Source organism: Misgurnus anguillicaudatus, chromosome 23 (genome assembly GCF_027580225.2).
Source record: "Misgurnus anguillicaudatus chromosome 23, ASM2758022v2, whole genome shotgun sequence".
Lineage (NCBI taxonomy): Eukaryota > Metazoa > Chordata > Actinopteri > Cypriniformes > Cobitidae > Misgurnus > Misgurnus anguillicaudatus.
In genome coordinates, this window is record NC_073359.2 from 4,547,486 (window position 1) to 4,691,664 (window position 144,179).

Genomic DNA, 144,179 nt, shown 5'->3' on the forward strand with positions numbered 1-144,179 from the left:
GAGATTTTGTAACTACAGCAACCGCGTCTCCGCTGCCGTGTTTTGGCAGAGACTGCCGTAAAATACTTAGTATAAACACTTAGGTAAGGGTGACAGTTAAGACCTTTGTTGCAACGCTCTTAAATAAATCCCTTACCTCAGGGATTTTTTCTCCCTCAGGGAAACCCTCACTTAAGGAGTTTCATGCAACCGGGCACAGGCCATTAGGCCTAGGTTTCAGTTCTCAAGTGTGAATCTCTTTCTTCTAAACTTTCTTTCTTTCTCTGTTCTTTTTCTTATAAGGTAATATCTCACATATATTGGAAACAGTCAATTGTTTGTATTATTTACCATTTCATGCATTTATAGTGTAACCATTTCAATTGTAACTTTAAGTCAGTACTGTTATTAAACCTTTTCATTTACAAATCTGTTGTTTAGTTTTGATTTAGTGTTAGCACTTAAACGCTCCATATTGGAATACAATATATTCGTAGGCTACTCTAGCAACACTCTCAGACATATTTTGTCCGAAACCCGGGAACGATTGCAGTTTTGTTCTTCTTCCGAACCCTGAGATCCCTTACAAGTGTGTTTAAACCCAAGTAAATGTACGTATCGTACAACCAAACTGAAAAGTAAAAATACACACGTATTCTCATGAGATCATGTTGTTATTTACATACCTTGGGTATCGCCCGAGTTACAGCTTCTACATTTTCTTGTTTTAATAATTAAGGTTTGTACTGACTCTTGTCTTATATCACTGTCTGAATGCACTTAACAACACTGATGCTTTTCCCAAATGTCTAACAACCACAAAACTCAAAAGTGTTCATACCTTGAATGTGTAACAGCAGGATCAATGATGAGAGTCTGAAGTTCATGATGTAGTTTTGTAGAAAGTCACATAAGACCCAAAACTCTTTTCTTATTCCTGAGAGAAAACAAAACATCATTGTGACGGTCAATTCATCCGACAGTTATTACAGTAAAATAAAACACAACTAACATGCTTGCTTTTCTTAACTTTTTTAAGATTCAATACATATACATGTGCATACATACGTTCTTGTGGAGATCTCTGACTTTAACCGGTTTGTAAAGTTGTGTCAATATCTGAAGTTGTGGTAGATCATTTAATGATCTGATTATCGTACTCAAGCGGATGTTAAAGAAAGACTCTCCTTCACTTTTTTGAGACTTTTTATAGCATAAGAAGAAGGAAAGTATTTCATAACATCCTTAAATTTGACATAATCAGACAACTATTACATACTATTATATTAAAAGTTAATTTATAGCTGTTAATTATTGCTGAGTCCTGTAAAAGATGTCTCTTATCTTTACTTCATCTTTTATGTCTCCAGCAGAAAAAAATCTAATCATTAATCTTCATCTTTTTACTGCTAGTGCTCTTATTCTTGAGAAACAGTCTCAACTTGATTCACAGGACAGATTATGTTTTATATTTTTATAAACCTGTTTCTTTCATTACTAATAAACTGAGCCAATAATCTGCATATGTTTTATATTTTCTACATTGGAATTTGGGGAAACCATTAAGAAATTAATGTAATTGTTGTAAAACCTGTAAAAAGTGTTAAAATTGCTCAGAAAATTACATATGTAATGCACGTGTAAGGAGTGAAGTATGTGCAGAACTTCCTTCCAGACTTTACAATGCAACTCATGTTGGTCCAAAAATAAGCAGGGTGCAAAGAGCTTAAAGTCCCTGACAAGTAGTTATATTTGAAAATCTCCCAAAAATCTGTTTAAAAGTCAGGTTATTATGTCCATTTAAAGATTTAACTAAGACATGTATTTCCTTTCTCTTTCTGTCTGTGACGTGAAGCCAAAACAACATCTCTCTGGTCCTTAGAGAGTTTAAATGAACAACATACAACTCCATATTCTATATGAGCTTCTTGCTGTTGGATGTGTGTTTATTTGTAAATGATGTCAGAATCACATTTAGTCTAAAGTACTGCAGGTTAACATGTACAAGGAAATTGTCTTGTGCTGCGTGCAAAACCGCCTTCCATACTATATGGTAGGTGAAAAGCAGTAGGCGAGGCGAGTAGTATGTCCGAATACATATTTTGATATGTTTGATAAACTACTGTAGCTAACATTCACTGAGGTAAAAGTTAAAGATATAATTATAATAATAACATTTGTGAATACTCGCATGCAGCCAATACAAAAACTCACTAGTTTCTTCTAATTGATGACAGATTAATCGTCTCTTCTTCAGGTGAATTCATGTACTGATGTTCATTTAATCCCTATGAACACATTCACTACCTTCTGATTGTAATCTCATTTAAGATGGTGGAATATCGTGTTAAGTTCACTTACTGTTGAATGTAACGCACACATACTGATAAATTGAATACTGTGAACACAAAAGGTGTCATCATTTACTCACTATCATGTTGTTACAAACCTGTATTATTATTATTATTTTTTTTGATAAAAATGAAGGAAGATAGTTTGAGTAATGTTGAAACCAAACCGATCAGAGGCCCCATTGACTTCCAAAATCAGAAAAAATAATACTATAGGGTCTCTGATCGGTTTAGTTTAAATTAAAGCAATTTACATGAAACTATCTATCAAACACAAAAACATTAAACAAATATATAGTTTTTTAATTCTAAAGACAGATTAAAAATGAGTGTCCTGATCTTGAATCAGCATAAAAACTTGATCGGCTTTGCCACAAACCACCCACTTAAACAGGATGAGACTGTGTGATAGACATCTCTGCCCAGAAAACCAGTTTATACCAGCTTCAGTTTAATACTAGATTAGACTGGTAAGCAAAACACATCATATCAGAGACAACCTCAAAAACAAGTGTAAAATTCACAACATAAACATCACTTCATGACATTTCAAAATGTTATTTAATTATTGTTTAACAAAAGATAAATAAAACAAAAATGGTAAAGGCTCTTATGATCAATAGCATCAATTTAGTCTTTATAAATGTGTTTAGTAAATACAGCATTATTATGAGCAGTTACCTGTAACAATAAGAATGACTCCAGGAGAACCAGCAAATTCATCTGATGTGTCGTTGAGGATCATAAATTGATAAACACCAGTGTCACTCATGCTGACGTCTTTGATTCTCAGTGTGTTTCTCAGATACTCCACACGACCAGCAAACTGATGATCCTCACGCAGATCTCTGAATTTCACGAGATTAAATACTCAAGGATATATTTTCTCAGACTGAATGTAATGCCAGTATGTTTTTTCTACATGTTAATAAATTCAACCTCACTGAAACTCAACCTGTGCAGAGCAGCTGACCTTATTGTTCTTACACTCTGAAGTGCCATTTTTTAGATATTTTATTTAAATTTATTTATTTATTTCAATGAATCAATGCACAGATTTATTTATTTAAAGTTTGCACAGATTACATACGAACGTGTAAACTTTACTGTTTGTTTCTTTAAGAGACATGAACAAATACGGCCATGGGAAATTCATTTCTACATCTTCAGATTCTGCCGTCATGTCTTGCTCCATCACGGGCATTATAACTGGATAGATGTGTTTACTTTTCCCCAGACAATCTTCACAAAGACGAGTGACAGAACAATAGATGGCAGTAATGATCAGTTTAAATTTGTGATCTAGTAAGAAGAGAAGAAGATGCTGCGCTGCTTAAAGGGCCGGTCACACTACACTTTTCATTACATTGACTTCCATTCATACGCAAGCGAAAGCGTCAGACCGGAAACACAAGCTTGTGTGACGATATTTCGCAGGTCGCTGCATAGCAAAGTTCAAGTCAAAGCTCTGTGAATTCATATCACGTGGAGCATTTTGATCAGTACAAAACTGGTACATCATTGTGTGACCTTTCTCTCTACTGAAAAGTACAAATAAATGAAGCAAAAGATCAAACTGATGAGCTGCTCCACACAGCAACATCTGACCAAAGTGTGACCGCAGCTTAAATCAGCCTGCAATGCAATTATTCACATTTCCCCCCAAAATAACTGTATTACTAACAAATACTTTGATAATAGATTTAACTCTCTATGCATTTATTGTCATAAAACCCCCTCGACTAATTCTAGTCAGAAGATCCCAAAAAGATTGGTCTCAGTCTGGAGCTCTTGGTGCCCCATTATTGCCCAATCCTTCGATTGATAATCTGACACAAAGTAAGAAGCTCCTAAACAGATTCAGGGCGTTGTTGTAAGCAGTAAATTACATGTAAAGCGTCTGTGAGAAGACAACATTGTGGTTACATTCTGGCCTCTCCAGCTTGTCTTTAAATACACTGTCAGAAAAACTGTGTCCTATTATGAACTATTTACATACCTCAGATGTATTAATATGTACCTTTGAGATACTTAATATCACATACTTAAAAACTTAAAACTTGTTTTTCTTAAGTAACATTTCAAATAAAAGATTAAATACATATACATGTGTATACATGCATGCTTGTGGAGATCTCTGACTTTAAGCGGTTTGTAAAGTTGTGTCTGAAGTTGTAGTAGATCATTTAATGATCTTATCTCATTTTCTCGTACTCAAGCGGATTTTAAAGAAACTCTTTTTGACACTTTTCATAGCATAAGAAGAAGGAAAGCATTTTATAACATGCTTGGACTTTTCATATTTTGACAACTATTACATACTATTATATTAAACGTTCATTTATAGCTGTTAATTATTGCTGAGTCCTGTAAAAGATGTCTCTTATCTTTACTTCATCTTTTATGTCTCCAGCAGAAAAAAATCTAATCATTAATCTTCATCTTTTTACTGCTAGTGCTCTTATTCTTGAGAAACAGTCTCAACTCCATTCACAGGACAGATTATGTTTTATATTTTTATAAACCTGTTCCTTTGGTTATTAATAAACTGAGCAAATAATCTACATAATGTTTTATATTTTCTACATTGATCTTTAGATAAACTGTTAAGAAATTAATGTGATTAATTTAAAACCTGCAAAAAGTATTAAATTGAGCTGATGCAAAACTTCCTTTCAGACTTTCCGATGCAACTCACGTGGGTCTAAAAATAAGCAGGGTGTAAATGAGCTTAAAGGCTGGCAGACAATCTGGAGCTGTGACAGTTTAATAAAAAAGCTCATTTACATCAGACACACTGATGGGCAACTTCTCTTTTTATTTTCGACGTGACACTCGAGTCTGTCCCAAAATACGACTCTGGTGCACTATTGTGCACAAGGGTCCCTAAAGTCTGCACTACATGATGTCATCAAAGTCTGGACTCTAAGGAAGTCCACAAGTCCAGGGTGTGCCATTTGGGACAGGGCCTCAGTGGAGCCGTCATCCTCCATTGTGCTGCAATCGTGTGACCGCGTTTTGTGTCCATTTTCAATGATTCACAACACATCTTGATATAGGAATATCTGATCTGTCAGCTTACATTGTGGGCATAATGCATGTATTCGATTCATATCCGACATATATGATGTTTAATATAAGCGAGATCGTTTTTTGTTGTGTTTTTCATCAAGAAAAATAAACCCATCATTCAAGCAGCGCTTTATGGAGAAGTAGCCGGTTGCTCTGCTTGGGACTGGCGGGTTCTGTCAGAATTGCCTGCACACATTGACTCAAGCACTTAATTAAATCAGCTGTTGCACTCGCATTGCATGCAAATTCATACGGGATTTAGCGCAGCGTACGCAAGAACTGCATTTAAACAGTTGCGTAATTCAAAAGTGAAAGTAAAATGTGCACGTCTGCATGCGCATTTATAAGCCCCTCCCACACGGGTTTGTGACACGCCGATTAATCGGTCGGAAAATTCTGTCACCGCGGCAACCCTATAGGGAAAACATCAAAGCTATGCAAGCAGAGACCTTTTTAACCAAAAGTACATTGAACACTAGATTACCACATGAACAGTACAGTACAGACCCAGTACTAAATATTTTTAACTCATCGCTAGAACTAGGATACGTTCCAACAGCTTTCAAACTGGCACTTATTAGACCGCTCATTAAAAAAATTCACCTCAACCAGCGAGATCTTAATAATTTTAGACCAATCTCAAATCTCCATTTTCTTTCTAAAATGTTAGAAGAAGTAGTGGCAAGCCAGTTATGTACATTCTTAGTCAATAACAGTATGTATAAAAATGTCCAATCAGGATTCAGTCTGCACCATAGCACAGAGACACTGCTTAGAGTTACAAATCACCTCCTTTTAACATCCGATCGTAGTGAAAACTCAATTCTTATTACTAGACATTAGTGCAGCCTTTGACACAATAGATCACACAATCTTACTTGATAGAATAGAAAACTATGCTGGCATCAGTGGTCAGGTGTTAGCATGGTTTAGATCGTGTCTAACCAATCGCTACCACTTTGTTTATGTAAATAATGAAGAGTCATATCACACCCCGGTTAGATATGGCGTACAGCAGGTATCAGTTCTAGGTCCTAAACTGTTCTTGTTATATATGTTACATCTAGGGACATCATTAGGAAACCAATACTGTCAATCTATCAGACAGATCACCTGAACACAGACACATGTATGAGAGGAGTCACTGTTAATAGAGTCACAGCTGAAGAGTGATGTTGATGTTGATGTTGGGCTGCAACCTGTGACTATATTCAGATATAATAATAATATGGCACAATGTCAAATGCATTACTATTTATAAAACAGTTACTGACCAATCAGAATCAAGGATTTTTATATTTATTTTATTTAAATCTTTATTTAACCAAGAAGGCCCATAACGCTGGGGAAACACTTGCATGATCAGTCATTATGATCAAATTACATTCATAATCAGTGCGAAAAATCATTAGGTGTGTCCCCGGCCTGTGGGAGACCCAACCGAGAAGCCACACCTCAAGTAAAAAGTACAATAAAAACAAATTTAACAAAATTTAGATGCACTAAAAGGACTCTTAATAATATTTGTAAATACTAAAATGTAATGTAAAAATCAAGCCTATAGCAATAACTTTCTTATAACGTAAAAATTTACTTTATAAGCATAACTCATATATAAGTGCTTTAAACTTTCCCATGGTAATAAAATGATCAAGCTGTTGTTATATTCTGAAGATTAATTCATGACCAGAGTGCAGAATAAGCAAAAGATTTTCTACTGAGTCCTAAATGAAACCTAAATACACTGAAGAGTCGACATCTAGAAGAGACAAAATCATAGAAAATATTTGTAAATGATGTAATTGATGTCACTGCTAAGAGACTGTTGCAAGGTGATGATGTCATAAAGAGAGTTGTGACATCACTCCAGTAGTTCTGATGGACAGACAGCTGATCTACTCACAGACCTTCAACATCTAACAATGACAAACACACAGAAAGAGATCATGTTATAAAATCTGACCATTAGTTTATTTAACATACAGATATACAGATTTCTCACCTCTATTTCTTTGTCATCAGTTTTGTTTTTAGATGAGTTCAATTTATTCATGCTGATGAAATACCAGATCCATACAGCTCCTAATGAGAAACTGAGGCAGAAACACCAGCAGACGGACAAACACTGAACTGTCCACCACTGCTTCAGTGGCTTTGTCCATTTCTTTATGGTTTCTGTCAATTGTTTTATTGGTTTTGTCCATTGAATCTGAAGAAAGACAAACCCCAAAAAATTCAGAACATAACTTTACTCTTCATCTTAAATGACAAAGATTCATGATGTTAAAATCAATACAGTAAATCTATCAGATAGATCATCTGAATGCAGGTATGAGAGGCTGTGCTACATTATGAATATCATCACAACTGAAGAGAGCAATGACCTTTAACCCGTGACTTACAGACTGACACAGAGACAAATAAATAAAATCTTTTGATAAAACAAATTTCTATAAATTAAAATAATAATGACACAAATGTTTCTTTCATTGTGAGATATACTGAAGTGTTTGACATAAAAAATAAAACTTATACAATATTAATGATCAGCTATGAGTGCTGCACACAATGAGACTTAATCCTTGTGCATTGTTTGTTTAAATTTACATCCTTTCGTGTTGTTAGTGTATGAAAACATCCACTAAATTCAACGGCTATAAAAATGTATCAGATGAATATTTTTTCCAATTTTTTTACATAAATCTGTTAATCAACCTCAGTACTAATCAAAACTACCAAATCTTCACAAAAATTCCATGATTTTAACTCTTTAATTGCCAAGTTTATAAGTGGTGTCACTGATTTGGGATAAAACACACACAAAATGACAGATTTTCAATATAAAAGTGATTGTAACCTGGATTTTTAAAACCTTTTTCACAGTCTTGGGCATGTCAAAGATTGGTAAAAACATTGGCTTTGAAGCATTTTTAGTTTTTGTGTAGCATCAGTTTTAATTTTTTTTTTTCCTTATTTAGTGGCTGTTTTTCCCCATTGACTTCCATTATAACCACATTTTTTAATTGCAGAGCTATGACACCTTTTTATCAACATTCAATTTTTGAATGTTGGCTTTTCCTTTTGGTAAGAGGTCAAATTTGTCATTTTTACTGTTGATCACCATGTGGCACTATTAACCCTTTATTAGCCCTGTGCAAAAACAAAGCTTAATTTCTGGCTTGTACGTTGTGTTTTATGGAGTACTGCAAACTTGGCAATTAAAGTTAAAATCATGGAATTTTTGTGAAGATTTGGTAGTTTTGATCAGTACTGAAGTTGATTAACAAATTTATGAAAAACAAAATGGAAAAAATATTCATCTGATACATTTTTATAGCCGTTGAATTTAGTGGATGTTTTCATCCACCAACAACACGAAAGGGTAGCAAATTTGCCCACGGTATATCGTTGAGTTTTTGAAAAATTTCAAAGCATTTTCTTCAAATATATGTAATTGTAAGATTTGTCACCAAAAATCATTCAATTTGATAAAATAAAACACAGAGAAAGTTATGGCCAAATTAAGAGTAAAAAAAAACTTGCAGTGGATGAAAACATCCCCAACAACACATAAGGGTTAAAGTAGCTCAGTGGTGATGTTATGACTAAGAATAAACCAATCAGCATGAAGGACTGAAACTCTCTCTTATATAATTTCATCAGCTGTATGATGAGATGTTGTGTTACCTCTTACAGTACAGGAATACTCTTGTAGCTCCTCACTGTTGATTGAGTCCAGGTACAGCTTGTTTAATAATGTCAATCCATCTGTTACCTGTTGTCCATTCTTATACCAGATGTAAGTATGTTTGTTATCCAGAGGGCATTTGGTTGAACAGCTTAATATCACTTTTTCTCCATCTATCACAGGGTTTGGGCTGCTTATCACTCGTGTATCTGAAATTTAATAAAAAATAACTCACGTCAACTTCTTTTTAAAGTTAGGCCTGAAATGTTTGATTCAGCTCAATTCAGTATGATGTGAACAATAGCAAGTTCATGCAGTCAAACACACACACATACAGATAAAATATATCATGTGAACACAACTTAAATTGCTTTAAATAAAAGCACCTGTCAAATGCACGAGTGCAACATAAATATTTTTGTATATAAAAACGTCTTTGATGAGTGTCCTCTACATCAACATAAAGTCTTGAGTGACTTTGCAAGTTTGCCACAAATCGCCTACTTAAACAGGTAGAGACTGTGTGACAACTCATGAAACCAGTTTATACCAGCTTCAATTTTAATACTGGATTAGACTGGTAAGTGCTGGTTTGCTGCTGGCCTGGCTGCTTGACCAACATATTAACAATATTCACCAGCATCCGGTCAACCATGCTTGCAAGCTGGTAAACTGCATAGTGTAACTAGTAATGCTAGTTATGTGAGTTAAGATTCCACAGCAATAAAGCCATTGAGATACAGCAGCATCATATATGCAGTAGCCAAAATATTATTTTCAACATGGACAACCTCAAAAACAAGTGTAAAATTCACAACATAAACATCATACAGTGTTCAGACTAAATAAAAATTCAGATGAATAACGCTTAGGTTACTCACGTAACCCCGGTTCCCTGAAATAACGGGAACGAGCATTGGGTCAGTTGCTGACGCTATGGGGGAAACTCCTGTTTACTCCGCAATTGAAGCCTATTGGTTAACGTCTGTAGAAAATACAGACCAATGGCGCTTGAACCCACGCCCTTATATAAGTCCGGGATCAAGCGTCAAAAGCTCACTAATATTTTCGACTGAAGCGTGCAGCCGAATAACACTTGCTGCGTAGATGTTTGTAGCAGGGTCAGCTACGCAATCCTCGTTCCCGTTATTTCCCGTTATTTGAGTAACATAAGCGTTCCCTTTCAATACGGTTCACTTTGCATTGCGTCAGTTGCTGACGCTATGGGGGAACATAATCCCATCCCGCCGTGCATACATAACCGACTGAGGTGCCCTTACCGGAGAGACACTGAATGTGGCCCTATACCCAGCGTGTACATAGCTCTAGCGAGCGTAAGTGTAAGCACCATATATGAGACAGTAATACGCATACAGTGAAGTTTCTGAATGCACAATGATGCATATAACAGAGCACGAGACGGGGGGTTCCCTGAGCGCGCCACGAGCTGTGAATAATTTAGTAATACATAGCCATGACGGTGAGCTCGCAGCGCACCGTGAAGGCATACAAAAACGCAGTCGCGTGAACGTTAAGCCGAGAAGACCTGTGCTTATGAGGCAGGGACATCCAGGCTATAAAATCTGACAAACGTAGACGGCGAGGACCAGCCAGCCGCATTGCAAATGTCAAAGATAGAAATCCCCGTAGACCAAGCCCATGATGAAGCCATACCCCGCTTAGAGTGGGCTTTAACACCAACTGGACAATGTTCATTCAGGGAGGCGTAAGCTAAAGCAATGGCTTCGACGATCCATTTCTGTTTAGTGAGCGGCATACCTAAAGAGCGGTGCACGAAGCTAATGAACAGATGATCTGACTTGTGGTATGAGGCAGATCGGTCCTTGTATATTATTAACGCTTTGACGGGGCAGAGCGTGTTCGGGGTTTGTTCGCCGTCCACCGGCGGGAGGGTGAGAAGTGAAACCACCTGAACTCTAAATGCCGTGGTCAAGACTTTAGGAATGTATCCTGCTCTCGGTCTAAGGATCACTTTGCTATCATTAGGACCGAACTCAAGACACAACGGGTCAATTGAAAACGTGTGCAGATCGCCCCCTCGTTTAACCGATGCCAACGCCAGGAGGAGAGCGGTTTTAAACGAGAGCTCGCAGGTCCACCTGCTCGAGAGGCTCGAAAGGCCACCGGAGGAAAAGCGTACAGAAGACACGCCGGCCATGTTTGCAACAGGGCATCATGGTGTCTCGAGAAGAAGATTGGGCAATGTGCGTTCTCGTCTGATGCAAACAGATCAATCTCCACTCGGCCGAAGACGGTCCATATTCCCTCGACCGTCTGAGGATGCAGCCTCCATTTTCCTGGCGGCGGACCGTTGCACGAGAGAATGTACCTGCACCCGTATTGACTACACCCAGTACGTGAGTCGCTTTCAACGAACGTACAATCACGTGAGCCCATAAAAAAAGCTGTTTCGCAAGCCTGGACAGGGAGCCAGATTTCACCCCTCCTTGGTGGTTTATGAATGAGACCACCGTCATACTGTCTGACCGTACTAGAATGTGATGATGTTGGAGTTTCGGTCGAAAGTGTCGTAGCGCTAGGATTACCGCCCACTTCTCGAGGTGATTGATATGTAGCTGAGACAATTGGTTGTTTCACATACCGAAGGCGGGTTCGCTGTCGCAGTGCGTGCCTCAGCCCATCGCAGACGCATCCGTGGTCACCAAAGGTGAGGGGATGTCCATATCGAAACCGCTTTCACGCAGCTGTACGTAATTTTGATTAATAAGCGGCCCGACAACCAAGCAAGGGCGGAACTTTCACTTTCAACCAAAACTGAAGCGGTCTCATGAACAGCATTCCCAACGGTATTAGTGGGGATGCTGCCGCCATAAGACCCAGCATTTTTTGGAATCATTTGAGAGGGAGATGTGAACCCGCTCTGAACAACACTTCCTCGCGTCTGACCATGAGCGTGCGTTCCGGTGTTAGCCATGCTCGCGTCTTTATCGAGTCAAGCGTCATGCCTAAGAACGCGATCCGCTGCGTGGGGGTGAGCAAACTCTTCTGGAGGTTGATTTTGAACCCTAAATTCTCCAAATGCTGGAGTACAACGGTCTTGTGCGCGATAATTTCCCTCTCCGACTGGGCTAGAATAAGCCAGTCATCGAGGTAATTCAATATGCGGATGCCGCTCTGTCTGAGAGCTTTCGGAATGTGAAAGTAAGCGTCTTTCAGATCCACTGATATGAACCAGTCGCCCAGTCGAATTAAGGCCATGATTCATCTGGGTGTAAGCATTTTGAATGGCCGTTTGACAAGAGCGTGATTCAAAACGCGTAGATCCAATATCGGCCTGAAGCCGCTGTCTTTCTTTGGAACGAGAAAATAACGACTGTAAAAGCCTGATTCCCTTTGATCCGCCAGGACCGTCTCTATCGCGTCTTTTAGTAATAAAGAACACACCTCTTCCCTGAGGATCTGCATGCGATCGTCTGGGACAGCGGTGTAGAGAACGGCACAAAACCAGGGTGGTCTCCAAGCGAATTAAAGTAAATAACCATGTTGGATCACGTTTAGAATCCAGCTGGGCATACCGGGGGTGGATTGCCAAACATGAAGTTTGACAACGAGCAACGATATGCTTATGGACGGTGAGCCGTGTGTGTGTGTGTACAGAGGAGGAAATTAGCTCTTTTCGTGAAAAGGTAAAAATTGGTTGTCACCTCAGCTCATCCTAGGACGGGGACCGCGGCGTCGAGGTGGAGCAGCCGGTCATGAAGGACGTTGGCGCTTAACCTCCGGTTCAGCTCTCTGCTGGGGTTGTGCTGGTGCTGGCTTGGGGTGCTGAGCTGGCAGCGGTTTTGGGCACCCGGTCTCAAACGCTGAGGCAGATCGTTTAGGTAGGACATGCCGCATAGCTTGCGATGATTTCTGTGGCTCAGTGAAGCGCTGGGTAAACCCTTCCACAGCAAAGCCGAAGAGCCCCGACGGCGACACGGGCGAGTCAAGTAGGGCAACCCGATCCGTGTCCTTGATCTCTGTCAGGTTCAGTCACAGATGTCTCTACAGAACAACCAGGCTAGCCATGGCTCTTCCCACAGCCTGAGTGGAGACTTTGTTAGCGCGGAGGGCCAGGTCAGTCGCGCTGCGCAGGTCCTCAAAGGATGATGTGTCAGGGCCTGCCTCGTCCATATCACGGAGGAGCTTTGCCTGGTAGACTTGCAGCACTGCCATCGTGTGGAGAGCAGATGCAGCATGGCCATCGGCAGCGTAGGATTTCGACGCCAAGGTTGATATTAGACGGCAGGGCTTCGAAGGGTGATTCATCTTTGCCCTCCAACCACCGGCCGAGGACGGGCAGAGGTGGGAAGCGACAGACTCCTCGAGCTGCGGCAGCTTGGTGTAGCCGTGGTCGTCAGCGCCGTCCACTAAGGAAAGGACGTGGGAGACGCCCAATCCTCTAACTACTCTGAGGATGACATCAGCTTAACGGTGTCACCGGACCCAAAGGAAACCATGCCGCTAGCACTCGGCGTTGGTCCTCATGGACAAAGGTGACAGGACGACGGCAAGGAGACGGATCACGCAGGGGATGAGCTGGCGTGGACTCAAGGCGCCTCTCGACTTCACGGCTCCGCTGCTGTTTAGGTGGGAGAGCATGGGAAGCCTTCCTCTTGAAGGAATCGAGGTGGGAGCACAGCACCGTGATGGGAAGGAGCTCGCAGTGGGCGCAGCCCACCTCGGAAAGCACGGCCTCGGCGTGGGCAGGACCCAGACAGAGGACGCACTCGTTATGGAGGTCCCCCACACGCAGAGGGGCTCGGCATTAGCCACAGTGCCGAAGTGGCATTATCTCAATGTGCTTCTTGCTCTTTTAGAATGAAATTCGCTCTTTTATACTCAACTGGAAAGCGGCAGGGGAACGCGCTGGTGTGTAGTAGTCCGCTCCAGTGCTCAGATCGACCGCGAGTAAGGGCTTTTTCTTCGAAGCAGCGAGAAGGTTCGCGCTGAAGGAGAAAAATAGTGAGCTTTTGACGCTTTATCCCGAACTTATATAAGGGCGTGGGCCACGCCCCGCGCGGGGCTCAAACGCCATTGGTCTGTATTTTCTACAGATGTTAACCAATAGGCTTCAATCGCGGAGTAAACAGGAGTTTCCCCCATAGTGTCAGCAACTGATGCAATGCGAAGTGAACTGTATTGAAAGGGAACTCAAATGATTGATAGCATTGGCATTTTTATATTTAAAATGTAATCTACTCATGTTTAACTAAAGATAAATAAAACAAAAAATGTAAGGACCCAAAACATCATAAATATATTCATCAAATCTGATCAGTGAAAGCAGCTTTACAGAGAGTTTATTATGAGCAGTTACCTGTAACAGTAAGAGTGACTCCAGGATAAGCAGAAACTTCTTCTAATGTGTTAGTGATGATGTTGAAGTAATAAAATCCAGTGTCACTCATGTTGATGTCTTTGATTCTCAGTGTGTTTTGCAAAAAATCCAAATGACTAGAAAACTGTTGATCCTCACGCAGTCTAAGTTCTGTTTGATCATAGTAATCCCAGTATGTTTTCTCTACTGTATATCCAGTGGGATGTGAGTATGAAGAGTGAATATCTACTGTTGATCCCACTAAAGCACAAACTTGTGTAGAGGTGTAAGTCACAGCCCAACAGCTACTGTTAGAAAGACCTGAAAGAGTCACAAAATACTGCTGTAACATTCACAATCAATTACAAACACACTCATACTGTATATGAATCAACAAGAAAACTGCAAAGTTTGTTCTTCCATTTTAATTTAAATATTTTATAAATGTCAGACTCACACACAGATGAAGAGGGATAGCAGGAATAACTGTTAGTGTTTCCAATGGATGACACAAATATGCTGTGGCTAAGTGTTAAATGTTTTCCATTCTTGAACCAGCTGTAACCACGTGTCCGTAGTGGGCCTTCTCTGCTGGCCCTATAAAAAATATATTTTTTTAAAGTGTTAAATGTTTTTTTCTTTAGTATGCTATTTATTTCTTTTCATTGGTGTAATGTCCGCAAAATTTGTTAGTTTTGTTAAGGTTGAACCGGAGTACCCTCAAAAATTTACATAAAAATCAGCTTACAGATACTGCTAGGCTTGTGTTGAAAGACAACACATCTGATTTGTTACAATCATTAGTTACAGAAACATCAACCAATCAAATTTTAACGTTTATTGACAGCACGTCCTCTGGGTCTAGTGACGTGCACAGCGCTACCCCTAACGCCTGTCGTCAATTTCCAACGTGTGCGTGAAATTCAGTCTTTAAAGAAAATGACACCCGCTGTTGCAAATATACGCAATCTTGTTGCCCTCAGCACAAGAAGTTATTTTGTTGGCCGTGTTTACTTTTTAATACGAATAAAGGGACATAGAATGATTCTGGCTTTGACAGTCTGAACAGCTTCACGAAGGCAGCCCTTAAACACAAAGGCTCCGAGCGCCATAATGTCAATTGTGCATTTAAAAACGTTTGCTGAATGTCGTGTGGATTTGCAACTTAACGGAGAGAAAATGGGAGTTCAATGTCCACAATGAGAGGGTCAGAAAGAACCGGGAAATTCTGAAGGTTCTTAGTGGCTGTGTTCTCTTTTTGGGACGGCAAGAATTATCAGGGGACACGATGAATCCAGAGATTCACTGAACAGGGGTAATTACTTGGAATTGTTAACGCTATTAGCGGAGCATGATGCTGACTTGCGACATCATCTTGCCACGGCCACAGTTTTTACAGGAACTTCAGGAAAAATAAAAATTATATAATAAATGGCAGAAGTGTTAAATGATCACATCAAAGAAGAAATTAAACAAACAAATTTTGTGGCGTTTATGGTGAATGAGACGACTGACTTTAGTATCACAGCACAGCTCTCATGTACTCAGGTATGTGACTGAAAAGTGACGGGTGAGTGTTTTACTACTTGGTAAAGTAGTATTAGTATTGTATCATGCAGATTGTGGTTTGTATCTGATAATATTATTAAGGGGTTATGCACATTGTTTTTGAGTGGTTCGTGTTGCACTGATAGTAGCCTACTGTGGCATGTGGATGTAACACTATGTACACAGTGTGCAGAGGGGGATTACATTTATTGATACATGCAGTGAAATTTAGTCTGAGTTCAACCCACCCTTACCTAGCATACTGTTTTAGGCTAATTGTTGATTAGCTGTCATGTTGCTGAGTGCCTGTATGTGCAGCCGAATATGTGCATTATTTGCATATGGGTGCGTTAGCTGTAACAGATGAGTATGTATGTGGTTTACACGCTTACTGAAGGCCCTGACTCAAACCCCACAACACGCCACTGGTTAAAGGACAGGCGTAATCACAGCTTAGTTTTACTCGCCGTCCTCTAGATTCAGGATTTATCTTCACCTGTAAAACTAAATAATCAAAACCTTACATTAGATGAGAAATGAAAAGAGTTTAACTGGACTGATGAGAATATAAATGTACCTGTGACTGTTAGATTGACTGTGACTGAGCTGAGATGTTTAACTCCATCCTTCATAATGATCATGACCTGATATTCTCCACTGTCGCTCTCTCTCAGATCTGATATTATGAGATACGAGTTATCCTCAGTGATCCACTGCTTCACGCGTCCTGAGTAATCTGAATCTAAAGTCAAATCTTCAGGTTCATCTTTGTTTCTCCAGTTTGTTCTCTGTTTCTGACTGAACCAGAACCCAGTTTTGATGTTGATGTTTGAGTAATCGCAACTCACTGTAATCTTGTCCTCCGTCACAGCACAAATTTTCTGTTTATCACAGGTTACATTAAAGTTATCAAATGTTAGGGACCCTTGAAAATAAATATGAAATATTATTGACATTTGTAACACAGTATAATGTACAAATGTAAGCATATTTTTGAGATCCAAATGTAAAATCCTGCATTAGAGAACATTCTTTTAAATCTGACCTACTTGATCACAGCACTGCTACATGGGCGGAGTGATTTGCACAACTCTGACCGAACCTCATCAGGGGGCTTCTTGGGTGCTGTGAGCAAAACACTCCGCCCATGTAGCAGTGCTTCGCCTTCTAAGAATATAGTTCCCAGTATGTATACTGTTAAAAGATTGTGTGTCTCATATCACCTTGTTATTTGTACACGGTGTGAATATAAAAATCACAAATAGGAAAATGTTTGCGTTATTTTGTCACTTATTGGGAGCAGTTTGCTAGCTGGAGCCATTCACTTACAGACTTTGTGCTAAGCTAAGCTAGCGAGGGTTGCATCAGACAGAGTTATAGCATGCACGGAGATGAGAACGATATGTATGGACTTATCTAACTCTGGGGGATACGGTGAATAAGCTAAATTCCCAAAAAATGGGCCAAAATTTAGCATTTTGGAGACCTCAAATACACAGTGAACCAGTGAAATATTGTCAAATATTGATCTACCGGGGACACAATAGGTCTGGACTGGTCATGATGAATAACACACTCCAACACCCCAGCCAACCTATTGGCCAATGTCTTAGAGAGTAATTTATAGTCACTGCAGAGTAATGAAACCAATTGCCAACATTTGATGTCAGTCAGGTCGCCTTTCTTAGGTAAGAGGGTTAATACAGCTCTACGGCAACTCAAAGGTAGCTGTCCTTCTGCCATGCTTTTGTTCGATACCTCCAGCAGATCATTACTCAGTTCAGTCCAGAATGACTTATAAAAGTCCACTGGCAAGCCATCGAATCCCAGAATTTTTCCAGACTCCATGGCTTTAAGTGCATCACTCAGCTCTCAGATGTTCAAGGTACCTGAAATTCCAGTATTGGTTTCTTCTGACACCTGGGGTAAATCTTAAAAAAATTCACTGTCGTCCATATACTCTGCTCCAAGTTCATTTTTGTAAAATTCTCATAAAACGAAAGTACTCTCTTTCTAATGTCCGCAGGTTCTACTAACAATCCACCAGCCTCAGATCGAAGGGCATTAATATCCTTGTTCTGGCCATTTTTCCTCTCCAGATTGAAGCCAATTGTAACTTCTTTTTTGACAAAGAATCTAAGTAACCTTGATCTCCAGTTGTTTCAGCCAATTCCTGAAGTTTTACAATTACAGTCTCCAAAATGTTCATGCTCAAAGGGTTGTCTTTAGTGACATTCTGAGTGTACTGCACACAAAACTGTTTATTTGGGCCCCGTTGCATAAAGCACCTTAAGTTTTTCCCTTAAGTATGACACTTAAGGGGTAAATTCCCCTTAACTACTGCAAGAGAATAATTAAAGTGTTTTGCATATAATCCCTTAAATGGTTCTCTTAGGTAAAGGTTATCGTAAAGTGTTTCATGACAGCGACCCCGGTTTGTTGTTATAAAATACTATTGTTGCCATGGAGACGCAACAGAAAAAACGTAAGGGTTTTTCTGCAACACCCTTAATTTTAAGGGAAACATAAGGGTGAACTTAAGGGAAAATTACACTTAAGGTGCTTTATGCAACCGGGCCCTGGACCTTTGCAAAGTCCCACTACTGTCATAAAGATTTAAAAGAACTCTTGGTGGTTCTAAAATCTGTCATGGTTCTGCCATCTTGTCCTTTGTTTAATCTAGTCTTGTGGCAGAATCATGACAGACCCATGTTTTGTGTGGGTTCACGTGGTCTCAGTATTGGTTTACTAGACCACGTGTTCCCTGTGTCTTGTCTCTTTTACCCCGCTCCCTTGTCATCCCCCTCATTATTGTTTGATTCGTGGTCTCAGTATTGGTTTACTAGACCACGTGTTTCCTGTGTCTTGTCTCTTTTACCCCGCTCCCTTGTCATCCCCCTCATTATTGTTTGATTTATATCACCTGTTCGCCTCTTGATTTGCTCCCCTATTTAATCCTCTTGTATTCATTGTCCTGTGCTTGTGCATTGTTCCTAAAACCTGTGAGTACGTTGTCTTTGAAGTCTAGTCTAGTAAGTGTAGTTAAGATCTAGTCTTGTTTAGTGTTCTCTCCCTTTGTTTAAGTATCTTGTTTATGTTATTTTGCCCCCTAGTGGGTTTTGTTTTCTGTTTTGTTCTTAATAAAGTCTTTAGTGTTCATTCATCTCTGTCTGCACTTGGGTTCATCCTACACCACATAACAGAATGCACAAGCCCATACAGAACCCAGCAGACAACCCGTGTCATCCCGCCAGGCGGCAGTCGGCTGACCTAGAACTTTGGTGGCAGTCGACTGCCGCCAACATGAAGATGGGCAAGGCCCCATTTCCTCCCCAGCAAAAGGGGTCCCTGAGGGGTATGCCCTGGCGGTGGAAGCGAGAAGGGTTTTGTTGCCAGAGACCCTCCTCAACTCCTATTTCATCGCGGGGCTCAACGTCCCTCCTCCCTTGCCTGAACGGGAGGAGTTGATCCGCCGCCCGTTCCATGAGGTGGTGGACAAGTTGTGTCGGGAGGAGCTTCAGGTACCCACCATGGGATCACCATCTGCCACGCTGCCATCTATCCCGGAGGGATGTATCTTGGGAGTGGTGGCGTCTGGCGACCCGAGTCTTCCTCCTTTGGCCCCTGAGAGCTCCTCCCCACCCATGTCGCTACGTGGAAAGCGAGAGCGGAGAGTTTCGTTGGAGTCACCATCCGAGGGGTCCTCTTCGGAACCTGCTGCTCCCACCACAGTTTTCCCCTCGCCTGCCATGGCGTCTGCACCACGCCCCAGTAAGAAGAGGAGGAAGAGGGGGTTGACTTCTCCGTCTGCGCAGCCACCGCTGCAGCCCCTGCCGTCTGCGCAGCCACCGCTGCAGCCCCTGCCGTCTGCGCAGCCACCGCTGCAGCCCCTGCCGTCTGCACAGCCAACCGCAGTGCCCCCTGTCACTGACACTGTCACTGTCTCGTCTCCGCTGCCGGACAGAGCGCCCCCTGTCACTGAAACTGTCACTGTCTCGTCTCCGCTGCCGGACGCAGCGCCCCCTGTCACTGACACTGTCCCTGTCTCATCTCCGCTGCCGGACGCAGCGACCCCTCTCACTGTCCCTGTCTCGTTTCCGCTGCAGGATGCAGCGACCCCTGTCACTGTCTCGTCTCAGCTGCCGGATGCAGCGCCCCCTGTCACTGTCTCGTCTCCGCTGCCGGACGCAGTGCCCCCTGTCACTGTCTCGTTTCAACTGCCGGACGCAGCGCCCCTGTCTCTGTTCCTGTCTCGTCTCCGCTGCCGGATGCAGCGCCCCCTGTCTCTCCAGCTCCTTCTGTTGCTTCCTCCCCAGCACTGTCATCTTGTTCGTCTGCCTGGTCCCCTGCTACTGTCTCCATGTCCTCCCTTGACTCTCTCTCCTACCCTGTGAGTCCTGGCTCGCCCCCATCTGCTCCCCTGTCTACCCCTACCACGCCCTGGAACCCTGCCTTGCCTCCTTTTGTGCCCCTTTCCCAGCCTGCATCCCCAACCAAGCCGGTTGCCTCCAAGCTCCCCACCAAGTCTGCCCGGACTCCTCGTCCCAAGCTCTCCACTACCCCTGAACCCAAGACCCCTTGCCCACCCAGCTCCACCCTACCTGGACTTCCTTTTGTGAACACTGTTTTGCCTCCGCCCCCCCTCCCTTGTTTGTTGTTTTTATTATGTCACCCCAACCCTCTTGTATTGTATTCTTGTCTCCCATTGATGTTATTTGTCATGTTTTCTTGGTGTCTGTCTATCTGTCAGTCTGTCTTGTCCCATGTCTAGTGTTCCCCTGGGGAGCGTCTGGAAGCCGCTCCTTTAGGGGGGGATTCTGTCATGGTTCTGCCATCTTGTCCTTTGTTTAATCTAGTCTTGTGGCAGAATCATGACAGACCCATGTTTTGTGTGGGTTCACGTGGTCTCAGTATTGGTTTACTAGACCACGTGTTCCCTGTGTCTTTTTTACCCCACTCCCTTGTCATCCCCCTCATTATTGTTTGATATCACCTGTTCCCCTCTTGATTTGCTCCCCTATTTAATCCTCTTGTATTCATTGTCATGTGCTTGTGCATTGTTCCTAAAACCTGTGAGTATGTTGTCTTTGAAGTCTAGTCTAGTAGTGTTTATTGTATTTAGTCAAGTTTATTGTTCAGTGTCACCCTGTCTAGTGTTAAGTGTAGTTAAGATCTAGTCTTGTTTAGTGTTCTCTCCCTTTAAGTATCTTGTTTATGTTATTTTGCCCCCTCGTGGGTGTTGTTTTCTGTTTTGTTCTTAATAAAGTCTTTAGTGTTCATTCATCTCTGTCTGCACTTGGGTTCATCCTACACCACATAACAAAATCATTCCAAAACAACTTGAACATTTCCTTAAAAGGGGAAATAAAAGGCAAAATCAAAAAAAGCATGTGAAATGGCTAATAACACTTAAATAACCTAACATTTAAATAATTTTTTTTGTTATGCTTGGGGAGCTGTGCAAAACTCTTGAGCAGGTTGGCAGCAGAGAGGTTTCCTGAAAAATATTTATCACCCAACAAATTAGAATTAAGTTGCCAGTATGCACTCATTGGCTTAATGGAGTTTAATAATGCAGCACACTGTACCATGCTTTGATCCCAAAAACTTAATGGAGTAATTATATGCTTTTTTATAATACTACAGTGATGTTTAAAAACATAAAACCTTTCGACATGATTTCTACCCAAATCTGACATTGTGCAGTTAAAATCACCACCAAATATTAAGTTTGGGTAAAAATTCTTTCCAAAAGTTGCTCTTACATTTAAAAATCTACCCTTGATTTTCTCATAAATCTGATATGAGTCTGGAGTAAAACTCTTAGTAAAAAGAATAGCTCCTTCTCCACTAAGTGAGGTGTTGTGACTTAACACAGACACCCCCTCCCACTCTCCTGTCCAATCACCCAGATAGCAAAATCTGGCTGGCCCACCACTGGGCCACATATTTGCTTGAGTTCTGGCCCAGTTCTGGCTGGGTCCCCGGCCCAAAACTGGCCCACACACTAAAAATTGGATCAAACGATTAAATCTGGGCCAGTTGTGGCCCACACCCAGTAAAATAGATCTTACATACTGACTTGGCCCAGATTTGGTCAGCACACTGTTAAGTGACCTAAATTGTTTATTTGGCCCAGGTCTGGCTAGCACACTGTAAAGTGACTTAAATTGCTTATTTGGCCCAGGTCTGGCTAGCACACTGTAAAGTGACTTAAATTGCTTATTTGGCCCAAGTCTGGCCCAGACCCTTAGTTTTATGTGGCTGACAACATCTGCATGGTCCCTGGGCCAGATGTGGCCCAGAAACTGGTAAATATTGTATATTTTTTATTTTTCAAGAAAAATACACCCATTTAAGAAGATTAAGAGCCTTTTATTAAAAAAAATACACACATCACATTAATGTGAATTAACAGTTAACAAATACATAAATATGAACATGTTTTAACATGTACCAACAATTAACCGTAATTTTGAACATATTAATTCTTAACAAATTCAGTACACTTTACAAAAACCCAAAAAATACATACAGACATATATCTCTTACACAACACATTTTACAAGCACATAACCCACTTTATACACATTTTTAAAGGGATAGTTCACCTTTAAAATTATAATTTTCTCATAAATCACTTACCCCTATGTTGTTCTAAACCACCAAGTGCTCTGATTGTCTTCAGAATACATTTTTAGAATTTTTTTATGAAAACCGGGAGGCTTTTGTCTGTCCCATTGACTTAAGTTAGTCTCACAATCCGTTTCCCAGAAAAGAATGAAAGACATCGCCAAAAAGGTCCATTTTCCATTAGTAGTTTAATAATAATATTATGAAGTGACAAGAACACTTTGTGCACAAAGAAAATAAAACGAACGATTTCAAAAATTTGTTCTCCTCCTTAGTCGTTGAAAGTGTATTCAAGACCAGACTACAGCGATGCTGCTGACATCACCTGCAGCCCACGTCACCCGCTGATGTGGTTACCAATGTTTTTTTTTTTTGTTTTTCTACACTTTTTTTTTAAAGCATAATGCAAACATTGTAACAATACTTAAACAGCCTAAATAAATGTAAAAATTACTTGGCAGCCTATTCTGTCTGTACGCTGGGAACTACGTCAGCAGGTGACGTCAGCAGCAGCCACAGTCCGGTCGTTAACAGGCCCTGAACGAACAAGGAGAAGAACAAACTGTTGAAAATTTTTTTCATTGAAATACTGATGGAACACTGAACCTTTTGGCAATGTCTTTCATTCTTCTGTGTTAAACGGACCGTAAAACCCACTGAAATCAATGGGACGGACAGAAGCCCCCCAGCCTTCACCAAACATATCCAAAAACGTGTTCTAAAGACAACCTAAGCACTTGTTGGTTCAGAACGACAGAGGGGAAGTGACCCATGATAAAATTGCAATTTTGGGGTGAATTATCCCCTTAAGCAATTACAACGAGACAACATGTAAAACAAATTATTTAACATTTAAAGAAAAAAATTCTCTCTCACACACACACACACACACCACACACACACATAGTCAGATGTGGTTTACCGGGACAAATCAATAGACACACAGAATTTTATTGTGTCAAAAATGTCTATTCTATTGCCTGATCTAACACCAGTCCCTAAGCCCAACCATAACAAAAATCTGTTGGAAGTCTTTAATCTGAAAAAGTACCACTTAGTATTGTGTCACTGTAAAGCATGTTTATAGCATATTAAACATGTCATTATACACTATTCCCCATAAACCACATATACCAACCCACACGCACACACACCTCTCACACACAAGCCAAGTAATTAAAACAAGTTAAACACATTTAACCAAAACACCACCACTCTTTTTACAGAACAAAACATTCTCCTTTGCAGACTCAAACACAGGCACTAACACTAACTGCTTTTCCTTTGCTAAAGTTCTCTTGCACCCACCCTCTCGATCAAGCCACCTCTTCATTGTCCCCTCCACAACTGTAAGGGACCTTCTCCGAACTGCATCTTTAAAATAAATAATCCATATTGTCATTGTGAAATCTTTAACATTTAATGAGCATATTAAAAAGAAATGTCTAATTTTTATTAACAAATAATTAACAGATATATTTACCAATCACTACCTCTCTGAGTTAGAGGGTGGTAAATAAAGTATTTTCCATCCAGTTGAGGTTTTAAGCCAGGGAGTTGTCGGTCGCCCTCTTCAATATATGCCATGTGCAGTCTCGTACATCTGTCCCGCCAATAAGCCCCAACCAGTTAACCTGAAACAGATTTATAGTCTTAATAGTTGGTCATAGTTTCATACAGGACACAGGTCATACAGTAGTTGATTGCTTATATCAAAGAAGTGATGCATGCTATTTTTTGTGTGCTAATTTAAGAAAAGTTGTGTGCAATCCATAGAAGTAAACTGTTGTGTGTTTGTTGTAGTCCAAGAAAAGAGATTTAAGTTGAAGAAGATAACTGGCGTCATTGTTTACTTGCACTGTAAAAAATTTCTGTAGAAATTACAGTATTACTGGGTGTTACTGCCAACTAGCTGCCAGTAACTTACTGTAGATTTTACATTTATGTTATTTACTGGCAACAGTTTGTTTAAAGTTAAATTAACATGAAACATTTTCAGTCTTTAACTTCTACTGTAAGTTACTGGCAACCAGCTGCATAATTACAGCAATTTTTTTACAGTGTAGGGTTTTGTACATTTGCACATCGTTCACATGTCAACACTTACACATCAAAGGGTGTGTAAATTCGTGAATCTGAAAAATGTGCCCTTCTGAAAAAAACAGTTTACCAGCAAGACCAGCATATGTTGTGTTTTGGTGCTGGTTTGCTAGTGAACACCAGCTAAACAGCCTCAAACCAGGACCATCACCAAACCAGCATTAGCACCAGCATCCCATGCTGGTCATACCAGCAAGCCACAGCATATGTTGTGTTTTGGTGCTGTTATGCTGGTGACCACCAGCAAAGACCATCATAATTCCCATGCTGGTTTGATGCTGGATTTTTCAGCAGGGTGCTCTTTAACTTCTTAACTACTTTAGCTCAAATAAGGTTGTGTGTACTGCTCCTTTTTATGAAGATACGAACGTGTGTCTGAATTCTCTGCTTGATTATTAAAAACCTGTTAACCTGCACGTGAACGACGACTGGTTATTGTTGGACTTTAATGGTCCATTGCATGTTCATAATTAGAGGAAAGACAAGGTATTAAAAAAATAAGCTATTTATTGATCAGATATGAAAAAGTTTTACAGCGCTGGGTTGTTTCAAGGCCCCATGTGGCAAGCAACCAACCCAGCTTACGGAAATACATGAATATTTATATGATATGTGACGTCGTTCTTTCTTCAAATCTCTCCTCCCCATAACAGGCGGTTCTCATCTCATTATCTGACTCCATTACTACACCCTGCTTCAGCCTGTGGGGGTATATAACACACAAACATACAGAACACCTTGTGCCCTAGAGCATTTCATCCTTATATGGCAATGTCTTATTACAGGGCAATCTTCTACATTATTCATGGGCACAAAGGCATAATCATTTATATATTTTAATACATTAATATTCATGACAACATTTAATGTTTTAAATCTAAACTCTTCTATAATAATCTGGAAATGAATGATTATTAGTGAATTAATATCAAAAGCATGTATTTCTTTTGTCTGTGTGCTTTCTCTTTCAAGGATTGTTCTTATTTTGGCTATCACCAGCAGCTGCAAGGTCGGTCCTACGTTCAACCGAAACCAAGACCTTGCAGTTTTTTACACACACACAGACAGCCCTCATATTTTCAGCACAGGAATCAATTTTGTAAAGGCACACATAAGCTGAATTATAATAATATGATTAGTAGAATACATTTGAACAACATCAAATTCCACATTATTTACATCTTTCTAAATGGATTCAGCTTACTAACAACAATATTTAAGCTAACGTGATAGCTGGCTAAACATGCAGGAAAATTCACGGTTTTGAATATGTAGCAAACAATTCCTTTTCATTGTTATCATGCATTTTTTACATATAAAAACTAAATCAGTGACTTACCAGTTATTGATGATGGTGTCTGTGTCGAACGGGAGCTCAGCTTTGTGCTCTGCTTGATTCAAATCATAACAGCAGTCGTGATGTTGCCGTTCAACAGCTAGAGGGCTGATTGCCGCATCACGGAATCGGGCCGTGTACTGTATACTGTCCGTCTGAAGCATAAACATTTTTAAATTGCCGCCAAACAGCGTTACAACCGGCATGTGTCAGTTCCACTGGTATCGGGCCACATACTGAATTTCTGACATCATACACATCTTGGCAGTATCATATTAAACCGTAATCGGTCCAGGCACAATGCAACGTAGTCGGTCCGACTACACAATGCCAGATTCGGCCCGATTACACTGAGACGCTACTTTAGTAGACCCGGACTTCAGCTGAGTATGCTTACACTCGGGCCAACAGCTATAAGTAGTGTTTACTACTGGTATACTATTTCCTCATCTGGGCCAGTTCTGGCGCATACACTAAAAATCTGTCCGGCTTTCAGCCAACACTGGCGGAAAAAAGCCAGAATCGGCCCAGAACTTACTGCTATCTGGGCAGCAGCATTCCTTGAATCACTGTGTGTCTCTTGCAACATGGCAACATACATTTTTCTTTGCTTAATCACTTGAAACAGTTCTGCCCTCTTTTCCACTTCCCTTGCTCCATTAACATTTACTGTTGCAATATTTACTTCCCCCATAGTTAAAGAAAAAAAAAACAAGAAAAAAGCAACACTCTTTACACAAACATCACATCTAAAAATGCTCTATTAGGCTTTATCACTACCTTCATTACCATTGTCAGAAGTGACTATTTTCTTGAGTCTATAAATCTCTCTGTTTGTAAACAACCTTTCTGACATAAAGTGTCTTATCCACAACTGCTTTAAGTCAGGAAAAACTGCTTTACACAAACCCCACTCTTGTTTTTGGTAGCCCTAAGAAAGAGTTTGATCTCATCAACTTCATGAAAAATCAATCTAAGACAAACTGATGCTAGAATCAGAAGATTCATTGCCACTTTCCATTTCGTCTTCATCAATAACATCCTCTACCTCCGCTTTTTTAGCTCTGACATTTTGTGAATCTCCAGATTTTTTCCTTTTAGAAGGAACTTTAAACATAGTTTGTTCCGTCTCTGTCACCATTTCAGGGTTATTCCAATGCAAATTAGGCTGTGAAACAGTAAAGTCAATATCATTATTCACTGTATCTGTATTAACACCAGTTAATAGTTTTAAAGGCTTCGGTATTTGAACAACTTTCATTAGTTACACTCTCACTTATCCGAATCACCACACTTTCATTCACGGGCAGGTTTTCTACTGCTCTTTCCTCCGCTATACTATCATCCGCCATAGGTGGATCAACGTTTGAGGGTCCAGCCTGCACTTCCCAACATTAACAACAGCCAGCGAGTTGTTGTTCTCTTTGTCTTTACCCGCACAAGCGCAAATTAAATGTCCTATTTCCCCACAATTGAAACATTTCATCTTTTCCGTAGAAGCATATAAAACATAGACTTGAAGAAACGTATATACATATATTTTGGGCAGTTTTTGCCTTTTTTCAATAGTGAGGTTAGGGGAGGACAGGAAAGTACAGGGAGGAAAGAGGGGTATGGGATCGGCAAATAACCACGAGCCGGGAATCGGACTCGGGTCGACGAAAGTGCGAAAGCACCATATGTTGGAGCGCTGACCACTACACCATCGGCTCTGACTACATGTAGGCTTTTAGTGTAACCGATTAAATTGTAACTTTAAGTCAGTGCTGTTATTAAAGCATTTTATTTACAAATCTGTTATTTAGTTTTGATTTAATGCTAATACTTAAACTCTATATCAATACAATATATTTATATTCTAGCAATGCTCTCCCTCATATTTTGCTATCATAACTGAGCTTATTTCTGTCACCGATATAAATTACAGAAGGGTGAAAATTGACAAGAAGTTCTTGCTGTTAACATTTCTCAGTCATTTCAGCGTTCATACAGACTGAACCGCTGTAGTGAATCCACCCTTACAAACACAAAGCAGTAAATTGCATGTAAAGCGTCTGTGGGAAGACAACTTTGTGGTTACATTCTGGGCTCTCCAGCTTGTCTTTAGTTACACTGTCAGAAAAGTGTTTTACGAGTTTGCCTCACTGACAATAAAGTGGGACTGCTAATATGCGTGTGTGGCGTGCTGTCCCGGGGCGAAGGTTCCGAGCTCGGGAAATACCCCCCGAGTTCGGAGCGTTCGTCCCTTGACCGGGGAAGGAGCCCCAGGCCTGGGGTGTGCCCTGACCCGTGTTATCCCCGGTGCTTAGCTAAATGTACGTAGTGAGGTGAAGGGGTGGAGGTGGGTTTGCGATAATTCCGGAGAATGAGGGTAAGGAGTCTTGATTATTTAGGCTATGTTTACACGTGGGCGGCTATTTTCATAAACTGATATTTCAACCTCTCCGGTTTCAAAAATAATATCGTGCACACATGTCAGTTTTCAGAGAGTGTTTATTTACACGTACCCGTGCATATTTGCCATCAAGAGACGCTCAAGCCCACGTAAGCAAATCACCGGCCGCGCTGGTGGTGACGTGAACTGGTTCTTCATGTTGGAGGGAGGAGCTGTTGCAGTAGGTGATTGATGACGTCAACGTACCGCGAGAGCGAGTTGAGGAATCACACGTAGAGGTCTAATTTCGAATCGCTCTCGCGGTACTTTGACATCATCCATCTGTCGGTTCTTGCAGCGCAGCATGAAGTCAAACACACGTAAAATTTCTGACCTCCGAGCACTCGTCTCTGCTCCTCGACATAATGGAGCAGCTGTATTTGCAAATACAAACACACGAAACGAGTTTGCACGAACATAAATGTGAACTTGGAAGCGTTCAGAGTAGCAGTCACATGTAAACATGGGTTGCACTTTTGACGTAGGTGCGAGCTCTGGCGCATACTCTGTGACGTTGCCTGCTTAAACATCCGTTTGTCTCACTTTACATGCAACCGTGCAACCGAAGATTTTCAAGATCTCCACTCTGGCCGGAGTTTTTAGAAACAATCGGTTTCAGAGGCGAGTTCTCCGTTTGCGTGTAAACGAGGGGCGCAAACGAAGGTAAATCTCTCAGTTTTTAAAAATAACCATGTACGTGTAAACAGAGCCTTATAGAGGTGGTACTAAGTGTACTAAGCCAGCTGTGTTCATTGACTGATCAGCTCCTCCCAAACCTTGTTTATAAAACATCATGTCCTAATATGAACTATTTACATACCTCAGATGTTTCAATATGTACCTTTGAGATACGCAGTGTTTATGTAGAAATAAAGTTTACTTTTGAAAGGGTATCACCCGTGTGACAGCTTCTACATTTTCTTGTTTGAATAATTAAGGTTTGTCCTGACCCTTGACTTATATCACTGTCTTAATGCAGTAAACAACACTGATGCTTTTCCCAAATGTCCAATAACCACAAAACTGATGTTTACTCAATAGTGTTCTAGTGTTCATACCTTGAATGTGTAACAGCAGGATCAATGATGAGAGTCTGAAGTTCATGATGAAGTTTTGTAGAAAGTCACATAAGACCCAAAACTCGTTTCTTATTCCTGAGAAAAAACAAAACATCATTGTGACGCTCAATTCATCAGACAGTTATTACAGTAAAATAAAACACAACTAAAATGCTTGTTTTTTGTAATATTTCAAAGGTTCAATACATATACATGTGTATACATACGTGCTCGTGGAGATCTCTGACTTCAATCGGTTTGTAAAGTTGTGTCAATATCTGAAGTTGTGGTAGATCATTTAATGATCTGATTATCGTACTCAAGCGGATGTTAAAGAAAGACTCTCCTTCACTTTTTGACACTTTTCATAGCATAAGAAGAAGGAAATCATTTTATAACATGCTTGAATTTGATATAATCTGACAACTATGCTTATCTTTACGTGTAGCTGTTATTTGTTGGAGACTCCTGTAAACAGTGGCATGTTTACCATTTTGGGGGCCATAAAGAAAGTCCAAGAAACTGGAGCCCCACATGCCCCAACATTGCCTGAAGGGTTTTCATTTAAATTGCACGACAATAATATTGAGTATATAGAATTAAGTTGGACATATAAAAATAGATGTATTTTATTTTGAACTGCTTAACATAACATGGTATAAGACAAAAAAACTTTTTCCACCGGCCTCCCTTTGTACAGAAAAATATTTTCAAGCCCCTCTCAGATCTATCCATTGCTTGCAAATTCCTTATAGGATGTGTGAGGATTTGACAATGAACAAGAGAACCCAAGCACAGACGATGTCGGGGAAACATTTATTAACATGAAACACAGAAAACAAAAACCCACGAGGGGGCAACTCAACACTAAACATGATATACAAAATACTAACATGACATACTAGACTTTGATATAAAACAAGACTGAAATCAAACATGAACTCAACAAAGTACAACACATCTGTACACAATGAACCAGCACAAGATAAGAGACAAGAGGAGATTAAATTGGGAAAAACTAAACAAGATAACGAGGGCAACATAGGAGAATGGGATGAACTGATAATGAATAATTAACAAGGAGAACAAGGGGGCGGGGACTAGGACAAGACACCAGAGGAACATGACCCAATATACAAGGCCATGAGCCTCCACATGGAACAAGAGACTGTCAGAACCCTGCCATCGCAATAAAACATAAATATAAAACAAGACTCTTATGGCAGAGTGCTGACAGGATGGATTTAAAACAATGTAATTTTTACACTACTGCAACTTCAGTCTGTGATCTTACTAAAAAAACTAAATAAGAAAAAAAGGTTAGATTACGATTCAGACAAACACAAGCAGTGAACGTTGTAAGTTGGTTATTGTCTGGATTTGAATTGGGAATCACATAGCTCTCATTTTCATATTGCAGAAACAAACTTACTGTGAGATACAACAAGCATATAGACACCACTGCCTGTAAAAGATGTCTCTTATCTTTACTTCATCTTTTATGTTTTCAGCAGAAAAAAATCTAATCATTAATCTTCATCTTTTTACTGCTAGTGCTCTTATTCTTGAGCAACAGTCTCAACTCCATTCACAGGACAGATTATGTTTCATATTTTTATAAACCTGTTCCTTTAGTTCCTTATTAACTGAGCCAATAATCTGCATATGTTTCATACTCCATACGACCAGCAAAGTATGAAGAGTATGAAGAGTGAATATCTACTGTTGATCCCACTAAAGCACAAACTTCTGTAGAGGTGTAAGTCACAGCCCAACAGCTACAACACATAAAACTTCAACATTACTCCACTAAGGTCCTGTCCCTAATAGCGCACCTTATGTGGGCTTTCGGTCTCGTGGCCTTAAATTGTGCACGCTCGCTCAGTCTATGAGTCCGTAGGGTGTCCCATCTGTCATTTTTACGCTCCGAAGTCCACACTGCTGCAGCCAAAACATTTAAAATAAACTGAACAAATGCTTTCCTAACTACAAGATTAAAGCTCAGCCCTGTAATAAAATCTTAACCTAACTAAAAACAGCATTGAGTTCAATAACAGCCTGACTTATAGTGAAGATGAAGTAGATCACAGTATCATCTACATAAAGATGCACTATAGCAAAGTTTTTACAGGATTTATTCATTGTGATGTTACAGTTGATCTGACACTGACACAAGACTGTTGAATGATAAACTCAATACTTCAATGAATAATTCATCTATTTGAACATTAGATTATTTACACTGAGCTGTCATTAATATGTTACTGTATATGACATCACTGCATCACTGATGTCACTGCTGAGAGACTGTTGCTAGGTGATGATGTCATAAAGAGAGTTGTGACATCACTCCAGCAATTCTGCTGATCTGCACACAAACATTTGCAGCACTAGAGTCTTACAGTGACAAACACACAGAAAGAGATAAAAAATGAAAACTGACCATTAGTGTATTGTATTATAGTCTATAATTTATATCATTTATAATTTTATATAATTTATAGAAGAGTATACATTAATATTATAGGCTTTTATTTTAGATACTTTTTGTCATAATAATCTTCTGTATCGAAATCAGCAAATGGTTCTTTCTTTTAGTGTATGAAGGACAGGTTTAACAATGGGACAAACTAAACTTTGGGCAGCTCATCTGGGACGACTCAAAATGTGTCACAGAATTAGTAAGCATTTTTTTCTGGCCAGGTTTGACTAAAGATATAGTTGAGTTTACAAGACATTACCAGTACACTGATCATTGATGCTCTACAAAAGATCCACTAAAGCCTTTGCCAGTATTATGAGTGCCATTTTAATGATTGGGTATAAATATTGACCCACTATAGTGGAGTAAGGCTGGTAACAAACATGTTGGAGATTTCTGACACGTTTTCCCTTTAAAGAACATTAAAGCCCAATCTGTAGCTTTCTGTTTGTTTCAGTTATTTGTATGTAAAGCGTTGTGGATGTTTATGAGAAGACTTATGGTTTATTTACTGCTTTAGGTCAAGTGACAATTATACAATGCAAATATATGAAATTTAAAATACATGAGAACGTGTACTTATGATACAAGATAACAATGTGGAGTTTGTCATGTGTTATAAATCATCATACTCATAAATGGTGCAACCACAAATAATGTATTGTAACTGTTGTAATGATTATTTATTAGACAATACAACATACAGTATAATAATGTTTATTATAAGGGAATATACCTGCAATAATGCATTATAAACACAGACTTCATAGAAAGTGTTACCACATACTGCAGTCAAAACAGAAAACAGAGAAATATATTCAAAAGATAACATTTATCTGACGATTATGAATGTCTTAATACAAATATAATATGTGGATAAATATCTCAGAAAGGCAGGTACAAAAAAGCTTTATTAAAACATTTACAGTAGCAAACCTTCAGAAAGACAAGCCTTGTTTTAATCAGTATCATACCATTTTTATGTGTTTAAGCATTTGTTTTGTCCATTGTATCTGAAAAAAGATACAAACTCAGTTATATTCAGAAAAGGCAGAACATTCAGAATTAGACTTTTCTGTGATTCTCAGATTTCAGTCTCACTGCAGCCGTTATCACAGCGCTACTCAGCAAATAACCATCATGACAGCTGTGTGCATATTTTCAAAATAACACAAAAGTTCTGAGTGATGCGTTATGCCGTTCAGTGCCACTGACAGCGCTAAAACACTTTCACTTTTGGTTGTGTTAGTACATTTAAAGTACAGCTTGCGTTAGAAAATAATGATTTCACCTTGATTGGGGTTCCTCATCTTCTTTTTTTAGGGGTTTCCCCAGTAATGATGGTGCACAAAACAACGCGGCACACCGACACCTGACTTTGAAACCTGCAGAAGCTGCGCCAGTGACTTATTTGATTTATTAGGCAATAACTAACCAAGATGTGTGCTTGTACTTGAACATTTCTGTAATTTTGTAGAATCTTACTTCAATATTAATGATCAGCTATGAGTGCTGCACAGTGAGACTGAAAGTAGCTCAGTGATGATGTCATAGCTGAGAATAAACCAATCAGCATCAAGGACTGAAACTATCTATTTTATCATTTACACTGTAACAAGTGAAAAGTTGGATCAACTTCTACCTCCACCTAGAGCCTGTTATTTCGGTTGGCAAAAATCCACCGCTCTCGGTTCATCTGGTCCAATCAGCGCAGGGCTGTGTAAAATCTGCCTGTCAATCACAGTTCCTGCACACGCCACAGATCCCCCCTCCCCCCGTGCGTGTGTTACATTAGGCTTGTTTGACTCCATGAAGCGCCACAAGAACCGACAGCGGGATGACGCGAAAGTACAGCGAAAACGATTAGAGAAATCATACAGTCTAATTTCGTCTCGCTCTCGCAGTACTTTGACGTCACCCGGCTGTCGGTTCTTGCGGCGCTACTTGAAGTCGAACAAACCTAATATCACATGAATCCACCTTATATTGAACACAGCGTGATGGCAGAGACAACATTCACTAACAAACTTCCGATTCCTTGGCTAACAACCAGAGCTAGCAGAACAACCAATGAAAAGAAAACAACCAAGGAAACGAAGATAGAAAGCGACCGTGCCTGTAATAAAACTAGGATCAATATCGGACCAGCATTTGAAAGGTGGAGGGATCTATGAGCTTTTAAAGGGTTCTAGCTGGATGCAGAGCTTGTCACATTTCTTCTTGACAGGTAATTGTGCTTTATCAACCATTTATTGTATTTCTGATTGTTATGTAAGTAATCTAAGTATGCTTAAACACGCACTGCTGAGGACGAGCTCGATATGAGGTTGCTTGTGGTAGTGTGGGAGGGGCAAAAAAATTGAAAACATTCGAAATCATCTCAATCCTCCAGAGTTTCCGACTGTAGCTTTAAAGAGTTACTTCAGTCGGTAACTAAAACTACTTAAAATTTTACTTTAATTTCACAATAAGAAACAACTTAATGTTTTAGGTATTACCAACTGAACTTATTTAAGTTGATCCAACTGTTTACTTTTTACAGTGTAACAGTAAAGTCAGATGTATGATGAGATGTTGTGTTACCTCTTACAGTACAGGAATACTCATATAGCTCCTCACTGTTGATTGAGTCCAGGTACAGCTTGTTTAATAATCTCAATCCATCTGTTACCTGTTGTCCATTCTTATACCAGATGTAAGTATGTTTGTTATCCAGAGTGCATTCAGTTGAACAGCTTAATATCACTTTTTCTCCATCTATCACAGGGTCTGGACTGCTTCTCACCTCTGTATCTGAGATTTCATAAAACAGAGTTCACATCAACTACTTTTCAAAGTTGGGCCTCATATTTTTGATTTAGCTCGATTGATAAAGCATGACCTAAACCTCTAATCACAGTCGTGCTGATATCAGACTCCTACTCGAACTATAATGCTTCAGTATAATGAGTGCTGCACTACATAGAGTTTGTTATCAGCAGTTACCTGTAACAGTAAGATAGACTCCAGGAGAACCAGAAACTTTATCTGATCTGTTAGTGATGATCCTGAACTGATAATGTCCAGTGTCACTCGTGTTGACGTCTTTGATTCTCAGTGTGTTTCCCACAAACTCCACACGACCAGAAAACTGACGATCCTCAAGCAGATCTCTGAATGCCCCATAAAGATGGTAATACCAGTATGTTTTATTTACTATATATCCAGTGGGATGTGAGTATGAAGAGTGAATATTTACTGTTGATCCCACTAAAGCACAAACTCTTCTAGAGGTGTAAGTCACACCCCAACAGCTACTGTTAGAAACACCTGAAAGAGTCACAAAATACTGCTGTAACATTCACAATCAATCACAAACACACTCATACTGTATATAAATCAACAAGAAAACTGCTAATTTAATATATAATTAATCTAAATATTGTGTAAATGTCAGACTCACACACAGATGAAGAGAGATCTGAATCAAACTCAGAGCAGTAATAACTGTCAGTGTTTTCACTGGATGACACAAATATGCTTTGGGCAAATGTTAAATGTTGTCCATTCTTGTACCAGCGGTAATTATATTTAGATGTTAAAGGGCAGGAGGAATCACAGCTCAGTTTTACTCGCTGTCCTGTAGATTCAGGATTCATCTTCACCTGTAAAACTAAATAATCAAAACCTTACATTAGATGAGAAATGAAAAGAGTTTAACTGGACTGATGAGAATGTAAATGTACCTGAAACTGTTAGATTGACTGTGACTGAGCTGAGATGTTTAACTCCATCCTTCATAATGAACATGAGCTGATATTCTCCACTGTCTCTCTCTCTCGAATCTCTTATTGTGAGATCTGAGTAATCTTCAGTGATCATCTGATACATTCGTCCTGAGTAATCTGAATCTAAAGTCAAATCTTCAGGTTCATCTTTGTTTCTCCAGTTTGTTCTCTGTTTCTGACTGAACCAGAACCCAGTTGTGATGTTGATGTTTGAGTAATCGCACCTCACTGTCACCAGTTCTCCCCTCGCACCACAAATGTTCAGTTTATCACAGGTTACATTAAAGTTATCCAATGTTAGGGACCCTGAAGAAGTAACCGTAACCGTAACATTAATAATATTTGTAGATTATCTGTGTTTAACTTCATTAAAATTACAGAGCAAGATGAGAGATTAGAGAATCGAGAATCCAGCCTTTGGAGTTCAGCAATGTAAATTTAATTAGACTAAACTAGTTTAAAATCTGACATACTTTTAACAAATATATAATGAATTGACGTATTTCAGTACAACAACAAAACTGTGTTTCATACCTTGAATGTGTAACAGCAGGATCAGTGATGAGAGTCTGAAGTTCATGATTTCTCTTTGTAGAAACTCAGCTACAAAAACATTAAAGAAGAACTTTTCTTATTGCTGATAAAAACACAATGTTAGTTTGACTGTGACTTTCTCAATCGGATGCAAAAATACGTTGTGCACACGCGCAGAACATTTGCGCTCCAAGTTCACATATTATATTTATGAATCTCGTCACAGAAACACGCATCAACAACAGCATTAATGGGGTCACGCGCTGTACTAAATTCTGCAGCGTTTGTTTATACTTTTAAAACATTAGGCTGCTTAAAGCAATAAAATAGTGTTCTGACTTTTGAAAAGTGTGTTTTCATTACATATATCGGAAAACTTCTTAAGAACAACTCCAACTCAGTTTTGACTTTTATACAGAGTAAAGCGTGAACTCCAACGAGAGATGCTGTCGCGAGCGTTGCGTTGCCAAGTCCTCTGCTTTTTTTCGAGTTTAGATTTGGGATAAACTGTTTCCACCAGTTGTTTTTTTCTGCGAGTTAAAGATTAAATGATTTCATTGATAAGTTATTGGTATTTGGGCTGTGAATAGTCATTGTGATGCTTTTTGGCTAGTTTTGGACGTCCAGTCGGATGATTTTGAAACGTGAGTCTGGCAACCCTGGCTGTCCGCTTGCGCAGACTTTCGGTTCGTATTCTAAATAATCTACATGTAAACGAACAAATCAGATTGCAATGTTTAGGGTGCATGCAAACTGTATCGTCGTAACCTTCAATCGTATTAAATTTAGTCGGATTCACAAATTTTGTGCATGTAAACATAGCCATTGTGAAAAAAATATCTAGAACTAGCTAGCAACCTCCCCAGAAAAGTGTATCTATATCTAGTTATCAGTAAATGATCAGTGAGATAAACTTTTAGGAAAATTTTAATTGTCAACTTCAGCTTAATTGTAAAACTAAACATTATAAAAGCTGTTTTAATTTTACCTTAGTAACTCTTTACAAAAGTCTAGATGGTGGATGATCACGAGATGGTGCCTGCAGGGTCAGGGGAAAATCTGCCCCGACAAAACGTTGCACAACGTTTATTTAACAGAAACAGTGATGTGTTGAACGCCCTGTTGTGATGACGCAAGAGTTGCAACTACGGTAGCTGAGAGGCCATTCTTTCTGTTCTTTTTAAAATGTTTCTGAAGCCTGATGAAATCATTATAAATGTGTGTTTAATACTGTAAAATACCCTCAATGTTACAGTCACTGACCTTACCGTCCAGAATGAAAGACAACATTCCAACTTGAACCCATTGAGCGAGCTGTCTCTTTACTACCGCGTGGTTTTATACATCTTGCCGCTGATTGGGCCGACATTTCTGACACACCCACCAAACAAGAGAAAATGCATCTAAAACCTGTTGCACACCGTTTCCAGGAAACATGTCGTTCAACCCGGAAACCGTAGCAACCGCCTTGAACGTGTGAGCTTGAACGTGCCCCTGGGTATCATCCATCAATTCCATATCCGTTTTAAAATCAAAAACGGAAAGCAATCAACCAGTTGTATTTTCATTTATTGTTTCCATTTATAAAATGAAAAAGAAAACTAGGAATTGATAGGCTACAAAATTTATATTGTTTTTCTCAGTTCTTACTGAGAAAAGTCTTTAGTCACGTTCACATTATAACTATATAGGCTACATTTATATCACACACACGCAACATACTATAACTTTATGCTAATTCTTTCATCACAATGTCATATTAAATATTTCCTGTAATAAAAACTTTTGCAATTGTTTAAATGTCATTGAATGTGTAAATATGCTGTTCTTGTTGCATTTACACAGCGGGTAACAGCAGATGTCCTAAACGCTACACTTCTCGTAACTCTAAACAGTGAATCTAGTAATTTGTGTATCTAATATCTTATCTTTTGCCGTAGTCAATGTAATAGAATAAAATAGTAAATTTCACAGCAACTGCATCATCGCTGTATACCTGGTAATTTAATGTAATGGAACTAAATGATTTAATTTTCTAACTTTAACTTTAAAGATCTGAAAGTCCCAGAGCTAGAGATCATTTTTGACTGAGTAAGGCTAGGTTTCACACACAGGTCTACATAACTAATGAGAACTACAAGCTGCATAAAAATATTTCATCTACTTTACTTCCATAATAAGTATATTACACAGGAGAAAAATGCAAAGGAAAATAAAAAGTATACAACTTTATAGATTTGTTTTGGAAGAGTTTTGTTTCGACACAGAAGGGGTAACAGTAGATGGTGGATGCTGAGAGTTTTTAGCAGCTATAGTGTCATAGAAAGAGGAGCTGGAAGGCAGGTGAAGTTCTGCACACCCTTCAAACAGAAGGGGATAGAGTGACCTCTGCTGGTTGAGCTTCCACATAGCAAGAAGGGCTATAAATAATGTTACAAAACTAAAATGTGAATTAAATAATAGAAACTTATAAATAAATACTCTACCTGCTATCCTAAACTACATATAAAATTAGTTCACTTGTCTTAATCTGAAGTTACAGGTCACCAATGCTCTTACAAATGTTTAATTCTCCCTAACAGACAGAGTTAGTATTTTATTAGTTTTAATTTTTTATTCAGTTAACTAAAGTGTCTTTTTCACACCCAGTGCTACTTTACTTTTTATTTTGTGTCAGTCGTGCCTCAAGATTATATGGAAAATGAAATCTCAAATCATCAATTTAATTTTATTTTTCAATTTGGCCGATGCTTTATCACATTAAAAATGAAATCATTTAATATAATGTTTTAATTTTTATTTTATCATTTAATTTTCAAATTTGGGACATATTTTGCGATTTTATTTTTATTTTATCATTTAATTAATTAATTTTAAAAAGTCCAAAAATACCTTCCATACAATATGAATAGACATTTGATTAAAAAAAATTATCAGCAAAATCTGATATTTATAATAAAGAACCACGGAGGTTTGTATAATAGCAACCTAAGCGCCCTCAAGCGGTCATTTTAAGAACATCACCTGGCGCGTGCAGCCTTCGGTGGTTTAAAGGCGGAGTGCGCAATGTTTGAAAAACGCTTTGGAAAAGGAGACGGGCCGACTACCAAAACACACTTATAGCCAATCAGCAGTAAGGAGCGCGTCTACTAACTGACATCCTTGCCGGGTTGTGTATGTGTGGGGCGGGTCTTTTAAAAGAAGGTCCAGATTCTATTGGGGTAGGGGCGTGTTTGTTTAGGTGATTTCAAATATCAACATTGGCTTTCAAACATTGTGCACTCCGCCTTTAATGGTCCCGTACACACTGCATATTAATTCGGTTGTCACTTCACCTTTTAATGCTTAATCCTGTTCTGTACACACACAGTTCAGTACCGGACTCACAACCGCATTCTACAACCGAATTAACTCCTGCAAAATGCAGGTATTGACAACTCTGCACAGTGTGTACATTACCGAACTGAACAACTAATCAAGTGTTTAAACGTTCATCATAAAAAGGACAGGTCTCTCTTCTGAAAAAAATAAATGCTAAGAAGAGGAAAAAGTCTTCTGTATGCGCGGTTCAGAAAATGAGGCACAAGCGTTTGCTGACTAGTGTTGCCAGATCTTGCACTAAAAAAAAACAGCGAACAAGAAAAATCCAATAATAAACTGAAATAAATCTAAATGCTTTACCTCAAAGATCAAACTATTTGGACCGGCACCCTCACACTTTATTAACACCAAAAACTTGATCGCTTCATGAGCCAAAAGCCATAAACGGTTAAGCGGCAAAATGGTATTTACGTACAAAAAAGACGTGGACCTCTCAACACTGCAAGACCGCACGCTCCGCGCTGTGAAGCAGCCTCACAAAAGCGTAAAAATACACAACGCCAAGGCGGAGGTTTATTGCAAAACACAATGCTGTTATAATTTTGGTCAAAGCTGTGAGTGATAAGCACGCGAGGCGGCAGAACGTTGCTATGGTTATTTCTGTGTCAATCATCACATTTTCGGGAGTGAGTCTTGTTTCGTACAGACATGAAACGAACATTTAGGGGATTCACTCCCGCAGTTTAATGCGGTTGTCACTCCAGAAAGTTTGCAGTGTGTACGAGACCAATTTTCCCTTTTAATAAATTAATGATTTAATGTACTGTTCACTGCATATGCATTTTCCGTTTTTAAATGTGTTAAGGATTAAATTTAGCCTGGTAATACCATCCTCTGCTATTTTGCTTCTCTTCATAGACAGAGTCTGGCTGGGCATAATTGACAATCGTTTTCCTTCTCGTGGGAGGGGCTTGTCTGAAGTTTAAAATCATTGGTCTAAACGTAAGCCAATCACACATAACATTTGGATATGATGTGCTTTATGCGCCGGATCAGCCGCATCGAATCTCTGCTGTAAAATACACGTATGGTGTGAAAACAAATCCATCGAGCGAAATACCAGAGTTAACATGGCTATGAACGACTTTTGCAGATTATGTAAAGTAAATCGGGCCAGAGCTAGTTGAACACTATCCTTACGGTGGCTTTCCACTCACGTCTAACGAGAGGAAAGCCCCTCTCTCCTCTCAAACTCTTCCACCAGACAACCATAACCATATGTAAATTAAATCTTCCTACCTTATTTTCTGGTTAATCAGGAATGTCACCAAAGAATGCTTGCCCACGCGTCCTCCACCATTAACTGTGAACAATATAATTCCTTTCCATGATTTCTCGATCGTTGTGCACGTCAAGCTGTGCTGCACACAGTTTCTCGCTGACGATCGGTAAAGTTGATAAATTAAACTTTTCCAAAAACTTGTCGGGAGTAGGGCAACAACATAATCTCCATTCAAATGTTTAACAAACACTTTTCTTGTTCGGGTTTAAGTTGGCAAGTGCCGGTTCTCCACAACAGAGCTTTCTGTGTCTCCATGTCCACAACAAACTACAACCGTGATTCGGCGTTTAGCGTCTACGTCACGGCTCTCAGCCCGCCCTGTGTTCGTTGATTGGACGGTCGTTTTGAGACCGGGGGAAAATGGTTTGAATGGGAGGTATCTCAGACTGAGTACAGAAGCGTAATGAAATTTAGCGGAAGTACGAAGTCTGACGTAGTCAGGCTAGATTAAATTGTGTTGTATTAAGAAGTAAAAAATATGTCCTAAAATGAACTAACCTGGATTTTTTTCTTGCAATGGGTAAGATATTAAAGGGATAGTTCACAATAAAATGAAAATTCTGTCATTATTTTCTCATCCGCATGTTGTTCTAAATCTGTATAAATTATTTTTTTCTGATTAACACAAAAGAAAATATTTTGATAAATGATGTTAAGCACACAACTGATTGATTGACTTCCATAGTAAGAAAAAAGGGATAACCTTCTAATCTCTCTGATGAAGCCAATACAGAAGTGATTTAAACTGCAATTCATCAACCGGACGCAATTCCCATAAACCACAATGTTAAAATGCCCATCTATAGAGCAGAATTTTTTTTTTTTGAATGTTATAAAAAATTGTTTTTGCCCTGACAACTGTGAGGGGGTGAGTTTTTTGTAACTCATCTGTTTAAATTATATTAAACCTTAAAGTGCTGCATAATTAAGGGCGTGGCCACTTGAGTGACGGGTGAACAGTCACTGCCGTCACAAGAGTTGAGTTAGGTGGGCGTGGTTTCAGCAACCAGCCTGCTTAACTTCAACCACGTCCCGCCTCTTTACCCATTTTCGCTGCAAGTGACGGCAGGCACAGCCTACTATTGGCTTCAAAAATGCTCCTATGGGTGATGTCACGGACGTCCACCTTTTTTACTATGTTTTACTTGTATATGTTGATAGGGAAATGAAGACAATCACTAGACTACTTACATGAATTTCCTGCATTTATTCTGTTGAACACAAAATGAAGATATTTCACATAGTAGAAACAACAAATATGAAAGTCATTGAATACTGTCAGTGTCAAATAAGGAAATGACAGAGTTTCATCTTTGGGTGAATTGTCCCTTTAAAACAGTTACTGATCAATTAGAATTTTATGTGTATTTTTATTTTAATAAATCTTTATTAAACTAAGAAGTCCCCTTTTCCTTTTGAGGGAGACTTGGATGAAAAATACACACTATTACATAGACAAAATAAAAATAAAACAAATTCAGAACAAAATTAAGGTTCACTAATATAAAGGACTTTTAATACTATTTTTAAATACTGAAATGTCATGTAAATTATTTATATAAAACCCAGCCTAAAAATAACAATAACACACACACAGATAAACATCTTTATAAGCTTAAAATTTTTAAATGTAAAATGTAAACTGAACAAATGCTTTCATAACTGCAAGTTTAAGGCACAGCCCTGTAAAAAATCCTAACATAACTAAAAAAAACATGTATTTGAGCATTATATTATTTACACTGAGCTTGTCATTAAAAGGGATGTTTCACAACACTTTGTTAAGATGTCAAATAAATCTTTGCTGTCACCAGAGTACATAATGTGAAGTTTTGACTGTTGCTAGGTGATGATGTCATAAAGAGAGTTGTGACATCACTCCAGTAGTTCTGATGGACAGACAGCTGATCTACTCACAGACCTGCAACATCTAACAATGAGAAACACACAGAAAGAGATAATGTTATAAAATCTGACCATTAGTTTATTTAACATACAGATATACAGATTTTCTCACCTCTATTTCTTTGTCATCAGTTTTGTTTCCAGATGAGTTCAATTTATTCATTCTGATGAAAAACCTGTAGGGTCAAAATTCACACTCTTACAATCTGAATTCATATCAGAATATTCACTGTATGTTATGCAGTTTTGAGTTTTACTTGATATTTTTACTTACCAGATCCATCCAGCTCCTATAATGAGAAACTGAGGCAGAAACACCAACAGAGGAACAAACACTGAACTGTACACTACTGCTTCAGTGGCTTTGTCCATTTCTTTGTTGTTTCTGTCAGTTGTTTCATTGTTTCTGTCCATTGAATCTGAAGAAAGACAAACCTCAGAAACTTCAGAACATATCTTTACTCTTCATCTTCATTACAAAGACTCATGATGTTAAAATCAATACAGTAAATCTATCAGATAGATCACCTGAATGCAGGTATGAGAGGCTGTGCTACATTATAAATATCATCACAACTGAAGAGAGCAATGACCTTTAACCCGTGACTTACAGACTGTCACAGAGACAAATGTATGAAATCTTTTAATAAAACAAATTGCTATAAAATAAAAATAATAATGACACAAATGTTTCTTTCATTGTGAGATATACTGAAGTGTTTGACATATAAACTATAACTGCTACAATATTAATGATCATCTATAAGTGCTGCACAGTGAAAGTAGCTCAGTGATGATGTCATAGCTGTAAATAAACCAATCAGCATCAAGGACTGAAACTCTCTCTTATATAATTTCATCAGATGTATGATGAGATGTTGTGTTACCTCTTACAGTACAGGAATACTCTTGTAGCTCCTCACTGTTGATTGAGTCCAGGTACAGCTTGTTTAATAATCTCAATCCATCTGTTACCTGTTGTCCATTCTTATACCAGATGTAAGTATGTTTGTTATCCAGAGTGCATTCAGTTGAACAGCTTAATATCACTTTTTCTCCATCTATCACAGGGTCTGGACTGCTTCTCACATGTGTACCTGAGATTTAATATAACAAAGTTCACGTCAACTACTTTTTAAAATTAGGTCTGAAATGTTTGATTCCACTCAATTCAGTATGATGTGAACAATGGCAAGATAATGCAGTCAAACACACACATACAAATAAAATATATAATGTGAACGCAGTTCAAAATGCTTCAAATAAAAGCATCTGTCAAACACACGAGTTCAACATAAATATACAGTCAACATTTGAAGTGATTAAAAACATTTTTATCTAAGAGCATCTTTTATTAACTTTTTTGATCAATGTCAAATGTTGATTAGCGTATTTGTTTTAAATCTGAAGATCTCTGTGATGAGTGTCCTCAATATCAACATAAAGTCTTGATCAACTTTGCAAGTTTGTCACAAATCGCACACTTAGACAGAACGTGTAACAACTCATAAAACCAGTTTATACCAGCTTCAGTTTTAATACTGGATTAGACTGGTAAGTGCTGATTTGCTGCTGGCCTGGCTGCTTGAGCAACATATTTACACTATTTACCAGCATTCAATCAACCATTCTTGCAAGCTGGTAAACTGAATAGTCCAACTAATGAAGCCATTCAGATACAGCAGCATCATATATGCAGTACAAAACACATTATATTATTTTCAACATGGACAACCTCAAAAACAAGTGTAACATTCACAACATAAACATCATACAGTGTTCAGACGAGATGAAATTTAAGATGAATAACTCAAATGATTGATAGCATTGATATTTTAATATTTAAAATGTAATCTACTCATCGTTTAACAAAAGATAAAAAAATTGTAAGGACCCTAAAACAGTAGCATAAATATATTCATCAAATCTGATCAGTGAAAGCAGCTTTACAGAGAGTTTATTATGAGCAGTTACCTGTAACTTTAAGATAGACTCCAGGATAACCAGAAACTTCATCTGATGTGTTAGTGATGATCCTGAACTGATATATTCCAGTGTCATTTGTGCTGACGTCTTTGACTCTCAGTGTGTTTCCCACAAACTCCACACGACCAGCAAACTGATGATCCTCACGCAGATCACTGAGTTCCCCATGATGATAGTAATGCCAGGATGTTTTATTTACTGTATATCCAGTGGGATGTGAGTATGAAGAGTGAATATTTACTGTTGATCCCACTAAAGCACAAACTCTTGTAGAGGTGTAAGTCACACCCCAACAGCTACTGTTAGAAAGACCTGAAAGAGTCACAAAATACTGCTGTAACATTCACAATCAATTACAAACACACTCATACTGTATATGAATCAACAAGAAAACTGCAAAGTTTGTTCTTCCATTTTAATTTAAATATTTTATAAATGTCAGACTCACACACAGATGAAGAGGGAACTGAACCAGACCACTCAAAGCAGGAATAACTGTCAGTGTTTTCACTGGATGACACAAATATAGTTTGGTCAAATGTAAAATATTGTCCATTCTTGAACCAGTAGTAATAATTTTCAGATGTTAAAGGGCAGGAGGAATCACAGCTCAGTTTTACTCGCTGTCCTGTAGATTCAGGATTCATCTTCACCTGTAAAACTAAATAATCAAAACCTTACATTAGATGAGAAATGAAAAGAGTTTAACTGGACTGATGAGAATGTAAATGTACCTGAAACTGTTAGATTGACTGTGACTGAGCTGAGATGTTTAACTCCATCCTTCATAATGACCATGAGCTGATATTCTCCACTGTCTCTCTCTTTTGGATCTCTTATTGTTAGTCGTGAGTTGTTTTTAGTGATCTCTTGATCCACTCGTCCTGAGTAATCTGAATCTAAAGTCAAATCTTCAGGTTCATCTTTGTTTCTCCAGTTTGTTCTCTGTTTCTGACTGAACCAGAACCCAGTTTTGATGTTGATGTTTGAGTAATCACACCTCACTATCATCCATGTCCCCCTCAGAGCACAAATATTCAGTTCATTACAGGTTACATTAAAGTTATCCAATGTTAGGGACCCTGAAAATAAATATAAAATATTATTAACATTCGTAACCCAGTATAATGTAAATGTAATGTAAAATTCTGGACTAGAGAACAATGATGTAACTTAATCTGAAATAACCTGAGTTTATTTATACATTTTTCTTTTTAATCTGACCTACTGAAGTTAGCTGATGTATATATAATGTTAACAAATTCAACTTTATTGTAAAATGTTACTAACTATCTATCAACTTATCAGTGCCAATGTTTTATTTCAAGATGCACACCAGTATTTTTTTGTGTAACGTATGTTTGTAAAAGTTACTTAAATGTCTTAATATAACTAAAGCCTAGTTCTGGATTAATCTAAACCCTGTCTGGGAAACTGACCCAACAGCATTAACTAAGTCATTACATTACTCTCCAAATGAGTTGCTGATATAAATCACAACTAGGAATCCCTGATAGAAGAGAAAATATAGGAATGTATTACTCTGAGAGAGAGAGAGAGAGAGAGAGAGAGAGAGAGAGAGAGAGAGAGAGAGAGAGAGAGAGGGGTACAAAAGAAAACCCAATTGGTGCCTAAAACACCTAAAGGCACCAACAAAGACAGATGATAAACAGAATAAGACTACACAAAACTATGACAGGAACTACTTGAATGCTTAACAGTAAACTTGACAATAACTTACTAGACTAGCAGAGTACACATGAGTAAGAACACCAACCCCTTCAATACGATACAAATTTGCATCCGATCAACCTCAACAGGCACGTGCACACATAGACATCAAAGGGGGCTTGAGCACCTGCCCTTTTTATTCCTGGAGAGAAAGTGCCCTTTTTTCTGGGGTGCTTTTAAAAAAAAATAATAATATGATCTTTATTCATATAACAACTTATGTCTGTCTGTTTCTTGTGTTTTTTACTTGTTGCTTATTTAATTTAACATGAATTTATTCAGAAATCATTTAAATGAGATTTAAACTCTTATATAAAGAAAAATAGCGCTATTTGCGGCACACAAACGGTTAACAGATGAGTCCCGCCTCCAAAATTCAAATCGCTAATATGATTGGCTTTACCTTTCCTTAGTCCCGCCTCTCTAACTTACTTCGCTTTTGATTGGTTTGTCTACACTCGTGCTGCATCATTCGCGCGCTTTAAGCGCCAAAGCTCAGCCCGTGAGCCCGAACGAGACGCGATCATGTGCATGATTATGCAGGCAGCTACCGGTAAGTGTGTGAGGAAAGCATTCTTATATTAACAGTTTTATGCAATATGGGACACGTTTTTACACATACCGATTCAGGGACATTGTTTTCCATGGCAATCCCATATTAACATGAAGAGTTGCAAACTTGTAACAGTGTAGTGTATGTAGTTTAAACAGACTGCTCATAAAATAATAAAGCACAAACAATAAAATAATTGCTAACTGCAGTAGTAAGCTTTTTGTTTGCGTTTTTTTGTAATGTCTGTTAAATAAGTAAAATGTAGTATACTGGAGTGATGTAGTAGATTGGGAAGAAATCTGATGGTTCAGTATTTTACTTGCCCAGTCTGAATTTTCACTGACATCACAAAAAAGTAAAATATAAAATACAAATAAAATAGGCCTAATCTATATTTGTTGTTTCTGACATGTGTAACCCTAATAAATTTGAAACCTAAGATTAAAGGTGCAATAGGATGTGTTGTCATAATATGTTAAATTGTTCTTTGACAATTACATAGAAGGTATGTTGCTTTATTAAGTGCAAAAATGATCCAGAAACGTTTTTACATGTCTATTTACAACCCTAGAATTTGTCATTTTAATTAAATGGTCTATTTTTGCTCTATTTGAAAGGGTCATGAATAATAATGTTGAGCTCTGCTCTGATTGCTCTGCTCTGAGGCTCATGCCAGAAGCTCACATTAGTAAACAGACCTTATATTTTGAGCCCTTATCAGACAAAAATACATTTTGAGTAACAACTAACAACTAATTAGCTAAACGCTAGCATATGATATAGCATTTATTGGCATGTAGGGCTAACTCAGCAGTCACAACTTTGTTTTTAGCATTTTAACAAATTTGTAATTAATGTGTAATTTAATGTTTTCAAAACATGCACATTGTGTAATGGCTTCCTTTGCTGCTCTATAAACCTAGACTACTAAGGAGACCATTGTGTCTGTGTGAACAACTGATTATTTTGTAGACATCTTTTGAAAATTAAACAATTGCGTGAGTTTGAACTTTTTTGAACTTTTAAAATATTTTTTTAAAAAGGAAGTCAGAATTGCGTTAATATATATACTTTTTGTTTAAAAAAAAAAAGAAAAAAAATATACATAATGATGAGAAGTGCCCTTTATTTCACTTGAGCCCCTGCCCCTCAAAATGTCTGTGCACGTCCCTGAACCTCAATCGTATTGATTTAGGTGTTTACATGAAGGCTTTTTTGTTAGATTTTTTGGCCAGTTTTGTCTTTATTCAATAGTGAGGTTAGGGGAGGACATGGAAAGTACAGGGAGGAGAGAAGGGTATGAGATCAGCAAATGACCACGAGCCGGGAATCAAACTCGGGTCGCCCACTACACCATCAGCTCCAACTACATGAAGGCTTCTTAATACGATTACAAACGGACGTATCTAGTGGTGTCTCTCTTTCTTTCTCTGTTCTCTATAGTATCAGGTAATATCTCATACACATTTGAAACCGTTAATTGTATTATTTACCATTTCATGCATTTATAGTTTAACCAATTCAAGTTTTATTTCAGTGTTGTTATCTCTACTTACACTGTCAGAAATATTATGTCCTAATAAGTATTTACATACCTCAGATGTATTAATATGTACCTTTGAGATACTTATATACACTGTTTAGGTAAAAATAAAGTTTACTTTTGAAAGGGCACTGCCCTGGTGACAGCTGTACATTTTCTTGTTTGAATAATTAAAGTTTGTACTGACTCTTGTCTTATATCACTGTCTTAATGCAGTAAACAACACTGATGCTTTTCCCAAATGTCCAACAACCACAAAACTGTCATCTACTCCAAAGTGTTCATACCTTGAATGTGTAACAGCAGGATCAATGATGAGAGTCTGAAGTTCATGATGTAGTTTTGTAGAAAGTCACATTAGACCCAAAACTCTTTTCTTATTCCTGAGAAAAAATAAAACATCATTGTGACGCTCAAATCATCAGACAGTTATTACAGTAAAATAAAACTAACATGATTGTTTTTTGTAACATTTCAAAGATTCAATACATATACATGTGAATACATACGTGCTCGTGGAGATCTCCGACTTCAACCGGTTTGTAAAGTTGTGTCAATATCTGAAGTTGTGGTAGATCATTTAATGATCTGATTATCGTACTCAAGCGGATGTTAAAGAAAGACTCTCCTTCACTTTTTGACACTTTTCATAGCACAAGAAGAAGGAAAGCATTTTATAACATGCCTGAATTTTACATAATCTGACAACTATTCTTATCTTTACGTGTAGCTGTTGTTTGTTGGAGAGTCCTGTAAACAGTGTTGTGTTTATAATTTTGGGGGCCCTAAGAAAAGTCCAAGAAACTGGAGCCCCCCCATGACCCAACATTGCCTGAAGGGTTTCATTTGAATTGCACGACAGTAATATTGAGTATATAAAATTAAGTTGGACATATAAAAACAGATTTATTTTATTTTGAACTTCTTAACATAACACCATTTTTTACAGTTTGGTACAGTATAAGACAGAAAGTCTTGGTTTAACCTTAAGCTAGTAGTTCCCAAACTTTTTCCACCGGCCTCCTTTTGTACAGAAAAATATTTTCAAGCCCCTCTCAGATCATCCTTTGCTTGAAAATTCCTTATAGGATGTATTTAAAACAATGTAATTTATACACTACTGCAACTTCAGTCTGTGATCTTACTAAAAAAACTTAATAAGAAAAAAAATGTGAAGCATTAGATTACGATTCAGACTGATCTAACAAACTGAACTAACAAACACCAGCAATAGACGTTGTAAATTGGTTATTGTCTGGATTTGTAATGGGAATCACATAACTCTCATTTTCATATTGCAGAAACAAACTTACTGTGAGATACAACAAGCATATAGACGCCACTGCCTGTAAAAGATGTCTCTTATCTTTACTTCATCTTTTATGTCTCCAGCAGAAAAAAATCTAATCATTAATCTTCATCTTTTTACTGCTAGTGCTCTTATTCTTGAGCAACAGTCTCAACTCCATTCACAGGACAGATTATGTTTTATATTTTTATAAACCTGTTCCTTTCATTATTAATAAACTGAGACAGAAATAATTTTTATATTTACATTGAACTTTTGGGGAAACTGAATCTACTTGTTTCTTTGAAATTGTAAAACTTGTTAACAAAAATGTACAATGGAGCTGATAGTAACATATTTAGCAAACGTGTGCGCTCGCTTAGTCTACGAGTTCGTAGGGTGTCACATCTTTAATTTTTACGCTTCGAAGTGTGCTCATCAGCGCCCCCTTGATGCTGTCTGCAGCAGGCTTTACACACTTTACCAACCCAGAAGCCCTTGCGAAAGGGCAGTCAGACCAATCAGACAATGGATACATTATACAAAAAAATATATATTTTAATTCTAAAGACAGATTAAAAATGAGTGTCGTGTTTTTGAATCAGCATAAAAACTTGATCGGCTTTGCCACAAACCACCCACTTAAACAGGATGAGACTGTGTGATAGACATCTCTGCCCAGAAAACCAGTTTATACCAGCTTCAGTTTAATACTAGATTAGACTGGTAAGCAAAACACATCATATCAGAGACAACCTCAAAAACAAGTGTAAAATTTACAACATAAACTTCAGTTCATGACATTTCAAAATGTTATTTAATTATTGTTTAATAAAAGATAAATAAAACAAAAATGTAAAAGGCTCTTATGATCAATAGCATCACTGAATGTAATGTCAGTCTGTTTTCTTTACATGTTAATAAATTCAACCTCAATGAAACTCAACCTGTGCAGAGCAGCTGACCTTATTGTTCTTACACTCTGAAATGACATTTTTTAGGTATTTTATTTAAATTTATTTATTTTCTTCAATTTTATTTCAGTGATATTTATTTATTTAAAGTTTGCTCAGATTACATACGAACATGTACATTTTACTGTTTGTTTTTTTAGAAGACATGAACAAATACGGCCATGTGCAATTCATTTCTACATCTTCAGATTCTGTCGTCATGTCTTGCTCCATCACGGCATTATAACTGGATAGATGTGTCGACTTTTCTCCAGACAATCTTCACAAAGACGAGTGACAGAACAATAGATGGCAGTAATGATCAGTTTAAATTTGTGATTTAGTAAGAAGAGAAGAAGATGCTGCGCTGCTTAAAGGGCCGGTCACACTACACTTTTCATTCCATTGACTTCCATTCAAACACAAGTGAATGCGTCAGACAGAAACGTAAACTTGTGTGATGATATTTCGCAGGTCGCTGCATAACAAAGTTCAAGTCAAAGCTCTGTGAATTCATATCATGTGGAGCATTGTGATCAGTACAAAACTGGTACATCACTGTGTGACCTTTCTCTCTACTGAAATGTACAAATAAATGAAGCAAAAGATCAAACTGATGAGCTGCTCCACACAGCAACGTCTGACCAAAGTGTGACCGCAGCTTAAATCAGCCTGCAATGCAATTATTCACATTTTTCTTTAAAATAACTGTATAACTAACAAATACTTTGATAATAAATAGAATTTATTGCACATGCCATAATGCACATTTAATGAAACGTTCAGGAAGTCGTGAACCACAGAATCATAAAACCCCCTCGACTAATTCTAGTCAGAAGATACCCAAAAAGATTGGTCTCAGTCTGGAGCTCTTGGTGCCCCATTATTGCCCAATCCATCTATTGATAATCTGGCATTAATAAGAAGCTCCTAAACAGATTCAGGGCGTTGTTGTTAGCAGTAAATTACATGTAAAGCGTCTGTGAGAAGACAACTTTGTGGTTACATTCTGGTCTCTCCAGCTTGTCTTTAAATACACTGTCAGATAAACTGTGTCCTAATATGAACTATTTACATACCTCAGATGTATTAATATGTACCTTTGAGATACTTAATATCACATGCTTAAAAACTTAAAACTTGTTTTCCTCAAGTAACATTTCAAATAAAAGATTAAATACATAGACATGTGTATACATGCGTGCTTGTGGAGATCTCTGACTTTAATCGGTTTGTAAAGTTGTGTCAATATCTGAAGTTGTAGTAGATCATTTAATGATCTTATCTCATTTTCTCGTACTCAAGCGGATGTTAAAGAAACTCTTTTTGACACTTTTCATAGCATAAGAAGAAGAAAAGCATTTCATAACATGCTTGAACTTTACATATTTTGAAAACTATTACATACTATTATATTAAAAGTTAATTTATAGCTGTTAATTATTGCTGAGTCCTGTAAAAGATGTCTCTTATCTTTACTTCATCTTTTATGTCTCCAGCAGAAAAAAATCTAATCATTAATCTTCATCTTTTTACTGCTAGTGCTCTTATTCTTGAGCAACAGTCTCAACTCGATTCACACGACAGATTATGTTTTATATTTTTATAAACCTGTTTCTTTCATTACTAATAAACTGAGCCAATAATCTGCAAATGTTTTATACTCCACATGACCAACAAACTGATGAACCTCATGCAGATTCTTTAATTTCCAAGCATTAATGTTTAACAAATCCCAGTATGTTTTCTCTACTGTATATCCAGTGGGATGTGAGTATGAAGAGTGAATATCTACTGTTGATCCCACTAAAGATCAAACTCTTCTAGAGGTGTAAGTCACACCCCAACAGCTACAACACATAAAACTTTAACATTACTCCACTAAGGTCCTGTCCCTAATAGCGCACCTTATGTGGGCTTTCGGTCTCGTGGCCTTAAATTGTGCACGCTCGCTCAGTCTATGAGTCCGTAGGTTGTCCCATCTGTAATTTTTACGCTCCGAAGTCCACACTGCTGCAGCCAAAACATTTAAAATAAACTGAAAAAATGCTTTCCTAACTGCAAGATTAAAGCACAGCCCTGTAATAAAATCCTAACCTAACTAAAACAGCATTGAGTTGAATAACAGTCTGACTTATAGTGAAGATGAAAGTAGATCACAGTATCATCTACATAAAGATTCACTATAGCAAAGTTTTTAAGTTGTTACAGTTGATCTGACACTGACACAAGACTGTTGAATGATAAACTCAATACTTCAATGAATAATTCATCTATTTGAACATTAGATTATTTACACTGAGCTGTCATTAATATGTCACTGTATATGACATCACTGCATCACTGATGTCACTGCTGAGAGACTGTTGCTAGGTGATGATGTCATAAAGAGAGTTGTGACATCACTCCAGCAATTCTGCTGATCTGCACACAAACATTTGCAGCACTAGAGTCTAACAGTGACAAACACATAGAAAGAGATAAAAAATGAAATCTGACCATTAGTGTATTGTATTATAGTCTATAATTTATATCATTTATAAAATTTTATATAATTTATAGAAGAGTATACATTAATATTATAGGCTTTTATTTTAGATACTTTTTGTCATAATAATCTTCTGTATCGAAATCAGCAAATAGTTCTTTCTTTTAGTGTATGGAGGACAGGTTTAAAAATGGGACAAACTAAACTTTGTGCAGCTCATCTGGGACGACTCAAAATGTGTCACAGAATTAGTAAACATTTTTTTCTGGCCAGGTTTGACTAAAGATATAGTTGAGTTTACAAGACATCGCCAGTACACTGATCATTGATGCTCTACAAAAGCTCCACTAAAGCCTTTGCCAGTATTATGAGTGCCATTTTAATAAATATTGACCCACTATAGAGGAGTAAGGCTGGTAACAAACATATGTTGGACATTTCTGACACGTTTTCACTTTAAAGAACATTAAAGCCCAACCTGTAGCCTTCTGTTTGTTTCAGTTATTTGTGTGTAACACATTGTGGATGTTTATGAGAAGACTTATGGTTTATTTACTGCTTTAGGTCAAGTGACAATTATACAATGTAAATATATGAAATTTAAAATACATGACATTGTGTACTTATAATACACTGAAAAAAAATCCTTTCAATTTACGTAATTTTAATGTGTACATCGGTCCCACATGATCCGATTGTTTAAAACCAAAATAATTTTCCTCAAATAATTTTTATGTGTCAGACCAAAACATTTTAATCATTTTAAGTAGTCTAATATAAATATGTTGACTCAAAGTGATATTTCTCTTTACTATAACACATTTATTTTGTAATTTTTAAGTAATTTTATTATGAAAGGGGACTAGATTTTCATCTGTAATTCCAACATGCTTTTTTAATGCTTATATTATGGGATTATGTAACTCTAAAGCAATTTTATTATGTCTCTGGCACCAGAATAATCACCCATAATTATCCAAATGTTATTTATTTTTTTAAAAACAAAATACATTTGCATTGGCATAAAAAGCAAAGAGTTTTGTACAAATGTTTAGTGATATTGAGGCAAACCACTGCTTTTTAGATCATCAATTCATTTAAATCACTACACATTAATTCAATAACAGTCAATAACTATTACAACAATCAGCACATGCAGTACATACATAAAGGGGCAATTTCCCAAACAGGTTGTAGATTAATCCATGACTAGGCCCTAGTTATATTAGGATATTTTTACAAACCCACCTTACAAAAACAACACTGGAGTACATCTTTAGACAAAACAATGGCACTGATATATGGCATTGCAAAAGTCTGGGACTAGGAAAAGCCCAATCTGTGAAACTAACCCAAATGTTTAAAATAGTTACTATCACAGTAGATTTAGAAGTGCTAAAGCACAAACACTGCATTCCAAAGAGACATGCAAAACAGTAAGTACTATTATTTTTAAAATGGATTTACAAACTGGAAAATATCAATCCTTAGGAAAGTCAGAGCTACAGCATTTGTATAAACTGTTAATCAAAAATTCATCAAAAACAAAATACAACAACCATTTCCAAAATCAACTCTGAGCAGCAAACTGTTAATGTATTAATAAGAGAAAACACTTAAAACAGATTAAAAAAAAGTCAAAAATGAGCAGCACAGTCTTTCTGATCATTTCACTGAAAGAAACTGTTCGTTAAAGTTACTCTCAATGCAGTTTGGATTTCCTCAAAAATAAAGCGGAGATCAGGATAGCTCAGGTTTAAGGCATACATCAGCTCAAACACGATGTTGCAACACCTTCATGGCTTCCAGGACTATACAAAGATCCTCTTCTTCATCACAAGAAGCATGTTGTTTGAGAGCACAAATCCCAACATTGGTGTCTTCAAATGACCTCACTTATGTTGACTTTATCCATGCCCTGTACAAAACAGACAAATGTAGTTAAAGAAACAGAAAAAAGGTTACTGTTACAATAAAAGTGTCATTGGAAATTAGTACAATGCAAACAAATATAAATGTAAGTATACAGACCCATGTGCATTGCCACAGCATGTTACAATTGGTTACAAATACATGGGTTACAAAGCAAGGCAGCTGCACTGTCCACTGCTCTGGGTGTGTGTGTGTGTTCACTAGGGATGCTCCGATCGATCGGCCAATAATGGCATTAAATGACTCGATCGGTGCTCGTTAAATCTGCCGATCTCATAAACCGATCTTTCTGTTTTCTTTTGTCATCAAAAGGATCCTGAATGTGGCTGCAATTAAAGACATTTTTTTACGTAGCACGAGCATTTTTACAACCCTTTGCTCATGTGCGGCGTGCAGATTTGTATGTCTCTCTTTGCCTTTACAGAGATATGCGTATTTTCTATGAGGATGCCCTCCGGTAAACAGCGCGAGGGGTCTTCACATCCCCATCAAACAGCGTATACAACACACATCTATCACGGACAATTGCATCCTCATGCCAAAAGTTTCTTATTTGCATGCGTTTTAAAGTTTTGAGCGTTTAAACTTTTATTTTCCTCACAGCTGCTTGTCTGCGTTCAGCCGCCGCCCACACACACAGCAGCCTGTCATCAGTGCACGTGAACAGAGCGATCTCTGTCAAGTCTTAAAGCTACAGTAACCTAATTCATCTCTCAATAAAATCACTCTCTGCTCTTGACTAAAGAACTTTTATACTTCATACGAATGCGTGTATATTTAATTAATACAGTAAAGACTGTAAAGTGTTTTATTTTCAGTACTTTTAGGAGACATAAGCCTTTTTAAAGCCATATTAAATTTCTCTATGCAGAATAAATATTTGTTGTGCTTATTTATTTGAGTCACTATTAAAACAATAGTATAGACCCCTTGCACGTGACGTCACGCTCTACTCGCGCGAATTATGGACGCCATGACGGACGGCGGAAGTGCTATGTTGTAGACGGACGGCAAGCCGAACAAGTACGTGTTTGTGTTCGTTAGGGTCATGAAATGGTTATTTCGTGTTGCTATGATGCACCTACCATTACAGAAAAGTGGCATAAATACATTATTTTTTACATGAATGTTATTGTTTAATGCTGCAGTGACACCATAAATCATAGCTGCCTGCCAACCCTCACGCAGTCACCGTGAGACCCAATTGACCCCATTCTCACGCCACACATCCATTTTCACGATATAAGTAGCTAAACCAGTGCTCGAAGTACTGACACACTTATATTTTAGCGTACCTTCACTGTCTTTTGCGTGCCACCACTTCTCATGTTGCTGGTGCTTTGCTGCAAAGAGTCAAAGAGCATTTCACTTTATGTGGCGCTGCGCAGGAAGTAGGAAGTTCGGCAGCGAGGACATCAGAGTACCGCGAGAGCAAGTCGAAATGTTACAAAAGGATCCGCCTTTACCTTTGCTCTCGCGTTACTCTGATGTCATACGCCGATCAGTCAGCTCCGCACCAGTCGAACACACAAAGCGTCAAGGTTGAATGGATGAAAAGCAGAGACCTGCCAGGTGCACAACAACGGATTCCACGCACGCAGATACCCTCAGAAAACAGCAATTTTAATCAACCATCACTCGCGTGTGCATGTTTGCAAGCAGTACAAGCCTGCGTGATGTTTGCGGTGACAGGTTTTAATAAAAGAGAAAAAAGTCAATTGATATTTGACATCTATAAACAATAATATATACGAAATATAATTATATGGTCTTGATATACACATTATCTGTTGCTTTAGTTTAATATAAACTACTCATTTGGTTTATTTGATTGTGACAGTCCGTCACCACTTTACGCTTCTCTTCCTCAGTGGATAAACTGAATCAAAGCTGCTGTTATCTGCAGTTATACATTTTACAGAGACCAGTAGCCTATTCATTAGATTTTAAGAACTTTTTTGGCACTTTTATCAGAAGAAAAGCATAATAGAAGTGTATAAAATAATAGTAAAGACTCTAATCTCAGGCATTTAAACTCAGTAAAAGCTTTTATTTCAATTTAATTTCTAAAATATTATTCGATTTGTATAGTGAACCATTTTAACGCAGTATTTTCCAACTATTTAACACAGAAATAGCTAAAATCCACACTATTATCAATTGGCAAATGGTTAGGACCTCTCTCACTCCAAGCTGAACTCAGAAGTTGGCAGCTCTGCAGACTTTTAAAAGCCTTAAGATCAGCACCAGTGTATGGGGGTATCCCGTTTACCACATAGTGGTACAAATCATGCGGGCTGAAGTCGGGCAGACTCGGCGATTTAATGAGGTCCGTGAAAATTGAAGGAGGAAGAAGGTAAGGGTCGGTATCCAGTCCCGCTATCTCTAACTTCTCTAAATAGCGCTTTTTGTGAGGACCTACCAAATGCCCTACCTCGACCGATAACTGCACAACAACTTCCTTAATATAAGAAGCCATGTATTTAGTGTAATATATATTTAAACTGTTTAAAACTAATCAAAGATCCCGCTCGCCTATTACTAATCAACCTAGTGCGTCAGTGATTTTGCCGTCCAGCATGGCGTCGTCACGTGGTCTAGGTCACGTGTTTGCAAAGGGTCTATACCTAATTACTGCAAGTAATATAACAAAGGCAACATCCGTGGTATTATTTTATCTAGAAAAAATGTAACAGTTACAGTCATCAAAGAGCTTGCATATCAGCTTTAAAAAAATCATTATCGGTATCGGCGATCACAAAGATTACAAATCGGTGATCGTATCGGCTGCAAAAATCCTGATCGGAGCATCCCTAGTGTTCACTACACTGGAATGAGTTAAATAAAGAGGCCACGTTTCGAGTGTGTGCTACCACACCTGACAATCACATCAAAAGTGAATTCTCTCATTTTCTCACTCTCATGTTGTTACAGACCTGTATAAATGTCTTTGTTCTGATAAACATGAAGGAAGATATTTATTTTGAGAAATGTTTGCAACCAAACTGTTCATGAGCCCCATTCACTTCAATAGTATTATTTTTCCCCACTATGGAAGTGAATGGGGCTTATGATTGGTTTGGTTACAAACATTCCTCAAAATATCTTCCTTAGTGGTCATCAGAACAAAGACATTTATAAAGGTTTGTAACAACATGATAGGGAGTAAGTGATGAGAATTTTTATTTTTGGGTGAACTACCCCTTTAAATCTTCCCAGGTGTTTTAATGACCCGTGTGCCAAAAGATGTTGTAACTAAAACATACTAAACGTTCTGTACTTCCAACAAAGATTACACATTTTTATGTCTATGAATCTATATTACTTACTTCTGTCATTTGATCATTAATTGTTTGAAGTCTTTTTGCTAGCTGTCCTCCTTTCTGATAGAGGAGTTTCATCAGGTTTTTGGATTGGAGGTCCAGGTGACACAGGAACACAAGACAGTAGTGATTCTTTTAAATTCAGCATTTATCTGAAATAAACAAATTAACCAACCATTGTATATTTGAGTACTGCGAGTCAAAGAATAATAATTGTATATTAGTTACAAAAATAAGATATAGCTCCTAACAGCAGTACAAAAGTGAAAGAAATGACTTACCAATGCTGTGTAGCGCATGAAAGAATGATGGACCTATAAGAGGAAATATTCAGATGAGAAATCAACACATAACCTCAAATGATGAAGGTCACACATACACAGAACAATAATGAAATAAGTATTATATCTGTCATAGGACGCAATGTTGGACAAAAATAGATCTTAAAACAACAAGGTTCTCTTCTGAAAACGTCAGCTTTAAGGTGTGGCACTTCAAAGCAATTTATTTTCAGTTAATATACCAGACGTCACGCGAGACATTTAAAAAAAAGCTTTTTCTAATAGAATCAAGTGTTGCTCGTGGCGTAGCGAAGTCACGAATAACTGACGCGGGTCTGATAATCTGATTAAGCAGACCGTTTGTTTCATACGCGCAATGTCATTATTAATGTAGTCAATTGATATCATCTGGTAAATTACTTACATGGATAACGTTACTCTGGACAGAATAACTTTTGGTTAGCGTTTTATTTGTCCTGATACGTTTCCATAGAACAGCTGAGTAAAAAGTGCCTCAAAAGTCAACTCAAAGCTGACAGTTTTCAACTCGGATAAAACTAAGTTACCAAACGTGAAATAACGTTAAACAGCTGACATTTTTAAAACGCTGTGTTTTTCTTTATGAAATTGACTGACTGTTAACTTACTCCACCAACCTCCTCCAAACTAATATTTACTACAAGTCATTGCAATGGCTACATATTGTAAACAAAAATAGTCTATCTAGTGAAGATATATCACGTATGAAGCGAACATAAATAAATAATAGAACTTACTTTAATAACGTGGTGTCCGTCTGAGAGAGTTCTTCTGACTGACTGCTGCTGAGTCTTCGTTTTGGCGCCCAAAACAAACGATCTTTATTCTTCTTTTATGGCAATCGATGTCCTTCTCATTGAGCTATACTGCCCCTGCTGCTCAGGAGGTGCCGTTTTGTGTGCAAACCCAATTTTATTGCTTTAAGTATTCAATTCAATCAATTTTAATCAATGTGAGAATAATGTGTTCATTTTACATTCAAACAAAACATTTTAATCCTAATCAATTAAATTATGTTTACACAAGGAATATAAATATTTTGTGTTGCATATACATGTTTATTTTATTTAAATTCAAAGACCCACTAAGTCAATTTTTTTCAGTGTACAAGATAACAATATGGAGTTTGTCATGTGTTATAAATCATCATACTCATAAATGGTACAACCACAAATATTATATTGTAAATGTTATACTGATTATTGATTAGAGAATACAACATACAGTATAATAATGTTTATTATAAGGGAATATACCTGCAATCAAGGCCGCCTTAATGCACGGGCTTACCTGGGCTGAAGCCCAGGGGCCTCCCAAGTTCAAGGGCCTCCCAAGTTTGCGTTCATGACGAACTGAAAATGTCATATTGTTTTGTAACTTGTCGGGTTTTCTGTCAATCACTCTAATTGCACGTTACATGGCTGCTGATTGGTCCGTTGTAACTTAACGTGAAATAAAATGTCAGCAGGACGCACCTATAGCCGACAGCTTAGGGCTGGCGGCAAAAAGAAGTCCTGCGGATATTTTTTGCTATCTGGGACGTAACATATTTTTTATTCCGCGTAATGTAATTAAGTGCGCGTGGTCAACTTGACATTCCTGCACGTTAGACTGAGTGTGACAGAGAAACGGGAAATAATTCACCAACAAATGAAAGAGTAATTTCTGAAATTTCATAAAAAGCACTATAGTGAGGTGCAGCTCTCTCTCTCTTTCGTGCGCGCGCTCGTTCGTTCGCTGTGCTCGTTCAGCTGAGTCTCTGGCATGCAGAAGTCTCTGACCCGTGCACAAGAAACTGTGCCGCTAAATTAAGAAAGGAGTTCCCGCACATAATGCTGTTAGTTGTTATAAAGTTTAAGTTTACTCGCGTTTATATCAGTGACCCGTGCGCAGCTGAAGCGATGTAGTTTGACGCGACGTCAGCTCACAGTACACACATCTGTTGGTAGAAAGACGAGAAAGAGACGCAATGGTAAAGGTGCAAGTCTAAGAAAGTAAAGAGCGACAAAACCATCTCAAATGATCATCCCCTGATAGCACCATTATAATCTCATTATCTAAAGATCTCATATACAGGTATGTTCCCTGTCTGTCTTGTGCATATTCATACTTGGTCGTTTTACATGCTTATGTATGCATAAATACTAAAAACAATGCATACTATATCTTCAATAGCCTACAAAATAAATAACTGATTAAAAACAAAATTCTGTCTATAAAGACTTATCTTTTGTTATCATTAATGCATTTAACAAGATTATGTCTATAAAGACTTCTCTTTTGTTATCATTAAGGCATTTTCACTTTAAAACTAACTTTAACTTATTATATTTTTAAAACTGTGGTGAGAATTTAGTTAGTAAGTGGCAATTTTCTGCAAATTATATTCCAAAAACTATATAAACATAAAGCTTATAAACATAAACTTTCACACATTTTGGTTTTATTATCACCACAAGTTGCTGTGTTTGGTTGTTAAATAAAGTGTCTTGGGTTTATGCTCAAGTGGACTCAGTGATATGTTAATAACAATATTATGGTGTTTTCTGGCTCAAAGAGGGAAAACTCACTGTTGTATGTGTCACAAGTCGGGGTGGACCCAGATGTAAATAAGGTCACGCCCCTTTCTCCACCTCGAGGAGATTCCCAAAGCCACCCCAATGACCAGACACACAAGGTAAGCATAAATTAAAATGTACTTTATTTAATTTATTTAAAATTAATAAATAAGGCAGGGGAAAAGGGGAACTTAAAATAACGGCCCCTCTAGGCTCTCTTCACAGCTCGGTATCTCAGCGTTCATGCTAGTTCTCTTCCTCTCCACAGACGACTGCTGGAACACAGGGACACAGTGAATCATTTCAAGGTTTTCTCTCACCTCTGTGCTGGTTACAGCTTCTAGGTAGGTATGGCTCTCTCCACAGCTCAATATCTCAGTGCTCACGCTGGCTCTCTTTCTCTCCACAGACGACTGCTGGGATACAAGGATACAGTGAATCGCCTTCAAGGTTTTCTCTCACCTCTGTGCTGGTTACAGCTTCCAGGTAGGTATGGCTCTCTCCACAACTCAATATCTCAGTGTTCACGCTGGCTCTCTTTCTCTCCACAGAGAACTGCGGATGGCGGGCTTAACGCTGGCTAGCTATGCAGTGCGTTGATTAGACAGTGGTTCGCAAGGAGACGCCGGGGGCCAAGACCCACTCGGCGGACTCGTTGATTGGCAGAGGGGCGAGGACGTCACGCCAGCACACCGGGTCGAGCGCTGCCCTTTCCTCGAGACCCGTTGGTCGATCGAAAACTGGACCGGGGCGCCCTTTCGTCGAGACCTCGGGCTGGCGGATCTCACTCGCCTCCACTCTGTAATGATGGAACAGACACGGGTAAAGTAACAACAGTAGGTGTAATACTCACACACACCGCCAATCGCACAATTCTTCACCGCCACTCCGTAACACTGTTAAACTGAAGCACACTACAGCATAATTGTACAGATGGTTTCTAGCGCCGTTTTTCCTCTTTGTCGTCCCGGGGCGAGTGACTGAAGGCGGGATTACGTCAGACAAGACACAGCACTCTCACTGCAATACACAGCATTACACAGCACCAATTCAAGTGAAAATTTCTATCATCCAAAGACTCACCCACCACGCTCAGTGCACACGATGACACCCGTCTTCTACTTCGCTCTGGGCGAGAAAAGGGAGATGGTAGACGGCCTAGTGTTTGGTTGTTGTCGTCACTGTAGCTGCTTCCACACAAAACCCTTCGGCTCACCCACCACACTGGGACAGGGGTAGGGCCACTCACTCTCTCTTGAAAACACTCAACAACGATTATCTAGATAAACTGTATCCAAAACACCTACTTCAAGGGATGTAGTTACTCACAATTACTGTCTGCCTTCGTCCTAGGTTGACTTCACGCTGTAATAACTCCAAATGCATGAATGAGGCTTTTTCCAGCCACCATACCACTTCTTCACAGATGCAAACTCACAGCAGCAAGTTTCCCTCTTCCTCCGTTCCTCTCGTCCACGTTAGTGTCCGTCTAGTATTCCACCTATAAGGTTGTCGATATCCTCCTTTGCATAAATCTATGGTCCAACGAGAGAGAGAGAGCAATACGGCGATCCAAGCAGCGTATCCGGCGAGCCCAACTCGGCGCTACGATACACAACAACACTCAGCAGTTAACTCTCCAGCGATTTCGGGGGGCTCCTCCTTAAAGATCCACAGCTTGCCTTCCTTTCGCCTCCTGTGGCTCTGTCCTCTTTCCGCTCGCTTCAGCGATCCCCGGATCAACAGAGCCTTCGGGCTCTTCAAAAGGTGCGTGTCTTTGTATTGCCTTTGGCAAAGGGACTCCCCCGTGTCAACCGCCTCTCGTGTACATCGCTCCGTGTCAATCGCTCCTCTCTTTGTGTTTCAGCAGAGCTATATATTTCATACGGCCTCCAATCACCCTTCGCTGGCCTCATTCCTCTCACCTGCGGCTCGTCAACCCCTGATTCCGTTGTCCTGGAAACCAGGAAGTGAGAAGGTCCGTCCTCGTATGTGGCCCGGTGGGGAAACCTTCCGGGCGGAACCAAAACTTCCCTAACTTTGGTTCCGCCCTTAAAAAGATCGTCACCTTGTGACATATGTCTCGAAAAAAACTAATGCATTTTGTGATGTAGATTACCTAGATATTACACTTAAAAAAGAGACTATAAATCGAGGGGAAGGGGGGCCTACAAAACCTCTTAGCCCCGGGGCCTCACATTAGGTTAAGGCGGCCCTGCTCCTTTTGTACAGAAAAATATTTTCAAGCCCCATTCAGATCTATCCTTTGCTTGCAAATTCCTTATAGGATGTATTTAAAACGATGTAATTTATACACTACTGCAACTTCAGTCTGTGATCTTACTAAAGAAACTAAATAAGAAAAAAAGGTGAAGCATTAGATTACGATTCAGACTGATCTAACAAACTGAACTAATAACACCAGCAATGAATGTTGTAAGTTGGTTATTGTCTGGATTTGTAATGGGAATCACATAACTCTCATTTTCATATTGCAGAAACAAACTTACTGTGAGATACAACAAGCATATAGACACCACTGCCTGTAAAAGATGTCTCTTATCTTTACTTCATCTTTTATGTCTCCAGCAGAAAAAAATCTAATCATTAATCTTCATCTTTTTACTGCTAGTGCTCTTATTCTTGAGCAACATTCTCAACTCGATTCACACGACAGATTATGTTTTATATTTTTATAAACCTGTTCCTTTCATTACTAATAAACTGAGACAGAAATAATCTGCACATTTTTATATTTACATTTAACTTTTGGGGAAACTGAATGTAATTGTTTCTCTGAAGTAAAACTTGTTAACAAAAATGTTAAATGGAGCTGATAGTAACATATTTAGCAAATTGTGTGCGCTCACTTAGTCTATGAGTTCGTAGGGTGTCACATCTGTAATTTTTAGACTTCGAAGTGTGCTCATCAGCGCCCCCTTTGCCCCCTTGATGCTGTCTGCAGCAGGCTTTGCGCACTTTACCAACCCAGAAGCCCTTGCGAAAGAGCAGTCAGACCAATCAGACGACGGATACATAACTCAAATATATTTTTTTAATTCTGAAGACACAGATTAAAGATAAGGAGAGGAAACACAGCTGCAAAAATCAGTGTCGTGTTCTTGAATCAGCATAAAAACTTGATCGGCTTTGCCACAAACCACCCACTTAAACAGGATGAGACTGTGTGATAGACATCTCTGCCCAGAAAACCAGTTTATACCAGCTTCAGTTTAATACTAGATTAGACTGGTAAGCAAAACACATCATATCAGAGACAACCTCAAAAACAAGTGTAAAATTCACAACATAAACTTCAGTTCATGACACGGCTTTTTAATTTCCTTTTTCAGTTTTTAAAATGTTATTTAATTATTGTTTAACAAAAGATAAATAAAACACAAATGGTAAAAGCTCTTATGATCAATAGCATCACTTTAGTCCTTATAAATGTGTAAATACAGCATTATTATGAGCAGTTGAAGTTGTAGTAGATCATTTAATGATATTATCTCATTTTCTCGTACTCAAGCGGATGTTAAAGAAACTCTTTTTGACACTTTTTATAGCATAAGAAGAAGGAAAGCATTTCATAACATGCTTGGACTTTACATATTTTGACAACTATTACATACTATTATATTAAAAGTTAATTTATAGCTGTTAATTATTGCTGAGTCCTGTAAAAGATGTCTCTTATCTTTACTTCATCTTTTATGTCTCCAGCAGAAAAAAATCTAATCATTAATCTTCATCTTTTTACTGCTAGTGCTCTTATTCTTGAGAAACAGTCTCAACTCGATTCACAGGACAGATTATGTTTTATATTTTTATAAACCTGTTCCTTTCATTACTAATAAACTGAGCCAATAATCTGCATATGTTTTATATTTTCTAAATTGGTATTTGGAGAAATTATTAAGAAATGAATGTAATTCATTTAAAACCTATAAAAAGTATTAAATTGAGCTGATGAAAACTTACTTTCAGACTTTCCAATGCAACTCATGTGGGTCTAAAAATAAGCAGCGTGTAAATGAGCTTAAAGGCTGGCAGACAATCTGGAGCTGTGACAGTTTAATAAAAAAGCTCATTTACATCAGACACACTGATGGGCAACTTCTCTTCTTATTTTCGGCATGACGCTCGAGTCTGTTCCAAAATACGGCTCTGGTGTGCCCTTGTGTGCAAGTATCCCTAAAGTCTGCACTACATGATGTCATCAAAGTGTCGACTCTGAGGAAGTCCACAAGTTCAGGGTGTGTCATATCTCTGAAAGGCAGGTACAAAAAAGCTTTATTAAAACATTATAGTAGCAAACCTTCAGAAAGCCAAGCCTTGTTTTAATCAGTATCATACAGTTTTATGTATTTAAGCATTTGTTTTGTCCATTGTATCTGAAAAAAGACACAAACTCAGTTATATTCAGAAAAGGCAGAACATTCAGAATTTGATTTTTCTGTGATTCTCAGATTTCAGTCTCACTGCAGCCGTTATCACAGCGCTACTCAGCAAATAACCATCATGACAGCTGTGTGCATATTTTCAAAATAACACAAAAGTTCTGAGTGATGCGTTATGTCGTTCAGTGCCACTGGCAGCGCTAAAACACTTTCACTTTTGGTTGTGTTAGTACATTTAAAGTAAAGCTTGCGTTAGAAAATAATAATTCCACCTTGATTGTGTTTCCTCATCTTCTTTTTTAGGGGTTTCTCCAGTAATGATGGTACACAAAACAACGCGGCACACTGACACCTGACTTTGAAACCTGCAGAAGCTGTAATTTTGTAGCATCTCACTTCAATATTAATGATCAGCTATGAGTGCTGCACAGTGAGACTGAAAGTAGGTCAGTGATGATGTCATAGCTGAGAATAAACCAATCAGCATCAAGGACTGAAACTATCTATTTTATCATTTACACTGTAACAAGTGAAAAGTTGGATCTACTTAAAGTTGCAGTCGGCAAGATCGGTTCTTGTGGTGCTGCTTGAAGTCAAACAAGCCTTATATCACATTAATCCACCTTATATTGAACGCAGCGTGATGGCGGAGAGAACATTCACTAACAAACTTTTGATTCCTTGGCTAACAACCAGAGCTAGAAGAACAACCAATGAAAAGAAAACAACCAAGCAACAGAAGTAAACTAAGACAGAAAGCGACCGTGCCTGTAATAAAACTAGGATCAGTATCGGAGCAACATTTGAAAGGTGGAGGGATCTATGAGCTTTTAAAGGGTTCAAGCTGGATGCAGAGCTTACCATATTTCTTCTTGACAGGTAATTGTGCTTTATCAACCATTTATTGTATTTCTGAGTGTTATGTAAGTAATCTAAGTATGCTCAGGGTTTCCCGCAGCACTTTATAGTTAAGGCAGCCCGCCTAAGCTTGGAAATCCTACCACCTTAACAAGGTCGTCCAAAAAATAAAAAACACGGGCACACGTGTCACAATGGCTGAAATGAGGGAAAAACGCTTCAGTCACTGGAGGATAACTAGCCAGTATGTGTGTTCGTGAGAACTGTAAGTAGATTTATGTTTTGGGTTTATTTAAGCCTGTTATTGTATTAGTTTATAGTTCTTGCACATTTAAAGTAAGTTATCTGGTGATTTTGTTTGACTTCTTCACCTGCTAGCTAGATTGCACGTGCCTGTTGATTCTATATAATTGTAGAGCGCTCTTGCTCACATTATTTATTTGCATTATTTACATGCGACAGTAGTTACACTCCATTAAGAAATGTAATTAATAGTGGGAAATAATCAGTTTTTACAATCTTCGCGCTATCTATCATCGTTCGCCGGACGTTCTACAACATTCTTTATTCAGGGAAAAAGAAAACCTTTTGGGGGGAAGACGTTCATCTAGCATATGGATAGCCATCGAGGTAAGATAATTATTCTAAACGATCTAAATTCTTTAAATACTATGATAATCTGTCAACTATTGGCTCGAAGCATCTGCAATTATTATGATAGGTGTAATGTTTTCTTATCAAGGCTAGTTGCGTTTACAGGTCTTATACGTTTGACGATTGCACGTGTTTTCTGTTGCATTGTACACAGCCAAATGGACTGAAAAACACAACCTAAAATTGCTGCATTCTTCATACGATGCAGCAGACCTACCCCACCGTACCGCCTTCATCACCCCCACAGCCCCCACCTCCAACGGCGGATCCCCGCAAACCTCTAAACAGCAACGTAATGGGTGGAACCCGGAGTGGGCTATGGACCCTAAATATGCAGGGTGGCTGTACCACACAGAACATAGTGAGTTGATTATTATTTATTATTTATTTTATATAGGGCTGGAACGACGCGTCGACCAAGTCGATTACGTCGATTACGTAATGACGTCGATTTGCCGGAAGTGCGTCGATGCGTCGCACTGTTTACATTTATCATTTGAAACGATGGCGGCGTCAGCTCACAGTGATACGGTCAATCCGGCGTTAAACCAAACAGCCAGAACGAGGTCAAAAGTTTGGGAATTCTTCAAGCAAAGACCGAATAAAATGGTGCTCTGCACATTGTGCAAAATGGAGATGGCATACCACAGCAGCACGACATCTATGCACGAACACCTTAAACGAAAGCATCCTGGCGCTCTCCGACCTCAAAACGACGAGACGGCAGCGTAAGTATTTGAACTATTACTGTATGTTTTTACACAGCAATAGAATGCAGGCTATACACTATGTTGTGCTTAATACAGCTGCGTTTACATCTTTATTTAATACGAACTGCAAGGCGCCTGATCTGGGCAGTATGTTGAAACAGTAAATAAAGAGCGGGACATGTTTTATATTAATAAGAAGTTATGAAATAATCCGTTACTGTCACACGTGCATGTGACCGCGTGCACAGAAAGCCAGCTTTACTTTAAAGTAACAGCAGCGTAAACGCTGCTTATTAAATATTAGAAGAAAGTGTAATAAAATTGTACATTTACCTAATTTTCTTTGTTACATTGGTTTGGATAAAGTTTTGTTGTATTTTTAATAAAAAATACCTTTTGCTTTATAGCCACCTGAAAAACATTTCATTTAATTTCTATGGTTAAAATACTGTTGTGACAGTTAAGTTGAAGAGATGTTCAACAGCTACTGTTATCAGTCTCAATAGTGAACGCAGCTTTAATAAACACCTTTCCTAAAACACACCTTTGCCTGCACTGCATAAATCTTAACATTTGTAATTATTGTTATTGGTTAATTAATGGAAATTTCACATAGATTTCATGTTGAAATGTTTGTTTTGTTTCTCAGGAAAAGGCAAAGCTGTGTCTCCGATTTTTTTCAAAAACGGAATGCCACTGTATGCACACCCATTATGGCCGCTGGGATTACTGACAGCATTCTCAAAATGATTGTGAAGGATATGAGGCCTCTTTCGGTTGTGGAAGGTCACGGCTTCCGTGAGATGGTCAGCACATTATGTCCAGGGTACACGCTTCCCAGCAGGCCCCATTTCACTACATTAATGGAAAACAAATATGAGATGACACTTGAGAAAGTGAAAACTTCACTCAAAAAGGTCAAAACAAAAATCACTCTCACAACAGATGCATGGACAAGTATAGCCACTGAGGCATACTTGGGTGTCACCTGTCATTTTATTAACGAAAACTGGGAGCTGATTTCCTATAACCTGACCACAATGCCACTCGAAGAACGTCATACAGCTGAAAATATTGCTGGTTGGGTGGAACAAGCAGCAGAGAAATTTGGTATATCCATGGCTAAAGTGTTGGTTGTTGTACATGACAACGCTGCTAATGTTGTTGCAGCTTTAAGAATCCTGGAAGAGAGGCACAGGGTTACTTCACTCAGGTGTGCTGGCCATACACTGCAGCTAATCGTGAACCATGCTCTAAAGAATGCGCAGATCAACAAGACAGTAAGTGCTGCAAGATGCCTCGTAGAACATTTCAAAAAGAGCGAGCTGGCCAGCACCAAGCTCAAAGCCAAGCAGCAACAAATGGGTACTCCTCAGCATAATCTAACACAAGATGTATCAGTAAGATGGAATAGTACATTTTACATGATCAGTCGCTTGCTGGAACAGAGGTGGCCCGTGACAGCAACCCTTTCAGACCCTGAAGTCACACAGCGAGGGAAGCGCTACCTGGATCTGAAGGGTGATCAGTGGAGCCTACTTGAAGAACTCGAACAAGCCCTAAAGCCCTTTGAGTGTGCTACAGTCTTCCTAAGTGCACAGGATTATGTCACTGTTTCTGCTCTACCTCCACTGGTGAAGGGCCTTCAAAAGTCAGCACAGAACACATCATTTGAGACCACAGCTGTCAAGGCTTTTCAAGCTGCTGCGGCAGAAGAGATTGCTTCTCGATGGATGAAAGAGACCACATTCAGAGATGATGCACATAATGTATGTATTATTGCTGCTGCTCTTGACCCACGATTTCGAAAACTTAGGTTTCTGTCGGAAGAAGAGAGCCTTAAAGTGCAAGTCAAAATTCAAGCTCTTGCACTGCAACAAAAAAAGTGAGAGAGAGGAAACACAGCAACTTAATGTGGAAGAGGAGGACGCAAATGCCATACCCCTCGCTTCAGAGAGAAGGCCAGTGTCTCTGCTGGACACTTTGCTGGGTTTTGAAGATTCAGATGAGCCCAGCAACACTGAGGGAGACAATGAAAAAGGTAATGATGAAACTGAAAGTGTAATGGTGGGGACTGAGGTACTATGTATTTTAGTGAACCAACCACCTATCCAAAAGAATGAAAATCCTCTCAACTGGTGGAAGGTAAATGAAGGAAGGTTTCCTACCTTGGCCATAATGGCAATACTTGTCTATTCCTGCAACATCTACCCCATCCGAACGCCTCTTTTCTGCTGCCGGAAACATTGTGACCAAGAAAAGAGCAAGTCTGACTGCAGAGCATGTAGACATGCTTACATTCCTCCACCATCATTCTAGCTAAACATTTTTTTACCCAGAACTTCAGAAAAGTTCAATGTTTAAGTTGATGTTTATTCAGGTTTTATATATATAATTTTGTGACTTTTTTATTTTCAGGTATTAATATATGCCTATTTTATTGTGCAAGTTAAAAAATGCCCATTTTGCACAGTTTATGTGGGGTGAATTTGTGTTTAACTTGTTAATGTGATCTGTTATATTTTCCTTGGCACTGCCACTTTATTTTTATTTTGGAAATGTTTGTTTGATTAAATAGGAAAATGCTTAATGCCGGCAACTTGGCATTAATAGCAAATGTTGTTACCTTTATTATTTGTCTATGAATTATATAAAATAATCCTTAGAATATTTTTGTTTATGGTGAATAATGGCCATTTTGCACTTTATGTTGGGCTGAATTTATGCTGGATTGTTTTTATGTGATTTCAGTTTAATTTTTCTTGCACTGCCACTTTATTTTCCATGTTGAAAATTGTTGTTTAATTTGTTAAAATGTTTAAATAAAATGTTGGCATTAATAGCAGATGTTACATTTATTAGTTGTCTGTGAAAAAAAATCATTATTATGAAAAATCATCATACATTAGACAATTTGACTAATCGAAAAAATAATCGATAAGACTAATCGATTGAGAAAATAGTCGATAGTTGCAGCTCTAATTTTATACTAAATGTTGAAAGTATTGCTATATTAAATGAGTTATTGCATTATTCCTAGAGATGTTTTGCAGACTGTGCAGGATGCACCGTCAAAGGGCATTACGTGGCCCCTCTCAAAGGCCTTTACAAGGTGTAACAAAAACAGGATTAGACTATTTGTTTTTCGTAAATATTTCAGATATACAGACAAGAAAGGACAGCTGTTCTGTCAATTTTTGGATCTTGTATCCATTCCAGATGGCACGGCCACAACTATTGCAGAGGCTGTGAAGCAGGTGGTCATGATATAAAAATACCTGAAGACTAAACATTGTAGGCTAAACCAAATTTCTTACAGAAAAATGGATTTGGCACAAGGTGGCTATCACAAGAGAAGGCCATTTCAAATCTTCAGAGAAATCTGCCTGCACGGCTTGCTACACTTGCTGAGGAGGTGAATATAAAGAAGGATGCAGTGGCACGAGGGTTGTACACATACTGTGCAACTTACAGATTCATTGCAGCTGTTCACATGCAGGCAGACATCCTGACCTACCTGACACAGCTTTCCAAATTGTTCCAGAAGGAAGATATTAATTTCATGGCAATCAAAAACCATGTAAGTTGTGATGTCACAATGATTTTTATTTATATAAAATCATGTTTAACTTGTATGTCTATTTAGGTTCCTATTACCATTGAGACATTAACTCTTTCACCGCTAGCGTTTAAAAAAAAAAGTTGCCAGCCAGCGCCAGCGTTTTTCATGATTTTCACCAAAGTTTAATGCCTTCCAGAAAATGTTCTTCTTTAAATATATAAACATACAATATACCAAATGAAAGAACAGACCCTCTGCTTCAAACAAACAAAAAAAAAAAAGTTTCATCCTACCTTCAGTGGTTCTTCTGTAATCAGCTTTTGAATATGGGTAGGTTTCTGCAAAAACACCACATTTTGAGCAAAAAACAGAGATAATTCCATTTTTGTGATGGACTTTTCATAGAGATCCCATTCAGAGCGATCTTTAAAACAGACGCGGACATGCAGCCGCTTGCCATAGGGCAATACTTCCGGGTTTAAAAAGTTGCGGAAGGGTGGATAATAGCGGTATTGCGGAAAGACGGAAAATCTCGTCAATGGCGGTGAAAGAGTTAAGGGAAATTAAAGCAGCAGGTGAACAGCAACCTGAGGGCTCCTTTCTAGGTCAGGTTAAAGAGAAGGTGACCCATCTTAATATTGACGCCGAAGAAGAGATGGGGAGACGTGTGGCGCCTCTTTCCAATCTCACCTTATGGGCACATTTTCAGACACAAGTAAGCAAGCTCAAGAATGAATAAACATTCTCTTAAATATTATTTATTTTGTCTCACATCTAATGTTAATAGGTCATGGAGCCATACATTGACAGCCTCACTGAGAACCTGGAACCCACATAAAATTTTCTGCGCGAAACCCTGTATGCTTGAACACGCACTGATGAGGACGAGCTCGATATGAGGTTGCTCGGTGGTAGTGTGGGAGGGGCATAAAAATTGAAAACATTCAAAATCATCTCAATCCTCCAAAGTTGCCGACTGTAGCTTTAAAGAGTTACTTCAGTTGGTAACTAAAACTAGTTCTGTTTAACTTAAAATTTCACTTGAATTTCACAATAAGAAACAACTTAATTTTTTAGGTATTACCAACTGAAGTTATTTTTTAAGTTGATCCAACTGTTTACTTTTTACAGTGTAACAGTAAAGTCAGATGTATGATGAGATGTTGTGTTACCTCTTACAGTACAGGAATACTCTTGTAGCTCCTCACTGTTGATTGAGTCCAGGTACAGCTTGTTTAATAATGTCAATCCATCTGTTACCTGTTGTCCATTCTTATACCAGATGTAAGTATGTTTGTTATCCAGAGTGCATCTTGTGGTTAAACAGCTTAATATCACTTTTTCTCCATCTATCACAGGGTCTGGACTGCTTCTCACTCGTGTATCTGAGATTTCATATAACAGAGATCATGTCAACTAATTTTCCAAGTTGGGCCTCATATTTTTGATTTAGCTCGATTGATAAAGCATTAACTAAACCTCTAATCACAGTCATGCTGATATCAGACTCCTACTCGAGCTATAATGCTTCAGTATAATGAGTGTTGCACTACAGAGAGTTTATTATGAGCAGTTACCTGTAACAGTAAGATAGACTCCAGAAGAACAAGAAACTTCATCTGATGTGTTAGTGTTGATCCTGAACTGATATCTTCCAGTGTCACTCATGCTGGCATTTTTTATTCTCAGTGTGTTTCCCAAATACTCCACACGACCAGAAAACTGATGATCCTCATGTAGAGCCAAGTGTCTGTTTTGAAATTCCCAGTATGTTTCCTCTACTGTATATCCAGTGGGATGTGAGTATGAAGAGTGAATATCTACTGTTGATCCCACTAAAGCACAAACACTCATAGAGGTGTAAGTCACACCCCAACAGCTACCTGAAAAAATCACAAAATACTGCTGTAACATTCACAATCAATTACAAACACACTCATACTGTATATGAATGTTCTTCCATTTTAATTTAAATATTGTGTAAATGTCAGACTCACACACAGATAAAGTGGACCCTAAAAAAGACTTAGAGCAGAAATAACTGTCAGTGTGTCCAATGAATGATACAAATATGTTTTGTTTTTTTGTTAAATGTTGTCCATTCTTGTACCAGTGGTAATCATATTCAGAAGTTAAAGGGCAGGAGGAATCACAGCTCAGTTTTAGTCGCTGTCCTGTAGATTCAAGATTCATCTTCACCTGTAAAACTAAATAATCAAAACCTTACATTAGATGAGAAATGAAAAGAGTTTAACTGGACTGATGAGAATGTAAATGTACCTGAAACTGTTAGATTGACTGTGACTGAGCTGAGATGTTTAACTCCATCCTTCATAATGATCATGAGCTGATATTCTCCACTGTCTCTCTCTCTTGGATCTCTTATTGTTAGTCGTGAGTAGCTGTTAGTGATCCTCTGACACACTCGTCCTGAGTAATCTGAATCTAAAGTCAAATCTTCAGGTTCATCTTTGTTTCTCCAGTTTGTTCTCTGTTTATGACTGAACCAGAACCCAGTTTTGATGTTGATGTTTGAGTAAAAACACTTCACTGTCACACGTGTCCCCATCACAGCACAAATATTCAATTCATCACAGGTTACATTAAAGTTATCCAATGTTAGGAACCCTTGAAGAAGAAACAGTAACGTTAATAATATTTCTAGCTTATCTGTGTTTAACTTCATTAAAATGACAGAGCGAAATGAGAGATTCAGACAGTCCTATAAGGATATCAACCCTATTCATCAATTTTGTTCTCAAACACAAATCTCTAAGTTCAGTTTTAAATATACAAACTCACTTTAAACATTTTAGAGACTGATCCAAATGGAGAATCCAGCCTTTGGAGTACAGCGATGTAAATTAAATAAGACTAAACTAGTTTAAAATCTGACATACTTTTAACAAATATATAACGAATTGAAGTATTTCAGTATAATAACAAACTGTGTTTCATACCTTGAATGTGTAACAGCAGGATCAGTGATGAGAGTCTGAAGTTCATGATTTCTTTCTGTAGAAATTCACATACCAGCTACAAAACATTAAACAAGAACTTTTCTTATTGCTGATAAAAAACAAAATGTTATAGTTTGACTGGATGCAAAAATAAGTTGTGCACATGCGCAAAACATTTGCGCTCCAAGTTCATGTATTATATTTATGAATCTCGTCACAGAAACACGCAACAACAACAGCATTAATGGAGTCACACGCTGTACTAAATTCTGCAGCATTTGTTTATACTTTTGAAACATTAAGCTACTTAAAGCAATAAAACAGCGTTGTGACTTTTGAAAAGTGTGTTTTACCTATATCTGAAAACTTCTTAAGAACAACTCCAACTCAGTTTTGACTTGTATACAGAGTAAAGCGTGAACTCCAACGAGAGATGCTGTCGCGAGCGTTGCGTTGCCAAGTCCTCTGCTTTTTTTCGAGTTTAGATTTGAGATACTGATTAACACTTTTCACCAGTTGTTTTTTTCCTGCTGGTTAAAGATTAAATAATTCCGTTGATAAGTTATTGGTATTTGGACTTTGAATAGTCATTGTGATGCTTGTTTTGAGCTAGTTTTGAACGTCCAGTCGGATGGTTTTGAAACGTGAGTCTGGCAACCCTGGCTGTCCTTGCGCAGAGTTTCTAAATAACGTACATGTAAATGAACATTTAAATCAGATTGCAATGTTTAGGGTGCATGTAAACTGTATCGTCGTAACCTTCAATCGTATTAAATTTAGTCGGATTGATACATTTTTGTGCATGTAAACAGCCATTGTGAAAAAATATCTAGCACTAGCAACCTCCCCAGAATAGTGTATCTATATCTAGTTCTTTATCAGTAAATGGTCAGTGAGCTAAACCTTTAGGAAAATGTTAATTGTCAACTTCAGTTTAATTGTCAAACTAAACATTAATAAAAGCTGTTTTAATTTTTACCTTAGTAACGGTTTACTTGTAGATGGTGCCTGCAGGGTCAGGGATAAATCTTCTTCTTTGGTAGTTTTTACTGACAGTTTGCAAACAGTGTGCATTATCGCCATCTTCTGGACTGAGGTGTGAACTCCTTGTGATATCAATTATATTACTCTACTACGGGGGTGAGATTAAAGAGATTAAAGATTAATTAATTAATACAAATAAAGTTAACTAAATGGGGGACTGATGTTTCTTAATATTCTATATCCTATTTGCGAGTTGAGTTTCTTTTAGAAACACGATTACAGCTTTAATTAAAGATTGATCACCTAATAGGTTTTTTAAACACAATACATTCTTTGCTGCCTTTTCTAGTTCTTTCTTTTTTTCAGAATATTATCTACATATCAGGAGTATGTGTTCTACATTCTGACCTCAGTCTGCAGTAGGCCTATTGTTTTCAACCAGGCCAGAAAAAATACCTTAACACCCGATCCAAAGATTTCTTGACACCCAAGTGACCAGAAAGACAATCGTGAGTAAGATATACAAGATGTCAGATCGATAGACTGCTGGAACAATAACTTGAAACACATCACTCCATTCATCCTGACTTTATATTTTTAGATCTGTTCATTTTCACCATCACTAACAAAATAACCAGAAGCTCCAACAGTACTTCTTCCAACACTACATCCTCAAATAAAGATGATAAAGTAAGATCCTGTCTCTGATCATGAATTAATTTCTCTTGAGATTGAAACATCTCTCCAAATCCTGTCAAATTCATCTCATCTCTGGCTATAAAACTATCATAAACCTCAGATTGGTTATTGTTTAAACTCATTATGCCTTTTAGCAGACATGACACGAGTAGTTACACAAACAGGAAATGTTTCTGGATAAACCAATTCAAGCTGATCTGGACCATCTAACTTATGAGGAGTAACAATAACTTCAGGAAGAGGTAGAACTTTACCCCCAGATAAATCATTCCCAAAAAATAAAAGACACTCCATCTATAGGGATTTGGGAATAAAGTGCCACCACAACATCCTCAGTAATCAAATCTGATATTGTGTAAAAGAATTGATAAATAATCAGCACCAAAGCCTTTAAAACAAGAAAAAATCTACCAATGGGGTATGAAAATGTTACATTCATCAAGTTTTTAAGAAAAAAAAGTAAACTTATTTCAAGATCTTTTCTTTACCCATTGGTAGTTTTGTGCTTGTTTTAAGCACTTATTCACATAAATTTAATATTTTTTGTGACAAATTTTATCAGGTCATTTTGCAAGAAAATACATATTGATTAAGAATGGTTAGATATTTGTACTGAAAACATGACAAAAAGCAAATTTCCCTTATTTTCAAATCCCAATGTTGACAGGAATGCACTTGATTAATCACAATGAATTAATATTGACATAACTTACAATTAAACTTCAAGTTAGTTTCCTCCTTTCATAATTTCTGTCAATCTAAACTCTAAGAGTCTCTCTCTGTTTCTGAGGACTCATTGTTTTGTGTATGTTGTAGTACATTAGACTCTGTTGTCTGTCGCCCTCTCCTGGAATAAACTTGAAGTCTTTATGTGGTAGATTTACAGCCGTGCATCATGTCTTCATGTTTCCCAGTAATAATATAATCCATACACTGTCAGAAACAAATGTTATAAATGATCTCTAGATGTCACTGGGGCGGTACCCTTTTAAAAAGTACACCTGTGCACATGAAGAGTTAATAATACCTCGAGGTACATACTGACATCACATATCTGTACCTACAAAGGGTACTGGCCAAGTGACCGTTTGGGAACATTACTTTAATAAACTGTGAAAGTTCAACAATGTAGACAGAATTTTCACGTTGATGTGACCCCTTTAAATTAAACATGACTTTGTTTTGTGTTATTTAGTGAATTCACTTTGGAAATCATTTTGATCTGTACAGGCCCCACTATAGCACAGAGACAGCACTGCTTAGTTTCAAATGACCTCCTATTAACATCCCATCGTGGTGAAATCTCAATTCTTATATTACTAGACCTTAGTGCAGCCTTTGACAATCTTACTCAATAGACTATAAAACTATGTTGGCATCAGTGGTCAGGCGTTAGCATGGTTTAGATCGTATCTAACTAACTGCTATAAGTTATAACTTTGTTTATGTAAATAAGGGAGAGTCATATTACGCCCCGGTTAAATACGGCATCCTGCATGGATCAGTTCTAGGTCCTATCCTGTTCTCGTTAAATATGTTACCTCTATGAGACATCATCAGGAATCCAATACTGTCAATCTATCAGACAGATCACATGAACACAGACACATATATGAGAGGCGTCACTGTTAATAGAGTCACAGCTGAAGAGTGCTGTTGATGATGATGGGCTGCAACTTGTGACTATATTCATCATATATAATAATAATATGGCACAATGTCAAATGTTTTTATTTATAAAACAGTTACTGACCAATCAGAATCAAGGATTTTTTTATATCTATTTTATTTAATCTTTATTTAACCAAGAATGCCCATAATGCTCGGGAAACACTTGCATGATCAGTCGTTATGATCAAATTACATTCATAATCTGTATGAAAAATCATTAGGTGTGTCCCCGACCTGTGAGAGACCAAGCAGCGAAGCCATACCTTTCATAAAGACAAAATTAAAAGTACAATAAAAACAAACAGTGAACAAAATTTAGATGCACTAAAAAAGGACTCTTAATATTATTTGTAAATACTAAAATGTCATGTAAATGTATGTACACAAAGTCAAGCCTATAGTAATAACATTCTTATAACAGATACACTTCTTTATAAGCATAAATCATATACAAGCGCTTTAAACTTTCCCATGGTAGTAAAATGATCAAGCTGTTGTTATATTCTGAAGGTTAATTCATGACCAGAATGCAGAATAAGCAAAAGATTTTCTACTGAGTCCTGATTGAAACCTAAATACACTGAAGAGTCAACATCTAGAAGAGACAAGCAACATGCATGTAAATAATGTCCCCATAGTACAAAACATTTTAAAATAAACTGAACAAATGCTTTCCTAACTGCAAGATTAAAGCACAGCCCTGTAATAAAATCCTAACCTAACTAAAAACAGCATTGAGTTTAATAACAGCCTGACTTATAGTGAAGATGAAAGTAGATCACAGTATCATCTACATAAAGATGCACTATAGCAAAGTTTTTACAGGATTTATGTATTGTGATGTTACAGTTGATCTGACACTGACACAAGACTGTTGAATGATAAACTCAATACTTCAATGAATAATTCATCTATTTGAATATTAGATTATTTACACTGAACTGTCATTAATATGTCACTGTATATGACATCACTGCATCACTGATGTCACTGCTGAGAGACTGTTGCTAGGTGATGATGTCATAAAGAGAGTTGTGACATCACTCCAGTAGTTCTGATGGACAGACAGCTGATCTACTCACAGACCTGCAACATCTAACAATGACAAACACACAGAAAGAGATAATGTTATAAAATCTGACCATTAGTTTATTTAAAATACAGATATACAGATTTTCTCACCTCTATTTGTTTGTCATCAGTTTTGTTTTTAGATGAACTCAATTTATTCATGCTGATGAAAAACCTGTAGGGTCAAAATTCACACTCTTACAATCTGAATTCATATCAGAATATTCACTGTATGTTATGCAGTTTTGAGTTTTACTTGATATTTTTACTTACCAGATCCATACAGCTCCTATAATGAGAAACTGAGGCAGAAACACCAACAGAGAGACAAACACTGAACTGTACATTTCTTCATTGTTTCTGTCAGTTGTTTTATTGGTTTTGTCCATTGAATCTGAAGAAAGACAAACACCAGAAAATTCAGAACATAACTTTACTCTTTATCTTCATTACAAATAGTCAATACAGTAAATCTATCAGATAGATCACCTGAATGCAGGTATGAGAGGCTTTGCTACATTATAAATATCATTACAACTGAAGAGCAATGAACTTTAACCCGTGACTTACAGACTGACACAGAGACAAATGAGTAAAATATTTTAATAAATCAGTTTCTATAAAATGAAAATAATAATAATGACACAAATGTTTCTTTCATTATGAGATATACTGAAGTGTTTGACATATAAACTGTAACTGACACAATATTTATGATCAGCTATGAGTGCTGCACAGTGAAAGTACCTCAGTGATGATGTCATAGCTGTGAATAAACCAATCAGCATCAAGGACTAAAACTATCTCTTATATAATTTCATCAGATGTATGATGAGATGTTGTGTTACCTCTTACAGTACAGGAATACTCTTGTAGCTCCTCTCTGTTGATTGAGTCCAGGTACAGCTTGTTTAATAATCTCAATCCATCTGTTACCTGTTGTCCATTCTTATACCAGATGTAAGTATGTTTGTTATCCAGAGGGCATTCAGTTGAACAGCTTAATATCACTTTTTCTCCATCTATCACAGGGTCTGGACTGCTTCTCACTCGTGTATCTGAAATTTCATATAAAAGAGTTCATGTCAACTACTTTTCAAAGTTAGGCCTCGTATTTTGATTTAGCTCAATTGGTAAAGCATGGCCTAAACCGCTGATCATAGTCATGCTGATATCACACTCCTACTCGAGCTATAATGCTTCAGTATAATGAGTGCTGCACTACAGAGAGTTTATTATGAGCAGTTACCTGTAACAGTAAGAGTGACTCCAGGATTACCAATAACTTCATCTGATGTGTTAGTGATGATCCGGAACTGATAATATCCAGTGTCATTCACGTTGACGTGTTTGATTCTCAGTGTGTTTCCCAGATACTCCACACGACCAGAAAACTTATGATCCTCACGCAGATCTCTGAGTTCACCAAGTTTATAGTAATCCCAGCATGTTTCCTCTACTGTATCTCCAGTGGGATGTGAGTATGAAGAGTGAATATCTACTGTTGATCCCACTAAAGCACAAACTCTTGTAGAGGTGTAAGTCACAGCCCAACAGCCACTGTTAGAAAGACCTGAAAGAGTCACAAAATACTGCTGTAACATTCACAATCAATTACAAACACACTCATATGGTATATGAATCAACAAGAAAATTACCAATTTTATTCTTCCATTTTAATTTAAATATTTTATAAATGTCAGACTCACACACAGATGGAGAGAGATCAGAAAAATGCTGAGAGCAGTAATAATTGCCAGTGTTTTCTCTGGATGACACAAATATGCTTTGGTCTTGTATTACATATTTTAGATTATTGAACAATTTTGTTAGATATTCTCCATTCTTGTACCAGCGGTAACCATATTCAGGAGGGCAGGAGGAATAACATCTCAGTTGTACTCGCTGTCCTGTAGATTCAGGATTCATCTTCAGCTGTAAAACTAAATAATCAAAATCTTACATTAGATGAGAAATGAAAAGAGTTTAACTGGACTGATGAGAATGTAAATGTACCTGTGACTGTTAGATTGACTGTGACTGAGCTGAGATGTTTAACTCCATCCTTCGTAATGAACATGAGCTGATATTCTCCACCGTCTCTTTCTAACAGATCATATATTCTGAGCTCTGAGTAATCTTTAGTGATCTCTTGAATAACTCGTCCTGAGTAATCTGAATCTAAAGTCAAATCTTCAGGTTCATCTTTGTTTCTCCAGTTTGTTCTCTTTTTCTCACTGAACCAGAACCCAGTTTTGATGTTGATGTTTGAGTAAGAGCACTGCACACTTTTCAGTCTCCCCCTCACAGCACAAATATTCAGTTCATAACAGGTTACATTAAAGTTATCCAATGTTAGGAACCCTGAAGAAGAAACTGTAACATTAATATGTAGTTTACTGTATGTAACTTCATTAAAATTACAGAGCGACGTGAGAGATTCAGACAGTCCTGTAAGGATATTAACTCAGATTCATCAATTTTGTTCTCAAACACAAATCTCTAAGTTCGGTTTTAAATACACAAACTCACTTTAAACATTTTAGAGACTGATCCAAATGGAGAATCCAGCCTTTGGAGTACAGCGATGTAAATTAAATTAGACTAAACTAGTTTAAAATCTGACATACTTTTAACAAATATATATTGAAGTTTTTCAGTATAATAACAAAACTGTGTTTCATACCTTGAATGTGTAACAGCAGGATCAGTGATGAGAGTCTGAAGTTCATGATTTCTCTTTGTAGAAACTCACATATACCAGCTACAAAACATTAAACAAGAACTTTTCTTATTGCTGATAAAAACACAATGTTAGTTTGACTGTGACTTTCTCAAAAATACGTTGTGCACATGCGCAGAACATTTGCGCTCCAAGTTCACGTATAATATGAATCTCGTCCCAGAAACGCGCAACAACAACAGCATTAATGGGGTCACGCGTTTAACTATATTCTGCAGCGTTTGTGTTCACCTTCAAAACATCAGACTACCTGCAATAAAATAGCGTTGTTTCTTTTGAAAAGTGTGTTTTCATTACCTATATCGGAAAACTTCTTAAGAACAACTCCAACTCGGTTTTGACTTTCATACAGAGTAAAGCGTGAACTCCAACGAGAGATGCTGTCGCGAGCGTTGCGTTGCCAAGTCCTCTGCTTTTTTCGAGTTTAGATTTGGGATACTGTTTAAACTATTTCCACCAGTTGTTTTTTTTCTGCGGGTTAAAGATTAAATGATTTAGTTGATAAGTTATTGGTATTTGGGCTGTGAATATTCATTGGGATGCTTTTGGGCTAGTTTTGGAAGTCCAGTCGGATGGTTTTGAAACGTGGGTCTGGCAACCCTGGCTGTGCGCTTGCGCATACTTTCGGTTCGGATTCTATAATGTACATGTAAACGAACATTTAAATAAGATTGCAATGTTTAGGGTGCATGTAAACTGTATCGTCGTAACCTTTTGTGCATGTAAACACTTACTCATTTTATAAACTAATGTAGGGAATATGGAATGAAGGTATGGAGTTATTTCAGACACCGCCCTAAACATTTCGTAATACAGTTTAAAACACAGACAGACATTTTTAGAATAGCAGAAGATGCAACAACAGATGACTACATTTACCTTCATGTTTACCGTAGTAGAGGTTATAGCCAGCTTATGAAGTTAGTTTTGAATTCATGTTTTCTTTAAATTACAAAGAAAATATTATTTTCATTCTCTATAATCAAATAGCCTTGGAAAAAATACCCACTTGCATGGACAGATGAACCTTTACAACATAAAGAGCTTCCTTTAGTGGTTAACATTGTGCCTGCAAGATTGTTTGACATAAATAAATACACAATGTGCTTAAAAAGACAGTTTGAGAAGCTGTATCTGAAGCTACATTTTAAAAAGATGTGAAGCGATTCAAGAAATCACACGCAGAAGTTTGCTTTGAATCACGTTTATACTTTGACATCACCAAGCGGTCTGCATAGCACCAAATGAACCTGCAAACAAACATTGATGTTTATCATCCTGCCCTTGATTAAAACATTTTAATGTCATTCTCCTGCGGATCTATCATGATGTGATTGTTATAGCTGGCTTGGCTTTCATTTAAAATACTGTATATGATGTTTGATGTCACAGAGAATTACAGTTATTTACTGTATAAATAGTTTGCAGTATTATACTGGGTGATATACAGTAAATAGCTGTAAAATTTACAGAAATGTCTAACAGTGCAGTTTAGTGAATTAATATTGACATAACTTACAATTAATTTCAAGTTAGTTTCCTCCCTTCACAATTTATGTCAATCTAAACTAAGAGTCTCTCTCTGTTTCTGAGGACTCATTGTTTTGTGTATGTTGTAGTACATTAGACTCTGTTGTGTGTCACCCTCTCCTGGAATAAACTTGAATTCTTTATGTGGTAGATTTACAGCAGTGCATCATGTCTTCATGTTTCCCAGTAATAATATAAATGTTATAAATGATCTCTAGCTGTCACTGGGGCGGTACCCTTTTAAAAACACCTGTGCACATAGAGTTCATATTAATACCTCGAGGTACATACTGACACCTCATATCTGTTCCTAAATGGGGTCTTTACAAAGGGTACTGGCCCAGTGACAGTTTTGAGAACATTATTTTAATAAACTGTGAAAGTTCAACAATGCCACTGTAGACAGAATTTTCAAGTTGATGTGACCCCTTTAAATTAAACATGACTTTCTTTTGTGTTATTTAGTGAATTCACTTTGGAAATCATTTTGATCTGTACACCACAGAGAGACTCTTGTATATTTGGTGCAGTGTTGTTTTTGTCCACTAGAGGCAGTTGACTCGGCTGTATTGGGTGAACTGATTACATCTAACCTAAATGAAGAAGTTAACTAAACACAGGCATGCACACGGTTAGCGTGATGTTTCAAGAAAATTTTTGCCTAAAATAGGTGAGCAAATACATACAAAAATCATTTGCCTGACCATACTTCATACTGACATACTCTACGGCCATGGATGCGCCCTCTCAGGATCACGTTCATTTTGCCGTGAATGCCACCAGTTGGTTAACCAATTACTGAACTTCATGACACATGACCCTACTAGCGTGATTACTGATAGACTGTTTGTCTCGTGCAAAAAAAAAAAAAAAAACGATCACGATACAGAAAAGAAAAAAAATCCTCTTACTAATGAAGTTATTGTCCACCTCTGCTGTCAACTGTGTGCTTACATCATTAAAAAACTTAATGTGTTCAACAGAATAAAGAAACTCATACAGGTTTAGATCAACATGATCAAAATGATGTCATCACTTTTATGATTAAATAAACTATCCTTTTAAAACAGTAAATGGCCAATCAAAATCAACTTTTATATGTACTTTTATTTCATCTTTATTGAAGTCTCCCAACTGTTTTTGAATGAGACCTTGCAGAGAAGATACATTATACATAAAGATGCAATTAAAAACAATAAAAAATAAAGAACAAAATTAAGATTCACTAATATAAAAGACTTTTGATACTGTTTGCAGAGGTGGGTAGTAACGAATTACATTTACTTCGTTACATGTACAGTACTTGAGTACATTTTTTGGGTAACTAGTACTTTTAGAGTAAATTTAAGGATATGTACTTTTACTCTTACTCAAGTACATTTCTAGTGAAAAAACTGTACTTTTACTTCGCTACATTCGGCGGCGTTACTGCGCTACTGTTAAATGGTAATAATTAATGAACATATATTTTTTTAAAAGTTTATAGGGCGTTTTTTTTTTTTTTTTTTTTTATTGCATATGAACATATACATATATATATATATATACATACATATATAACAACAAGAGAGTTATAACAATGTATTGTACATAAATGTTGTCAATGTACATATGTAAATGATAATGTAATCCAAAATAAAACAATAACAAAGTTAGCCAGAGAAAACAAACAAACAAACAACCCCCCCCCCATAAGTGGTGCATATTACTTGTCTACATCAAATTTGCAGATAATATTAGAAGCCCTTAAAGCTTTTTTATTTTTACATTTGTTTACAACATTACAATATTGTTTAAATTCGTTGAGAAAATGGACGAAATTGGGCTTACCACCAGACCATTTCATTTTGTGTACATGAAACTTCCCCATTAAGATTAGTAATTGAATAACATATGCTTTGTCCTTTTCTATTTCACAGTCATTAACATAAATCATTATATCCGGCCCACCCAATTTAACAGCTGTATTAAAGCAACACCAAAGAGTTTTTTTACTTTAAAATAACGTTTCCAAAAAAGTTTCAGTGGTTCATCAACTCAAAACGGTGAACGGCACTTTCACATTCGCTTTGCAGCCCTCTATCGGCCAAAACCGCACTAAAGAAGTTTCCAACCGTCTGGTAGTGGTCCTGTAGTTCGAGTGAAAACTACAAAAACTTGCTTTATGGCAGACCTACAATCCAATCAGAGCCAGCTATGCTGCAGTATTTACGACAGTGGTAATGAACAATTACGCTTCTAACCTGTAGGGGGAGCAAAGAGCCAGAGTTCTTTAGTGTTGCTTTAAGTTTTCTTGTAATAAAATTTTCAATATCAACCCAAAATATCTTGGTATAAATACAATGATAAAATAAATGAAAAATTGTTTCTTTTTCATTATTACAGAATTCACATGAATAGTCAATATTTAATTTAAACCTCTCTAATACATGTTTTGCTGGGTAAATTCTGTGCATTATTTTAAATGAAACTTCCTTTACTTTGTTATTAACCAAAAATTTATCAACCATTCTCCAAGCCTTGCGCCAATTTAAATCACCAAATATTGATGACCAAAAAAATCTAGCTGGAGGATATGTAACATCATGTATTAGGTTCCTAATAGAGTTATTTGAAATGTTGTCTTTTAAGATATTACTATTTCCAACAAACAGTGTATTCATTAGATTTTTAAAGTTAGGGTTTTTTTTTTGACGAACTGGGGACTTCAATACTATTACGTCCGTTGCATTCTCTTCTCCTATTTTCTTACCATTTTCGCGTCGGTTTAGGGTTAGATTTACATAATGACATCCCTACCCAAACCTAACTCTAACCCCAACGCCAGGTGACAACTGTTTCTAACCCCAACGCCAGGTGACAACTGTTTAATTTCGCGTACACTGTTTAATTTCGCGTACACTGTTTAATTTCGCGTACACTGTTTAATTTTGCGTAATCTAACCCTAAACCGACGCGAAAATGGTAAGAAAATAGGAGAAGAGAATGCAACGGACGTAATAGTATTGAAGTCCCCAGTTCGTCAAAAAATATTGACGAATGGTCAAGTGTCGTCATGGGGTGAGACTGTGTTAACTTAAACAAGAATTTGGGGAAAGCATTCCACATATTATCTTTCTTTTTTAAGTATTGTATTATCCAATTAATTTTAAATACATTATTTAGTGTATCATAATTCAATACCTCTAAGCCGCCATTATCTTTAGAATTGCACAATTTTCTTTCCTCAAGTAGTGTGCTTTCCTCTTAAAATCAAATAAAATCTAAAAGTAATTTGTCCAATTCTTTAGTTATTTTAGAGGGCATATCAAGTGACAAGGAAACATAAACTGATCTGGGGATTCCTTCAGCCTTGGACAAAAGGATTCTTCCCTGTAATGATAAATCCCTTTGTAACCACATGTTGAATCTATTATTAGTTTTCCTAATTATTGGGTCAAAGTTTAAATTACTACGAGTATTTTCATCTTTACATATAATTACTCCAAGTTAAGTCACCGTATTCTTGATTGGAATCCCACAAATATCTGATACATTACAGTTTTTTAAAGGAAAAATAACAGATTTACTCAGATTCATTCGCAATCCTGATACATCTGAGAAGTTTATAGGGCGTGTTCGAAAGTTTAGCGAGACAGGCTGCGTCACCCTTTAGCGCCGCGCACATAGATGATAGGAGAAGCAGATGAGGGCGACTGTGCGTTAACTGCGTTGTGCGAGATATCGGAGGCAGATCATGCATGGCGGCTTCAATTTCGGTCTATGTTTTCACTCCAAGAGATCAAAAAGAATAGTTTCATAATGCGATGCATGCTTTGTTCAATAAACGAGCTGACATCTCAGTGTACAGGAATTCAAGATCCAACCTAAAGTGGTAAGTCACAGTAATGTCTATTTGAACACTATCAATGGTCATTTCACATACTATATGAGGTTTTTTTGCCATATGCACTCTTGTGCAAGCGATGACCAAACCTAGTGTAAGTTAAACCATACAAACAGCACGTTTACATCTGCACATTTCCATAGAATTTCCCCACAAAACTAAACAAACTGAACAGCATAATGTAACGACGTCTTGCACTTATACACTGTCTTTTAAAAATCATATCAAAAGTCTCTCAAAAACTGTTAAATTTAATCTTTTTAACTTTAGATACATTAGACCATCTTTGTCATATAAAACAGCCAGAATGTTTCTCCATGACACACACGTTCTTTTTTGTTTACTGTTTGCATGTTTAAAGGCAGATGCTGACAAGTTTGTTTTGGGAACATGAAAATAAATACAGAGTTAACCGTCAGAAAAACATCTGTGTGTGTGTGTGTTTGAGATTTTTTCTCAAATGACACGTTATGTGATATTTATGTACCCATTGCAGGACTGAGATAGGCTGCTTTACTTGTTTATAAGCAGAACAATGAGACTTTTAAGGAGAAGTTTGTGAAAACCCTCCAAGTAGTCTGAAATTCAGTGCTTTTGCGCTACTCCTCTATCAGATCAGAAGTAACGAGTAACTAACTACTTGAGTAGTTTTTTCATCTAATACTTTTTTACTCTTACTCAAGTAAATAATTAGATTGATACTTTTACTTTTACTTGAGTACATTTTTGTTGAAGTACTTGTACTTTTACTTGAGTACAGATTTTGGGTACTCTACCCACCTCTGACTGTTTGTAACTACTAAAAATGTTATGTAAATGTATACAAAATCCAGCTTGAGAATAGCTTAAAACTTTTAATAAGCGCTTTAAATTTTCCCTTAATGGTAATAAAATGATCAAGCTGTTGTTATATTCTGAGGGTTAATTTATGACCAGAGTGCAGAATAAGCAAATGATTTTCTACTGAGTCCTGATTGAAACCTAAGTACACCGAAGAGTCGACATCTAGAAGAGACAAAATCACAGCAACTATTTGTTAGTAAAAGAAGATTACCCAAAAAAGCCTTAATAACCTAAAAAATAGCCCTAAAAACAAACACTTTCCTAACTGCATATAAAATCTTAAACTAACTAAAAACAGCATTGAGTTCAATAACAGCCTGATGTCACTGCTGAGAGACTGTTGCTAGGTGATGATGTCATAAAGAGAGTTGTGACATCACTCCAGTAGTTCTGATGGACAGACAGCTGATCTACTCACAGACCTGCAACATCTAACAATGACAAACACACAGAAAGAGATCATGTTATAAAATCTGACCATTAGTTTATTTAACATACAGATATACAGATTTTCTCACCTCTATTTGTTTGTGTCATCAGTTTTGTTTTTAGATGAGTTCAATTTATTCATGCGGATGAAAAACCTGTAGGGTCAAAATTCACACTCTAACAATCTGAATTCATATCAGAATATTCACTGTATGTTATGCAGTTTTGAGTTTTACTTGATATTTTTTCTTACCAGATCCATACAGCTCCTATAATGAGAAACTGAGACAGAAACACCAACAGAGAGACAAACACTGAACTCTACATTTCTTCATTGTTTCTTATAGTTGTTTCGTTGGTTTTGTCCATTGAATCTGAAGAAAGACAAACCCCAAAAAATTCAGAACATAACTTTACTCTTAATCTTAAATGACAAAGACTCATAATGTTAAAATCAATAAATCTATGTATGAGAGGCTGTGCTACATTATGAATATCATCACAACTGAAGAGCAATAACCTTTAACCCGTGACTTACAGACTGACACAATACTATTGATCAGTAAGGGTGTAACGATACACTCAGCTCGCGGTTCGATTCGTATCTCGATGCTGGGCTCACGATACGATGCATATCTCGATACTTTGGACACATTTAAACAATTAAACTGAAATTCAAATTACACGTTTATTTTCATAAAAAATATTAACAATTTTAGTAACTTTTTGTTGTACATATGTCACCACTAGGGGCTGGCTGTGTTTGACTAAAGCCACGCCCCTTTTCAACTCCCACCTCGAGGAGGTCCCCAAAGCCAACCCAATGACCAGACAAACACGGAAACAGGTGAGTAAAATTTAAAACAAGCTTTATTGAATTTAAATATTTAAAAGAACTGGGGAATTGGGGAAAGGGGGATTTAAAACTAATAGGCTTCTTCTCTTCCCTCCAGGGAGACTGCAGCCACGGGCAGACAGGGGCAAAGGCAACAGGGGTGTCAATCACCATAAGCCGGGGGAAAGAGGGAATCGTCAGGCTCCGGCCTGGACCCTGTTAACCGTGGCGCCCTCCTTCTTCTTTCCCGGAGGCAGAACAATTTCGGTGTGCCTGGTAGGAGATTTTCCACTGTCCGTGAACCTTTCCTCGGTCCGGCAGGGGGTCCTCGCCCCACGTGCCTTCACGTCCCCCGCAGGTGTTCACTGCGACACAGAAACACGGTTAGTGTGGATTTGGTATGCTTCTCACCGGTTCTGCCGCTTACAGCTCTCGGGGTAGGTAGCGCGTTACACCGTCTGTCCTCCGATTGTTCACGCTCGTCCTCCTTTCTCTCCTCAGGCGGCCACTAGGACACAAAAGTACGGTTACTTGGACTTCGAGTATGTCTCACCGGTTCTGCTGCGTACAGCTTTCTGGGTAGGTATCACATTCACAGTCTGTTCTTCAGTGGTTCACTCTCGTTCTTTTCTCTCTCCACAGGTGGCCGCTAGGACACAAAGACACTGTTACTGGAACTTCGAGTATTTCTCTCCGGATCTGCTGCATACAGCTTTCTGGGTAGGTATCACGTTCACGGTCTGTTCTTCACTTATTCACTCTCGTTCTTCTCTCTCTCCACAGGTGGCCGCTAGGACACAAAGACACTGTTACTGAGACTTCGAGTATTTCTCACCGGCTCTGCTGCTTACAGCTCTCTGGGTAGGTATCACGTTCACAGTCGGTTCTTCAATTTTTCACTCTCGTTCTTCTCGCTCTCCACAGGTGGCCGCTAGGACACAAAGACACTGTTACTGAGACTTCGAGTATTTCTCACCGGCTCTGCTGTTTACAGCTTTCTGGGTAGGTATCACGTTCACAGTCTGTTCTTCAATTATTCACTCTCGTTCTTCTCTCTCTCCGCGGGTGGCCGCTGGGACACGGGGACGCTGTTGCTGAGACTTCGAGTGTTTCTCGCCGGCTCTGCTGCATACAGCTTTCTGGGTGGGTGCGGCCTTTTCTTCTCCGTGGGTCGGCGGGGGGGCGAAGGTCGCGCACCGCCTCACCGGGTCGGGCGCTGCCCTGTCTCCGCTGCCCGTGGGCCGATCGGGTCCTGGACGGGGGCGCCCCTTTGTGGGGACCGCGGGGGCGGCGGACTCTTTCGCCTCTGGCTCTGCGACAAAAGACAGACACAGGTAAGTGTACACCACAAATACTTCCAATACTTCACTCACAGCCCTGGACAGCTCTTGGTCCGCGTCCCTTCGTCCTCCGAAACAGCACACAGCGTATGGTAGCAGAATTTTCTGAGGTCGTTAGCCCCTCCGTCCTCTGCCCAGGAGAGAAGATGGATGTACGGGGCTTCGTCTACAAGACACACAGCAACCCACAGCAAATACACAGCACCACTCCAATGTGAAAGCTTATTATTTGTAAAGTCTCACTCACCACGCTATAAGTGCAACACCACAAGGAAAAGCGCCCGGTGTCCTCCACTGCGCTTGGGCTAAATAGGGGCGATGGCAAACACGCCCGAAATAAAGTCTCGTTGCTGTGCTGTTTTGGATCTATACTTCCAGCGGCTCGCCCACCACGCTATTATAGGGGCAGGGCCGCCCGTTTCCTCCTCGAGGACTCCAACGATCACACAGGTTAATCTCTGCAGTTTACTCCACACCAAACAAGTATACTCACAGCGGATAGCCTTTGTTTACGTTGTACAACAAGGTCAGTTTTCTTCCTGCTTTACTCCTTCAAAAGTACTGGTTAAACCAAAGTTCCTTTCTACTCATCGGATTTTCCGTTTACTCCAGCAGGTCCACCGTCAACTACAGTGAGAGAGGGAGAGAGAGAGAAATACAGACAGCCACCACGTCTGACAATGAGCACAGCTCCGTTCCTCAGCACACACTAACAACGAACACAACTGACATCTAACTGCGCTTTTTATACTCCTCTTTGTACTCCAGTTATCCAATTACTCGGCGATCTCTTCAACTAGGCACAGCTGTGCCCAATCGGCTGATTACAGCCTTCGCGGAGTCACCGGATGTCCGGTGTTTCTGTATTTCCGGTCGGGGCGGAAACATCCGGGCGGAACCAACTTCTTCAACTTTTGGTTCCCGCCCTGAAAAATCGTCACCCCGTGACATCCTCCCCCGCCAATGCATTCTAGTCCCTGGAATGCCTTCGAGTAGTCCACTCACCATAGCGGGAAGGGGGCCGGCCGCGATTCTCCCGTTGGGAGCGCCTCACAGGGGAGTCAGGTTCGGCGGGCTCGGGCACAACCTCAGGTTGTCCTTGGGCGGCCGGGGGTTCGGCTGGCTCTGGTGCTGGTCCTGGCTGCCTCTGGGCGGCCGGGGGTTCAACTGGCTCAGGTGCTAGCTCTGGCTCTCCTGGGGCGGCCGGGGGTGGTGCCACCACGGGTAAGCCTGGTACCACAGCCCATCCTTCCATCCAGGGGGCCGTTGGTGCCGGTTCCGCAACTACCTCCTCCGTGACCTCGGGATAATTTGGACAAGGGCGAATCATGTTTCGGTGTACCACACGTTCAGGGCCGGCCTTTCCTTCCGGCCAGATGGTATACACCGGCTGTCCCGGTCTCTGCTGCCTGCAGATTACGTACGGGGTGGCCTCCCAACGGTCACTCAACTTTCCTTTACCTTGCCGCCGATTGTCTCGTACCAAGACTCTCTCTCCTGGTAACAAGGGGGCGTCCCGGGCCGTCCGGTCGTACAACCGCTTGTTCTTTTCTCCTGTGGCCCGTATCTTCTGGGATACCTGCTCGTAGGCAAAGTGCAGCCGTTGGTGGTGGCGCCCCACCCATTCCGTCACGCTTCCTTCCTCCTGGCCAGCGGCCGCTCCCAAGACCAGGTCCGTCGGCATCCGCACATGTCTACCGAACATCAGATAAGTGGGGGCATACCCCGTCGTACTATGAATGCTGTTATTATAAGCTTGTAAGAGGTTCGGTAGAGCACTCACCCAATCACTCTGCTTCCGTTGATCCAGGGTCCCTAAGAGCCCCAACAGGGTTTGATTAAACCTCTCGCAACAGCCGTTTCCTTGAGGGTGATATGACGTCGTATGGGTCTTCGTGCACCCATACAGCTGGCATAATTCCCGGATCACCTTTGATTCGAAATTTGCCCCTTGATCTGAATGCAAGAACTCTGGACATCCGAACGTTTGGAAGACGTGCCGCCATAGAGCCGTTGCGGTGGTACTTGCCGTCTGATCGAGGGTGGGGACTGCCCATGCGTACTTCGTAAACAGGTCGGTAATTACTAAGATGTTTGGATAGCGGTCCTGTGGCCGGCCCAGTGTTAGGAAATCCATCGCCATGATGTGGAGGGGAGCTTTGGCACATATGGGTATCATCGGCGCTCGGGCCTCTCGTCGAGACTTGAACAACATACACCTGGGGCAAGCTTGGACCAAGCTACGTACTGATGCTTCCAGCCCCGGCCAGTAGAAGAACCTGCGCAGCAGCGATACCGTCCGTTCTTGACCCTGGTGCCCCAGCTGGTCATGGTAGGCGGACACCAGGGCTGCTGCTTGGTCGGCGGGCACCACGATCTGGCGCACCTCCTCGTCCAGCTTCGGATCACTAACTTTTCGGCAAAGCACCCCTTCCTGTAGCTCCAGCTTGTCCCACTGTCCCAGCAGTCTTCTTCCCGTCTCTGTCTGGGTCAGCCTCTCGGACGACGTTGGCCGCCGGCCTTGTTCCACCCACATCTTCACCTGGCGTAAATCCTGATCCTGGGCCTGCCGTTCTTTCCACCGGCAGGGGTCCCAACCCCAGCTCCCGGGTACCGCCTCCTGCTGGCCTCCTGGTGCTTCCACAACCCCTATCAGATAGCCTTCCCTCTGGCTTTCCTCTTCTTGGCCATCACAGCAACCGGGGCCGTCCACCTCTGGCAATCGGGACAAGACATCCGCGTTCGTGTGTTCCCGCCCAGGCCGATACTGCAGTTGGTAATCGAAATTGGCAAGTTGTGCCACCCAGCGCTGCTCCACAGCCCCCAACTTCGCTGTCTGTAAATGTACCAGAGGATTATTGTCTGTAATCACCGTTACCTTAGCACCCCAGAGGTAGTCCTTAAACTTCTCACTCAGGGCCCACTTTAGGGCCAGCAGTTCCAGTTTGAATGAGCTATAGTTTGCATCGTTCCTCTCCGCTGGGTGGAGGCTTCGGCTTGCGTAGGCGATCACCCGTTCCGTACCCGCTTGTCGTTGGGCCAAGACTGCTCCCAGCCCCAGGTTGCTAGCGTCTGTATACAAGAGAAATGGCTGGGTAAAGTCTGCATAGGCCAAGATAGGAGCCTGTAACAATTCCTGTTTCAATCTCTGAAATGCCCCCTCACAGAACTCATCCCAGTCAATAGGGGGTGACCCCCGTCCCCGGTTTCGCCCTGTGCCGACCAGCAGCTGGTTAAGGGGCTTGGCAATCTTGGAAAAGTCTTTTATGAACCGTCTGTAGTACCCCACAAACCCTAGAAATGACCGCACTTGCCTCACAGTCTTGGGTGCACTCCAGTCTCTTACCGCGGAGACCTTCCCAGGGTCTACGGCTACCCCAGCAGCGCTGACCACGTGGCCCAGGAACTGGACTTCCCGCCTCAACAGATGGCATTTGTCGGGTTGCAACTTCAGCCCATATTTCTCCATCGCCAGGAAAACCTCTTCGAGGTGTCGGAGGTGGGAATCGAAATCTGGGGAATACACAATTACATCATCCAAATATACCAAAACTGACTCCATTAACTGACCTCCAAGACAGCGCTGCATGAGGCGTTGGAACGTGGCCGGAGCGTTACAGAGCCCGAAAGGCATCCGTTCCCACTCGAATAGTCCGAACGGGGTCGTAAAGGCGGTCTTCTCCCTATCGGCCTCGGCCACTGGCACCTGCCAATATCCACTGGCCAGATCCAAAGTGGAGTACCAAGCAGACCGTGTGAGACCGGCAAGGGAGTCTTCAATACGGGGTAAGGGAAACGCGTCTTTCTTGGTCACCAGGTTAAGCTTCCGATAGTCCACACAAAACCTCCAAGCTCCTGACTTTTTCTGCACAAGTACGATAGGGGCTGCCCAGGGGCTACTGCTTTCCCGGACGACGCCTCGCTCCAGCATACCCTGCAGTAGTGAGCGTACCTCTGTATACAAGGTGGGTGGGATCGGCCGGTACCTCTCTCTACTGGGTCCTGCATCTCCAGTCGGTATATGGTGTTCCACCACCTTAGTACATTCATAATCCTCCTCGTGTCTTGCGAATACATGTTGCCATTTCCGAAGGAGGGCTTGGAGTCTTTGTGTCTGCGCCTGTTCCAACTCTTCCCCTTGCAGGGACTCACCTGCCAAGTGCCTCGGCACGTCCCTCCCCCCGTTGTTTGAAGGGGCTTCCATCTGGGTCAGGGCCACCTCGATGACAGTGGGGCACACCTGACGGAACCTAACGTCTCTCTCCTCCCTCACCTGATGGGGCGCAACCCCCGTTAATCGGGCCAGCCGCTGGTGTCGGTGTAAGTATACTGGGTAGGGGTGGTCGTTTCGGACCTTCACAGGGACCCTCCCCCGGCGGACCGCCGCTAGGCCTCGTGCTACTTCCACTTGGGGGCAATCGGCGTGAGGTTCAACCAATACCCATTCTTCGGGGCCAACTCCTCGGGGGGCTACTATCACCCACACCATGGCCTCACTCCTAGGGGGAATTGACAGAGCAAATCGACACATCACTCTTCCTACCTCTTCCCGGCCTCTGCGGACCTGGGTCATCTGGACCCGACGACAGTCGGCTACTACTTGCTCCCATAGGGGCCTCTCGACGGGGGGGATCCTGGGGCCGGGCTTAGCCCGAAATAACTCCTCCCAACATTCGGAGAGAACGTTCATACCTAATAGGGCTCGATGGACACCCAAACATCTGTCCTCCACGATAATCACTCCTTTCTGGGGAACCAACACCCCATGAACTTCTAAGTCCGTCAGCCGATAGCCAATATAAGGGATCTCTAGGCCGTTGGCGCCCCGCAACGTCAGCCAGGGGGCCTCCCCTCCTTGGGCACTCTGCTTCCCAAATACTTCCTGCGAGAGACTTTCCGCAAACAATGTCACTTGAGAGCCCGTATCTACTAGGCACTGTATTGTCTTGCCACATACCTTCACCTCCGCCATTGGGCTGTGCCCAACCATCTGGTCTCTAGAATTCCCACGTCTTCCAGGGTCTTCTCTAGGGGTCCCGGCCACACGACCCACTGTGGCCGGTCGTCTTAAAAACCCCCCTCCGATGCCCTGTGAGGCCCACACTGGCGACTGTAATGCCCTGGTTCTCCACACCGATTGCAGATTGGCCGCCCTTGGTCATCCCACTCAAAGTGGGGCCGGTTCGAACGATTCGGGCGTCCCGGTGGCTCTCGGCCCCTCTCAGAGTAGACTCGCTCTCGGGGTGCCGGCCTCGGTTCCTCTCGTGCCCTACTTTGGCGAAATTCTCCCAAGAGGGTCTTAGATAGCTCCGACATCTGCTCTCGGACATCTTTCAACAATTCTACCCTCAGGGCTTGCTTCCAGTCTGCGTGTTCAGGTGGCGCTGCTGTGTTTCCACTTACGGCTGCACATACAGGGGTTTCGGTTACTTCGGCCTCATCACCCTCCAGGGCTAGCGCCTCCTTCTTTAGATCTTCGAAGGTAAGCCCGGGGTCCCTCCGGAACTGGACCCTCAGACTTTGTCTCACGGGGCCTTCTTTCATCCCCAGGAGGAACTGGTCGCGTAACAAAGCTTCCCCATCTCCTAGCCCATGGTCTCGTCGGGCTTGTAGGCGAGTGAACTGCTCCCGCAGCCTGAGGGCAAAAGCTCGAATAGGTTGTCGGGGGCCTTGTTTACAATTAAAAAATTGTGAACGGAGGACAGCTACGGGGGTATGGTCACCATATTGTTCAGCAAGGAACTGGAACACAGTCTGGGCGGTGGCTCTAATTGCTTCGGGGGCGGCTTGTACCTCTCGCCGTGCTTCTCCTTCTAGGGAGTTCAACACAAATTGGAGCCGCTGGGCGGCGCTAAGGCCCTGCAAGTCGGCCAAGTACTCCAGTTGGGCCTTCCATTCGGTCAGGCGTACCTCCGACTCTGCTCCTCCATATCTCTGGACCCATGGGCTGCCCATGATAACGGATGTGGCACGGGGTGGGGCTGCTGGCCCCGCGTTGTCAGTCATTGGGTGACCTTGGTTACTCAACTCGAGGTGGGACCCTGCCGACTACGCCAAAATCTGTCACCACTAGGGGCTGGCTGTGTTTGACTAAAGCCACGCCCCTTTTCAACTCCCACCTCGAGGAGGTCCCCAAAGCCAACCCAATGACCAGACAAACACGGAAACAGGTGAGTAAAATTTAAAACAAGCTTTATTGAATTTAAATATTTAAAAGAACTGGGGAATTGGGGAAAGGGGGATTTAAAACTAATAGGCTTCTTCTCTTCCCTCCAGGGAGACTGCAGCCACGGGCAGACAGGGGCAAAGGCAACAGGGGTGTCAATCACCATAAGCCGGGGGAAAGAGGGAATCGTCAGGCTCCGGCCTGGACCCTGTTAACCGTGGCGCCCTCCTTCTTCTTTCCCGGAGGCAGAACAATTTCGGTGTGCCTGGTAGGAGATTTTCCACTGTCCGTGAACCTTTCCTCGGTCCGGCAGGGGGTCCTCGCCCCACGTGCCTTCACGTCCCCCGCAGGTGTTCACTGCGACACAGAAACACGGTTAGTGTGGATTTGGTATGCTTCTCACCGGTTCTGCCGCTTACAGCTCTCGGGGTAGGTAGCGCGTTACACCGTCTGTCCTCCGATTGTTCACGCTCGTCCTCCTTTCTCTCCTCAGGCGGCCACTAGGACACAAAAGTACGGTTACTTGGACTTCGAGTATGTCTCACCGGTTCTGCTGCGTACAGCTTTCTGGGTAGGTATCACATTCACAGTCTGTTCTTCAGTGGTTCACTCTCGTTCTTTTCTCTCTCCACAGGTGGCCGCTAGGACACAAAGACACTGTTACTGGAACTTCGAGTATTTCTCACCGGCTCTGCTGCATACAGCTTTCTGGGTAGGTATCACGTTCACAGTCTGTTCTTCACTTATTCACTCTCGTTCTTCTCTCTCTCCACAGGTGGCCGCTAGGACACAAAGACACTGTTACTGAGACTTCGAGTATTTCTCACCGGCTCTGCTGCATACAGCTCTCTGGGTAGGTATCACGTTCACAGTCGGTTCTTCAATTTTTCACTCTCGTTCTTCTCGCTCTCCACAGGTGGCCGCTAGGACACAAAGACACTGTTACTGAGACTTCGAGTATTTCTCACCGGCTCTGCTGCATACAGCTTTCTGGGTAGGTATCACGTTCACAGTCTGTTCTTCACTTATTCACTCTCGTTCTTCTCTCTCTCCACAGGTGGCCACTAGGACACAAAGACACTGTTACTGAGACTTCGAGTATTTCTCACCGGCTCTGCTGCATACAGCTTTCTGGGTAAGTATGGCTTTTTTTCCTCCGTAGGTCAGCAGAGGGGCGAAGGTCACACACCACCTCACCGGGTCGAGCGCTGCCCTATCTCCACTGCCCGTAGGCCGATCGAATCCTGGACAGGGGCGCCCCTTTGTAGGGACCGCGGGGGCGGCGGACTCTTTCGCCTCTGACTCTGTGACAAAAGACAGACACAAGTAAGTGTACACCACAAATACTTCCAATACTTCACTCACAGCCCTGGACAGCTCTTGGTCCGCGTCCCTTCGTCCTCCGAAACAGCACACAGCGTATGGTAGCAGAATTTTCTGAGGTCGTTAGCCCCTCCGTCCTCTGCCCAGGAGAGAAGATGGATGTACGGGGCTTCGTCTACAAGACACACAGCAACCCACAGCAAATACACAGCACCACTCCAATGTGAAAGCTTATTATTTGTAAAGTCTCACTCACCACGCTATAAGTGCAACACCACAAGGAAAAGCGCCCGGTGTCCTCCACTGCGCTTGGGCTAAATAGGGGCGATGGCAAACACGCCCGAAATAAAGTCTCGTTGCTGTGCTGTTTTGGATCTATACTTCCAGCGGCTCGCCCACCACGCTATTATAGGGGCAGGGCCGCCCGTTTCCTCCTCGAGGACTCCAACGATCACACAGGTTAATCTCTGCAGTTTACTCCACACCAAACAAGTATACTCACAGCGGATAGCCTTTGTTTACGTTGTACAACAAGGTCAGTTTTCTTCCTGCTTTACTCCTTCAAAAGTACTGGTTAAACCAAAGTTCCTTTCTACTCATCGGATTTTCCGTTTACTCCAGCAGGTCCACCGTCAACTACAGTGAGAGAGGGAGAGAGAGAGAAATACAGACAGCCACCACGTCTGACAATGAGCACAGCTCCGTTCCTCAGCACACACTAACAACGAACACAACTGACATCTAACTGCGCTTTTTATACTCCTCTTTGTACTCCAGTTATCCAATTACTCGGCGATCTCTTCAACTAGGCACAGCTGTGCCCAATCGGCTGATTACAGCCTTCGCGGAGTCACCGGATGTCCGGTGTTTCTGTATTTCCGGTCGGGGCGGAAACATCCGGGCGGAACCAAACTTCTTCAACTTTTGGTTCCCGCCCTGAAAAATCGTCACCCCGTGACACATACAACAATAAAGAATTGTAACAAAGGCTTAACTGAACCTTCTGCAGGTCTGTCACTGAAAAAAGTGAAATTTAACAAATTAGAATTAAGGAACTGAGATTAAATTTTTTAATTCCCTTCAGGCACAGAAATAAGATAAACCTAAGACAGTATGTCTTATACTAATAAAAGTGCAGAAAAAAATTCAAATAAAAAATGGTGTTCTGTTGTACTGTAGGTTTAACATAGACAGTTTCAGGGTTTGTTTAGGTTATTTGCAGTTTTTTTTGCAGAAACACCAGCATATCTACATTTTCAGGGAGAAGTTGGGATCTTTGAGCATTAACAATATCCCCTGCTGTAGAAAAAACATGTTCGCTTGGAACAGAAGTGGCTGGAACTGTTGGGTAAGCTTTGGCCAGAGGGAAAAGATGTTGGTACATGTGAGCGTTTTCTTTCCACTATTTCAGTGGACAACTAGTGAGGGGAATAGAAGTGTCCTTTTTGTAAATCTCAACCTCTACTTCTATGCTACTTTTTGATTGTCCAATTGCTGGTTTAGCAAAAGTTGCACCAAGCAGATCTTCCAGTGCTGTCTTTTTGCTAGGTGGTTGATCTTGCTCAGTGGTGTTTCTTTGATCTTCTGCATCAGTAGGATTTCCATCACTAGCACCTCCCTCTCTCTCTTCAGTTTGCTCCACAGTGACAGCCTTAAAAATAATAAAAAGTGTGAAAAGAGATTTAAGAGACACACACACACACACACACATTCTGGTTTCCATGTTTTGTGGGGACATTTCATAGACGTAATGCATTTTATACCGTACAAACTGTATATTCTATTCCCCTTACCCACCCCATTCTCTAACCCCAACCATCACAGAAACCCTTCTACTACTTCACATTTTCAAAAAACATCATTCTGTTTGATTTATAAGCTTGTTTCCTCATGGGGACATCAAAATGTCCCCACAAGGTCACAAAAATACTGGTATTCCTATCTTTGTGGGGACAATTGGTCACCACAACGTGATAATTACCAGGTGCACACACACACACACACACACACACACACACACACACACACACACACACACACACACACACACACACACACTCACGCCCACGCGCACACGCGCCCCCGCCCACACACACACACACACACACACACACACACACACGCGCGCACACACGCGCGCACACACACACACACACACACACCAGCAGCAGCAGCACAAATTACAGAAACATGCAAATGGAGTGACAGACACACAAATACAGATTTTCCATAAGTAGTAAATGCTGACATACCAGCTGTAATTGGTTTGCTTTGTTTTTCAGCCGGTGGAAAACCTCTTCACGTTGTTCAGGGAGTAGGTGGGGCAGCGACCGAAATCTGGGGTCTAGTGCAGTACTCTCCATCAGATAATCCTGTACATCTGTGTATCTGTTTGTCAAGTTTTGCAGGATAGCTCTTTTCATGTTAGCTATAGTTGTGGAGTCTTTCTCGTCCAGTGTCATGCTCTGCTCGATCATTGATTTACAGTTTTTTTTCGATTGCTAAACGACAGTGAGCCCAACTGGAGCCACGTGTGCAAAACTCCAACCACAGTCCGCACTACCAACAATCACCTGAACACAACTCTTAACACATGACTCAAAACAGCTCAGTGCAGCCAAACACTAAACACAACCCTCACTGAGATAACACACACTGTCATTCAGAACACACTGAGAGGAAAAACACTAACATCAAACACCAATACACAAAATATAAACTTTTTATCTTTAGAGTTTAAACAATTTCAGTGACGTCACAGAAAGTAATGTTTTCTTCAAATAATGATTTATTTTTTTTTATTTATCACATGACTTAATATTTTATTTAGAACATCATAATTCTTTAAGGTAAATGAAAATTAGCAGTTTGCTTCAGTAGTCTGGAGTAATTTGCGGAATTACAGTAATGAGAAAAAAAGGTAGAAACTAAAAGTACATGAAAGGTAATATTTCATATATATGAAATATATATATGAAATTGGAATTTATATTTATATGAAATTGCAATCAGCAGTGTTTGAAAGGCACAAGGCTGAAATGAATTCTGTTTTGAATGTGTGGTTCACAGTTTTGATAGCAGTGTGTTAGCATTTGAACAAAGTGCTGTAAATCCACAGTGTTGTGCAGGTTGTGGTTAAAGTCATGGGATAAGTGTGTAAAGTTTTGAAAACTGTGTTCAAGCAATGAAAAACAAACTAGAGTTTGTTCATGAACTGCTGCTGTGCAGACTGTAGTTAGAGTTTTGCACATGTGACTCCAGTTGTGCCCACTGTCGTTTAGCAATCGAAAAAAACTGTAAAAGGCACAATGAGTGACAGGGTGGCGTTCTTTTCATCAGACAGGACAGTGGTGGTTTTAACGGTTTAAGAAGTTTTACTATTTCTTCTGCATCACTTATGTCGGCGCTGTCGAGAGTATCAAGTTGACGGGCATTTTTGCGCATTTCTGTGCTCAAGATTTTACCTCAATAGATTTAATATATTAATGATTTAATGTACTGATCAATGCATATCTATTTCTGTTTCATTTTTACTTGTGTTATATCACTCTGATATTATCTGTTGGGCTGAAAAAAAGGCTTGGGGCAAACAAATCTCACCTAATTTATGATTTAGCATTTTCCAATAGCATCATAATGTGTAGCAAGTAATTTAAAGGAAGAACTCTGTTAGCATGAATAATCCAGCATGTGAGACAGTAATTTATTCTGTACAAAAGCTGCCTGATTTTACAGACATTATGCAACACTGAGAGTCAAATTAACTAAACTATTTAACCTAAAAACAGCACATGGACACAACTCAACTCCAGTCATTCACTGTTAAAATCATTTTCTTCAAATATAAAACAAAACACATCATACATGACATGCTAACAGTTTATTTAGTGTACTTAAATGCAGATTATGATTAATGTATAAACATGCATCTGTGATATTCAAGACCCCTTTTTTTAAATCCTGATGTTTGTACAGTGAAGCATCAGCACAGAGTCATGTGAGGACCAGTAAAGGATGCCAGAAGCTGTTTAATACGATGATGCCACAAACAGAACACAAAACTTTTATTTTAATAAAGTCAAAGGTCACAGAGCAAATGAACGTTTTAAATCATTTCCATAATGAAAATGAATATGAATATTTATTGCCCTTAATTTATACTCATAACATAAACCGATTTAAAAGTATTTCCCTGATCATGATGCAAAGATGACAGAATAAAGAGCACTTATTGTTCTGTTATACACATAACTAATGGTTTAGTGATTTGAAAGAGTTTGCAGTCATAAAACAATAAATGTGAAATCAGAAACATTAGTGTTTATTTATCTTCTCACACATGAGTTTAAATCAATGATATAAATCAGTCATTTGTTCTTTATTTCTATCATCTCTATACAGTATATACAGCATTGATCATTTTTTCATTATGTTAACATACAGAATGTGACTTACAGTCATGTGAAACAGAAAGTACATCATAGTTTTATATATCAGGACATTAAAGTCATTTGGTACTTGCAGCTCTTAAAAATAAACTATTAAAATCTTTTTTCTCGCTTCATAAATGATACTCACTTTTCCTTGTTTAATCTTGATCATTTTATTACTTGAATCATCAGAGTTCTTGTCCAAATATTATATCAATTAAACGTGAAACAAACACTCATATCTTGAATGGTTACTCAAGCATTCGTTCAAGTGGATATAATGTGAATAAAGTGTTAAATCATGCGAGTGTTAGCATGTGACAGTGCGTTTAACATTTTGTACTCTTCATAAGTCAGGATCTCTCTCTCATCAGTGTTAAATGGGCAAAGCTCCACCATAGACAGCGCACCTTCTTCCCCAAATAATCAGCAATGAGATTTTTCTAGCTAAAAGTTTAATGTAATACACGACACCCGCTTGCTGTTTTAGTTTTATTTACATTCAGTCCTACAAATGGCAGAGGAGGTTTTGAAAGATCCTAACAGGACATGTACAAGGTTATGTAGCTTTAATTTAGGTTTAATGTATACTTTTCTCTTGAGAGGTTTGACTTTTAAACAGCAATAGACTGTTTTATGTTATATTAAATATAATAAATATAAAGGAATATGTAATGTTTTTCATCAAAGGTATTTGTTTGCATTCAGAAATGTCCTTTCATAGTTTAAGAAGATTTAAAAAAAAGATTTGGTTTAGTACAAGAAAGAAAGCCCTATAGGGGTGATTAGTGTGGTGATATTAAAATATATATTTTTAATTGTTAGATAAACAATCTCTTTAATGAATGTTATTTTCAGTACTTGAATTATTATTTGTCACTTTTTTAACAGCATCTTACCTTGTCCCTGTTGGCAGTAGCGTTGCTCTCGTGATTGGGAAGCTCTCTGCTTTATGGTTATAATCTGGCTGTGGTTAATTCTCCTGCGCTAGTAAGTGACCTAAATATGAATAATATGTGTGAAACTAATACTGTTTTGTATAACGGGACTTGCTGTTTGGCAATGCCAAGACATTTTGTGTTTGTTTGCTCACAGAGGAAAAACTCTTCAGTATAAATGATGAGGTTTTTCATTCTTCTTGTTCTTTATTAGTACATTAAGGACTTTTATAACCAAACCATTGTGAGACGTTATGGGTCAGGAGTGGATGAAGAGCATCTTACGTTTTTTTTTATTCAATCACTGTGTCTATATTTGCCGTTGGAGGCTTGCTGGGCTCTCTCACAGTAGGAATACAGGTTACCACATTTGGAAGGTAGAAAACGAAGCTTCAGATCCCAGAATTGATTTATTTAATAATATTTTGTAATAAAAGATAAAAAAACGAATAGTGTAATCTTAGAAATAAATGCATACAGGTTATGCTCTTCATCACAGATATTAAAGACTCATTTATTCAATCTCAAATGTGTACAAATATATTTACATGCATGTAATAGGAAGACACTTTTATTCAAAGCAACTTTGTGTGTTTGTCTAATTTGTAGGAAAGGGACGCTGATACGCAGCACAGTTCTGGTGTTTGTAGGTGGAGGGTTGATGGGCTTCAGTCGGTTATGTGGCTCACCAGAAATGATTATTATCGGTCGCTTCATTATAGGAATACATTCAGGTAAAGCGATGTCCTAAAAATGTGCTTTGCATTTCTCATGCTATTAGTAATCTTATGTTGTGATGTCTCTTCATGCATTTATCTGCTTTACTGATGTGTCTTCTGTCTGTCGTGATGTTGTAGGGATATCTCTCAGCGTGGTGCCCATGTTTCTTGGAGAAATTGCTCCAAAGAATCTCCGTGGATTCCTGGGACTCATGCCCAGCATTTTCATCTGTTTGGGTGTATTTATTGCTCAGGTTCTGGGGCTTCATGAGATCTTAGGCAAGGTGAGTCTTGATTGAAAGTCCTCAATCCTTTACTGAACTCATTTAAAACTATTTTTGTGTTAAAAACCGCTGTTCATTTTAAGTTGATGTATTTACTAATATGAACTTTATTTTAAAGTGTTGTTGTATTTTTGATCTGGTGTCTCCACACAGGAAGAGTTCTGGCCTCTGTTACTCTCTCTTGTCATATTGCCCACATTCATACAGCTCGTCTTCTTGTCATGGTTCCCAGAGAGTCCAAGATATCTTTTGATAGAAAAGCAGAACATTCATGCCACAATCACAGGTAAAGACTTTTATATTCAAAGATTGTGACATCCTGGTCTGTGTCTTCTGTGGTTTTAGTGCCTTGTTTCGTCTTGTTTCTGTGTTGCTCCGTCTCTTTGAGCAACTCTGTCATTATATGATATCACGTGATCTGATTCTTTTGTGTTATGATGCTTTTCTGTCCTGCTTGATGTAGCATTGAAGTGGTATCGTGTTAAGTGTAACATCCAGGCTGAGGTGGAGGAGATGCAGGAAGAGCAGCGAACTTTGACCTCAGTGAAGACGGTCTCAGTATTACAGCTCTTCAAGGATTCGTCCGTGCGCTGGCAACTTATCACCATCATTGTGGTCAATGCGGGAATGCAGCTGTCGGGAATTGATGCGGTTTGAATGTTGTGTGAAAAAGACAATAATGTTGTTGTAGATAAAAACAGGACTGAGTTAACTTCTCTATTTTTAGATCTGGTTCTACACCAATTCAATCTTTGAGAATGCCGGCATTCCTGCTCATCAGATCCAGTATACAACAGTAGGCACAGGAGCTATAGAAGTCATCGCTGGACTCATAGGTGTAAGATTACATTGAATGTTAAAACAGTTTAAGATCTCGTGCATTATCATGATTTAATCACGAGTAAGCGGTGCTCTTGGGCATGATTTATTTAACTATAGGCTGACAATATATGAAGAAACTCAATTTATACTCTTCAGATTGTGTTTCTACAGTAAAATCTGATATTGTATGCAGGTATAATATATAGACGAGTAATACCAAAGTTTACAAATAAATTAAAAATAATTACATGACAAGTCATAAAAATGTATAACTTTATAACTTTTATTGCAACAGATTTTGCTTTATAAGCATTTTGTGCCCAACTGCTTTCACAACTCCAGAGAAATGTCTAAAACTGTTTTTATATTTTTGTTTGTTTGTTGTTTTTTTCATTGTATGAACATAAACTCATTGAGTTGAAAGCGTCTAACATTGTTTTTCTGAATCTTCAGTGCTTCACTATTGAGCGTGTTGGCAGGAGGCCGCTAATGATTGCTGGTTTTAGTTTTATGTGCATTTGCTGTGCTGGAATTACTTTTTCACTTCAGTTACAGGTAATTCTGATGATTTCTGAACTCTTTGTTGGTTATACACTATTTATCTTTACTTTTAAGTTGTCTTTACTTTAATTGTAATCATAAATATAATTTCCTTGAAACAGATTTAGACAAAGATGATTATTATGTGAAGGTGTATGCTAGAGATTTATAGTGACTTGTGTTTGTGTTTTTCTGTTGTCAGACTCATGTGTCCTTCATGCATTATATCAGTGTGATCTGTGTGGTTGGGATTATTGCTGGATTCTGTATAGGGCCTGGTGAGGACGTCACATTGGGTCTCATCATTACACATTGTTTGCCTGCTCATTTACTGATTTATCTCTGAAGAGTAGTCATAAAATATCTAAAAGATCAAGTTTGAGCTTTCTTAATGAAGCTGTTATGTTTACAGATATTGCACTAAATGGGCTCACAGAATTTCCTCTATGGTCAGACAAGCAACACATTTTACAGATAAACGGCTAAATAAAACTTTATATATATAACTTCATGTTTAAACAAAGAAAAGATAAACAAGAGATAATCGCAAAGTTTGGGTGTTTTCATTACTTTGTCAAACCTCAAATGATCTCTAATTAAAAGTCTAATTTATTAAATTGAGCAACTAGTGCCACCTAGAGGCAATGAATGTGGAGCGTAACACATAATAATAATAAAGTCTTTTATAACTCACTTTCAATACAATTAAAACCCAAATGCATCTTGTGTGCAGCCGGTGTCTCATTATTGTTGACAGGAGAGCTCTTTAAACAGTCTCATCGACCTGCTGCCTACATTGTAGGAGGATTTCTTAACTGGATATCAAACTTCACTGTGGGCTTTGTATTTCCATTCCTACAGGTAAGACTTCCTCAGGGAACATGAACATATATGATATATTTACATATATGAGATACAATGAGATGATTTAATTGATCTATTCACTCACTTTCATATTTTTCTGATATATTGTTCAATGTTTTTCCAGATGTCTGCTGGTGCTTTCTGTTATCTGGTGTTTTTGTGGTGTTTGTGTTGGCGTGGCGCTCTATGTCTACTGTGTTGTCCCTGAGACAAAGAACAAAACTTTTGTGGAGATCAGTCGGATGTTTGCCTTAAAAAATAGGCGTGAAATTGAAAAAGAGCCCCTGGCTATCGCTGACCAACTCAGTCTTAAAAAGATGAATGGATATGGAAGTGTTGTGTCTGAAGATCTGGAGAAATCGTCTTGATGTTGTACGCTGTGATCTGATGCTGCTAAATACTGCTGCTCACAGTGCCATCAAAATCTGAGATTATTTTTGTTATGCTTTCAAATATATTACTCAATTGTTTAAAATAGTTTTTAACTTAATTTACATAAAATAATGTTTACAGCCTGATACAAAAATTGTTTTTGGTATGTATTTAATTTCATGACAACTGTGAGGGGGTGAGTTTTTTGTGACTCATCTGTTTAAATGATATTAAACCTTAAAGTTCTGCATAATTAAGGGCGTGGCCACTTGAGTGACAGTTGAACAGCCACTGCTGTCACTAGAGTCGAGCTTGGCAGGTGTGGTTTCAGCAACCAGCCACCTCAGCTTCACCCATGTCCTGCCTCTTTACCCATTTTCGCTGCAAGTGATGTGCGGTTACGCGCTGTCAAGATGGCGACGGCAGGCGCTGCCTACTTTTGGCTTTAAAAATGCTCTTATGGGTGACGTCACGGATGTCCATCTTTTTTACTATGTTTTACTTGTATATGTTATGAAAGGGAAATTAAGACAATCACTAGACTACTTACATTAATTTCCTGCATTTATTCTGTTAAACACAAAATGAAGATATTTCACATTGTAGAAACAACAAATATGGAAGTCATTGAATACTGTCAGTGTCAACTGAGGAAATGATGACAGAGTTGGGTGAACTGTCCCTTTAAAAGTGTTACTGACCAATCAACTTTTTATTTTAATAAATCTTTATTTAACCAAGAACTCCCCATTTCCTTTTGAGGGAGACTTGGATGAAAAATACACACTATTACATAGACAAAAAAAAATATTCAGAACAAAATTAAGGTTCACTAAATACCGAAATGTCATGTAAATTATTTATACAAAACCCAGCCTGAAAATAGCAACAACACACACACAGATAAACATCTTTATAAGCTTAAAAATTTTAATAAGTGCCTTTAATTCTCCCATGATAATAAAATGATCAAATGTAAAATGTAAACTGAACAAATGCTTTCATAACTGCAAGTTTAAGGCACAGCCCTGTAAAAAATCCTAACATAACAAAAAAATCATGTATTTGAGCATTATATTATTTACACTGAGCTTGTCATTAAAAAGGGACATTTTAAAATAATTTTTAAGATTCAAATGTGAAATAAATCTTTGTCACCAGAGTACATAATGTGAAGTTTTGACTGTTGCTAGGTGATGATGTCATAAAGAGAGTTGTGACATCACTCCAGTAGTTCTGATGGACAGACAGCTGATCTACTCACAGACCTGCAACATCTAACAATGACAAACACACAGAAAGAGATAATGTTATAAAATCTGAGCATTAGTTTATTTAACATACAGATATACAGATTTTCTCACCTCTATTTGTTTGTCATCAGTTTTGTTTTTAGATGAGTTCAATTTATTCATGCAGATGAAAAACCTGTAGGGACAAAATTCACACTCTTACAATCTGAATTCATATCAGAATATTCACTGTATATTATGCTGTTTTGAGTTTTACTTGATGTTTTACTTACCAGATCCATACAGCTCCTATAATGAGAAACTGAGGCAGAAACACCAACAGAGTGACAAACACTGAACTGTACACTACTGCTTTAGTGGCTTTGCCCATGTCTTCATTGTTTCTGTCAGTTTTTTCAGTGGTTTTGTCCATTGAATCTGAAGAAGGACAAACCCCAAAAAATTCAGAATATACTGTAACTTTACTCTTCATCTTAAATAACAAAGACTCATGATGTTAAAATCAATACAGTAAATCTATCAGATAGATCACCTGAATGCAGGTATGAGAGGCTGTGCTACATTATGAATATCATTACAACTGAAGCAGTTGTGAAACAGTTTGTAAAAAATGAAAACAATAATGACACAAATATTTCTTTCATTATGAGTCTTCATTCAGCTATGAGTGCAGCACAGTGAGACTAAAAGTATCTCAGTGATGATGTCATAGCTGCGTAAACCAATCAGCAGGCACGTGCACACATAGACATCAAAGGGGGCTTGAGCACCTGCCCTTTTTATTCCTGGAGAGAAAGTGCCCTTTTTTCTGGGGTGCTTTTAAAAAAAAATAATAATATGATCTTTATTCATATAACAACTTATGTCTGTCTGTTTCTTGTGTTTTTTACTTGTTGCTTATTTAATTTAACATGAATTTATTCAGAAATCATTTAAATGAGATTTAAACTCTTATATAAAGAAAAATAGCGCTATTTGTGTCACACAAACGGTTAACAGATGAGTCCCGCCTCCAAAATTCAAATCGCTAATATGATTGGCTTTACCTTTCCTTAGTCCCGCCTCTCTAACTTACTTCGCTTTTGATTGGTTTGTCTACACTCGTGCTGCATCATTCGCGCGCTTTAAGCGCCAAAGCTCAGCCCGTGAGCCCGAACGAGACGCGATCATGTGCATGATTATGCAGGCAGCTACCGGTAAGTGTGTGAGGAAAGCATTCTTATATTAACAGTTTTATGCAATATGGGACACGTTTTTACACATACCGATTCAGGGACATTGTTTTCCATGGCAATCCCATATTAACCTGAAGAGTTGCAAACTTGTAACAGTGTAGTGTATGTAGTTTAAACAGACTGCTCATAAAATAATAAAGCACAAACAATAAAATAATTGCTAACTGCAGTAGTAAGCTTTTTTGTTTGCGTTTTTTTGTAATGGCTGTTAAATAAGTAAAATGTAGTATACTGGAGTGATGTAGTAGATTGGGAAGAAATCTGATGGTTCAGTATTTTACTTGCCCAGTCTGAATTTTCACTGACATCACAAAAAAGTAAAATATACAATACAAATAAAATAGGCCTAATCTATATTTGTTGTTTCTGACATGTGTAACCCTAAATTTGAAACCTAAGATTAAAGGTGCAATAGGATGTGTTGTCATAATATGTTAAATTGTTCTTTGACAATTACATAGAAGGTATGTTGCTTTATTAAGTGCAAAAATGATCCAGAAACGTTTTTACATGTCTATTTACAACCCTAGAATTTGTCATTTTAATTAAATGGTCTATTTTTGCTCTATTTGAAAGGGTCATGAATAATAATGTTGAGCTCTGCTCTGATTGCTCTGCTCTGAGGCTCATGCCAGAAGCTCACATTAGTAAACAGACCTTATATTTTGAGCCCTTATCAGACAAAAATACATTTTGAGTAACAACTAACAACTAATTAGCTAAATGCTAGCATATGATATAGCATTTATTGGCATGTAGGGCTAACTCAGCAGTCACAACTTTGTTTTTAGCATTTTAACAAATTTGTAATTAATGTGTAATTTAATGTTTTCAAAACATGCACATTGTGTAATGGCTTCCTTTGCTGCTCTATAAACCTAGACTACTAAGGAGACCATTGTGTCTGTGTGAACAACTGATTATTTTGTAGACATCTTTTGAAAATTAAACAATTGCGTGAGTTTGAACTTTTTTGAACTTTTAAAATATTTTTTTAAAAAGGAAGTCAGAATTGCGTTAATATATATACTTTTTGTTTAAAAAAAAAAAGAAAAAAATATACATAATGATGAGAAGTGCCCTTTATTTAACTTGAGCCCCTGCCCCTAAAAATGTCTGTGCACGTCCCTGCCAATCAGCATCAAGGATTGAAACTCTCTCTTATATAATTTGATCAGATGTATGATGAGATGTTGTGTTACCTCTTACAGTACAGGAATACTCTTGTAGTTCCTCACTGTTGATTGAGTCCAGGTACAGCTTGTTTAATAATGTCAATTCATCTGTTACCTGTTGTCCATTCTTATACCAGATGTAAGTATGTTTGTTATCCAGAGTGCATTCAGTTGAACAGCTTAATATCACTTTTTCTCCATCTATAACAGGGTCTGGAATGCTTATCACTCGTGTATCTGAGATTTCATAAAACAGAGTTCACATCAACTACTTTTCAAAGTTAGGCTTGAAATGTTTGATTCAGCTCAATTCAGTATGATGTGAACAATGGCAAGGTCATGCAGTCACAAACACATACAGATAAAATATATAATGTGAGTGTAGCCCTGAGGGTTTAAATTAGGCATTGTAATTGCGTTTGCTGAACTCATGTTCGTCAGCAGGGGGCGCTCTCACATACACACAACTGAATCAGTCGATGAAGCTCATAGAAGCAGAGTGTTAGTGTCAGTACATGAGCTTCACTACACGTGCAACAGAGAACAGAGAGTGCTCCTTATTAATCTGTGTTATTTTTCCTGTATTTCTACAGAAATAAATGTGTTGCATTGGAATGGACTCCGCTTCCTTCTTAAAAGTGTAACATGAACATAGCTTAAATTGCTTTAAATAAAAGCATCTGTCAAATGCACGAGTACAACATAAATATTGTAATGAACCTTCTATTTTAAATATTACAGAGGTTCACTAGAAGTAATGGAGAACAAGAAGGTACACACTGCACACAACAGAACTTTTGCAAAATATATATAGATCACTTTATTAACAATTCCAAAAGAGATAAATAGAAGACTCTTATTTAAATATATGCATTAAGTTAAAGATCACATTTATATGGCTTTCCTGGGTTAAATGACACCTAATAAAACACTTCACCACCCAACACTGCACTCTAGTGGTTACTCAAGACCTCGCACTGCAAAACTCCACCGCAATACTAAAATTGTGACACACACAATTTTTACAGTGATAGATCGGGCATTTCCCCCAAGATCGCACATACATTAATGCTACTCACTTTACATATAACTTTTAAAATGACACATAACAATGTACACTCACATGCATTCATACAACAATTGAAACAAATGTTTAAAAGACACTTCCCTGTCTCCAGGCAACAAGACCCCGCCCCGGGGTCTCAGGGAAGCACAGTCAAGCCGGTCCTCAACCGGACAGATGGACTCTTCCTGGTAAGGATTGGGAATAATCCGAGAGGCTCCGTTATTCAGGAACAGTTAGTCGTCAGTTCTCAAGTTCACAGAATAAATGTTCACGCTTCAGGTGGGAGTTCGCTGATCAATGCGGTTATAATAACCCCATAACAGGGCAGTACCGAATGTCTTTTGCTCTGCGCGTTATCGAATAATAATGTCCATGCGCGTCTGAGCTCTCATGCACATGAATAAGTGGCCAGCACTCCTAAATCCCCCCCAGCATATCTAACTACACACAAAAAGCACCCTCGCTAACTATCTTCGTTGCCGGACAGACCCTATTGGTCTCGAGCAACCCAAAGCGTCCCCACTTCTTCTGAGCGCAAAACGGCCATTCACATTTAGTCCTCTCCCACGCGCTTACCTTGCAACAGGTCTCTTAAATCTCCTCTCCTCCAGGTGACACCAATCATCCTCATTTAGTCTGAGGGAGGAGACAGAGACTGTCAAACTCGCAGGTCTAGATCAATGTCAGCAACACACTTCTCAGCCGACACAAAGAAAACCTTATAGTTCATTACACTATTCCCTCCGTCGGACAAAAAGGACTCGTCCTCGAGTCACATCAAGTTATAGTCCTCAGACCAAACTGGTGGTCTCCGAGCACGTGCAGGCCGGCTCACTTGTGAAGAGTTCCCTGAAGCAGACTCTTTAACTGCCACATCCTGGCCCATGGCCACCTGCTGCGTAGGACTCGATCTAGTGTCCACCACAACCAAAGATGAATTTTCCCTGAAGGATCCTTCATCCCCACCATCCAGCATAACAGGCTCTGGTGTCTGATTCCTTTCTTCCATAACAGAACCAGCAGCTCTCTCCCGCATCTGGGCATCCTCCGACTCAGCAGGCTGATGACCTCCCCATCCAAACTTGTATGCCTTGTTTATACGGGGCTGAGGCAAAACCTGGTCTTGGAGGATAGGACTTCCAATGTCTCCCACCGGCTCTGAAACAGAACAAGCCACATAAGGTTTCATTCGGTTAAAATGCACAACATTCTCAGGGCCCCCCTCTGATGGCTGCACTTTATATAGCACATCTGACACCCTTTCTAGGATTTTAAAGGGCCCTTTAAAGCGCCTCTGCAACTTGGGGCACACACCCCGTTTCCGAGCCTTATTGTGAATCCAAACTAATTCTCCAACTACATAGTAATGGAAATTTGCTCGGAAATCAGCACATGTCTTCTGTTGATTAGAAGCTTGATTTTGATGCCTTTTCACTGCTTCTACCACTGTGGATAGACTTTCCGCTAATCCAGCCACATAATCATTTACTGACTGAAACTTTTGCCCATTATCTATCCCCAGCATAATGTCCACAGGGAGAACCATTTCCTGCCCAAATAATACCTTATACGGTGTAAACCCAGTGCTTGCATGCAGACTGCTGCGGTAAGCCATCATCACATATGGCAGCAACTTATCCCAATTTGTCTGATTGTTATCGACAAACAATGAAAGCATTGATAATAATGTACGATTAAACCTTTCTATCAACCCATCGGACTGGGGATGATAAGGCGATGTACGAGACTTATTTATTTGCAACAACCTACATAGTTCCTTAAACAAAAGGGACTCAAAATTCCTTCCTTGGTCAGAATGCAAGCTCCGAGGTACTCCATACCGGCACACCCACTCCTCCACCAACACTCTAGCCACCGACTGAGCCTCCTGATTAGGAAGAGGAAATGCTTCAGTCCATTTTGAAAAATAGTCCCCAATAACCAGAATATACCGATTTTTGCCTAACGTCTCTGGCAGAGGCCCCATTATGTCTACAGCCACACGCTCGTATGGGCGAGACACAATAGACATCTGAAGTGGGGCACATGGAGCTTTTCCCCCACTCTTACGTGATGCACAATCATGACATTCTCTACACCATTGTTTTACATCCCCAAACCATCCAGGCCAGTAAAAGCGATCCTTCACCTTAGCTTGTAATTTCTGGATACCCAAATGCCCCCCCGTTTGTGTATTATGCAACATGGACAGCACCTCAGGAATCAAGCTTCTAGGTAGAACCACCTGTATTGCAGCAGCAGCATCAGTATTAACTGGAGGTACCCTCACCAAACGTTGATTCTGAACCTGCAACTGGTCCCACACTGGCAAATATTTGACAAGAGCAGGATTCAAATCAGTGTGGCTTATCCCACCTACCTCACTACTCTTCAACTGGATGAGCTCCTGAATAACTGGATCCCCCTGCTGAGCCTTCACTAGCTCATCCTCAATATCTGCCCTGCCTTCTAGGGGATTCCCTGGTCTCTCAGCCTCACTTACTGCTCGAACAGTTGTTACATGGCTACACCGCTTTGGAACCTCATCACCATCCTCCTCAACATCTTTACGCAGAGCTCCTGGGAGCCTCGAAAGAGCATCAGCATTAGCATGCTGTTTTCCTGGTCTGTGAATAATTTTATATTGAAAATTTGCCAGCTGCTCTACCCACCGAGCTAACTGTCCTTCCAGCCCACCAAAATTATGTAGCCAACGCAATGAATTATGATCTGTCCGCAGCAAAAACTCCCTCCCCAGCAAGTAATGCTTAAAATGCTTAGTAAAGGTTACCATACTCAGAAGCTCTTTCTTGGTGGTGGCATATTTCCTCTCCTGTTTGGTCAATGCTCTGCTGGCATATGCTACTACACGCTCCAAACCATCACACTCTTGGGATAATACCGCCCCTATTCCTACATCGCTAGCATCAGTGTCTAGAATAAAAGGCTTTTTAGGATCTGGGTAGGCCAAAACCGGGGCAACAATAAGCCTAGTTTTTAACTGTTGAAAGGCCTCCTGACACTCTTCCCCCCAACAAAATCTCCTTCCTTTTTCCGTCAGACGATGTAAGGGGCGGGCTATCTCAGCAAACCCTTGAATAAATCTCCTATAATAGGACGCCAGACCTAAAAAACTTCTGACTTCTGTCTGAGTTTTAGGGACAGGCCAGGTACGTATGGCCTCTACTTTAGACGGATCAGCTGTCACTCCCTCAGTGGAGATCACATGGCCCAGATATTGCACTTGGGAGGCAAACAAAGTACATTTAGAAGGCTTAACTTTAAGGTTAGCATAACGCAATTTGCAAAGGACCTCGTCCAGTCTCTGCAGATGTTCTTGAAATGTCCGTCCAAACACAATTATATCATCCAGATACACTAAACAAGTGGTCCATTGCAAATCAGCCAACACAACATCCATTAAGCGTTGAAAGGTACTTGGCGAGTTACATAGCCCAAAGCTTAAGACATTAAATTCAAATAAACCCTGACGAGTAATAAAGGCAGTTTTTGGTCTATCCTGAGGATCAACTTCCACCTGCCAATAGCCACTCGCCAAGTCCAAGGTAGAAAACCAACAAGCATTAGTTAAGCTATCAAGTGCATCATCAATCCTAGGAAGTGGATAAGCGTCCTTCCTGGTAACCTCATTAAGCTTTCGATAATCTACGCAAAACCGAAGACTACCATCTTTCTTTCTGACTAAAACCACCGGTGCCGCCCACGGACTGCATGAGGGGCGTATAATGTTGTTATCTTGCATCTGTTTTATATGCTCAGCAACCTCCTGCTGGAGGTGCAATGGGACACGACGAGGAGGCAATTTGATGGGTTGGGCAGACCCTGTGTCTATTTTATGCAAAGCAAGATGAGTTCTCCCCAAATCAGTATCACCTTTACTAAACACAGATGCATTACGAGATAGCAACTCCTCAACTGCCTGCATTTGGATGGAATCAAACCCTCTGTCCTTTAACCCAAACTGTGACACCAAACAGTCTACAGTCAAAGGAAAAGGAGGAGCCGTGTCATTACTACCTGTGATCGGTGCGCTATCGCTCACCTCTACATCAGGGTAAAAAGTTCCAATCTTCATATTTTGCTTCAGCAAACAATTATCCTCTGACACATTAATCACTCGCACAGGTACTACTCCCTCCTCCACCTTACACACCACTCGAGCTACCAACACCTCACAATTTGGGAGCATAATGGACATAGGCTCTAACATGCCTTCATAATGTTGTGGGAAGAGCCCATCCACTTTACCAGGTAAAATGGATTCAGTACGGGGGGGAAGCATAATATCCTTCTGTACCCTTACAACTTTAGGCTGGACACTAGCATCTTCACTGAACAGGGGCAGCTTTTTACCCATTAACTGGCAACAATTGTCACCCAAGTCAATAACAGCCCCAAATTTTGATAAAAAATCTGTTCCCAGCAATAATTCTTGTGGGGTAACGTCAGCCACCAAAAACTCCACTATCACAGCCAAAGACTCAAACTGACATACAGTCTGCCAACGGCCCAGAATGGACATTTCCCCACCATTGGCGACAGCTACTTTGCCTTGGTACCCATCTAAGCTGGACCCCCCCTTAGTTACGTTTAACCAAAACTGCTTGGGCACAATAGATACCTGTGCTCCAGTGTCAATTAATAATCGTGTTTCACATCCCCCCACTTTACCTGTCACAAACACTCCAGCACCTTTTGCAGAAACCGAGGCCAATTTCCCAGTCGTCAACATGGGGGCAGGCATTTGGCCCACTGTGCCTGCCCCCTCTATTTTCCCTGCAAATATGGACAATTCCTGCGCAGGTGCCTAGTGCATCCACACTCCCAACATGCGTCAGTCCGAGCACGGACTGGTAGTTCTGATAAACTTAATTTGGGAGCAATTGGTGCGGGGGGCGACCTATTCTTTATCTGCGTTGTCTGCATCTCCTTTACACTAACTTGTAAAGCCTTAACCTCCTGGCGCAACTCCTCCACCATGCTCAATAGAACTTCAACTTTATTATCAGATGGTGGATTTTGAGTACTTAAACCGCGCACTTTGGTGTCTAAACATTGTGTATGCTCTAAATTACGGATAAGCTCCAATTCAGATGCCAAATTAATTGCACTTTCCAAAGTGGCAGGTTTTGCACTACGAAGATGTATACGCATATCACCATTACCTACATGTGCAACAAAATGATCACGAGCCAATAAATCTTGTGTCGCAACATCAGCAGAGGGATATGCTTTATAGATCAACCGCCTTAAGGCATTTCCAAATTCTCGGGCTGTCTCATTAGGGAGCCTAACTCGGGAGGAAAAACTCACACGACTCCAATCTGCACTCTCACAGGGCTCTAAACACTTGCCCATCGCATCTTTCAAAAGCATATAATTATTTTTGGCTTCACAAGGAAGTCCACCATAAATATCTCTAGCGCGACCTGACAATAGTAAGGACATAAACTTTAACTTGAGCTCATTGTCCCACCCATTCACCTGTGCTGCCATCTCAAATTGTTCGGACCAATCAGACCATTCACGTCCCACCCCAGTAAATGTTTCAGGCATAAACAGAGGCCGAGCCACTTGAAGCCTATTCGAAGGAGCATTTACCAAATCACTATTTGGGACTGATGAATGTGCCCCTGATTGTGAAGCAGGCATACCCTCGTTCTCCATTTTTCTAACTTAATCCCACCGCTGCCACCAGTGTAATGAACCTTCTATTTTAAATATTACAGAGGTTCACTAGAAGTAATGGAGAACAAGAAGGTACACACTGCACACAACAGAACTTTTGCAAAATATATATAAATCACTTTATTAACAATTCCAAAAGAGATAAATAGAAGACTCTTATTTAAATATATGCATTAAGTTAAAGATCACATTTATATGGCTTTCCTGGGTTAAATGACACCTAATAAAACACTTCACCACCCAACACTGCACTCTAGTGGTTACTCAAGACCTCGCACTGCAAAACTCCACCGCAATACTAAAATTGTGACACACACAATTTTTACAGTGATAGATCGGGCATTTCCCCCAAGATCGCACATACATTAATGCTACTCACTTTACATATAACTTTTAAAATGACACATAACAATGTACACTCACATGCATTCATACAACAATTGAAACAAATGTTTAAAAGACACTTCCCTGTCTCCAGGCAACAAGACCCCGCCCCGGGGTCTCAGGGAAGCACAGTCAAGCCGGTCCTCAACCGGACAGATGGACTCTTCCTGGTAAGGATTGGGAATAATCCGAGAGGCTCCGATATTCAGGAACAGTTAGTCGTCAGTTCTCAAGTTCACAGAATAAATGTTCACGCTTCAGGTGGGAGTTCGCTGATCAATGCGGTTATAATAACCCCATAACAGGGCAGTACCGAATGTCTTTTGCTCTGCGCGTTATCGAATAATAATGTCCATGCGCGTCTGAGCTCTCATGCACATGAATAAGTGGCCAGCACTCCTAAATCCCCCCCAGCATATCTAACTACACACAAAAAGCACCCTCGCTAACTATCTTCGTTGCCGGACAGACCCTATTGGTCTCGAGCAACCCAAAGCGTCCCCACTTCTTCTGAGCGCAAAACGGCCATTCACATTTAGTCCTCTCCCACGCGCTTACCTTGCAACAGGTCTCTTAAATCTCCTCTCCTCCAGGTGACACCAATCATCCTCATTTAGTCTGAGGGAGGAGACAGAGACTGTCAAACTCGCAGGTCTAGATCAATGTCAGCAACACACTTCTCAGCCGACACAAAGAAAACCTTATAGTTCATTACAATATTTGTCTTAATACTGAAGACCTCTATAATGAGTGTCCACATCAACATAAAGCTGCAAGTTTGTCACAGATCCCCCACTTAGACAGGAAGAGACCATTTGACACAACCAGTTTATACCAGCCTTAGGGCCAGATTTACTAAAAAGGGCAAATTAGCGTGAGAGCGCAAATCCAAAAAAGCGCAGATGGGAGTGATCATATATTTATCTACTAAGAACAGCGCAAAATTAGTTGAGGGTCACGAATAGCGTCTACTGATGCGCTTGAGTTCAGCGCCACGGACATCACTGCGTAAAAAGTGAAATTACAGCTAAGTACAAAGTTAACACCGAAAATAATTGTAGAACAAAAAAGTTTAAAACGTCTGGTATTGTGTGACCTACTTCTCTTGTGACTTCTCTAGGGGTGGTTCAATGGTATTTCAGCATTCTGACTTATTAACACAGTTATAGAGTTGTTTCCTCATGCTAAACGTAGGCAAAGTGTCGAAAAAGCAGTTGGACATGTTACAGAGTATTTCTGTGCCGAATGCACTTCGCCAGGGTTCGTACAAGTTTCGGAAAGTTTTTTTCGATTACAGGTCCGTTTCAGGGGTTTTCTATACGTATCACTTCTTTATATGGGCACTTCCCCCGGAACCCCCCCCTTCCCACCCCCCCCCCTCCACCCCCCCCGCCGTCAATCAACGGGAGACGCTAGCACTTGCAAACATCTTATCACGCGAGACAGCTTTGTTTAATTTCAAAACTCAACAATGTCATGAAAGAAGAAGTGTGTTTTTGGATGTAAGGAGAAGACATCCAGCCTTATGAAAACAATGGATATAGTTTATTATGCGGGTAGCAGCGGAGTTTTGCGTGTGTGTTTGATGCCCTGGATTTTTCGAACCGGGTCACGAGTTGCATACGGTAAGTAAGACTTCTGTCTTATGTTGTAAATATGCGCGTGCATATTATATAAATGACACGAACATGTAGCGAATCATAAGTGTTGCATGACTCGTACTCGCTCCACCCACGGTAGTAACTCCTCCTTCTTCATTTTTCCGTATGTTATCAGAAAGATTCGGTAAAGCTAATCTTTCTTTTATAAATCTGATTAAACTAAAGAGTCATCGGAGATATAAAGGATGTCATACTACTCTATAGGTACTCAAAATTAACATCAGCAATGCAGAAACAGCGTGTGTTACGTGAGCTTTAACACCAGCTAAAACCAGCATAAGCTGGTCCTCCCAGCCTGACAAAGCTGGTCATGCTGGTGGGCCAGCTGGTATTCCAGCAAGACCAGCTAAGTCCAGCTAGACCAGCATAAAATGTGACCAAAACACAGCTAAACCAGCTTGCTACAGCAGCAAAACCAGCTAAAACCAAGCTGGGGACCAGCTAAAACCAGCTCACCAGCTTATGCTGGTTTTAGCTGGATTTTTCAGTGGGGATGTCAAAAATAATCTGCCTTGTACCACGCGCTCGCTGATCTCTGTGATGCCTTTTTTATGCAATAATTGCAGACATTTCAAGCGCAAAATAATTTAAGACATGTATTTTTCCAGCATTTAATAATGGTGCAAATTCCAGTCATAACACATGCGCAAATATTAGTAAATCGCGTTGCAGGAATCATTTAAATAACCGTTTTGCATCTGAAAGCAAAACTTCTAGAAATGCAAAAATAACCAGACCACACCTTTACAGCTCCAATAATTCATTGCACATCTTTAGTAAATCCCAACAGTCGTAATTTAACGCCAAAATGATAGTTCAAACTGTTAGTAAATCTGGCTCATAGTCTTAATACTGGATTAGACTGGTAAATGCTGGTTTGCTGCTGGCCTGGCTGCTTGACCAACATATTTACACTATTCACCAGAACAATTTGGTCAACCATGCTTGCAAGCTGGTAAACTGCATAGTCTAACTGGTAATGCTGGTTAAGTGAGTTAAGATTCCACAGCAATGAAACGATTGAGCAGAGGTGGACACTACTTAAGTATTTTTACTTTCTACATAAAAGTAAACGTTTGGGTATTCATATTTTATCAGTGTTTTTCTTTGGAAAATATAAATTCCCAAGCATATCATATTTTTTACTCCAGTACATTTCATGATTTAGAATGTAGTGAATATTTTTTTAGAAAAGTATTTTTTTCCCAAGACAAACACTCTGAAAAAAAACACAGATACTTGGAAAATGTACTTAAAATACTCAAGTAGTGTCCACCTCTGCGACTGAGATACAGCAGCATCATATACTGTATGCAGTAACCAAAACACATCATATTATTTTCAACATGAACAACCTCAAAAACAAGTTTAATATTCACAACATAAACATCATACAGCGTTCAGACGAGATGAAGTTTCAGATGATTAACTCAAATGATTGATAGCATTGACATTTTTTAAATTTAAAATGTAATCTACTCATCGTTTAACAAAAAATAAAAAATTGTAAGGACCCTAAATCTGTAGCATAAATATATTCACAAATCTGATCAGCTTTACAGAGAGTTTATTATGAGCAGTTACCTGTAACAGTAAGATAGACTCCAGGATAACCAGAAACTTTATCTGATGTGTTAGTGATGATGTTGAATCGATATTCTCCAGTGTCACTCGTGCTGACGTCTTTGATTCTCAATGTGTTTCCCAGATACTCCACACGACAAGCAAACTGATGATCCTCACGCAGATCTCTGAGTTCCCTACGATAATTATAATGCCAGTATGTTTTATTTACTGTATATCCAGTGGGATGTGAGTATGAAGAGTTAATATCTACTGTTGATCCCTCTAAAGCACAAACTCTTGTAGAGGTGTAAGTCACACCCCAACAGCTACTGTTAGAAACACCTGAAAGAGTCACAATTAATGTTTTTCTTAAAAAAGAAAAATATTAACAATTAATTACAAATATACTCATAGTAGTGGTCACCTGGACAGGGATTATCTTAGGCCAGGACTAGGCATTATAGTTAATTCATTCAAAAAGCATAATTTATAAATAAACATTACGGGTGTGCATCTTGAGACAACACTCGCACTGATATATTTTAAGATGTCAAAGCAAGCTGTTTTTGATCAAGACAACACTAACATTTAAAGGTGTAGCGGAGGATTTTCTCGAATTTTACAAAAGAACCGCCTTCTCCACTTTAAAAAAAATGCAATTGCGCAACACTCCTGATTGACAACTAGGAGGACCAATAGTCTTGATGCTCCACCCGGAAAAAGAAAATCCTCCGCAATACCTTTAAGTTAGTCTGGGACTAGACTTAAGTCCTATCTGAGAAACTGCCCCATACTGTATTAAAGGAGCAGTGAATCAAATACTCAATTTTAACTTGATAATTTGTTATATAAGAAGTCATCATACTTAAATGACAATCCTGCAAGCTTGAAAACTGAAAACGTCTGTGCTACTGAAATATAACAGTTTTTGGCACCAAGCCATTAAAACAGTCGATTCAGGAATGTGCTGAAATATGACGTCAGATTAGAATTTAAACACCTCCTCCATACAACGACCACTTTTGTAGCCCCGCCCACATCTTAGCGTGACACACGTGTGGGCCAGTGGCAAAGCAAGCCATCTAGTGTCTAAACAATCAGTAAAGATGTCTTTAAAGATTGCCAAATGTAACCAAAATGACTTTTAAATACATTTTTCCTGAGAGACTTTTATTTTGACGCGGGAATCTGTTATGAGTACATTACCCAACGGAGTGTTCGGTTCTGGAAGTGCCGTCTGTGAACAACACAGACGCTGAATTACTTTAAAGGGGTCATATCATGAAAATGTTAGCATTGCCACTTTGTAGGTTTGAGCAAAAATAGGTCATTGAGATTTGGCTTTCATTATGATGTCATAAGGATATCTTATTAGAATAATACCGCCCCCCTTTATCTGCACTATCCAACCACTGCACTGCTATTTAGTGCAGAGAGAAAGAGAGAGAAAAGAAGGACTTGACAGCACAATTGAGTTTGAATTACAACAAACCACCATCATTGTGATCAGTGTTTGCTCTTCATCCGCTCATTTGCATTTTAAAAAACACACCCAAAACGACACATTTTTGCTCAAACCTACAAAGTGGCAATGCTAACATTTTCATGATATGACCCCTTTAAATCAGAGGCTTGGAACATAACATTAGGAATGCGTGGTTAAAGTTTGTTTATAAAGAAGTTCCAGCTCGCGTGGGGCGGGTTTGTTTACTTTGTGTACCACAGATTCATTTGTAAAGAAGCCATAAGTCAATGCTGGATTTGCAAAGAGACTGTGATTAAAAGCACCACTAATATTGGATCTGACAAAAAATGACACAGCAGTATATTGCCCTACAAAAGCTAAGTGCAGTAACTACGCAAACACTGAAACTGAGAAAAATGCCCCTGAGAAAAATACACCAGCCAGAAAAATATGTTACTGCAATTTTGGCACACACGTTTCTCTGAAATGGGACAAAATTGAACCAGGAGACTTTGTCACAAGACACAACAGCTCTCACAAAGCCAATTTCAACCCTTAAAGGAACAGTATGTAAGAAATTTATCTCAATTAATCATAAAATGTGACCTGATCCAGCAAAATGAGTCACAGTGACCCAAATTTCAAAATTGAGATTTTGGTATCATGAGAGAGGAGATCATAAGCTTTCAAATGACATTCAAAGTCATACATTGAATGGTTTTAAAGATATAGACATTTGAATTAAGGTTGTCTGTCCTCTTTTTCCAACTGAAAACCCGAGAAAAACGTCTTTAACAAATGGGACTGACTAAGTACATACAGAAATCTAGTCAAATTTAGTCAATATCCTACAGTATCGGCTATTCAATAAACCTCATTTTATTGAGTAAAAAGCTCTTGCACCTTAACCTGCACGCGCTTCCCTTTAATCAATTAATCTTTTATGCACAAACGTGCTGAGAGCATTCAGTAAATATCATTATCTCATTTTTACCGCGTTTAGCAGCTTTTTCATCTGAGCTCCTCATATTGTATAAATGTCAAACTTACACATAGATGAAGAAGACTCCGAATGGGACTCAGAGCAGAAATAACTGTCGGTGTTTCCACTGGATGACACAAATATGCTTTGGTTTCTTGTTAAATGTTGTCCATTCTTGTACCAGAAGTAATCATATTCAGAAGTTAAAGGGCAGGAAGAATCACAGCTCAGTTTTACTTGCTGTCCTGTAGATTCAGGATTCATCTTCACCTGTAAACCTAAATAATCAAAATCTTACATTAGATGAGAAATGAAAAGAGTTTAACTGGATTGATGAGAATGTAAATGTACCTGAAACTGTTAGATTGACTGTGACTGAGCTGAGATGTTTAACTCCATCCTTCATAATGAACATGAGCTGATATTCTCCACTGTCTCTCTCTATCAGATCTGATATTATGAGATCTGAGTAGCGGTTAGTAATCCTGCGATCCACTCGTCCTGAGTAATCTGAATCTAAAGTCAAATCTTCAGGTTCATCTTTGTTTCTCCAGTTTGTTCTCTGTTTATGACTGAACCAGAACACAGTTTTGATGTTGATGTTTGAGTAATCGCACTTCAGTGTCACCCGTGTCCCCCTTACAGCACAAATATTCAGTTCATCACAGGTTACATTAAAGTTATTCAATGTTAGGAACCCTGAAAAAGAAACAGTATCATTATGTATATTTTTAGCTTACTGTAAATTTAATTTAATAAAAATGACCATAGACAGATAAGAGATTCAGACAGTTATAAACTGTAAAAAATGCTGGGTTATTTTCTGGACGTAATTCTGTAAGTGAAGGGAAATCGTTTCAATACATAAACAACAACAAAACTGCGTTTCATACCTTGAATGTGTAGCAGCAGGATCAGTGATGAGAGTCTGAAGTTCATGATTTCTCTTTGTAGAAACTCACATATACCAGCTACAAAACAAAGAAGAGTTTTATTATTCCTGAAATAAAAACATGTTTAGTTTCATTGTGACTCATGGGGGTGGTTTCCCGGACAGGGATTATCTTAATCCAGGACTAGGCCTTAGTTTAATTAGGAAATATAACTTTAACAAACATGCCTAACTAGAAACATTACCTGTGTGCATTTTTAGGCAAAACAAAGTGCGCTGATGTGTTTTGGGATATGTCGGTGCAAGTTGTTTTCAGTTTGGACAGCTCTTAAAAATGTTTTAGTCTGGGACTAGTCTAATCCCTGTCCGGGAAACCGCCCCTTAATTCATGAATCTGTTATTATTGTTCAGATCTGCCTCTTTACAGTAAAATCATCATGACAGTAACACACAACTGTTATTACAACTAAAATCATTAAGATTGTAATATTTTGTTTAAGTTGCATATAATTAAAAGATTAAACATGAATACATTACACAGTGCAGTTGTTGTCCAGTTATCTGTAGATGCAGCAGTGGTTTGTACATTTGTGTCAGTTTTAGCACCTGATAGATGATCTGATAATCTCACTTGCTTGCTTTTCTTAAATGAATTTGATGTGTAGATAAGTTCATGCACATATATGGCACTTGCTTGCAGCCTCTTCAGAATAATCTATTAATATAGAGTCTGAAACTCTCAAAGAATGAAGTCATTTCTTTTTCAGTAAGCAGTGGCTGGCCAAAGGATCAAAACATTCAGAATATCACAATTATTAATTTCAGCTTGTCAAATTAAACATTATGGTTTGGTTCCCCAGACAGCGTTTAGATTATCCAGGACTAGGGATTAATTAGGAAATTTTAGTGGTTTTCACAAACTTACCTTACAGATAAACAATATTGGTGTGCATCTTGACACAAAACAATGTCACTGATGTATGTTAAGATGTCAGTGCAAGATGTTTTTAGAACAGAATAAGCTCTGTGTGTGTGAAACTGCCTCTATGAGTCGATTTCCTGGACAGGGTTTAAAGTGTCATGAAACCCCCATCTAGCAGTGCCTTTTCACATCTCTGATATGAAAAACTTTCTGAAAAGCCTCTCCTAGACCTTCCCTGACCAAAAACGGCAGCCGTGGAGCTGGGGGCCTCGAAACGCGGCTTGTTTTTCTCGTCATGGGCCCTCGCCTCCGAAGTACAGAGGACCTCTAGCGTCGTACCTAAGTGTGATTTTTGGCCTCTTGGGCATAAAATGAAATTTGAGGTATTTTCCATTCAAAAGGGTCTAGAGGCCACATGCAACCCTACATGAGAGATTTTTTTAAACGACTCAAAAAAATTTCGCCTCGCTCCCAGGGAACCGGCCCTCGGATATGATGGGGGGTGCAGGGAACCAGGATGCAAAGTTTGGGGTTCCTCGGGCCCCGAAATTTGGCACGGCACATCGGCCGGGGGTCCCAGGTAGAGTCCCCAAGTTCCGCACTCTGGGTGCCCTTTTTGTGTCGCAGGAAGTCCCACCTGTAGCTTATTACGTGGCAAATGGAAAGCTCTATATCTCAAGGTGTCTAAGGCCACAGGGCCCCAAAACTGCGGCACAACGTAAAAGCGAGGGCCCCCGGGTCGGGGCCTGGAGTTATGCAGCTCTGGGCCCTTCGCAAGCACGTCTTGCACTCTAAAAAAACTGCTCCATGAGCATGTGGTGCTATGGAGTCTATGTGGTGCAGAGAAATATGAGAAAAATAACAAAAAATAAGTTTTGGCACGGATCAGCCTAGTTTGTTTCCGTCAAAATAGTTACATTCAGGATGTACAACAACAGCCTAGTTTGCTCACGTGACGTCAAATATGTTATGGTTGGGATGTACAATGACAACCTAATCAACCATGTCAAATAAACGGCGCGGTCACCTAAGCTGTGTCCGGAAGGCGCTGTGCCCCCCGGTGGCGATGCACTGCTACTGTAGGCCCCCTTGCCAAAAGAACAACAAGGGAGCATTTTACTGGGATTTTCACAGGCCCCCTTGGTGGTGAGGGCCTCGAAAACTCTTCCGCGTCATCCCCGGGCAGGGACCACCCCCCTTATGCGTTTTCTAAGTTATGAAAAATCATCTAGGGGGTGGCGCACAGCGTCCGAGACAAGCCCACTGTTTACTGTCATTTAATTAGTCCAGATACCCCTCTTCAATTTTGCTTCTCTTGGGCATGTAAGAACAGGACTGGACAGAGTAACCGTAGTGCATACAGGGGTCCGTGGCTGGTCTGGCTCCCCCTCCAATGGAGCCTGATGCCTACTGGTCCCCCTAAAATTTTTTAGGTGAGGCTTCTTCTTCGACCTCACCCACAGCAAAGGGAAACCCGCACAACACCAGGGCTAGCTCCACAAAGTTCTTAAAACTCCCCTGAGGATCATGCTAAACTATTAGTGACTCATTTGGGTAATGGGTGTGTGGAACAAGGTCCAAGAAGTCCTGTGTGTGACCCTTAAGGGAGCGGGAGCACTAGCGGAGCATGAGGAGTCTCATGGCTGGAGACCAAAAATCTGCTGGGTCCATGGTGTGGCATGGGCTGGTGAAAGTCACTGCCGGATCATAGTTGATCAGTCGTTCTGTAATGTTTGTGGATAAAGGCAGGCAGATGCAGAAGATCCAAATGCAGATGACTTTAATAACATTAAACAAAGTAAAATAAAGAAAACACTAAAAAGATAAAACACGAAACCAAAACCTGATAACCACATACTATGACTTATATAGGACAAATGAAACACTGGGCTTATAGACGGGTTGCCGGTTCACAAATATTACAGGGTGCGCGTGCATCCAGGAGACAGAAAGCCGATTGGTGAGCTGGTCCGCTACTGCAACAACCTTAATTATTGAAGCGTTCTTTATTGTTTGTATATAAATAAAACTTGATTTTAGTTGGATTTGTTTTTCTTTCTTTTTTTATTGCAGTGTTACTGTGACACATGTATGAATTATAATGTTACTGGTATGTTAACATCAGGCACCCAGCACTGGCTCTGTTGGTACTATTATCCATGCAAAAACTCCTTGGCATTTTGACTTACAGACACCGCTACTAGCCTACAACACAAGGCACGTCTCTGCTTTCTGCCTCTCGGTTACGTGCGCAACCAGTTATTGACGTCGCCGAGCAACCTGTCTATATACACTAAGACACATCTGGGGAACAATCAGCACACAGACCAATGAACAAAAGAACTACACAGAACTACAAACATGGCAAACAGAGACATAACTTTAACTAAGAGCATGGGACAGGGGAGCACAGAACAGAGTCATGACAGTTGCATACGGGAAGGGGAACAGAAGCTTTCTTTGCATTTAAAAAGACACACACAAAAACAGCCCTTTAATGAAATGTTTGAACAGAATAATAATAACCCCAGAAACAGTAAAGTTCATATCATGAGACTTTATCAACAAAACAAGCAGCTTTACATTTCACTGACTTATGGTATTGAATTTCTCAACATAGCCAGCAAAAAATGTGCAACAAAATACCCAGATCTCATTTGTAATGCTTCTTTTAAAGGATTTTTGCAGTATTGAGCCACTGGCCCATGTCAGGATGTTGTACAAGTATCGGTTTCAGAGTGTCTGAAATATATTATCTGAAATAGCATTTGTTGCTTTCCTCTTGACTACATTAAACATGAAGAGTCAGACACATATCAAAAGTAATGTTCACAAATTAAAATGCTAATTGTGTTTATTGAATTTCAGGTTTTTTGAATGATTTTAAATGAGGTTTTCTTAAAGGCACAAAAGAGGATGTTTTTCTCCGACTGAGAATCCAAAAACGGTTACTTAGTTTTTTTTAAATGAGCGCATGCGTAAGAACAGCCTCCCTCCTTCACAGCTCATTTTTAGGGAACGCCTTCCAAAACTCGTGCACGAATATTTGAAACGAGTGTTTGTTTACCACCGGCATATGCTGTGTCGCGTCAGTGGATTCATTATGTGAAATGATATGATAATAAACACATAAGACGTTAAAGCGTTAGATCAGTCGACACTAACTTACTCCCATTTCAATTAGCATGTAGCAGACTGGTCACTGCCTAACAACTACAGTACAATAACAACATCAATATACCTGAATAACAATACAACAATAATTACATCCACAAAGAAAGAATAATCACTGTTACCTGTTGAGAAGAATTTTTGCCGTTGTTAGCCGTTTAGCATCGCGTATCACGGTTCAAAGTAATTATATTCATAAAGTAATTTCTTGAAGCTCAGGAGGGGAAATGTATGCCAAACGTTGTTGTGAAAGTAAATAACGTCAATTACAATCATAATTGTTCATTCCTTCAAGCCTTATGTGTTTACTGCTCGGTAAATCTCTGTTCTGATGTTTACTACCAGTGATCACAGATTGAATGAGTGACGTTGTTCAGGTGGTTTCCCGGGGGGAGGGATCAGGTAGCACAGAGGGGCGGGATGAGTTTTTTAAAACTTACTAACCGTCTCAGGCTTTCTCGACCGATTTTCAACATCGTAGACTACAGCTTTAAATAGACAAATTAAATGATAGTAATAATAAACATATTTAGTAAAACACTTGTTGATGGTGTTTTTTCCTGTTCTTATGTACAACAATACGTGCTGTCTTGAAGAGATCTGGTTAATTTACCCGTCTTCAGCTCTGAAAACAGAGACAGCACCTCTACCTGCTGGTCATTAACACATAAAAGCCCTTCACACCTCACAGCCACCACTCCTTTTAACCAGCTGTGAGGATTCCTGGAAACTTACACCAGTTCCTATATACATCCACATAGGTAAGGTTTCTGGATGTTTCATGAGTTTACTTCTGTGTATTACTTTTCCAAGCACAACTAAAGTTAAAGGCAGAGTGCACAATGTTTGAAAGCCAATGTTGATATTTGAAATCACCTAAACAAACACATCTATACCCCAGTAGAATCTGGACCTTCTTTTAAAAGACCCGCCCCACACATAAGCAACCCGGCAAGGATGTCGGTTAGTAGACACGCTCCTTACTGCTATAAGTGTGTTTTGGTAGTCGACCCGTCTCCTTTTCCAAAGCGTTTTTCAAACATTGTGCACTCCGCCTTTAAGCAGGAATTTCTCATCCGGTATTTGTCCGTATACAGCTTTATTCATGCAGATGGATCATTCAACATTACCAGAGTCTTGTCATTTGTAAACTCTGTTTGACTTCGATCAACATAAGGCTTCAATAGATTAACATGACACAAGCAAGTTTTTAATTTACGATCAATGATATATGGTCCACCATATTTAGCCTCCAATGCAGACCCAAATATTGGTAAAAGTACAAGTACTTGGTCTCCTGAGCTAAACATACGTTTACCTTTCTATCACACCATGACTTCATCTTCTCTTGAGATGCCTTCAAGTTTTTCTTTGCCAGTTCACATGCCCTACTAAGTCAAGGATTTAAATTAGAAAAATAATCCAAGAGGTTAGTTGGAGAAGAATGCTAAACAGCTAACCATCTCTCCCTTAACAAGTTCAGGTGACATTTAACAAAGTGACACAACACGCCCCTACCCCAATAAAATCTGGACCTTCTTTTGATAGACTCACCCTACACATACGCAACCCAGGCAATGATGTCAGTTAGTAGACACGCCCCTTAATGCTGATTGGCTACAAGTGTGTTTTTGTACTCGGATCACTCGTTTCTCAAAAATCATGCACCCCGCCTTTAAAAAATTAGAAAACTATTATCCCTAAGTGCTAGGATACTACTGTACATTTCAACATTTGATAGAGACATGAGAAGAAATAGATGCTGACTCAAGTGTGTACTGGATACATTATGATCAAGTGTTCACTTATAAATTAATTGTTTTTAATAATGAGGGATGACAGAGATTGATAGGTCGCTCCATGATGTTTGATGTCACAGAAAAATCCCATAATGCAATCTGAATTACAGTTATTTACTGTATAAATAGTTTGCAGTATTATACTGAGTGATATACAGTAAATAACTGTACAGAAATGTCTAACAGTGCAGTTTAGTGAATTAATATCGACATAACTTAAAATTAAATTTCAAGTTAGTTTCGTCCTTTCACAATTTCTGTCAATCTAAACTCTAAGAGTCTCTCTGTTTCTGAGGACTCATTGTTTTGTGTATGTTGTAGTACATTAGACTCTGTTGTGTGTCGCCCTCTCCTGGGATAAACTTGAAGTCTTTATGTGATAGATTTACAGCAGTGCATCATCTCTTCATGTTTCCCAGTAATGATATAATCCATACACTGTCAGAAACAAATGTTATAAATGATCTCTAGCTGTCACTGGGGCGGTACCCTTTTAAAAAGTAAACCTGTGCACATAAAGAGTTCATATTAATACCTCGAGGTACATACTGACACCACATATCTGTACCTAAATGGGGTCTTTACAAAGGGTACTGGCCCAGTGACAGTTTTGGGAACATTATTTTAATAAACTGTGAAAGTTCAACAATGTAGACAGAATTTTCAAGTTGATGTGACCCCTTTAAATTAAACATGACTTTGTTTTGTGTTATTTAGTGAATTCACTTTGGAAATCCTTTTGATCTGTACACCACAGAGAGACTCTTGTATATTTGGTGCAGTGTTGTTTTTGTCCACTAGAGGCAGTTGACTCGGCTGTATTGGGTGAACTTTTACATCTAACCTAAATGATGAAGTCAACTAAACACAGACATGCACACGGTTACTGTGATGTTTCAAGAAAATTACTTCATCTTAATATTTTCTTTATTGTAATGTGTGAATCCTCTGCGCATTGATGTTGATTTTGCCTGAAATAGGTGAGCAAATTAACCTAAGTAATTAGGTTAGTCATCTTTATTTAACTAAGTCTCCCAACTCTTTTTGAGTGAGACCTTGCAGAGAAGACACATTATTACACAAAGATGAAATTAAAAACAATACAAATAGAGAATTCACTATTTTAGACTTTTAATACTATGTAAATACTGAAATGTTATGTAAATGTATTTATACAAAATCGAGCCCAAAAATTGCAATAACACACTTTTTTTAACAAGCTTTTTATATTTTATATATATATTAAACTTTTAATATGTGCTTTAAACTTTCCAATGGTAATAAAATTATCAAGCTGTTGTTATATTCTGAGGATTAATTCATGACCAGAGTGCAGAATAAGCAAAATATTTTCTACTTAGTTCTGAATGAAACCTAAATACACTGAAGAGTCTGTTTGTAAGTGAAAGAAGACAAAAAAGTAAATACATGAATACGGCTTAAAGAAATAAATCAATGCTGCAGTCTCCTCAAGCTTAATGAAACCAAAAGACTGTATTATAAAATATACAACAATGACAATGAATTATAAAATATAAAAAGCTATGATACACAGTCAGTGTCTAAACTGTGAAATGAAGTGAAAGCAACAAGCATGTAAATAATGTCCCCATAGTCCAAAACATTTTAAAATAAACTGAACAAATGCTTTCCTAACTAGATTAAAGCACAGCCCTGTAATAAAATCCTAACCTAACTAAAACAGCATTGAGTTCAATAACAGTCTGACTTATAGTGAAGATGAAAGTAGATCACAGTATCATCTACATAAAGATGCACTATAGCAAAGTTTTTACAGGATTTATGTATTGTGATGTTACAGTTGATCTGACACTGACACAAGACTGATGAATGATAAACTCAATACTTCAATGAATAATTCATCTATTTCAGCATTAGATTATTTACACTGAGCTGTCATTAATATGTCACTGTATATGACATCACTGCATCACTGATGTCACTGCTGAGAGACTGTTGCTAGGTGATGATGTCATAAAGAGAGTTGTGACATCACTCCAGTAGTTCTGATGGACAGACAGCTGATCTACTCACAGACCTGCAACATCTAACAATGACAAACACACAGAAAGAGATAATGTTATAAAATCTGACCATTAGTTTATTTAACATACAGATATACAGATTTTCTCACCTCTATTTGTTTGTCATCAGTTTTGTTTTTAGATGAGTTCAACTTATTCATTCTGATGAAAAACCTGAAGAGTCAAAATTCACACTCTTACAATCTGAATTCATATCAGAATATTCACTGTATGTTATGCAGTTTTGAGTTTTACTTGATATTTTTACTTACCAGATCCATACAGCTCCTATAATGAGAAACTGAGGCAGAAACACCAACAGAGGAACAAACACTGAACTGTACACTACTGCTTCAGTGGCTTTGTCCATTTCTTCGGTGTTTCTGTCAGTTGTTTCATTGGTTTTGTCAATTGAATCTGAAGAAAGACAAACCTCAGAAACTTCAGAACATATCTTTACTCTTCATCTTCATTACAAAGATTCATGATGTTAAAATCAATACAGCAAATCTATCAGATAGATCACCTGAATGCAGGTATGAGAGGCTGTGCTACATTATGAATATCATCACAACTGAAGAGAGCAATGACCTTTTACCCGTGACTTACAGACTGTCACAGAGACAAATGAATAAAATCTTTTAATAAAACTGAATTGAAAATAATAATGACACAAATGTTTCTTTCATTATGAGATATACTGAAGTGTTTGACATATAAACTATAACTGCTACAATATTAATGATCAGCTATGAGTGCTGCACAGTGAAAGAAGCTCGGTGATGTCATAGCTGAGAATAAACCAATCAGCATCAAGGACTGAAACTCTCTCTTATATAATTTCATCAGATGTATGATGATATGTTGTGTTACCTCTTACAGTACAGGAATACTCTTGTAGCTCCTCACTGTTGATTGAGTCCAGGTACAGCTTGTTTAATAATGTCAATCCATCTGTTACCTGTTGTCCATTCTTATACCAGATGTAAGTATGTTTGTTATCCAGAGTGCATTTAGTTGAACAGCTTAATATCACTTTTTCTCCATCTATCACAGGGTCTGGACTGCTTCTCACTCGTGTATCTGAGATTTCATATAACAGAGTTCACGTCCACTTCTTTTTAAAGTTAGGTCTGAAATGTTTGATTCAGCTCAATTCAGTATGATGTGAATAATGGCAAAGTTATGCAGTCAAACACACACATACAAATAAAATATATAATGTGAACGCAGTTCAAAATGCTTTGAATAAAATTATCTGTCAAACACACGAGTTCAACATAAATATACAGTCAACATTTGAAGTGATTAAAAACATTTTTGTCTAAGAGCATCTTTTATTAACTTTTTTGATCAACATCAAATGTTGATTAGTTTATTTGTTTTAAATCTGTAGATCTCTGTGATGAGTGTCCTCAATATCAACATAAAGTCTTGATCAACTTTGCAAGTTTGTCACAAATCGCACACTTAGACAGAACGTGTAACAACGCATGAAACCAGTTTATACCAGCTTCAGTTTTAATACTGGATTAGACTGGTAAGTGCTGGTTTGCTGCTGGTCTGACTGCTTGACCAACATATTCACACTATTCACCAGCATCTGATCAACCCTGTTTGCAAGCTGGTAAACTGGATAGTCCAACTAATGAAGCCATTCAGATACAGCAGCATCATATATGCAGTACAAAACACATTATATTATTTTCAACATGGACAACCTCAAAAACAAGTGTAACATTCACAACATAAACATCATACAGCGTTCAGACGAGATGAAATTTTAGATGAATAACTCAAATGATTGATAGCATTGATATTTTAATATTTAAAATGTAATCTACTCATCGTTTAACAAAACATTACAAAAATTGTAAGGACCATAAATCTCTAGCATAAATATATTCACAAATCTGATCAGTGAAAGCAGCTTTACAGAGAGTTTATTATGAGCAGTTACCTGTAACAGTAAGATGGACTCCAGGTGAACCAGAAACTTCATCTGATGTGTTAGTGATGATGCTGAATCGATATATTCCAGTGTCATTTGTGCTGACGTCTTTGACTCTCAGTGTGTTTCCTACAAACTCCACACGACCAGAAAACTGATGATCCTCACGCAGATCACTGAGTTCCCCGTGATGATAGTAATGCCAGTATGTTTTCTCTACTGTATATCCAGTGGGATGTGAGTATGAAGAGTGAATATCTACTGTTGATCCCACTAAAGCACAAACTCTTCTAGAGGTGTAAGTCACACCCCAACAGCTACTGTTAGAAAGACCTGAAAGAGTCACAAAATACTGCTGTAACATTCACAATCAATTACAAACACACTCATACTGTATATGAATCAACAAGAAAACTGCAAAGTTTGTTCTTCCATTTTATTTAAAATATTTTATAAATGTCAGACTCACACACAGATGAAGAGGGATCTGAATCAGACTCAGAGCAGGAATAACTGTCAGTGTTTTCACTGGATGACACAAATATGCTTTGGTTATTTGTTAAATGTTGTCCATTCTTGAACCAGCGGAAATTATTTTCAGATGTTAAAGGGCAGGAGGAATCACAGCTCAGTTTTACTCGCTGTCCTGTAGATTCAGGATTCATCTTCACCTGTAAAACTAAATAATGAAAACCTTACATTAGATGAGAAATGAAAAGAGTTTAACTGGACTGAATGTAAATGTACCTGTTACTGTTAGATTGACTGTGACTGAGCTGAGATGTTTAACTCCATCCTTCATAATGAACATGAGCTGATATTCTCCACTGTCACTCTCTCTTGGATCATATATTATGAGTTGTGAGTAATCTTTACTGATCCACTGCTTCACTCGTCCTGAGTAATCTGAATCTAAAGTCAAATCTTCAGGTTCATCTTTGTTTCTCCAGTTTGTTCTCTGTTTCTGACTGAACCAGAACACAGTTGTGATGTTGATATTTGAGTAATCGCACCTCACTGTCATCAATCTCCCCCTCACATTACAAATATTCAGTTCATTACAGGTTACATTAAAGATATCCAATGTTTGGGACCCTGAAAATAAATATAATATTATTGACATTCGTAACACAGTATAATGTAAATGTAAATGTAATGTAAAGTCCTGCACTAGAGAACAATGATGCAAATTAATTTGAATAAATCTGAGTTTATTTATGAGTTTTTCTTTTTAATGTGACCTAGTTGATCTCAAGTTAGCTGATGTATTAATAATATTAACAAATTCAACTTTATTGTAAAAAGTTACAAACTATCTATCAACTTATCGGTGCCAATGTTTGATCTCAAGATGCACACCAGTATTTTTGTGTAAGGTATGTTTGTAAAAGTTACTTAAAGGAACAGTATGTAGGATTGTGGGCAAAACTGGTACTGCAATCACAAAACTTGTGGCTAAAACTGGTACTGCAATCACACAGCTAGTGGCCAATACACAAAATGACAACATAAACATCAGTTGAGGGCTGCAACTCCACTTTTTTAATGACAATATCCTGGACGGACCACTGTTGTGAGTGATATAAGTAACAAGGTAAAGTTCATTTGCGATTTATAGATTTGAAAGGAGTACGCACGTTTCCTGCGCGTACGTTCGGTTTATACATCACACGTACGCAGTTTTTGTTAAATGATCGTAAGATCAAATGTAGGATGCTTTTTACGCAGCATTTTATAAATGAGGCCCCTGGATTAATCTAAACCCTGTCTGGGAAACTGACCCAACAGCGTTACCTAAGTCATTACATTACTCTCCCAAATGAGTTGCTGATATAAATCACAACCAGGAATCCCTGATAGAAGAGAAAATATAGGAATGTATTACTCTGTTCTAGAGAGAGAGAGAGAGAGAGAGAGAGAAAGAGAGAGAGAGAGAGAGAGAGAGAGAGAGAGAGAGAACCCAGATGCAGGCTTTGCATGTACAGATACAGTACAAGGTTTATTGGGTACAAAAGAAAACCCAAATGGTGCCTAAAACACCTAAAGGCACCAACAAAGACAGATGAAAACAGAATAAGACTACACAAAACTATGACAGGAACTACTTGAATGCTTAACAGTAAACTTGACAATAACTTACTAGACTAGCAGAGTACACATGAGTAAGAACATCAACCCCTTCAATACGATACAAATTTGCATCCGATCAACCTCAATCGTATTGATTTAGGTGTTTACATGAAGGCTTTTTTGTTATATTTTTTGGCCAGTTTTTGTCTTTATTCAATAGTGTTTTTAGGGAAGGACAGGAAAGTACAGGAAGGAGAGAAGGGTATGAGATCAGCAAATGACCACGAGCCGGGAATCAAACTCGGGTCGCCAAAAGTGCGAAAGCACCACATGTTGGAGCGCTGCCCACTACACCATCAGCTCCAACTACATGAAGGCTTTTCAATACGATTACAAACAGACGTATCTAGTGGTGTCTCTCTTTCTTACTCTGTTCTCTATACTATCAGATAATATCTCATACACGTTTGAAACAGTTAATTGTATTATTTACCATTTCATGCATTTATAGTTTAACCAATTCAAGTTTTATTTCAGTGTTGTTATCTCTACTTACACTGTCAGAAATATTATGTCCTAATAAGTATTTACATGCCTCAGATGTATTAATATGTACCTTTGAGATACTTATATGCACTGTTTAGGTAAAAATAAAGTTTACTTTTGAAAGGGCACTGCCCCGGTGACAGCTGTACATTTTCTTGTTTGAATAATTAAGGTTTGTACTGACTCTTGTCTTATATCACTGTCTTAATGCAGTAAACAACACTGATGCTTTTCCCAAATGTCTAACAACCACAAAACTGTCATCTACTCAAAAGTGTTCATACCTTGAATGTGTAACAGCAGGATCAATGATGAGAGTCTGAAGTTCATGATGTAGTTTTGTAGAAAGTCACATAAGACCCAAAACACTTTTCTTATTCCTGAGAAAAAACAAAACATCATTGTGACGCTCAATTCATCAGACAGTTATTACAGTAAAATAAAACACAACTAACATGCTTGTTTTTTGTAACATAATACATATACATGTGAATACATACGTGCTCGTGGAGATCTCTGACTTTAACCGGTTTGTAAAGTTGTGTCAATATCTGAAGTTGGGGTAGATCATTTAATGATCTGATTATCGTACTCAAGCGGATGTTAAAGAAAGACTCTCCTTCACTTTTTGAGACTTTTCATACCATAAGAAGGAGGAAAGCATTTCATAACATGATTGAATTTTACATAATCTGACAACTTTTCTTATCTTTATGCGTAGCTGTTATTTGTTGAAGAGTCCTGTAAACAGTGACGTGTTTACCATTTTGGGGCCCTAAAGAAAGTCCAAGAAACTGGAGCCCCAGATGCCCCAACATTGCCTGAAGGGTTTTCAATTGCATGACAGTAATATTGAGTATATAGAATTAAGTTAGACATATAAAAACAGATTTGTTTTATTTTGGACTGCTTAACATAACATGGTATAAGACAAAAAAACTTGTTTTAAAAAATTGAAATAGTGCCCATTGTCCTTTTCAACATGATACAGAATTATTCTCTTTATTAAAATAAAGGTCTTGGTTTAACCTTAAGCTAGTGGTTCCCAAACTTTTTCCACCGGCCTCCTTTTGTACAGAAAAATATTTTCAAGTCCCTCTCAGATCTATCCTTTGCTTGCAAATTCCTTATAGGATGTATTTAAAACAATGTAATTTATACACTACTGCAACTTCAGTCTGTGATCTTACTAAAAAACTACATAAGAAAAAACGGTGAAGCATTAGATTACGATTCAGACTGATCTAACAAACTGAACTAATAACACCAGCAATAGACGTTGTAAATTGGTTATTGTCTGGATTTGTAATGGGAATCACATAACTCTTATTTTCATATTGCAGAAACAAACTTACTGTGAGATACAACAAGCATATAGACGCCACTGCCTGTAAAAGATGTCTCTTATCTTTACTTCATCTTTTATGTTTTCAGCAGAAAATAATCTAATCATTAATCTTCATCTTTTTACTGCTAGTGCTCTTATTCTTGAGCAACAGTCTCAACTCGATTCACAGGACAGATTATGTTTCATATTTTTATAAACTTGTTCCTATCCTTATTAATAAACTGAGACAGAAATAATCTGCACATTTTTATATTTACATTTAACTTTTGGGGAAACTGAATGTAATTGTTTCTCTGAAGTAAAACTTGTTAACAAAAATGTTAAATGGAGCTGATAGTAACATATTTAGTAAACTGTGTGCGCTCACTTAGTCTACGAGTTCGTAGGGTTTCACATCTGTAATTTTTACACTTCGAAGTGTGCTCATCAGCGCCCCCTTGCCTGCAGCAGGCTTTGCGCACTTTACCAACCCAGAAGCCCTTGCGAAAGAGCAGTCAGACCAATCAGACGACGGATACATAACTCAAATATATTTTTTTAATTCTGAAGACACAGATTAAAGATAAGGAGAGGAAACACAGCTGCAAAAATCAGTGTCGTGTTCTTGAATCAGCATAAAAACTTGATCGGCTTTGCCACAAACCACCCACTTAAACAGGATGAGACTGTGTGATAGACATCTCTGCCCAGAAAACCAGTTTATACCAGCTTCAGTTTAATACTAGATTAGACTTGTAAGCAAAACACATCATATCAGAGACAACCTCAAAAACAAGTGTAAAATTCACAACATAAACATCACTTCATGACACGGCTTTTTAATTTCCTTTTTCAGTTTTTAAAATGTTATTTAATTATTGTTTAACAAAAGATAAATAAAACACAAATGGTAAAAGCTCTTATGATCAATAGCATCACTTTAGTGCTTATAAATGTGTAAATACAGCATTATTATGAGCTGTTGAAGTTGTAGTAGATCATTTAATGATATTATCTCATTTTCTTGTACTCAAGCGGATGTTAAAGAAACTCTTTTTGACACTTTTTATAGCATAAGAAGAAGGAAAGCATTTCATAACATGCTTGAACTTTACATATTTTGACAACTATTACATATTATTATATTAAAATTTAATTTATAGCTGTTAATTATTGCTGAGTCATGTAAAAGATGTCTCTTATCTTTACTTCATCTTTTATGTCTCCAGCAGAAAAAAATCTAATCATTAATCTTCATCTTTTTACTGCTAGTGCTCTTATTCTTATTCTCAATTCGATTCACAGGACAGATTATATTTTATATTTTTATAAACCTGTTCCTTTCATTACTAATAAACTGAGGTAATAATGCATATGTTTTATACTCCACATGACCAGCAAACCGATGAACCTCACGCAGATCCTTTAGTTTCCAAGCATTAATATTTAACAAATGGATTATGTTTTCTCGACTGTATATCCAGTGGGATGTGAATATGAAGAGTGTATATCTACTGTTGATCCCACTAAAGTACAAACTCTGCTAGAGGTGTAAGTCACACCCCAACAGCTACAAGACATAAAACTTCAATATTACTCCAGTAAGGTCCTGTCCCTAATAGCGCACTTCATGTGGACTTTCGGTCTCGTGGCCTTAAATTGTGCATGCTCACTTAGTCTACAAGTCCTATCATTTATAAGCTCTGAAGTCCACACTGCTGCAGGCTTCATCACTTTACCCAGAAGTCCTTGCAAAAGAGCAATCAGACCAATAAGACAACGGATGGGAGGAGTTAACACTGATTAGCAACTTCTCTTCTTATTTTCGGCATGACGCTCGAGTCTGTCCCAAAATACGACTCTGGTGCACCGTTGTGTACAAGGGTCCCTAAAGTCTGAAGTACATGATGTCATCAAAGTTTGGACTCTGAGGAAATCCACAAGTTCAGGGTGTGTCATTTGGGACAGGGCTTCAGTGGAGCCGTCATCCTCCATTGTGCTGCAATCATGTGACTGCGTGCGGTGTCCATTATCGATGATGCACGACACATCTTGATATGGGAATATCGGATCTGTCCGCTTACATTGCGGGCGTGAATGCATGTATCCGATTCATATCCGATTTATTTCCACATATGAATGAGGCCTGAAACCTCTTAGAAAATATCTGAATTTATGCACTTTATTCCTGCTTACACATTTGTGGGTCATCAATCTGTGCCGCATGAGGGAAAAATCTGAATTGAGTCACTTCGAGCAATGCAATGTAAATGCGGCCTATCAAACAACAGACAACAAAAGAAAAATCATTTTTTTAGCTTTTAAAAGATTAATTCATTTATGGAATGAAGACAGTTTTTTTATTTTTATACTGTTAGACTTTATTTGTAACTTTGTTCTTTTCTATTTTCATATGTTTTCAATTTCTTGATTGATTTTTTCCCCCTTTTTTGCTGATCCAAAATTATTTAATCCGTGACTCAAAAAACGTAATGTTATCAGTTTAATCTTTGTAAAATTATGTAATTTGAGAGTAGTTATTAATAGGGCTGGGTATTGTTAGGAATTTCACAATTCGATTCGATTCCGATTCTTGGGGCTTCGATTCAATTCGATTCGATTCAATTCGATATTGATTTGTTTGCTTCAATATCGATTCAATAATAAGTAGATACACAAGTAATTAAGTACCTGAGTAGCCTATTTTAATTTTAGCTTTTGGTGCAGACTTGAACGGAGTGCAGCTGCTGTTTGCCATCTTGCTGTTTTGGTAAAGCGTGTTTTGGTTAAGCGTGTCTTGTAAAACGCTGAAAAGCATCTCAAATAAGGGGCCGAAAATATTGATTATGACTACATTTTCCTATATTTAAACTGCATAACAACAAAATCAGTGCATTGTACAATAGGCTTTTTCTACAAACATGCATTTTCAAACTGCATACAACAAAATTAGTGCATTGTAAGATGTCCAAGTAGGCTTTTTCTACATCCAGACATGTTCATATGTTGTATTTTAAAACTGCATAACAACATAAGTGCACTGTAAGATGCTTTCATTTACTATAAAGGGGTAAATAAGAGCCATATCACACTCATTGAGAATTAAACTTATTTACTCACTTTAGTACACATAACAAAAAAGTTTACAATATGTAACATAACATTGTTTTATGCTGTTTTTGACAAAGCTAATTATTTCACCACCCCTATTTAAACTACAACAGCCATCTTAATAATTGGCAAACATTAGTCTAGCTTCTAATAAGAGAAATTATACTTTTAGATTTCGCTAGAGCAGTAAAATCAGGTGTATGTTTGTCAGTAGATACGCGTTCAGTGGTGCAGGTGTTGGGCGCGATAGGTGATTAACTGTTACTAATCGTTTCAATGCGTTTCCTTTATTAAGACATCTAATGTCATTGTGGATAAGCAAGTCATCATTGAGCCGACATATCAAACAACAACTGTCGGAAAAGGCGGTTTTGTAAGATGGAAATACAAGAAGTCTCACCACTGTCAGTCATCGCGTCTTGATATGCGGGCGCGAGCGGCTCGCGTCGCGTTGGATCAAAGCGCAAATATAAACACGTGACACAGCTGCTCGCGCCGGTCACGTGACTCGCGCTCTGCATCTCATGCTGCAACAGATGCGCGCTCATCAACTCGTAACTGTAGGGCCCGTTGTCCAACTACATTTATTTTAATTCTACATTTATTTATTCTAGAGATGTCTTTTTCACAGACTACATAAAGGGCCGGATCAAATTACCTTGGGGGGCGGGCGCTAGAGTGTTGCCCACCCACAGCCCCGCCATTGGCCGGTTGGCTGAATCGATTCATAGGATTTGATGAATCGATATTGAATTGAGGCACAAATAATTGCAATGCATTGATGAATCGATAGTTTTTACCCAGCCCTAGTTATTAAGATCCACCCTAGTTCAATAAGGTCCTCTCAGTCTGGCCTCACCACTGATTGGTTTGTTGGGAGAATCCATTAAGAGTCACAGATGGGACAGTGTTGATAAAAAGCTTTCACAACAATGAAAAGTTCAAACAGGCCTAAAAGTGTCAAAAACTTTTTTTTATTGATTTTAACATTTAAACCAGTTTTTAAAACAGTTACTGACCAATCAGAATAAACTATTTATATGTATTTTTTATGTTTTTATCTTTATTTAACCAAAAATTATTTTTCATTTGTTTATTTTTAAAGAAGCAGAAAATAACCGACAAATTATAAACCTAAATGTTTGGTGTTTACTGTCAGTATCCTTCAGCTGATACAAGTTACGCATTCGTCTCCCGTTGCATCATGGGAAATATGAGTGAATGAGTGTACATCGAATGCACCCTCAAAATCAGAGTGCATTGTGGGTAAAAAGTAGTGAATGAATGTAGGGAATGAAGTTGTTCACTCAAGTTTCGGACACCACTACAAAATGGCCGACACCCGATATAGTGCACTATATAGTGGATAGGGAGCGGTTTCAGACACAGCTATGAACAGACAGCTGATCTACTCACAGACCTGCAACATCTAACAATGACAAACACACAGAAAGAGATAATGTTATAAAATCTGACCATTAGTTTATTGTATTATAGAAGATTATAAAGTATTTCTCATCTCTTTTTGTTTTTTTTATCAGTTTTGTTTTTAGATGAACTCAGTTTATTCATGCTGATGAAAAAGCTGTGGTATCAAAAGTCATACTCTTAAAATCTGAATTCATATCAGAATATTCACTGTATGTTATGCAGTTTTGAGTTTTGCTTGATATTTTTCTTACCACATCCACAGAGCTTCAATGATGAGAAACTGAGGCAGAAACACCAACAGAGAGAGAAACACTGAGCTGTCCACTGCTTCATTTGTTTTGTCTATTGTATCTGAAAAAGACACAAACTCAGTTATATTCAGAAAAGGCAGAACATTCAGAATTAGACTTTTCTGTGATTCTCAGATTTCAGTCTCACTGCAGCCGTTATCACAGCACTACTCAGCAAATAACCATCATGACAGCTGTGTGCATATTTTCAAAATAACACAAAAGTTCTGAGTGATGCGCTATGCTGTTCAGTGCCACTGGCAGCGCTAAAACACTTTCACTTTTGGTTGTGTTAGTACATTTAAAGTACACCTAGAAATAATAAATTTCACCTTGATTGTGTTTCCTTATCTTCCCCAGTAATGATGGTACACAAAACAACACGGCACACCGTGGCACCTGACTTTGAAACCTGCAGAAGCTGCGCCAGTGACTTATTTGACTTATTAGGCAATAACTAACCAAGATGTGTTCTTGTACTTGTAATTTTGACAGACCTGCTCGCTTGAACATTTCTGTAATTTTGTAGCATCTCGCTGCGTCTGTGGCCAGGGCTTTTTTACCTTCTCTCCTCATCCATGTGTTTGTGCTCCCTTTTAATTGCACAATTGTTAGATATAGCCAAAGAGGCAGTGCGTGGCAGTCGTTTGGAAATGTAGCATTTTGAAGTAGACTCTGTCTGACTAAGCTTGCGCTATTTAATGTGCACATCTGGTGTGCGTTACCTGCGAGTTGTCCTACACAGACGTGGTGCATAAGAACATGTTAAATAATCATAACACAAGCACACCGTATCTTTAACATTTATTTAACCGCAACAATGATGGGATAGCTGTTTATTGATGAATAGATCGCAATTATACATGTCGCATGTTAAACACAAGAAAGTAAATGTCTTTTAAAGGTTTTATTACAAAAAATAACAA

General features: G+C 38.9%; 4 protein-coding genes, 1 long non-coding RNA gene and 1 pseudogene across 10 annotated transcripts; 1 reads left to right on the forward strand and 5 right to left on the reverse strand.

Moving 5' to 3' along the window:
• Positions 1-9,048: 9,048 nt before the first annotated feature.
• LOC141359602 (uncharacterized) lies at positions 9,049-49,037 on the reverse strand. The gene is made up of 11 exons (XM_073862318.1): positions 48,992-49,037; positions 44,866-45,075; positions 43,166-43,310; positions 42,984-43,067; positions 42,178-42,197; positions 36,324-36,392; positions 16,557-16,904; positions 16,372-16,483; positions 14,889-15,028; positions 14,432-14,752; positions 9,049-9,299 (listed from the first exon to the last, which is right to left on the reverse strand). The coding sequence occupies exons 1-11, from the start codon at positions 49,035-49,037 to the stop codon at positions 9,049-9,051; spliced, it is 1,746 nt and encodes a 581-aa protein (XP_073718419.1).
• Positions 23,610-26,591, reverse strand: LOC129419709 (uncharacterized). Of its 2 annotated transcripts, none has more exons than XR_012365717.1 (3): positions 26,052-26,591; positions 24,106-24,246; positions 23,610-23,986 (listed from the first exon to the last, which is right to left on the reverse strand). It is a non-coding gene; the product is annotated as an uncharacterized lncRNA (long non-coding RNA). The 2 variants fall into 2 exon arrangements; XR_012365716.1 differs by having other exon boundaries at positions 24,096-24,246.
• On the reverse strand, positions 32,682-35,708 carry LOC129454182 (uncharacterized). Its single transcript, XM_073861539.1, has 4 exons — positions 35,465-35,708; positions 35,008-35,331; positions 34,606-34,815; positions 32,682-33,035 (listed from the first exon to the last, which is right to left on the reverse strand). The coding sequence occupies exons 1-4, from the start codon at positions 35,658-35,660 to the stop codon at positions 33,010-33,012; spliced, it is 756 nt and encodes a 251-aa protein (XP_073717640.1). The 5' UTR covers positions 35,661-35,708; the 3' UTR covers positions 32,682-33,009.
• LOC129454154 (uncharacterized) lies at positions 32,682-81,973 on the reverse strand. Of its 5 annotated transcripts, none has more exons than XR_012365704.1 (7): positions 81,825-81,973; positions 81,155-81,514; positions 80,848-81,081; positions 80,388-80,711; positions 79,987-80,196; positions 65,888-65,963; positions 32,682-32,958 (listed from the first exon to the last, which is right to left on the reverse strand). XR_012365704.1 is itself a non-coding variant. In XM_073861516.1 (7 exons), exons 2-7 carry the CDS (start codon positions 74,757-74,759, stop codon positions 65,831-65,833), a joined length of 1,131 nt encoding a protein of 376 aa, XP_073717617.1. In that variant the 5' UTR covers positions 74,760-74,789; positions 75,693-75,763; the 3' UTR covers positions 65,437-65,830. The 5 variants fall into 5 exon arrangements, 4 of the variants coding, with proteins under 4 accessions (XP_073717617.1, XP_073717618.1, XP_073717616.1 ...); XM_073861516.1 differs by lacking the exons at positions 32,682-32,958; positions 65,888-65,963; positions 79,987-80,196; ... (2 more) ...; positions 81,155-81,514; positions 81,825-81,973 and adding exons at positions 65,437-65,838; positions 72,926-73,138; positions 73,331-73,636; ... (2 more) ...; positions 74,714-74,789; positions 75,693-75,763; XM_073861517.1 differs by lacking the exons at positions 32,682-32,958; positions 65,888-65,963; positions 79,987-80,196; ... (1 more) ...; positions 80,848-81,081; positions 81,155-81,514 and adding exons at positions 65,437-65,838; positions 72,926-73,138; positions 73,331-73,636; positions 73,751-73,960; positions 74,034-74,381.
• Positions 81,974-103,212: 21,239 nt separating this feature from the next.
• LOC141349273 (solute carrier family 2, facilitated glucose transporter member 9-like) lies at positions 103,213-107,565 on the forward strand (annotated as a pseudogene).
• Positions 107,566-134,454: 26,889 nt separating this feature from the next.
• On the reverse strand, positions 134,455-135,526 carry LOC141359299 (uncharacterized). Its single transcript, XM_073861536.1, has 3 exons — positions 135,226-135,526; positions 134,948-135,157; positions 134,455-134,811 (listed from the first exon to the last, which is right to left on the reverse strand). Exons 1-3 carry the CDS (start codon positions 135,500-135,502, stop codon positions 134,474-134,476), a joined length of 825 nt encoding a protein of 274 aa, XP_073717637.1. The 5' UTR covers positions 135,503-135,526; the 3' UTR covers positions 134,455-134,473.
• Positions 135,527-144,179: the final 8,653 nt, after the last annotated feature.

What these genes read in the sequence shown, in the direction of transcription:
- LOC129454154 (XM_073861514.1), bottom strand. Translation starts at nt 81,870, where the DNA reads ATGAACTTCAGACTCTCATCACTGATCCTGCTGTTACACATTCAAG. An exon ending in TGATCTCTCTCCATCTGTGT is followed by an intron (nt 80,712 to 80,847) that starts GTGAGTCTGACA and finishes TGACTCTTTCAG; the next exon opens with GTCTTTCTAACAGTGGCTGT. An exon ending in GTATTCCTGTACTGTAAGAG is followed by an intron (nt 65,964 to 79,986) that starts GTAACACAACAT and finishes GTCTTTTTTCAG; the next exon opens with ATACAATGGACAAAACAAAT.
- LOC141359602 (XM_073862318.1), bottom strand. Translation starts at nt 49,037, where the DNA reads ATGAACTTCAGACTCTCATCATTGATCCTGCTGTTACACATTCAAG. An exon ending in CCTGCTGTTACACATTCAAG is followed by an intron (nt 16,905 to 36,323) that starts GTATGAAACACA and finishes TTTATTTTCAAG; the next exon opens with GGTCCCTAACATTTGATAAC. An exon ending in GGTTTGAGTCAGGGCCTTCA is followed by an intron (nt 15,029 to 16,371) that starts GTAAGCGTGTAA and finishes TATTTTTTATAG; the next exon opens with GGCCAGCAGAGAAGGCCCAC.
- LOC129454182 (XM_073861539.1), bottom strand. Translation starts at nt 35,660, where the DNA reads ATGAATCCTGAATCTACAGGACAGCGAGTAAAACTGAGCTGTGATTCC. An exon ending in AGATCTCTCTTCATCTGTGT is followed by an intron (nt 35,332 to 35,464) that starts GTGAGTCTGACA and finishes TGACTCTTTCAG; the next exon opens with GTGTTTCTAACAGTAGCTGT. An exon ending in GTATTCCTGTACTGTAAGAG is followed by an intron (nt 33,036 to 34,605) that starts GTAACACAACAT and finishes ATCTTTTTTCAG; the next exon opens with ATACAATGGACAAAACAAAT.
- LOC141359299 (XM_073861536.1), bottom strand. Translation starts at nt 135,502, where the DNA reads ATGACAGTGAGGTGCGATTACTCAAATATCAACATCACAACTGTGTTC. An exon ending in AGTCAATCTAACAGTAACAG is followed by an intron (nt 135,158 to 135,225) that starts GTACATTTACAT and finishes TTCATTATTTAG; the next exon opens with TTTTACAGGTGAAGATGAAT. An exon ending in AGATCCCTCTTCATCTGTGT is followed by an intron (nt 134,812 to 134,947) that starts GTGAGTCTGACA and finishes TGACTCTTTCAG; the next exon opens with GTCTTTCTAACAGTAGCTGT.